The sequence below is a fragment of the Vipera berus genome, assembly GCF_964194415.1.
Source record: "Vipera berus genome assembly, chromosome: 2".
NCBI classification, from domain to species: Eukaryota; Metazoa; Chordata; class Lepidosauria; order Squamata; family Viperidae; genus Vipera; species Vipera berus.
Window position 1 is genome coordinate 146,871,963 of NC_138203.1, and position 144,179 is coordinate 147,016,141.

Below are 144,179 nucleotides of genomic sequence, written 5' to 3' on the forward strand. Positions count from 1 at the left end.
GCAGAGAGAGAGGTGGGGGGGTGGGGAAAGGTGAAGTTTTATTGTTCCTTTCTCTTTCATTGCGGGCAGGCCAGATGAAGAGAGGGAGAGAGGATAGTTTGGGGAGTTTTAATTCCTTTCCCTCGTTGGAGTAAGCTAGGCAGAGGGAGAGTTAGGAAAGAGTTTGACATACTTCTTTTAGTGGGAGGTAAGGGTTTTTTTTAATAGGATCAACTGGGGGAGATAAAAAGGGATTACATGGAGTGAGGTCAGAGAGGGACAAGGAGAGTGGACAAGGGAGGCCTCTGCTAGTGCCAGAGATTGACTGTCATTGTTCTAGCCAAGTTGTCATTAAAGATTGATTAACATCGTCCTGGGCAAGTTGTTACCACTAGAGACTGACTACCATTGTTTTAGGCAAGTTGCTGTCACCAGAGACTAACTACCATCGTTCTAGGCAAGTTGCTGTCACCAGAGGCTGATTAACATCATCTTGGGCAAGTTGTTACCACCAGAGACTGACTACCATTGTCTTAGGCAAAGTTGTTGTCACCAGAGGCTGACTGCCATCATTCTGAGCAGGTTGCTGCTACTAGAGACATACTACCATTGCTTTATGCAAGCTGCTGTTATCAGAAATTGACTACCATCTTTCCCTGTAAGTTCTTATTGCCTGAGATCAACCACCATCGTCCCACGTGAGTCACTGTCGAGAGAGAGAGACCATCACTGCCCCATGTGCATGGCTGCCGATTGTGACTGAATACCACAGTGTTACGTGCCCTGTTAGGCAGAGGCACCAATGTGAGAGACCTCCTTGGGCTGGTGGCTACTTGGAGGGGAGGTTGGGAGGGCCCAGATTTAAGCAGTCCCTACAGGGGTGGTGCTACATAAACATATGGGGAAAATAGGTAAAATCTGTGCATATCAGCAATAAACTGGGATTTTATTACAGTAATTCAGGATGACCATAATATATGTGTCAATGCTGCTAACATCGGATTTTCTTGCTTTGACAAAAGATGAAAAAGCAGCTGTTTCATATTTCTACTTGTGTATTACTTTTAGAGTTAAAGTTAGATGAAGAAGGGAGGGGGAAGGAAAAATGTATGAGAAATTAGTTAGACATAATAACAGTAGCGGAGTAGTTTCAAGGTTGAATGTAATAAGAGGTGATAAGAAAGAACTGGGGTGTTAAGCTAAGGAGGGAGAACTTATCCTTCAAACTAATTGGAGAATGTGATTAATGACAGCAACGAAAAGAGGGAATTGTGTTTCAATATTATTGTGCTTAGGAGAGGGGAATTCAGATTCCAGCTTCTCCCAAGCATTGCCGATGTTATATGGCTCTAATAAAAGACTTTTAAGGTAAACAATGCCTCAGAGTTCTTTGAAGAGTTCATCTGTCCAAAACTTGACAATATGGTTTACAATACACATTTCTAAGAATTTGCTGAGCTATAGAGTATTTAAATCCATTAAAAGATACTCCAATCCATATAAACCTTACAACAAAATAGTTTCTTACTCCAAAATAGAGGTCTTTGCATAAAACTAACTAGGGGATTGAAAGGGAATATTAACTGTAGAATAAACATGTGTTTACAATTCATGTATCTTAAAAGAAATTAAATCAAATGTAGCTTTGGACTGTCCCCACATACTACTTTTGGGAGTGATGTCTCCAATATACCACTCAATGGCCAAATTCAGTCTTTGACCAAAGAAACTTTTGTATCTGTACTCTAATATGACTTGGAGGCTGAGAAGAAATTCAGGTCCGGCCTTCCTAATTCATAGGCACTTCAATACTGGCACTGTTTTCACTTTTCAAATTCTCAGGATCTATTTGAAGGAAGATAAAAGACATCCTTGACAAGTTCCACGTCACATCTTAATTATAGTGGAAATATTTCCATCAGTATTTATGCAAGCAGGAGTAGCATAATAAATGTTTATCCAGGAAAGAAAATATGATGGAAATTCAAGGTTCTTTTTTTCATAGATTGTTCTAGAAACTTAATTGGCGCCACATGAAAGACATCTAAAAAAGCAGTTTCATTCCTATCAGAATACTCTGCCAACATGTTTACCAATAATATAATATTGTCAGAGACTTCACATCCTTTCATTAAAACCAGACTGTGCTGGCTAAATTATAGAAAGTCATTGGTGGAGCAGTGGGCTAATGCCTCCTTAAGTAACACCAGCTGCCTGCAATTAGTGCAGGTTCGCATCCCACCAGGCTCAAGGTTGACTCAGCCTTCCATCCTTCTGAGGTAGGTAAAATGAGGACCCAGATTGTTGGGGGCAATTAAGCTGACTTTGTAATAATGCTGCTTGGGGTGTGTGTGAAAGCCCTAATAAGCAGGCATATACATAGAATGAAGGCTACTGCTAAGCTTGTAAGCCGCCCTGAGTCTTTGGAGAAGGGCGGGATATAAATGGAATTAAAAAAAAAATATTGCTACAATCTTCATGCCAAAGTAGCTTTCAAACTCTTGGCAACTACATTTATCAAAGCCATCAGATTATAACACCCACAATTTGTGGGCTCCTTTCCCTTTCGAAAGCCACTGTTATGTAAAGCTCAGAATACAATACAATACAATAGAATACAATAAGAGCAATAGCCTTTTTCAAAAGATTTGTTATGTATCTCTAATAAGACAGGAGCCAGGCTTTCCTTGGTTTGTTGATAACATATCCCTTGGTAGGAATCCTATCCAGTCCAAGGATCTTTCCAAGTTTCATTTCGTTACTTTAATATTATCAAATATGTGTGACAAAGTTCAAGATTTAGCCAAAATCCTCAGTTGGGCATACAATGCGATTGGAAGATTTATTCCCTTTAACAAACCTTCTGTGATAGAATGCCTGTCGGCTGGATTCCCGGGAGGGGGAGGGGCTGTGTTCCAGAGGAGTAAGAGACAGCTCAGTTCAGATAATTTGGGTGAGAGAAAGAGGGTGAAGTCCGCCTGTTCCTAATAGTTCACAGAACATTTATTTCTTTGTAACTTGCCTTTTATTATGTTTACAAATAACGTAAGGTGGCAAATATATCCCACATACCTTCATATGCTTCATATAGATATTAATATGCTTCGATTTGGCAAGATTCTGCCTGTAAGTGTGGAACAATAAAGAAACCTGCTTCTTAAGAATCACTACATGTTTCCTTGAATTTTGGAGCCTAACACCCTCCATCTGCTCCATAGATACCTCTGTATTTTGTTGATGACAAATTGATTTCTTTATCCAGTTGACGTATACCAAGAAATAATCAGAATGTCTTCTTTATTAGAAGCTTACGGTATTTAACAATGAGGACTGGGTCTGTCCCCTCCTATAAATTGAACTGGGCTCCTGATGACTTCAGGAACATAGTAGCAGCAGCAGCAGCAATAATAGTAATAATAGTAGTAATAATAATAATAATAATAATAATAATAATAATAGTAATAGTAATACAAACAACAACAACAACAATAAAGTTGGAAGGGACTTTGGAGGTCATCTAGTCCAACCCCCTGCTCAGGCAGGAAACCCTATAGCAATTCAGACAAACGGCTATCCAGTCTCTTCTTAAAAACTTCCAGTGTTTTTGTGCCAGCAATGTAGAAATGGTTTGGTAGTGACTTCTAGAACATTATTTTGATCTCCAATATAGAATATTGCCATCATGTTTCCTAATAATAGCCGAGCCTAACTCTGCTTACTTTTTAGTCCAGACAAGCTCATTGTAGTACTGTCATATGGTGATACACACAGTATTAGGTGGGTTTCCTAGGTAAGAATTTGGGAACTGTATCCCACACACTTCTAGTGGATCCAGAATGGGGAGACGCTGTCCATGATCAGTCCAGTTTCAGCTCTTTGGTTGGAATGATACTGATATTATAATAACATATAATTCCAAGACATCTGATGATAGCCACCTCTGTAATGGAAGTTCTTCCTAAAATACTGTTGGCCGATCAATAAGGGGAAAAAACAGTTTCATGGTCAGAGGAAGTAAAACTGTCATTTCAACTAAGCTGAAGAAGCTAGTGCTAAAATGAATCATTGCAAGTTTCTGAAATGCAGTGATAATTTGAAGATTCCAGGATTACCGTCAGCATGAAACACTCACAGGCTTATTTAAAATTATATCTGAATTTTACTTCAAATGTCAGGAGGTAGAATTCCATCTTCTGAACTAAAATGTGAACATTGACCTGTTTGGAATTGTTTTTATGTTAGCACAGATATTATGCCCAATATGTACCCCTTTTTCCATCCAATCTCTTAATATCAGGAATGAAAGATATGAATAGAAAGATTGGATTTTGAATATTTGCCTCTTTATATACTGTAAGATCCCTACAGATAGAAAAAAATAGAGAAAAGGGCTACATTTATTTTCTTTATGATGGCTTATAAAAGAAACATCTAAAGAGAGTTTTGCTCAATTTTAGTCTAAAAATGTATAGAAGGAATTACTACTTGATTCTACTGGTTGTATAAAGTGAATCTGCTTATTTAAAATGTATTCATAGAATAAACACCTTTCGCAGCCTTGCGTATCCTGGCTAAGCCAGGGAGTGCCATGTTTCTTATCATAATTCCAACATTGCTCTCTAAAGGAATCACAGACCTCTGGCAATTAATTAAGGTCTAGAGCTGATGTGAATACATTTGAGGACAAAAAATATGCTGGGCTGCCAATTATAAGCACAATGGAAATAATACTAACTCACTAGCTGACCTTTTTTATTGTATGCATGTTAGCATAACAAAAAAATAGTTCATACATCCAGCTCACCCACTCTTCACTCTTAGCCAGAAAAGGATGACAGCCAGGAAAGTTAAAGTTAAAGTTTCTAGGGAAGACTTTAATGTACAAGATAAGCTCAATAAAGGATATTAGTAGCTGGCCTACTAAGGAATATTTGTTGTTCCTACTGTTAAGAATTATGTAAGTGTTGCCTAAGAAGTACGGTAATGCCTTCGCCTTTTCAACTTTAATTTAAATATGGATACTTCAGTAAATTCTTTTGAGACAGTTTTAAGAAGCTTGTCCATCATTGGCAGAAGTGTGTAGCAAACAATGGTGCTTATACAGAGAAGTAAATACAGGTAACAAAAAAAAATCCCACTCATACCAAGGATTATTTTCCCATTGCATTTAAAATTACGACATTGAGGAATTAAGTTTCATTCAACCCTTTTACAAACTGGCTGGAGCTTGCACTGCAATGTACAACCCTGCTTTAGCCATTTTGGCAAAAGTGCTGATGAACACCTCCATTGCCACTATAGCCAGCTGGGCGCAGCTGGGCGCGGGGTGGTAGGACTGCAAAACCCACGTTCTGCATCAGGCATCTTGAGGCACCATTCCAGTGAAATCGTTTGCCTCTTGATTATCCCATTAGGAAGGGCCAGGGAACCAGAATTTATTCCAGGTATTCCAGATGTGCCCACATAGTGATTCTTAGTGATGTGGCTTTCTCTCATTACTCCTGATGGAGATCAAAAGGGAAATTCCGCTACAACATTAGCAATTATACTCTGCTAAACTTTAGAAATGATAATAACTATAGAAAAAACTCCCAGAATCTATTGTTTTAGTGGTTAACCTGTGCTTCATTAAATGTTAGATGCCTAATGAAGCACAATCTAATTTCAGCACAAAGCTTTGGTGTACCTAGTTCAACATTCTTTACACATTCCTGAATATATCTGCTCTGTGCCAGCCCTGCTGGTTCTTTGGATTGCCAGCTGTCAAGGACTAAAACAGTATTTATATGTTGCAAAATTGTTACGACCACTCATAAAAATGAAAATCCACACTTGAAAAGTCTTACAACCATGGATTGTTTTTATAACTGATATTTCCCCGATGTGAGCCTAACAATCTGCTATTTCTCTGAGGATAATTTCACCCATTTGTATATACAGAGGTTTTCTTATTGTGGAGCCATTGAGCACAGCATTGCTCTGTATGAACAGCATGACAGCTTTTATGGTTTAATCTTAATAACACAACAGTGTGCATTTGAACTAACAGGAGATGATAGGAAAGCTATTAGGGTGGTGTTGGGCCTCTAAAGACTGCTTTCGCGGCAGTCAATTATTATCAATTGGCGGCCATACAGCTAGGAACAAAAGTGAACCAAAGCCACCGTGTCTACCTTTTATTGCAACATTTAGCATATTCCATAATTGTTATGTGCATACATATAAAGGTAAAAGCAGTGGTGGGATTCAGCCGGTTCGCACCATTTCGGCAGAACCGATAGCTAATTTTTTGTTGCCCAGGCCCAGAATGGACTTCTGGCAGCGGCATCCACACAGAGAACCGGTTGTTCACATATTTGAATCCCACCACTGGGTAAAAGGTAAAGGAGTCCCTGTGGATTTTACTCCACTAGTTGTTGCCAACTATAGGTGATCATCTCTGTTTCAAGCCCAGTGAGCCAACACTGTCCGAAAACATTTCTGTGGTCATGTGACCAGCATGACATCACAGAGCATTGTTACCTTCCCACCAAAGTGGTACCTATTTATCTACATGCATTTGCATGCTTTCAAACTACATATACACACCCTGAAAATGTCAGGTAGCTAATGTTGTTTGGGCAGCTGTGGAAAGACTTGAATAAAAGACCTGATCATCTGATTATTTTCATCCTTACTGGGTATGATAAAATCTTTCATACAATCTCTCTCTCTCTCTCTCTCTCTCTCTGTGTGTGTGTGTGTGTGTGTGTGTGTGTGTGTGTGTGTGTGTGTGTGTGTGTTGGAATGTGGTCTGGATTCCCAAGAGGGAGGTGTTGCATTCTGGAAGGCAAAGAGGCAGGGTGAAAATCCAAAATGATAAGTGAAAGCACTGCCTGAAAAAGATTTCAAATGTTCAACCTGAAATAGAGCTGTAAGGGCTCCTATTTAGAATTTGTACCTTTTCTGGGCAGAAGGACCTTTTAGAAGTGTGCTAAGATATGTACTCTGAAAAGTAGCAGGTGGAGCCTGGACATTAGCTTGATTTGATTTGATTTCCTCTAATTAAGAAATGGCTAAAAGGATGATTTTCCTGTTGTATATAATAACTCCACCCTTCTGCCACATTAAAATGTTACAGGTTGGCAAGAGTTTCAGAAATGTCTGTGGCCTACACCCAACGTTTGCACTCTTCTGTGTAGCTAGTGCGGAGTGGGAAGAATCAATAGAATCCAATTGATGAGAGGCTGTTTCCTATCAATATTTTCCATTCAAGACCTGGATATGAAACCTGCTGTATATACCACCAAAGGTGGAAAGCTATTGTTTTGAGACTCTACGGAACTGGGCAGCCCCTGCATCAACTCATAAGGCACAGTCTTCTGAAAAGCTTACAGATTTTGACACCAAAAATTAATGTCCAAACTTATCTGACTTACATGAAGTAAATGCCCAAATTCAATTGAGTTAAACCTTCAGAAATTTTTTTTTCTACGACAAGCACTGACAGACCTTTTTTGGACTAGACACCTTTCCATAATCACAAACAACAATAAAATAAATAATAGAAAATTGTCTACCATTCTGCAGGATTTCAGCATTCTTTACAAGATCATCCAAAGCCTATGACATTTGTAGATCTCATTTGGTCAAATTTCAATTAGCGGATCAACTAGTCTCTTTGAGGTACTTTTTCCCCAGATTTCCCAGTACCTGGCCTGAATTGCTATTTCTGAGATAAACGTGTTCTCAACTTTCCCAAAATCTCTGAAAAATGTCAGTGTCCAAATCTCTGAATAAATACAAGCTCTTCAGTGCCTCTGTGAAGACTGTTGGGGACATTCCCTTCTCAGAAGGAAAGGTGTTCCAGAGGGTGAAGATAGCCTTTGAGAAGGTCCCAAGGTGTTTTGTTTTGTTTTTCCCAAAAGGCAACTGAACTTTATTTTCCCTTGAAGACATTTTGCTTCTCATCCAAAAAGCTTCTTCAGTTCTTAGAAGTGAGAACTGGATGAGTTTTTGGATGAGAAGTGAAATGTCTTTAAGGAAAAACAAAGAAAATCCAGTTGCCTTTTGAAAAAGCACTTTGGGACAAGCAAGGCCTGGATGACTGAGAATCTCCACAGACCCTTGAGAAAGTGTACTGTTGAGTTCCTTCTTTCCCACACAAAGACAGTGTGGAAATCCTTGGCATATTCTCTTATCAGAGAATGCACAGAGTAGACCGAACCTATCCCAGGAAAAACATCTGGGGTATATGTTTGCTGAGCCTTGTAGGGCTTTAAAGGTATCTATGAATAAGCCCCACTGAACTCAATAGGGCAAATTTTTGAGTGGCCTTCTTTAGGAATATCTGTAATCCAGAAAGGAAAAGGTAGTAATCATATTAGTGGTTCCATACTAGAGGAAAAGAAATCGGGAGGTATTCATTTTACGGAAGTGACTAATCTAAAAATAAAACTGAAGAACTTTCTTTATTATCTCTATTTATTTATATTTCATATTTCTTAACTGTCCATCTCCATCAGAGAGGGGGGGTCTGGGCAGTGTACAATATAAACAAAATTAACATACAAATGAGAACAATTTAAGATTAAAAAGTTTTAAAATTATAAAAACAACATTGTTATAATAGAGAAGACCCCTCTAAAACATAAAAACATAAATATCTTTCCAATATATTGCCACAGTTCTGAAGTTTCCTCAGAATATACTTTTTCCCTCTTAAACAACTCCCCAAACCCTCTAAATGGTGTGTTAAATTAAATCTCTGTTTGATATCAGCTGAAAGTGCATTAATCAGAAAAGTCTCTGGGAAGCTTTGAGTCCTCCTCAGCTGCCTGTGAGGTCTGTCGTACTGAATATAAACCACCCAGCAGCTATCCAAACACCAAGTCCTCTTTTCTGCACTGTGTGAGGGACCTCTCTGGTAGGAGAGGCCAGGAGACAAGGCATGTGCCAGGAAAATTATGGCAAACAGGCCAAAATGTTGAAGCCGCTGGGAAGAACAATTGAAGCAGAGTTGTAAATTGAGCCTCCTCAAAACCCACTAAATTGTTTGGTTCCATTCTGGACATCTATTTACTAAAGCCATTAACGAAGCAGGCTTGAATATATTTAAAGCAAAAGCAATCCAAAGGCAATGGATTAAACTAGCAATTTCTCAGATCCATCCAGGTTACACTGGAGTAAAAAAACAAAATAAAAACCAGCCTCCACTACACAGCTCTCTCCCTTACACATACCAAACTGTGACTAATTTACAAAGCCAAACTTTGGACAGATTGTTCCCAGCAATCCACACAATGAGCTGCAAGAGTTCACGAACAAAGGCTTCATACCCCAGCTCCCGTAACAGAAGGGAACAAATGGGAATTACGGTGAGCAGATCTTAGGTACTGAACTGATATGCAGAGCACATAATTTTTTCTATATCAGAAGACCAGATTTACCTTAATTGATTTAGATTATGGTGGATACCCCATTAAGATTTGGACAAAATGATATGATACTAAATGCATCATTTGCTGTTAGGTTTTGGGGTTTGTTTGTTTTTAAGTACTCATTGGATAGGGAGAATTTTGTTACTGTTATAGCATGCCAGGGAAGATAGTTAACCATTTCCATCCTTACTTCTTTCTCCCTGGGAAGAAGCAGAGTTCAGAGATGTGTTTTCTTTAAAAGTCCTCCATGGACTGCTATCCTACCAACAGAAGTTTGGTCCTACACTTATTTTTGAGCACAAAGCTTAAGAACAGGAGTCTTCAAACTTGGCCCTTTTATGACCTGTGCATGCCTGGCTGAGGAATTCTGGGAGTTGAAGTCCACAAGTCATAAAAGGACCACGTTTGAAGACCCCTGCTTAAGAACAACCTCAAAGGAAGTCAGAGAAACCAACTGCTAAATGATTTGAAAAGTTATCTTATTCTAGAAGAAGGGAATGTGATGTGTCATGCCAGAAACGAAGTTTGTAATTGCAGACAACCCAAACTGAGTGGACAATCGGTTGTTGTTGTTGTTGTTGTTAGCTGCGAAGTCGTGTCCGACCCATCGCGACCCTATGGACAATCAGTACTGTATATCAAAGTCCAAATGGAAAAGTAATTATGAGGAAGTCAGGAAGCAGTTAAGTAATACATTACCCACCAAGCATGGTGGATTTGGAGGAAATTCATATCCTGACTTCAAATAGTGAGCCCCTCTGTTTACTTTCTTGTTCATCAGAATATACTACCTGCTTGTTTCATAGAAAAAAAGAAAATCCAACTGAAGAAAAGAGGGTCTGGCCAAGAACTCAAAGATTTATCCCTGTACATATCTCTGCCAAAGTTATCTTCTTTATAAGGAACTACCAAAAACAGCCTCATCAACACTGACAGGCCAAGCCACTAGTACAGTGATGGCGAACCTTTTAGAGACCGAGTGCCCAAACTGCAACCCCAAACCCACTTATGTATCCTTGGGTGCCGGGTGGGCGTGGCCCATTGGGTGGGCATGACCCACTGGGTGGGTGTGGCTGCGGTGGTAACAGCAGACTGGGCGGGACTAAAAAGTTCAATCAATCAATTCCAACTGTGTGAGATTTTTTTTTCTCGCAAGAAGTTGACATTGATTGATTGAACCTTTTTTTTTTTGCACAAGGTGGCGGAGGCCTAAAGTGAAAAGGTTTTATAAAACCCAGCTGAAAGCCTAGGACTGGGGCGATGGCGCACGTGCCCGCAGAGAGGGCTCTGCATGCCACCTGTGGCACGCATGCCATAGGTTCACCACCACGGCACTAGTATATAAACAGAGAACAAAGCCCACCCCCTTCTAGCATTAATGATGTTATCTAGTTGGATAATTAAATATGTGCAAGAAAACAACCAAGCTCAGAAACACCAAGGACCCCACAGTTCAATCCTGAGCTACAAATATTATCTTCTGTTGGTATCTTTACATCTGCAAGTTAACAGAATAAGCAAACTCATTATTCATGGACAGGGCAGGTTGATAATATTTATTTATTTATTTATTTAGTTGCATTTGTATACCGCCCTTTCCCTGAGGACTCAGGGCGGTTTACAGGGAATTAAAAATCAAAACATACAAAAGTTAAAACCAGTTAAAAAGCATTAAATTCACCCTGTACACTAAAAACCCCAGTTAAAATTTTCTCCTCAGCCTGGGCCCGAGAGCTCAAAGAGCCAGGTCTTCAGGCCCCGGCGGAATGATCGGAGGTCGGGAGCAGTCCTCAGCTCCACCGGCAGCTGGTTCCAGAGGGCAGGCGCTCCCACTGAGAAGGCCCTATCCCTGGGTGTCACCTGCCGGCAATCAGCATGTTTGGGACTGGATCGGGCAATTTTTCCCAGCATCTTCACTCTTGCTGCCCCAGACAGGAACAGAATCTGAGCCAAGGAATGTTTATTTATTTTGAACCCATTTGCTCTGAAAAATCTCTTGAGTTTCTGGAGCAAAATTCAACCCAGTCGGAGCCAATGGTTGACAAGAACATATTCTGCTACATATTCTGCTGGCAAGATGTATCTGCGTCATGCAACAGATAAAGTAAGTTCTGATCTATTCATGCACATCACCTTTGCTTTAAATTCATGGATTCAAAATTATCTCTGGAGGAGACATAGCTTTCCGTGGCTCTTAAGCAAGAATCAGAGATTTAAATCTGTGTCTCTTAAGAGACTGAGAACAGTTTTTTTTTACTTCTGTGACTGAGGACAATGAACTCTTTCATACAAACGACATAATAAATTCCAGGTGTTTGGCAACCAACATCACCACAAAGCAAATGCTTCTATGCTCTGAATATTCATACGTTTGTAATTCAATGCTGCTTGTACATAAATACTATATTGCTTTAGCAGGAGACAGTAACTAATGGAGAATGGACAAAAAATTGTTCTAAGTTCTAAACTAAAAGGTCTGGAGCCTGAATCATGTGATCAATGGTTGAGGGAGCTAAGCATATTTAGCCTATCGAAGAGAAAGATTAGAGCAGACATGTCAAACACAAGGCCCGGGGGCCAGATCCGGCCCACGAAGTGGTTTCATGCGGCCCGCGAAGCCATCCTGGAAACAGTGAGGGAACGGCCCCCACTGCCTTGGCCCTGGCCCAGAGGCCCTCCTTCTGCAAGAGATCCTCAGATCTGTCCCACTCCTGCCCAGGCCCCCATAGGCACCCTTGATGCGAACGATGTAGAGCTGGCCACGCCCACCCAGTAAGCCATACACACTCTGGCCACGCCCGCCCAGTAGGCCACGCCCACTCAGGCCATACTCACCCGGCCCCCTGAGAGAAACCGCAATGCTGATGCGGCCCTCAATGAAATTGAGTTTGACACCCCTGGATTAGAGGCAAATGATAACTCTCTTTCAATACTTGAGGGGCTGCAACAGAGAAGAGGGAATTGACCTATGCTCCAAAGCATGAAAGGACAGGACAAGAAGTAATGGGTGGAAGTTTGTGAAAGAGAGATCCAGTTTGGACTAAGGAGTCATTTCCTGACTGTGAGAAGAATTAAACAATGGAATAACTTGTCTCTCAGAGTGCTGTGGGTCCTCCATCACTGGAAGTTTTTAAAAATAGACTGGGCAATACCATTTGACTGGAATGCCTTGAGCAGGGGGTTGGATTTGAAGACCTCTGAGGTTCCTTCCAGCCTATGATTCTACATTCTATGTTTGGTTAAGTTTTGTATGAGGCTGGGAATGTTACTGAAACAGGTGGTGATAATTGGGCAACGCTAGAAAGTTAAGACCTTTATGTCACCATGGGGTTTCCCAGTCACAACTAATTTCCCTCAAAACATCTGCCTAATCTATGTTCATTCCTCTACAGTCCACTTCACTAACACACTGTGGTTTGAAGAAAAAAATATATACATATGAAAAATAAAAGTATTTATTATTGGAATTAGAAAAAAACAGAAACAGATAAATGGCCAAGTAAAACTTACACTGGAAGAGGACAGAAGCGGCCTAATCTTCTATAAAAAGAGCTGTGTAGAGGTTAGCAAGATAATACAGAATACAGAAACAAAATAGACAATGAGGGTGTAATGTATTGGGCCTTTTGCTTGAACTGTTTTGTGTCTTTAAATGCTGCTTGAGATTGCCTAATTAGGGTGTCTGTGTAACTGTCGCTGGCTGCCCAGACATGCAGTCTCCAGGACGATCATTGGTTGGCTCTGGGGCGGGAATAGGTTCCTTCAAACCTATTGGCCGCCGCCTAGTGGCTAACCATATAAGTAGCTGCGTAGAAGCCTCTGTTCTGTTCCTGTTACTACAATAAAGCAATGTTCCTGTTTGAACCCTCTCATCTTGCCTCCTGCTTCCAAGAAACCTACTACAGAACAGAGAGCTCGCTGGATTAATGACTGAATCACAAGTTATAGCACAGAAACCAGTTGTTGTGGTTCTTGTATACTCCATGGTACTCTGATCACTGAAGAAATAAATCTGAAATAGAGAGCCAGTTTGCTGTAGTGGTTTTCTGGTGCCCGATTTGGTTAAATTCTATAATTCTGTTCTTCAAGGCAGTTTTCCCTAGATAGTGTCCTTCAGAGGTGTTAAGGTATAATTTCCATAATTACTAGAGAAGGGCATACTGGCTGTAGATTGTAGGATTTGTAGTCAAGGCAACCTAGCAAAGTACACTAGACTTGCACTTATATATTCAGAAATGTATGGATGCTGTAACGTGCTGTAATAGTTATAGGAATACAAATGTGTTTTTTTAAATGAGGTTTATTGAGCATAGATGACAATATTAATTATTCACTATTATCAATGAAAAGTTGTTATCAAAGACTTAACACAGTATTTCATTCATTCATTTAATTTCTATATCCGCCCAATTTGACCAAGTGACTCTGGGGTGGTTTACAATTTTGGCACATATTGAAATGTAGGCTTGGGGGTGGATGGGTGAAGTCTCTACCTGAAAAACCTGAAAAATGAGATTTACTAAGAACTTATATCACAAACAGCAGGTTTGCAGAAACAGTCCTTTGGACAGGACGAATGGATGGGGGGAAAAAAGGTGTGTCAGACAACAAATGGTCATCAGAATAGATGACCATGATGTAATAGGAAGTTTAATCATCTCCCTTGATCTAGATAAGAGAAGTGTGGTTTAGGGTTTTTTTCTCTTTTTTTTGAGCATCCTTCCTATTTCAGTGGATAACACAAAAAAACTCACCAGTTTAGCATTTTGCATAAAAGATTCTCACACCTGCACTTGTATGATGATATCTGAAAATATGAACTGGAAAACAAAAAGTGGAAAAGTCAACCCTGTCTTGAAAAAGAGACACATATTATCAATTTAATGAAGAAAATGAGATCACGACTATAAAGTATGGTTTTAGGAACTAAGTTAAACGTGTGATTTCAAAATAATGTTTTCATATTAAAATATGTATCGCAAAACACGCAGTAACTGAAATTATTGCAAGATTTTTCCCCCAACTAACTTTATGTTACAAAAATCACACATACACACACACACACACACACACACACACACACAAAACCCAATAGAGACTAAGTATTCTAACCTTAGGATCATCTTGGGAGACTGAGGCTCCCCACCAAATATAACAAATCATTAACTTTATAGGAAGTCCTCTGCTGGCAACTTGAATTCAACTCGAATTCAGAAGAAGCTCTTGTTAAAGGATGTGCTTGTAAACCATAAGCAGTTTGAAAGATGCCAAGGATGTAAGTGTAGAATGTTTAATCAAAAACTGTATCATGGTCACATATAGTTGTCTTGGACACAGAGAACGGGTGTAGTTCAACTGTTAATGAATGCTAACAGACAGGCAATATAGAGCTATATCTATTAGAAAACAATAATGTACATAGAAAGCCTCGCTTTTGTCTAAACTCCATGTTGACAAGAGAAAAGCTCAAAGGAGGACCAGAAAACAGAACATTCCCCAGTGTTTCTTAAACACAGAGACTCATTTAACTAATAATAATACATAGGAAAGGGATGCGGTGGCTCAGTGGGTTAGGACGCTGAACTTGTCGATCGGAAGGTCGGCAGTTTGGCGGGTCGAATCCCGAGTGCCGCGTAGCAGAGTGAGCGCCTGTTACTCGTCCCAGCTTCTGCCAACCTAGCAGTTCGAAAGCACGTAAAAATGCAAGTAGAAAAATAGGGACCACTACGGTGGGAAGGTAACAGCGTTCCGTGTGCCTTTGGCATCTAGTCATGCCGGCCACATGACCACGGAGACGTCCTCGGACAAGCGCTGGCTCTTCGGCTTTGAAACGGAGATGAGCACCGCCCCCTAGAGTCGGAAACGACTAGCACGCATGTGCGGGGGAACCTTTACCTTTACCTTTTAATACATAGGACTTCATATCCCATGATCCTCCAGCCAATGAGAAACTACAAGTGCTGGTTAGAGGATGGTAGGAACTGAAGTTTGGAATCTCTTGAGTGCAGGATTTCTGGAAGGTTCAGAGGATACAGGACCAGGAACATAAGGTATCTCCACTTCTTAAAGCAACGGCCTCTTTTCTATGGATCATGTAACTACCTACCTACCGTGAAGTCACTAGAAAGGCCAAAGTGCTGCAGACAGAGAGGTGCTCAGTTTGTCAGCTTATACAAAATCCCTGGTGGAGCTCACTTCCAAAACACTGCACAGCTGTGCTTTCATCCAGTTCGATGAAAGCTTTGCATTTGCCCAACCAGGAATGTCAGGGCTAGGGATGGAGTTCAACAATGTAAAAATGTTGAGCATGCACCTATAAAGGAGGTAGGCTTTTATTAGCAATAGCAATAGCACTTAGACCAGGGGTGTCAAACTCGTGACGTCGCGCGACGTATCGGAGCTTTTTCCCCATTGCCGGCAATGGGGTGGGCACGGTTTTGTCGTGACGCGTCCGGCCCACGGGCCGGCAGTTTGACACCCCTGACTTAGACTCATATACCGCTTCGCAGTGCTTTACAGTCCCCTCTAAGCGGTTTACAGAGTCAGCCTATTGCCCCCAACAATCTGGGTCCTCCTTTTACTGACTTCAGAAGGATGGAAGGCTGAGTCAATTTTGAGTCAGTAACTGGCCATACTCACCATTTTGATGCCATTGATTCCTTTTGTCAGTGCTCTTGTGCCCAAGGAAAGAAAGCAACTGGCAGTCAGATTAAGCAAGAATACAGATCACCTGTCAACAGTCTTCTCTGCAACATGCAATGCTCCAGATTTCTATTTCAAGTACTATAATATTTTTGTATCCATAATTACCTCTAAGCTAATGCATATCTCTGTCCTCTTTCATCATTTCTTTTAGTGAAGCATTTTCTTCTTTTCTCCATGTAGAAGTGATGTTCCTATCTACAAATAATCCATTACCCATTCAAAATATCATGTTTTGAAAACTTTGTAACAGGAAACTCCCAGAAATAGAAAAACTAAAACCAAATGGTCATTGGGATCACTAGAAGAGGGACTAAAAATAATATTGCCAGCCCTGTAATGTCCTTATACAAATCTATGGCACATCTGTGCCAGGAGCCCTGAGTACAGTTTTGAACTCACATGTGAAAACTGTAACTGAACTAGAAACATGCAGGTGACCAAAATGATCAGTGGGGTTAAGCACCTTTCTTATCCTTCCTTTAGGTTAGGGGGAAAAAATCTCAGCAGCAGGAACATGACTGAGATGTCTAAAATCATGCACAGTGTTTAAAATTCTGTTTATATAGCCACATGGGCCTTTCTGCTTAACTGTAACAGGAAACAGGCAACCTTTTCTTACAACAAAAAGACATAGAGTATATACCATAGATGCAAATTTATGAACACTGCCATTTACTGGTTGGAGTATACTGCTGTAGTTGTTGCATAAAGTACAGAACACTGTATTCCAATACATAGCATGGAGAACATGGACAAGGAAAGCAGGGTTATTCAATGAAGCTGATGCAAGAAAATTTAGACCAAAGTTTTCTTCATCCAGTGCATAATTAACTTGTAGAATTCATTCCAAAAGATGTGTCACTGCTGCCTAAATGTCTTACTTTCATGGAAGGCAAGGCTATCGAGAGCTAATAATCTTAAAGAGACAAGTTACTTTTCACTTCGGGATTTTATGCTTCCAATTATTAGCTGCCAGGAAATAATGGCAGGAGAGCAGGATGCCTCCATCTCAGAGACTATCTAGTTAGCCACTATGAGAAACAAAATGTTGGACTACGGTGGGCTTTGGCCTGACACAGCAAGCTTATAGTTATAGCACTAGCAGTAGTAATAGTATTTAGGCTTATATATGGCCCCATAGCGCTTTATAGCACTCTCTGGACTTTACAATGTAAGCATTATTTGCATATTGCCCCCAACAATCTTCATCTTATTTTACTGAACTTGGAAGGAAGGAAGACCGAGTCAACCGTATGAGTTGTGTTATGTTCTTAAGCTGACATTTATTGCAGTGAACAATTTCCATATTTAGTTGAACTATTCCCAAGATCACTTTCTTTGAGAATTTCATTATGAGATAAACTGCAAAATGACAAACCTATTGTCAGATGAAACAATGAAAGTGTCATACTTTTTTTTTCTTCCTTTCTACTTGGGCTGGAAAAATGAAACTATGAGCATATCACTTTCAGCGGAGGTCTTCCGCACAATGAGAGGAGCATATCATAAAGTCCAGTTACTCTCCACAGCTTGGTCAAGTGTTTGTTGTGGATGTTGCTAGAGGAATCTATAGACAATAGTTGTTTCTCCGGCATGTTGATGAGTCATCTGATATGCAGACTGAAGCCTACATAGTCACCCTCTTTCAGTGAAGTTGATGCTGGATAGTGGTTGTTATTTCAAGCCACATCAGGAGGGTCAATGTGTCTGTGACATTTTAAAAGATGACTTGGGAAGCTAGCAACTGATAAATGATTCTTCCATCCATCCCTGCTAATTTTGGATTTGTGCTGTTTACAGATAGTTGCTGTAACAGTCCCTGGTTCAATGGAAAAATGCACTTGTGGAATGAAAGGGAGCTTGCAGAGAACATTTCCAAGAATTTGACAGCCCGGGTTTAAATAGAGGCAACTGGATAGGGACCGGTCATGCTCAAGCCATTATTACGCATAGCTGCATGCTATATATCTTATTCATATGTAATCAGTGGATATAGATATAATGGAGCATCTTGTGATAATGATGATGCACAGAACACAGCCGAGCTTCTTTAACTGATTTGGAGCAATGGTTCCAGGCTAGGCAACCTTCACCTTGTGTGGTCTTCAACTCTCAAAATTGCCAGCCATGGCCAGTTGAGGTCTAGGCCTCAGGAATTTTCCCTAGTTGGAAAACACTAAAACAGAGGTAGCATTGATACTTCTTGGAAAAATAAAAGAGGAAAGTTTTTTCTTTGGAAATCTAATTGGATGAAAAGAAAGGGAAGCACATTCTTTAGTTGAGGAAGGTGAAGTTTAAAATCATCCGTTGGCAGTCCATTCATCTCTAAGGGCCAAGTTATTAAATGATAACCACATATCTGCCACTCTGGAATTCTTTCTGAGAATAAAAAAGCCATCCTTGGAAAGCAATTGGGAACAGAGAAGAATTGTGAAACAAGGGGATTTGTTTCTGTCTGAATTGCTCCTCTTAGACAATGCAATATCCTCCAAAAGGCCCCTTAAACTACCATTCTGTCATTTGGATTCCACGTTTACCTTGACTCTTGGATTGTTTGGTAATATAGTCTATCTGTAGAACTCTGAGAAAAAAAGATTAAATGTCCACACAAAAATTCAGGATACAATTCAGTTTTCAGAAATAAGACATTATTTTAGTCCACCTACACTTTTTCTTTGGGGGAGCAAATGCAAGTAAGAACGAACAATTGGACAGGAATTTGGAATACATGCCCAGGACACGTACTATTTATTTATTTAATTTATTTAATTAAATTTCTATACTGCCCTATTCCCGAAGGACTCAATACCACCCTATTCCCGAAGGACTCAATGTCCAAAATACAGCTCATTTGGCAGAAGGGTGAGGAGGAATATAAAACATATTTCCCAGTGGATTACCTACTTGAAGCGTTGAGTTCAAAATGAAATTTAGTTGTAAATTTATACTTGTTTGAAATTCATAAACCAGGTCTTTCTTTAAAACTATTTTTGAGAGTAAAGGAAAGATGGAACAGGATATGACAGATTTTATTTTCCTGGGCTCCAAGATCACCGCAGACGGGGACTGTAGCCAAGAAATTAAAAGACGCTTGCTCCTGGGGAGGAAAGCAATGGCAAATCTAGACAGCACACTAAAAAGCAGAGACATCACCTTGTCAACAAAAGTGCCTATAGTCAAGGCTATGGTCTTCCCAGTTGCAATGTATGGCAGTGAAAGTTGGACCATAAGAAAGGCTGAGTGCCAAAGAATTGAGGCCTTTGAACTATGGTGCTGGAGAAGACTCCTGCGAGTCCCTTGGACTGCAAGGCGATCGAACTGGTCAGTCCTAGAGGAGATCAACCCTGACTGCTCTTTGGAAGGCCAGATCATGAAGTTGAAGCTCAAATACTTTGGCCACCTAGTGAGAAGGAAGGACTCACTGGAGAAGAGCCTAATGCTGGGAAAGATTGAGGGCAATAGAAGAAGGGGACGACAGAGAATGAGGTGGCTGGATGGAGTCACTGAAGCAGTAGGCGTGAGCTTAAATGGACTCCAGAAGATGGTAGAGGACAGGAAGGCCTGGAGGAACATTGTCCATGGGGTCGCAATGGGTCGGACACGACTTCGCAGCTAACAACAAAAAAGATCTTACAGAATTTGAAAAATTAGAATGAAAGCTAGTATACATGCACATTTTCAGAATGTAACAAAATGTGTGTGTTTTCAGTAAAATATGGCTAAAAATGGATAAAGTAGATTTAAAAGAATTACCAGGGTGCTAATTTAGGTATGGAATATTGGAGGCAAAGACAAGGAGGACTGTCCTGGTGGGCCTCAGTCCCAGGCTAATACTTAAATTTCTACCTACTGTGGCCAAATTCATCTTATCTAGCAAGTCCAAAGTATCCCTGTTGGAAATTAGCCTCTCCATTCTAAAGCCAGCTAGAAAGATGTCACTGCAGAGTCTCAATGTATGGATGAGACAGTTATGTTAAGCCTAAATTTGAAAGACAAGGGAGAGTACCTTTTCAGTTTGCAAAATCTCAATTTTAAACATGTCATGCAGCATCTTGTTAAAAAAAATGGAAGCCCATAAAAGATGGGATTGTTGTTCTTAGGGGATTATGATGCAAATATTTCAGCTCTTAAGAAAGATCAGAAGTATATCACTGACAGAGTAGAAGAAGAATTACTCATGAACAATGTTTGAAAAAAGCAACAATGGATAACACATATATGCTAATGCCAAAACTCTTTGTGCCAAGATCTCGTCAAGGAAAAAACATGGAGGAGCAATATATAGTCTAGCTGTATATTAAATTGCTTATATTGGGAATGAAGATTGCCCATGGACAACCAAGAGTATCATTGTTAAGTACAGCTGGATTTCCAAGGTTTTTGCTAGCTTAAAGGAGAGAGAGGGGATGGGGGGGGGGAATTAGGCAAACTAGGGCTACATGTACTGAGAGCTCTGTACTGTTTCTAGAATCATAAGGACCTAGCATCTTTCTAAATTTCAGGCGTTGTGGGAAAGAAAAAGAATAGACTGGTGGCTTCAAATTTTGATATAGAGCAGTGGTGGCGAACCTATGGCACGCGTGCCAGAGGTGGCACTCAGAGCCCTCTCTGTTGGCACACGTGCCACTGCTGCCAGAAGCAGGTCCATCAGGCCGCCACCGCCACAGGAGCCCCTCCCAGCACAAAGGAGGCAAAGCGGCCGACTAGCAAGCTTGAGTAGAGGTGGTGAAGCAGAGGTCACCAACCATTGTTGATTGGTGGACTGGAACAAAAGGGAGGGGGAAGCATTTTACGTGCGTGCATGCGTGCACGGGGCCGCAAGCACGCACACGCTGCAAATGGGGTGGGGGTAGTGCCTGTGTGATACTCACTAGTCCTGCCCCGTTCTTGCATGGTACAGCACCTTTTATCTGCACCCTGTGGCAGCCATTTTTGTGCCTTGCAGCATGGTGGCCCATTTTTGCGGGGCCCCCCTGGCTTTTGTATGGCAGAAGCGGCATTCAGAGGCGCCTCCCTGCCCCCCCCCGAGGGCACCTCAATGCTGATGTGGCCCTGGCACTTTGTGATAAATAAGTGGGTTTTGGGTTGCAGTTTGGGCACTCCATCTCTAAAAGGTTCGCCATCACTGGTATAGAGCATCTCAAGACTTTGACTTTTCTGTAGGACAGAAGCTGCCAGACTAAGCAATCCTTGTGGTGTGATCCAGAAAGGCTGTTTCTAAACTCTGGAATCCATTTTCAATCTACAACAGATGTGGAGACTTCCACTTGCTTGCTGAGTTACAGTATGCCTCCTTCCAATGTTTATCTCTTTGAATCCCCCAGTTGGAAAGAGCCATTTAAGCTCTGAGGGCAATCTCCCTCCTCATTGCAAGGATCCCACTGTCACTCTTTAGCTTCTGCAAAGGGCTCACCATTGCTTTAACTACTAGTGACACAGTCAAATTTGTTCTCTCACTATAACAATATTTTTCATAGCATTCAATTGGAATTAGGCCCTGTCCTAAAAGAGGATTTTTTTTAAAAAAAGGTCACAACTTCTTTATGTGATAACCTTCAAGCAACCAAAAAACCCTACTGCGTCTTCTCTTAGTTGTTGCTGCTGTTTTGTCAAGACTAAGCATGCAGTACTCACATTTCTTCATTTTTGCCTCATAAGGAGGTTTCCAGTTTCCCAATCATCTCCTTGCCCTTCTCTGAATCTGTTTCCACATCTTTGAATTTTTCTTGTGTGTTCTCAAAACTATTCTCAGTACTCAGGATGGAGTCTGTCCAATGCAGAATAAGGCAAAATAATGCTTTTATTGTTTAAAAATTGTCATTTTAATAGCTACATCATATTACTTTTTCTACTCATAATCAACTATAAAAAATCAACATAAAAAATAAAATGCAATATATGAGTCACTGTACAGAGAAGATAGTGACAAAAATTGTTTGGAAATGGAAAGTGAACAAGTTAAAGAAACAATGATAAGATGGGCAAAAAATATAATATAGAATAATATAATATGGATATAATATAGAATTAGAAAAATGGCAAAATTTATGGGAAAGAAATTATAAAATGACAATGTCAATTTCTTATAAAGAAAATTTATATAAAATGTTCTATAGATGGCACTTGCCACCAGCAAGATTAGCAAAAATGTTTTAAAATATGTCAGATAGATGTTGGAAATGTAAACATAAGTCAGGCACATATTATCATGTTTGGTGGACATGTGATAAAGTAAAGAATTATTGGGAAAAGATACATAATTGGCTAGAAAAGATGCTGGGAGAACATGTAGACTTTAAACCTGAACTTTTTTTATTAGGTATAATGCCAGAAAAGACCAACAAACAAAGCTTACTGTATATTTGACTTTGCATGTCACAACAGCGGCAAGAATTATATATGTGCAATATTGGAAAAACGAAGGAATACCATCAGATGAAGAAATAATTAAAAAAATACTAGAATGCGCAGAGATGGACAGATTGACTATGAGGTTGAAAGAAAAGAAGAAACAGAATATTATCAAACTTGGGACTTATTTTATCAATGGCTAGAGGAAAGAATAAAGGATTAGGAATTAAATATGTATTAGCAAATGTAAACTCAGACACCACGTTGGTTGAAAAATTATTACTATATGTATGGAAAAAATCAATAAAAACTTTAAAAAAAAGATTGTTTGCTAAGGTAAAAAAGTATGGAGAGGCATAGTGAATAATGTAAACTAGATTTAGTTTGATTTTCCTTTTCTTTCCTTTTAACTCCTGCCTTGGATTTCTTTTGCAAACAACTTACTTTTATTTTTGTGCTGTTTGTATAAGATTGCTCATCCCCAAAGGGAATATACTGTATATGATGTATCATGTAATTCCGCAGTCATGTTCATATGTATTTTACTAAACCAGGAATTGCTCATCCTATACCTCTTCATTTGATTTATTTTGTCTTTATGAAATTTCATTCTATTTTCAGTCCATATCTCTAGTAAAAACGTTTTTTAATTTCGTTTCTGCCTTTCAAGGCATGAAGCTGTTACACCCTGTGGTGTGTTATTGGTAAATCTGATAAGCATTTTGTTGTTCTCTTCATCCAGGTAATTAATGAAGTGTTGAGGAATAACAGGCACAGGACCAAACCTATGATGATTCCTCCAGGAGTCCAGATGATTCCCCAGATACCTCTCTAGACGTCAGTTCAGGGGAGGATGAACTGGTTCTTGGCACATCAGGAGCTGAGTTAATTGATGGCTCCAAGCAGCCGTCTGGAAGGGATTTGGCTGAGACTCCAGCTGGGGAAAGCATGCAGGTGCAGATGATCAGTGAGGAGGAAAAGGAACTGCCTTCTGCATCTGATCCAAGAACATGTAGGGCAGAGAAAAGGCAGGAGCAGAGAAGGTCAGCCAGATTATTCAAGAAGAGAAAACCTTGCCCTTCTTGATAGCCTGCACTGGAAGCTGGCTATTTAGCACAGCAGACAGAGGGAGGCATTGTTGGAAACAATGCCTACCTGGGTGTTTTCTGGTTGTTGTGATTCCTGCCTCACTTTGGATTGACACTTTGCCTTGACTTGAACCATGCCCTGGAAACTTGACTCGTGAGCTCTCTTGTATTGTGGATATAACTTTGCCTGGTGGATTTATTTTGTTTGAGAAACTTTCAAGTGCTTTGCGGATGCTTTTGTCATTACTCTGTGGACTAACATTGGTCTGCTCGTGGCTGGACTTAATTGGGACAGTTCTGGGTTTTTTGGTGAAGGGAATTGCTGGGGAATATTAATAAACTCATTAAACCACAGTTTTGTGTGTGTGTGTGTGAGAAAGAGTGTGAGTGAGTGGGGCAGCACAAAACCTCATGACATCACAGTCGCTACCTCACTATATTTATTAGAAAAGTTGTCAAATCAGCTGTAGAGCTACCTGATTTCCTTCAGCCAATGCTTACTTTGCTTGTCAAAGTATAAATATTATAACACACACACCCACTCAGCTGAGCTGAGATAACTAACCCAAAGTCACCCAGCCATTTTTCATGACTAAGAGGAAGAGTAGAACTCATAATCTTTGGGGTTCCAGTCCAGCACTTTAATCACTACAATAACTGGCTCTTCAGGTCTTTGTCAAACGTTTTGTTGTGAATTCAAGCTGCATTATAAGTAATCCTCAAGCTACAACCACACTTGGGACCAGAATTTCCACTGCTAAGAGTGGGGTGGTTGTTAAGTGACTTGTGCCTGATTTCATGACCTATTTTGCTTAAGTGAGTCACAGCCGTTGTTAAGTGAATCCAATTTCCCCTCTTCGCTTTGCTTGTCAGAAACCAGCAAAGGGGAAAAGGTCACAAGTGGCGATCAAATAACCACAGGATGCCGTAACCCTTGTGAATGCGTGTGGTTACCAAGTACCCAAATTTTGATCATTATCTGTGGGGATGCTGCAATGGTCATAAAGTGTGAGGATTGGTTGTAAGTCCCTTTTTCAATACCACTGTAACCTTGAACAGTCACTAAATGAGTGGTTCTTAAGTCTAGGACTAGCTGTATATCCAAAGCATACTAGTTACTCAAAAAAAATACCTGATCAAAAAATGAAATAAGATTAGTCTGATAAGACTTCTTCATGACAAACATGCTATCAATTAATGCTTTCAAAGTAATTATGGATTAATCTCTTGTTCTAAAATCTTCCCTGGTATTGAAGTCTGGTATCTAATTCACTAAGTCCCCCATTTCCCATTTTTGGAGACAGGGGTGGCACTTACCCTCTCCGGATCTGGAACTGAATAGAAATAAGTATTCCTGACTATGTTTGTTATCTCTGAGAGATCTTGGAAGACAAGTAAAGTACTAAATGATTGGAGAAGAACAAATGTCTCTTAGCTGTTGTAGGTACTGGGCATTAACAGCAGTGCTCGTACTCCTTCCACTGAGAAGTTTCCATATATCCAAAGCTATTTTTTAAAAAAACTACATAGCTGAATCTGGAGTTCAGCTGAATCTCCCAGGTCCAAGTCCCATAATTTAACCACCACACTGTAATTAGTATACAAGAATGACATTCTTGATACGCATAACTGTCTATGGCTGAATAACCCCAGAAAGCATGTTTCCAAGATGTCTGGCCAACTGTAAGCTATTTCACCATTTACACTAGAGCAGCAGCAGCATTATTGCTGACACTTCTCTGTTACAATATTATTCCTGCTGTAATGTTTTAAAGCAAAATGTTTTAATATATTTTGAAGCATTTCCAAAGAAAAGAAGAGGTTTTTAATCCCTGGATTTTTATTGGCTGAAATCCTGTAGGGGGAAAAAAAGCAATGAAAAATAAACACAATTCCCCATTTTAAGAGGACAGGAGCACTAAATTCTGCAATGCTACTCTTAGTCTCCTTTAACGACCTAATAGTAACTAAGCACTACACCTGGATTCATTATGATGAGAGAAAGAGGTAACATTTTAGAACAGGAAATACTTGTCAAAGTATCCACAAATACACCTTTCCTACTAGATGTCAACAATGCCATAAGCCAAATGTACCATAAACAAATTTCCAAAATATGTTAGTCTAGTTCAGGGGTAGGCAACCTTGGCTCTTTTATGATTCTTGGACTTCAACTCCCAGAATTCCTGAGCCAGCCATGCTGAGGGAAAAGGAAGATTTTCCAAGCTGAGCCAAGCTGGCTCAGGAATTCTAGGAGTTGAAGTCCACAAGTCATAAAAGAGCCAAGGTTTCCTACCCCTGATCTAGTTTAAAGACAGCCATGTTTGTCGTTGTGGGATTGGAAATTCAACCACCATAATAAAGCAATACATTTATTAGAACCAGCTGAAATGATACATAAGCGCATCTATACTGTGCAAATCAAGTTCTCTAGACTTCTTCATCAGACAAAATATTACAAAAAGTCCCCTGTTCTTTTTCCTATACTAACATGCAACTCAAATGATGAAGAGATGTGAATATTTGTTCCCTGGTTCAGTTTAAGTAAGACTGGAAAGCACTTATCTTTGCCACCCTCATTCCCATCTGTCATTGTAAATCAGGGTGATTTCATCAGGAATCTTCAGATGGTGTAGCAGTGGAAACTTCTGGAAACTTTCCAGTTCATCCAGCCCTCCAATTTTTTTAAGTATTTCCTAGAAGCAGCTCCATTGGCAGAAATAATTATTTCTGGCTGCTTCCTACTGTCACTGATTCAAGAGGAATCATTTGTACCGCCCTTGCATCTACATGGAACTCTTGTGAATCTAGCAATCGTCTCTGTTTAATAGCTTAAGCCAAATTATCTTCAGGAGCAGCCCAAAGCAAATAATTCCAAATCTTTCATCTGGGAATCCTGGAGCTCTGCGGATCTTCAAGCCAGGCCATCCTCCACGGGAGAGAATTCTAATCCATATCTTTGGTTTAGTCGGGCATGAAAAGAAAATGAGGGCTTTATAACTCCAGGGAAGTAAGCAAGGATGAATTCAGACAGCTTCTCATTCCTTCCTTGGGTTCTTTGGTTCAGGGTTCACCTCTGTGCAGGGTGCCAGGATGCTTTCTTTTATTATTAATTTCATGAATAGAGAGAGTGTGGCTGAGGAGTTCTGATAGCTCAGGTAAGGTTTTTTCTCTCTCTCTCTCATTCTCTCACTTTTTTTGGATCAACAGAAATGAAAGCCAACCATGGATCATTTTCAGCTCCGCTTTTAACCACTGTGGACTATAGGAATACTGGCTAAGAAAGGTGATTGATCAATTGTGTGCCATCAAGTTAGTGTCCCAGAGGTGCTTTTTCAAAAGGCAACTGGATTTTGTTTTTCCTTGGAAGACATTTTGCTTCTCATCTAAGAAGCTTCTTCAGTTCTGACAATCTGAAGCTTTTTAGATGAGAAGCGAAACGTCTTCAAGGAAAAACAAAGTCCTGTTGCCTTTTGAAAAAGCACCTTGGGACAACCATGACCTGGATGACTAAGAATCTCCATAGACATCAAGTTGGTGTCAATTCTCAGCAACCACATAGATGATCTTTCCTAACCTGGTCCTTCAGCTCTTCCAGTGGTGCACTTGTCACCACTATATGGTAACTTAATCCATCCATCTTGCTGCTGGTCATCATCTTCTTTATATATATATTTTTAATGCAAGTATTTTTTCTTGGATAATCTGCTTGTCTTCTTTGCCTTCAAGGGCTGGTATAAAATTCTGTTTCATAATGTAGTTGAGGAACTACAGTATTTCACTCTGGTTTTTTTTAAAAAAAACATTTCAATCAGACTGCTCATCTTAAGTATTAACCATTTTTATGACAGTTTATTTATTTACATATTTTATTTGTATGTATTTAATTATACCTGTAAATAATTTTTATTTATATGCATTTTATTCCATTCACCTATTCTGCAAACCAGCCAGATTTTTTTTTAAAAAAACAAAACTCTCCCATGATATTTATATATTGAAGCTCAACAATAGGACATCTTGGCCTTTCTTTAATTTTTTTAATGCATCAGCAAGATGGCAACACCTGGCTATCTTGCTTAATCTTGGAAGCTAAGCAAGTGAACCCCAATTAGTACTTGAATAGGATACCACAGGGAATTCCAGAGATATTAGCTAGAAAATGCTTTTGGGAAGTGTTAACCAGAAATTAAACTTGACTTGAGAACATCCTTCCTTCTGTCTTCTACCAAATCCTCAGATCCTTCCTTTTTTTTCTAGTTGGGAGAAATGTCTCTCTTTTAAACATCAAGCAAACAGGCTTTAATTATCTCCTCTCAGCTTCAGATTTAAGCCCAAAATTTCTGGAAACAGGATATTAAAGTACCAAATTAGTACACTTGTTGTAAGAATAATATATTCTCTAGAGGAACAGAAAGAACTTAGCTACGAACTGTTCTAAGTTTAATTTTTCTCTCCCTGGACATGAAAGTCTAATTTATTGAACCTAGTGATTATTGTCTGCATAAAACACCAGTTGTGTGCTGTGATATCTATTTCCATCATACTTCTGTTTTAGTAAGAGATGAATATCTACTTGTGATCCCATGAACCTTATATCTTTTCCTATATGGTTTTCTATCAGAGATCCTTTTTAAATAATTCATGTTTTATAGCTAAACATAGATTTTAATTTATGTTACCAATGATTGTTTTGCCTGTGACTAACAAACTAAAAAGGAACATTTATATTTTCTCTTTCTTTAATAAAGTTTTATTCTCTTTATTCTTTGAGAGATTGCTGTACCTCCCCATCAGGGTGGTGGTGGTGGAGGAGGAGGAGGAGGAGGAGGAATACTGATTTGATTAGATGCATATCTGAATGCAATAAATCCAGACAGAAATTTTACAGAATATGTTTCATCTTTATAATCCCCCCTCTTATTTGTCTGTAATGTGCATTTCAAGATATTTATTGCGGTCATAAGTAACCCAACACACGGTATAAACTCAGAGTTTTCTGGGTAGAAAACAGAAGCAAAAGCTTAGTTATCCAAAATAATCCATACAGGCACATCTCAAATTCAGGAAGACCCACGAATAGTCTGTTTTTAGTACAAGGTTCCAAGTGATTAAAAAAAACAACCTCTGTAATACAAACAGTTCAAATGGTAAAATAGAATGCTGTTTAAAAGTCATCTCTGTTGTATTTTATTTGTTCTTCCTGTTGGAATGTGCGGTGTCAGACCTGAGACCCTGCCAAAGTCAGGTTCTATGCCAGCCTATTTGGTCTGCACCTGTGTCACATCAAGAGCCTCTTCCATCCTGAACTTACCTGAGGAATCTCCTGTGGTCAGACTCTTCACCTTCAGATTGATCCTGAACAGGAGATGATGCTAGGTAAAAGGTAAGTGGTGGCAGCAGTTGCAACTACCAAGCAATTTATTTATTTATTTATTTATTTATTTATTTATTTATTTATTTATTTATTTATTTATTTTATTGAATTTGTATACCGCCCTATTCCCGTAGGACTCAGGGCGGTTTACAGGGCAGTTAAAACCATGAAATACAAAAATTAAAATCAATTAAAACAATTAAATTAAATTCAAGCCCCAAGAGTAAATCTAAAACCCAGTTAAATTAACAACTGCACAGTCTGGACCAAACAGATCAAAGAGCCAAGTTTTCAGGTCCTGGCGAAATGAGCGAAGGTCGGGGGCAGTCCTAAGATCCGTGGGTAGTTGGTTCCATAGGGCAGGCACACCCACAGAGAACGCCCTTCCCCTGGGAATAACCCGCCGGCATTCATTAACCGGCGGTACCCTGAGAAGGCCCTCCCTGTGGGGGCGCACAGGACGATGGGAAGATGATGCCGGCAGCAGGTGTTCCCTTAGATAGTCCGGACCCAAGCCATTTAGGGCTTTATAGGTCATTACCAGCACCTTGAATCAATTAAGGTGGAAAGGCAGGACTGGGATGTATAAATTCAGGGAGCTTCTGGAAGAGAGGACTGATGCCTTCGACATTTCACCTATAACCATGTCACTATCGTGTATTGGAGGGGGGGGAACTTTAAGTAGGAAAATTATTGCCTAAGGCCTTGCAGATACTGAAGTCACCCATTTCACTTAGGCTGACCATACGTCTCAGTCTCACTTGGTTTTGCATTCCAGTCCAGATGATGATCCAGTTTTTTGTTTTTTGTTTTTTTAAAAAAGCCCTAGAAACTAGGACTAATCAGAGTCACAAAGAGGGAGTGTGCATTTAACCATCAGTCACAACTTGCTTCACTTTTGCATGGCTAGCGAAAATCAGAGCAGGGTTTGAAACAGCATTGTTTCAACCCCTTTTTCATTTGTTTGTATCATACTTCATTATTCATTACAAATATTACAAATAACTCAAGGCCCTGAGTGTATCCAGCATATCTTCCTCCTCCTATTTTCTCCACAACAACAATCCTGTGAGCTGTGTTGGGATGAGAGAGAGAGAGCAAATTAGCCCAGGTGGCTTTCATGGCTAAGGCAGGACTAGAACTCACGGTCTTCCATTTTCTAGCCTGGTGCCTTAACCACTAGGCCAAACTGGCCATTCCCTCACTTTGCCTTTTCGTAAACTCTGTTCTGGTGTACCTGCCCGAAAATATGATAAACCTACCTCACCCTTTAAAAGATAAAAAAAAAGTCTCTCTCAGAAATGAGGGTTTTTTTTTCCAATTTTAACAGGCAAAATTGGTGCCTTGAGCTATATTTCAGCCAACTATCTGATCCTTAAAATGTTTTGTCCAAAACCCTAGAAAGGATCAATATTAGAACTAGATGAAGAAAAGTTTGGTTCTGACCACTATGGCAAACCAATAACCATGGCCGTTCACCATTCACCATGGTCATTATAGCTCAACTATAATGGGGTTCACTTGAGCCCCATTATACTTGAGGTATAATGGGGCTCGAGCAAAGTAATGATGTGACTACAAATTATATAAATTATATCATTTGCATAATAATGAAAGTTATCTCCTTGTAGCTTCTACCATACCACATATAACACCAACTTTTGAATCTCTTTAGTTCACCGAATTATTAGATCCACCATCAGTGCTGAAAAATGCCCTCCATTCATTGACTGAACATAGGACTGATTTGGAAAAATTTCTAAACAATTTGAACTGGCAAAATAAATAGAATTTAGTCTGCCTCATTGTTCGTGCCTGTCTTTGCTGAGGATGTGATACAGTATTGTCTCCTTGAACAGTTCTGTCCTTGGCTTCTGGTGGGAATAACTACTGCAAGCTCTGACTATCCCATTTTTGCTTTAAAAAGCTCAAAGCAACCTGTATATTTCTTTATTCTGTAGGCAATGACCAGGGTGAGACATAGGATCAGGTCAAATACATCATTAGTCTGGAGTTTCTACATCCCCGAAAGAGACCTAGGTCCAGCCCCTCCCCCTTTGGTTGATTCTTATCTAGCACCAATTTGCCTTGACAGATTCTCGTGTATAGGCTGCATGGTATAAACTCGAAGTGGTTTTGAACTCTACCCTGGCTCCTGGTTGTCTGTGCCTGACCATTCCTCTTTATAGCAATCATAGGTGGTGAGACTAAGAGGGACTGACCCAAGACATACCACAGGCTTCATGACAGTATTGGGATTTCAAGTAAATTTTACCACACAGAGTTCAGTATTCTAACCACATTGACTTTGCAATAAGCTATGTTGTTTTTTCTTCTTCTTTCTATAACCACCTTTGACCTCAGTGATAATTTCCAGGGGGTTCTCTGCCAAGTTGATTTTTTAAAAAATAAAAATAAAAATCACCCGCCTAATCTCAGTCCCACAGCCCTACCCTACCCTCATGTGAGGCTATGTTCCTTCCAAATCAGGGAGGGAGAGAGTGGCAAAAAGCCAAACAGCTGCATTTAGTAAGAACAGATTGTAAATCACAAGGCCGTAGGAAGTCCAGAAGGGAAAGGGATTACAGTAATTGTGCCTGGATATAATAAAACCAGAAATTAATTTCTCCAGATCCTTTTGTCCTTTCTGTGCATCTTTTTGATTTTATAAGGAAATAGGAAATAATTCTTATGCGAATCACCCTTGCATACGTGACAGGACAAAAAAAGGGAGATGGAGTGTGTGTGAAAATTTAATAAGACCTTTTCTGCTTGTCAAGCAAGCGCAAATTTTGTTCTACGGAACCCAGTTGCTTGGATTTGTTTCTTACTTTCCAAATATATTTCACTTCTTCCCAAGCCTGGCGCCATCCAGATGTATGACTTCACTTCCCACAATTACTAGCCAGTAATTATTTTATAATTACTGGCTGGTAATTACTCCACACAAATAAAGAACAAGTTCCCACTAATTAATCTGTGAAGAATTTGTCTGCCCGTGATGATTAGCAATGGTGGCTCTGTAGATGCTTCAGTGACAGAGAGGGGTTATCACTGAGTTGTAGAAGCTGGAGAGAAGTGCAAAAGGAAAAGCGATTCTCTACAGGCTGTGCTTGTGCAGCCTCTGTAAACAGAAAGATACTTAATCTAAAGAGGTATTTTATTTTCTCCTCTCATTCAGCAAGGATTAATATCCATTTGTGCCATTTGTTGTATTCCAAGTGTAATTTTTCTAAGTGCCAAACATGTTATAACCAAAGACATTTGAGAAAAAAAAATATTTTAAGCCATAATCTTCTGGAAAATGCTGGTACCACATACCTGGACCTCCTTCTCTGGGACATCACTATAAGCCTGTAGGATTTGTAGGATTTACAAAGAGAAATTAGATAGCTGCAACAAAACATGTGGCAGATCATGAAACTATTGCAGTGCAATTCTTTGTCATGTATCCTTTTTGTCTATTGTTTCTTTCATTTTGCTTTTCCTCTTGAACTTCTGGTATTTTCTCCAATATATTATATTATTTCTCCTAATATATGCCCAGAATCTTCTTTTTTATTTCTTCTGTAGAAATATAGTAGTAGAATATCTTTCACTATTATGACTCAAAAGTGCATGTCAAGTATAACATCTCTGGGGTTATCATTACTCTATACTATGCTTGCCAAAGATAGTTTCAAAAGATTTCTAATACAACACTGGTATGATTCAATATCGGACTCTGAATAAGCAGGAAAGGAGGAGTATTGTCACCCCTGAACTTTGGTGTTGGAGAAGTCTCCTGAGAATACTGTGGACAGCCAAGAAGACAAACTGATGGAGTATCAAATAAATCAAAGTTCTTACGGGTTGTCACGGAGAAAAATCTATCTGTGTGGTTACTAGGTTACTAGGAATTAAAAAAGACTTGATAATAATCAGTTATTCAAAAGAGGCCACACAGTTATATATTAACTTCTTGAAAGTTCTGTACAATTAGACAGAACCCATCTTCCTTTGTAAGATAGTCCATTTATCAGCCTTCCCACATTTGAGATAGAAGGCCATGGCCAAAAGTGTTAAGTATTGTGGGTAGACCGGTGAGACAGATGACGAGACGTCGAGGTTTCAACTGAGCTTTATTGTGGTTGAACTGAGGAGCCTTCACAACCTGGCTCCTTTAAATACTGTTGCCAACAAACCAATAACCAATCCACATCCTTAAATGGTCCCGCCAAAACGGGCGGTCCAATGAGACGGGAGTTAGGGCGCCACCTGTTGTTGCTGGGCGCCTCACAGCTGATCTTCAGCTGGCTGTCATCTTAACTAACCTTTAATTCATCTTAATATATAACATTCCCTCCCCCCCCCAACAATGAGAACAAATTGAACAATAAAATCCTAAAACTGGTGACCTATGATCTTACAAAATCCTGCAGGTATGCTGGGGGCCTGCGGATCCTGTTGGAACGTCGCAATGGTGGTTCTGCCCTTCCGGGAGATTGGCTTGGGTCCTCCCTGATAGCCACTGGGGTGGGATTGGGGTCCCCCATTTCTTCCCCCTGGTCTTGGGATGCCTGACTAGTGTCATGACTGTCCCAGGTGTGTGTGTTTGGCATGCAGTCGAGAGAGGGCCCTTCAGGTGTTGGAAGGGTTGCTGGGTCAGATGTTGTTTCTCTATTGTAAGTCTCACCCTCTGGCTGGTTTTCGGGGGCTCTTTTCCGCAACTGATCTAAGTGTCTTCTAAATTGTCGCCCCCTTCCCCCTCAATAACATAAGATACAGGACCGGTTTTAGCAATCACCATCCCTGGAACCCAAAAGTCCCCTGATGTGTAATTTCTGGCCCAGACAAGGTCCCCCACTGTCAATTCTTTTACGGTGGGGTGGTATTCTGGTTCTGTCGCCACACGATCAGGGTGTAGTCTGTCCAGCTTTGTCTTGAGACGACGGCCCCACCGCAGTTCTGCTGGGCTTTTGCTGGTGGTGGCAGACGGGGTGGTGTGTTGGCTCAGAAGGTATTGTGCCAGTCTTTGATGCCAGTCTCCGGTGATGATGCGTTTTAGGGCGTCTTTTGTTGATTTTACCATGCGTTCTGCAAGGCCGTTAGTCTCCGGGTGGAAGGGGGCTGATGTGATGTGTCTAATCGAGTTGGATCTGTTGAAGGCCTGAAAATCAGCAGACGTAAATTGTGGGCCATTGTCAGACACAATGACATCAGGTAGGCCGTGAGTGGCAAAAAGACCCTGCAGCACCTGTATGGTTTTGGATGAGGTCATGCTGGATACTGGAATTACCTCTAGCCACTTTGAGTAACTGTCCACCACTATGAGGAAAAGGTGGCCTTGAAAAGGGCCTGCATAGTCAGTGTGGATTCTTGACCATGGTGTAGAAGTTGGTTCCCATTTATACACTGGGTGGTGTGGTTGATTGGGCCTGGATTTTTGGCACTGATAACACCCTGTAACCTGGAGTTCGATGTCTTTGTCCAGGCCAGGCCACCAAACATAACTACGGGCCAGGGCCTTCATCCTGACAATTCCAGGGTGCCCTTCATGTAGTGCTTGTAATACCTTGTTCCTTAGTTTATCGGGGACTATGACCCTGCTACCCCAAAGCAGGCATCCTTTATGTGATGAAATCTCATTTCTGAGGTTAAAGTATTGTTGGAAGTCTTTGTCAGGGCTATGTGCCTGCCAGCCTGTGGCTGCCCAGGCTGATACTCTGCTTAAGATTCTGTCCCTAGCTGTGCTGTTGGCTATGTCTTTGGCTTGGATGGGTGAATCAGGGAGGTCCTGAATGGTCATGATATTACAAGCTGGGGCTGGGTCTGGTTCGATGATAGACAGGGGTAGCCTGCTTAGTGCGTCAGCGTGCCCCATGTCTATCCCTGGTTTGTATTTTAAGTCATAAGAGTAAGCTGACAGGAAGACAGACCAGCGTAAAACCCTGGGGGAGAGTATTTGAGGTGTTATTTTGTTGGTTGTGAATAACCCTAACAGAGGTTTGTGGTCGGTGTAAATGACAAATTTCCTACCATACAGATAGTCGTGGAATTTTTTAACCCCTGCCACGAGAGCTAATGCTTCTTTATCTATCTGCGCATAGTTCCTTTCTGCAGGGGTGAGTGTCCTTGAGTAAAAAGCAATTGGCTTCTGTTCCCCTGAATCTTCTAGGTGACTGAGTACTGCGCCCACACCATATGGGGAGGCATCACACGCTAGGCAGATAGGCTTCCCTTCGATAAAATGAGTGACAGCTGAGTTCCTTGAGAGCAAGTGTTTTAAAGTCTGGAAGCTGTTGTCATGTATTGTGGACCATTTCCACGGGGCATTTTTGTCCAGCAACCTATGCAGAGGCTCTGCGATGGTTGCTTTGTGGGGTAGGAATGAATGATAAAAATTGATTAACCCTAAGAAAGCCTGTAGTTCTGCCTTATTCCTAGGGGTTGGGGCTAGTTTAATAGCTTTTATTTTAGAGTCAGTGGGGTGGATGCCATGAGCATCAATCCTAAATCCAAGAAAGTCTGTTGATTTTACCCCTATGTGACATTTTTCCCTTTGAAGTTTAAGCCCGGCAGACCTAAATCTGCCTAGCACGGCTCTAAGCCTGTCAGCTAGTTGATCCTCCGATTCCCTGGCGATCAGCACGTCGTCAAAATAAGGGCACACACCAGGGATGCCTTTCAGCGTTTTTTCCATGATTTCCTGGAAAATTCCAGGAGCTGCGGCAATTCCGAATTGCAAACGATTTACGCGAAAGGCTCCCTTGTGTGTGACAATTGTTTGAATTTCAGCTGTTTCGCGGGAAACCGGAAGCTGGTGATACCCCTGCGCCAAGTCAAGCTTGGCAAAGATGGCGCCGGACTGTATCGCTACGAGGACGTGCTTTACCGAGGGGACCGGGTAAGCATGCGGATTTAAGGCCCGGTTAACGGAAGCCTTATAATCCGCGCAAATTCTTATTTTTCCGTTTGCTTTAGGGGGGTTACAATAGGCGTTTCCCATTCTCCCCCCTCTATGGGTTCTAGAATGCCCTGCCCCACTAATTTGTCTAATTCTTTTTCTACCTTTTCCTTCAAAGCGAACGGAACCCGTCTCGCTTTGATTCTAACGGGTAGAACTTCTGGGTTAAGTTTTAAATTTATGGGGGCCCCGGTGTATTTTCCTAACCCCCCCCAAACACGTCTATAAACTCGTTACAGACGGAGTCTAGGCTATTGGGTTGTACGTTATTAATTCCCCCTAGCCAGATGCCCAGGGCTGGGAACCAGTCTAATCCTATCAAATTTGTTCTTTTGCCCTCAGTTATTAGAATTTTTAAGGGACCCTGGTAATGTTTAAACTTGACTTGAACCGTGGCCTGTCCCTTTAATTTAATTGGGGAACGTTGGAAGTCTGTTAATTTGATTTTTGTGGGTGCTATCCCTATTTTCTGTCTGTTTTTTAAACAGATGAGGGAAAGGGTCTCTGCAGAAATTAAAGAGACCGGTGAGCCTGAATCCACCTCCATTAAACACGGGATTCCCTCTATACTGACAGTAATTTTGATCTTAGGTTCTAGTGGGGGGTGGGTTGCTGACTGGCAAACCACTTCCAAATTCTCTATAATCTGAGGTGCCCTGGTCCCTGGTTTTTTTGGGGGTGGAAATGGTACCTGCGGATTGCTCTTCAACGTCGTGAATATTGTCACGGTTTCGGGCTCGGCAGACAGATTGAATGTGGCCGGTCTTGCCACAGGCATGGCATTTGGCCCCGCGGAAGTGGCAGGTCGCCCTGGGGTGATTGCCCCCACAGCTGGCGCAATTTCGGCTGTTGCTGCCGGTGTTGCGGTTGGTGGCTGAGGCATATCTGCTGGCCCCGGTTGGTTTCTTTTGGTTTGCATTTTGTTCACGGCGGTTCTTGAACTTCTCCAGCCTTTGTAAAATAGCGTCGATTTCAGCTTCGCCGGCTTGTTCGCCTTCTCCGCTGTCAGTAGCGTTTTCTTGATGCACGGAGCCGTTCGGGTTGCTGTTCGGTTTGAGAGAGCTCTTTTCGTTAATGGCTTCTCGAGCCATTATTTCGTTGATCACTTCTGACAGGCTCAGGGTAGGCTTGGCTATTATTTTTTGCTGGAGGTGTTCGTCGCTCAGGCCGAACACAATTCGATCCCGGATCCGATCTTCCAGGTCCGGGAACCTACACATTCGGGCGGCTTGTCGCACGGCGGCCACGAAGTCCATAGCCGATTCGCCTGGCAGCTGATTTCTCTGGATGAAACGTAGCCGCCAGTGGATTTCAGACTTCTTAGGCATGAAGTGTTGGCTCAGTTTGCTGACGAGGTCGGCGTATGGTAGTGTCGAGACAGGGTCTGGGATATAGAGCCCGACAGCTACATCATACACAGCCGGCCCGCTGATACACAGCAACGCCGCTGCCTTCTCCTTGTCTTCAGTGATTTTATTCACGAAGAGATATCCCTCGACTTGTCCCAAGTGGGACTCCCATTGTCCTGGGTGGCGGACATCGAACTCACGGATGTGTCCGATTTGCGTCATTCTGTCCGGGTCTGGCTGCTGCTTTCTGGGAAGGAATTTATCGGGAGAGTTTTATCTTCCCTCCTTTCCCGCGAGTGCTAGTGCTTCAGCTCTAGTGACTCAGCTGGTGCTTCAGCTCAGCAGCAGAATCCCACCTTCGTCGCCACTGTTAAGTATTGTGGGTAAACCGGTGAGACAGATGACGAGACGTCGAGGTTTCAACTGAGCTTTATTGTGGTTGAACTGAGGAGCCTTCACAACCTGGCTCCTTTAAATACTGTTGCCAACAAACCAATAACCAATCCACATCCTTAAATGGTCCCGCCAAAACGGGCGGTCCAATGAGACGGGAGTTAGGGCGCCACCTGTTGTTGCTGGGCGCCTCACAGCTGATCTTCAGCTGGCTGTCATCTTAACTAACCTTTAATTCATCTTAATATATAACAAAAAGGAAGATATATACAGTATATATATATATATTTAATCCCATTTATATCCCGCCCTTCTGCGAAGACTCAGGGCGGCTTACAATCTAAAGCACAAATCAATGTGCTTAGCAATAGCCTTCATTCTATGTATATGCCTGCTTATTAGGGCTTCCCCCCCCCCCCGCCCAAGCGGCATTATTACAAAGTCAGGAGGCCAGCAATTCCTGATTGCTGGCCTCCTGTTAGGGAAAAATTAAGTTAATTGCCTCAGATGGGGGTTTTTTTGAATGTGTTTTGAAAAGGTATCAAATACGACACTGTCTGGTTTATTATTACTGCATTTTTATTCTCATAGAGAAGCACTTTTTGGATTTTTTTCTCTCAAATACTAAATATCTCCAACAAGTTGGCTTTTGAAGTGCATGGATGAAGACGTGGAAGACCCTGCAAGTTTTCTTTGTTTCCTTGAGGCTCCTCAGAAACTTGGTTCTGATTGGGTTTGGGGGAAAGTATTAGAACAGGTATGACAAGAAGGAATCCAAATATACTGGTTGAAAGGCAGAGCCTACAGTCATGGCTACTACCTGCTCTTGCACAATCAGCTCTGACTGGGGAAGTTCACCCACAGGCAAGGTTAAAGATGCAAAACCCCTTTAACTGCCTGTCACCTCCCAGGAAATCCTAATCAGCCAGGGATTTAAAACACAGACCACTGAAGGAGCTGTCCATTTTATCAGGGCTAACAGATTCAAGTTTTTCCCAGATGCCCAAGCAACTGCCTCAGGCAACTCCACAAGACTTGTGCTGCCAGATTCCAAGATGTGTTATAGATTTCTCCAACAGTAGGTTTTGAATTTTCATTGCATTTGAAAACAATGGTCATTTCTGCTATTCCTAATTTCTATGATGCACATGTATTTATGTCTATGTACGAGAGAGAGAGATACAGAGAGGACCAAAGCCCCATTGCATCTAATGGGAATATGGGTCTAAATAAATGCACTTTGGATATGACATTGTTGTCTTTAGAGTTCAAGCCAACAAATTGGAATAGAAGTGGGAAAACAGGATAATGTCATCATATATGACATTTGAGTTTTCTTTTCAGAATGGTGGATGGGATAACATGGATTGGTGGGGACACCTCAGTGTTAATACTTAAGAATTACACTCTAAGTCATTCCCAACTAATTTTTTTTCTGGCACCAGACACTTGTACTAATAGGCTGGGTGTATAACATTAAATTATGGTTTCTTGAATTATGGTATGTTAAATAAACCACCATTAGCTAGATTTAGATATCATGCAAAGTCTCAAGCCTTACTACCCACAATTATGGCTTAACTCACTTTGTGAATCTAAGCACTGTCAGTGATTCACAGTTATCAGAAGAATAGTGATCACATTTGCATATGTCAGAATTTTGAAAAATGATGATTCCTTCTCTTGGCTCCTGTTACTGGTGCAGAATGCAGCCGCGCGAGTTGTTATGGGAGTCTCCCGATACTCCCGTGTAACACCTCTTCTCCGTGAGCTGCATTGGCTTCCGGTTGCCCTCCGGGTGAGATTCAAGGTGCTGGTAATGACCTATAAAGCCCTAAATGGATTGGGTCCAGATTATCTAAGGGAACACCTGCTGCCGGCATCAACTTCCCATCGTCCTGTGCGCTCCCACACGGAGGGCCTTCTCAGGGTACCACCGGTTAAGGAATGCCGGTGGGTTATTCCCAGGGGAAGGGCGTTCTCTGTGGGCACGCCAGCCCTATGGAACCAACTTCCCACGGAACTCAGGACTGCCCCCGACCTTCGCTCATTTCGCCGGGACTTGAAACCTTGGCTCTTTGAGCTGTTTGGCCCAGACTGAGGAGTTTTAATTTAATTTAATTTAATTGGGTTTTAGTTTTAATTTCAGGGACTAGAATTTAATTAATAGTTTTAATTGATTTTAATTTTTGTATGTTATGTTTTTTTAATTTTCCCTGTAAACCGCCCTGAGTCCTACGGGAATAGGGCGGTATATAAATTTAAATAATAATTTAAAAAAAATACTGAAAGCAACCAAAAAACCATTCTGACCTACAAATCTCTAGTTGTCACATGAGCCAGGAACCAGAAAGAAACCAGAGGTTTTGATTCTCTTTTGTTCAAGGAGAAGCAACTTGGAGTTTTCAGTTATTTATCATGACATGTTAATCTCATGATACTAACTTGATTGCTCTCAAAGTGAGGAGAAATGTATCCGTGCTAAAGCAGAAGTTTTCAAAACTTCAATTTAGTAAAATGTGGTCATTTTTTAAAAAAATTGTTCTACTTTGTTTTGTTTTGTTTTCACCCCATTGAAACAGCAGCATAGATATATTGTGTGTGTCAAAATAATTCCATAAGGAAATGAGCCAGAAGGTGAAAAGAGAAAGTTTGTTGTGCTGTGTATAAACTGGCAGTTTCTCAACCAGATTAAACACTGAAGAGCCAAAATAAATATATATAATCTTAACTGTTATAGTGTGACCTGTAGCTCATTAGTTCTAATGGAGAAAAAACACAGTATTTTTATTGGGTTGAAATCAGTTGTTAACCTTGATAAACCTGCCTGTTTGAGCAGGCACTGTACATACACAGTATATAGAATTAATAACTTATGTTTAAATTTTGTTGAAACCAAATACCACAAGCTGGTTGTGATAAGTTTTGCAGACTTAAACTTCTTGCTTCAACAGGATTTCATCATGCATTAAATACTTTTGAAGACTACTGTTTTTTCTAGAACAAATGTTTCTAGAGCAGTTTCCACAATTAATTTTACTTTCCAACCAACATAAGCAAGTGGATTATAAGGATGCAAGTGATGGGATGTTGGGCAATTGCTGAAGCCAAAAAGTTACAAGCCCAAAACCGTTTTTCAGACATGATGTGGGCTCACTGTGTGTTATTTTTGCTGTGATAAGAATCTGCTGAATCCTTGTTTGGCTACAACATCTTTTCTTTTCTGATTTTGTTTGTTATGCTTTTTATATATGCCTGTCCACAGTTGTTTGAGTAGACGGATGCCTACAAACATATATGTATTAATGTAAATATTTACTCTTGTTTACAGATCTGCTTTTTACATAGTTGGAAAAAGAAATAGGGGTGACATGATAGCAGTATTCCAGTATTTGAGAGGCTGCCACAAAAAAGAGGGGGTCAAATTATTCTCCAAAGCACCAGAGGGCAGGACAAGAAACAATGGTTGGAAACTGTTCAAAGAGAGAAGCAACCTGGAATTAAAGAGAAAGTTCCTAACAGTGAGGACAATTAACCAGTGGAACCGCTTGCCTTCAGAAATCATGGGCATATCATCACAGGAGGTTTTTAAGAAGAGACTGGACAGTCACTTGTCTGAGATGTATAGATTCTCCTGCTTGAGTGGGGGACTGGACTAGAAGACCTCCAAGGTCCCTTCCAGCTTTATTCTATTCTAAATTCTAAATGGATGGTCCTTGATGGCACAGCCGAAGCAAGTAAACAGGCAGGGCCTCTGTGCAGTTCCAAAGTCTTGGTTATGCTCATACTTAAAGGTTTTTTTCCCCCCTTCTGCTCAACCATGTTTGATTCTCAGAGACTGACAAGACAACAACTTGCAGTTTTCTTGGCTTTCAGAAGCAACTTGCGGTTGCCTAATTCCTAAGGCTGAAGCAAAATAAGTGGCCCAAGGCCACCCAATTGGTTTCATGCTTAAGGCAGGACTAGAACCTGGGCCTCCAAGTTTCTAGTCTGGTGCCTTAACTATTACAGCCAACTAGTTTTATAGCGCAGGAACAGCTATACAGTTCAAACCCTTGCCCAGCAATTTAGCCCTGGCTTTTTACTGAAGTCCATGTCCATCTCAATAAGAAAAACAGTACTTTTGCATAACAAATCCTGGTACACACCTGAAATGCTAAATAAATAAATAAATAAATAAATAAATAAATAAATAAATAAATAAATAAATAAATAAATAAATACACACACACACACACACAAATAATAAAAAGGTTTTTCCACATTAAAAATGTTGATCTCTGGATAACCTAAGAGGAAACATTTGTAAGGGTTCCAGGGAAATGTTTTTAATGCTGAAAGTCATGACTGATTGAAGCCATAAATGATTACCTTCTTTTGAAATATTGAATCAGTCCTGAAGATGGAAATTCATGGTCATTTCATTTGGCTTTTCAGTTTGGATTTATTGTGGGCACTCTAGATGTGATCAAGGCATGTTAGTTGATGATCTAGAAGGCAAGTCTGTGGGACAGCCTAACTGCCTTAATCCCATGGTTGCTTTTTAAAGCGAACTTCCAAAACCCCAGTCCTGATTTCCATGCATTAGCAATGGTTTCAGGGTGGTGCCTAGTCCAGACTAGAGGCAAACAGGACTTGATTGGTCAATCCCTTGCTTATCATCCTTCCCCTCTTTGCAGGAAAATCAATGGTTATTGGATAGCTATGGTGTGGGCAAGCCTTCCTGTTCCAGTTTTTTTTCTTTTTAGATGTAGATCTTACCACATTAATCCTATAGGTTAACTTTACCTCATGGATGCCCTTTTTTTGCTTTCCTATATTCATCCTTCCTGTATTCTTTCTTTTCCTTCCACTCTTTCTTTCTTTCTCTTTCTTTCTTTCTTTCTTTCTTTCTTTCTTTCTTTCTTTCTTTCTTTCTTTCTTTCTTTCTTTCTTTCTTTCTTTCTTTTTCTTTCTCCACACCGACCTGAAAAACTAAGCCTATGGACGGATGCTTTGAAGAAACAATATAGTTGTTCAACTTCCTTGCAAATGGTAGATTTTGTTAAGTTTGATGCAGTGTTTCCATCTTGCAGAGAGCTTGATTTTCATTCCTATTTCATGACTGGGTTGTTTTGGTATGCTATAACAATCATTGTAATGCAATCTCTCTTTATGACTGCCTTGTTTAGCAACCACTTAAAGTTACCATGGTGATGAAAAAGTAAACTTATAACCGGTCCTTACACTTAATGATCGTCACATCATACCTACGGTCATTTGATTGATATGTGGGCACTTCACAACTTGTGTTACGACTTTCATAGCATCCTGCTGTCACATAATCACTGTTTGCATGCTTTACCAGCAAATTCAATAGAGAAGTAACAGTAAAACTGCAAGTCACAGTCATGTGATGTCTTGTTTAATGACCCATTATAATCCAACAGTTGAATGGCAAGTGACATGAAAAGTCTTTCATGGTCATGTGATGTTTTGTTTAGCGGCCATGTCACTTAGCGACTGAGTTGTTGGTCCCAATTCTGGTCACTAATGAAGACTAGTTGTACATACATACATACATACATACATACATACATACATACATACATACATATTATTGGCTCAAAAATGTCTGTAATTAAAGCTACTATGGTGGCTGCAATTGTCTTGAGGTGGTACACCCTTAGATCTGGTAGAAGGAAAGCCATCAAATTTCTGAATGGGAGCTGAGATGGCTTGAGAAGGTCTTGGCGATGGGAGAGAAGACTTACCTCTCTTTCAACCATCACTTCAGAGGAAAATGGAAATCGGTCTCTGTTGGAACAGTCTCAAGAGAAAGGATAGAGCTGATTTTCCTCTCTGCAAGGAAATGGGCTAGACCTGTGGTGGCGAACCTATGGCACGCATGACAAAGGTGGCACGCAGAGCCCTTTCTGTGGGCACGCGCATCATTGCCCTAGTCCTAGGCCTTCATCTGGGTTTTATAAAACCTTTTTGCTTTAGGCCTCTGCTGCCGTGTGAAAAAAAAAAGATTCAATCAATCAATCAATTTTAACTTCTCACGGGGGAAAAAAGATCTCGCAAAGTTGGAATTGATTGATTGAACTTTTTAGTCCCAGCCAGTCTGCATTACCACCGCACCCATGCCCACCCAATGGGCCACAACCCACCCAATGGGCCACGCCCACCCGGCACCCGATGATACATAAGTGGGTCTTGGGTTGTAGTTTGGACACTCGGTCTCTAAAAGCTTTGCCATCACTGGGCTAGACCTCTCAAAACCCCAGATCCTGGCTCAAGTGGCAGCCATTGTGCATACAGCCTCCAATTAGTCAATAAGACCTGTAGACTTCAGAGCCAGGTGATGCAACAGAAAAATGTTGCAGAAAAATGTTTCTGGTGGCATTACTGGGCACCACCCGGGCAGAATGAAACAATTGTCTCAAGCAACGGAGGCTAAGGCCCTTCAAGGCAACCCCTCACTAACTTTTCTTAAACCTCCCATTGATTCCTTGCCACTGAGAGAATTGTATGGCTGGCTTCCTCAGAAGATTGTTAGGCTGACTTTTGGTGTGGGGAAGACATTTTGCGCCAAAGCCATCCTGTCTTTTTGTTCCAATTTGTGAGGCCCCAGTCTTTAAATCAGAAATTCTGTTTAATAGTTTTGAAGTCTAACCAACATCTACCTTCTAGTTTAGAGAAAGTGTGTGTGCATCTTGTCTTTTTGTCTTAGGTATATAAACCTTTTTCGGTTGCCTGACGCATTATTGAACAAATGCACCCATTTTCTCTTTGCCTTGAGGTAGCTTTTACAGTATTTTATTATTAATACTAGCATGGCAACTCTGAAATATAGAGCCAGAGAAATATACAAAGCTCTATTTTTTTTAACCTCCTAAAATATCAAGATATGTTATTTGTAATGTTCCTGCCATGGCTTGGTCACCTCTGAGCAATTGGGTTCTACATAAGTAGGCTTTCCATGAGGTTGTGTTTTGTTTTTTTTGTCTCCTGCGAGTGAATGACGCTCAAACAATAAAAGCACTTTAAAAAAGACTTTACAGCAAACTAGGGAAGGCATATCCCATCACCAGGTTTTGGGTGTGGTACACAATTTGTTGTCTGCAGGCTGTGCAGGATGTTTAAGGAGGAGAGGTTCTCAGTCAAGCTGACCAATGATATCACTGTAAAAACAAACAAACATACAGCCAAAAAGAAAAAAAAAGGCCTTGAGAAGCTTGCTCACTCTCTTGCCTCACTCTTTCCTTGCACACAAAGCTAAGCATGCAATATTCACATTCTTGCATCTGTAATCTTTTTTTTTTAAGTACAGGGGTGGGGGGACAGTGGCGTAAGAGGCATTGTCTTAAAAAGGGTTTAAAATGAGGAAATTGGGAGTTAGGTCAGCAATTGTAAATATCCTCTGGGTAATTGAATGCGTTTGTTCTGAAGCACACTCCAGAAGTCCCTGACTTGTCATCGGACACCCTGGCACCAGGGTTTTCGGTGGGAAAGATCGGCTCTCCTGATAACACTGAGAGCAAAATTTCCACCTACAGCCCCAAATAGAGATTGGGTGGGTTCATTCATTGCTTAATAGGGAGAATGAGAAAATAACGATGGAATTCCGACAACAGAAAACTACTTTTATTATCAGAAAGCTGGGGTTTGCCTTTTGCTTTCTTGTTATATTAAAATGATAAATCTTGGATAAATAGATTTTTTTAAAAAAAAAACCTATCCTATGTACTATACAGGTACAATAATATATCTTGGTAATAGGTAATAATACAAAATAGTAGAACCTTATTACTACTCCCACCTTTTCTGATTTGTACTAATGTAATTCTAGCAGTTATAGGGACGCGGTGGCTCAGTGGGTTAGGATGCTGAGCCTGTCGATCAGAAGGTCAGCAGTTTGGCGGGTCGAATCCCGAGTGCCGCGTAACAGAGTGAGTGCCTGTTACACGTCCCAGCTTCTGCCAACCTAGCAATTTGAAAGCATGTAAAAATGAAGTAGAAAAATAGGGACCACTACGGTGGAAAGGTAACAGCGTTCCGTGCGCCTTTGGCGTCTAGTCATGCCGGCCACATGACCACGGAGACGTCCTTGGACAAGCGCTGTCTCTTCGGCTTTGAAACGGAGATGAGCACCGGCCCCTAGAGTCGGAAACAACTAGCACGCATGTGCGGGAGAACCTTTACCTTTAATTCTAGCAGTAAATATGTTAAGTTTCATAGGTAACTTTTTCTAATGAACTACTATATCCCTAGAGATTCCCAGATATCTAACCTGAGAAGGTAGAAACAAAGTTCAGAATAATGTGGACAAATCAGACAAATTGGCTGAAAGTAACAAAATGAAATATGAGACCAGTGCATATTTGGAATACCAGGTTGGTGTAGTGGGTTAAGGCACCTGGCTAGAAATTGGGAAATGGTGAGTTCTAGTCCTTCCTTAGGCATTAAGCCAGCTGGGTGAACGTGGGCCAGTCACACCTCTCAGCCCTAAAAAGAAGACAAGGGCAAACTACTTCTTGCCAAAAGAAGTGACTAATTCAGGCAGTTGTCAGCAGTCAACTATGATTTGAGGACACACGCACATAGTCCATGCTTATTTATACTTATAAAAATGGAGGGTGCCTAGCATGAGCATATTGTGGAAAATATTGTAGAACAGAAGCTAATTACAAACTGAATATAAGCAAGCAGTAAAATGTCACTGCAAGAAATTGGAATCACATCCATTATCTAACTGCGAAATGACAGGAAGTAATAGAACTCCACTTTACAGTATTTTGCACTAGTTTGATATGTTAGATCAGTTCTAAAATAGCCTGTGTGATACAAGGACACCTATATCAGGGAGAGCTATAATTTAAGATGGCAGAATGTGGAGTGCATTGTTACTTTAGCATTAATATGCTGCTTAGAGACCACTTTAAGGTACATTATTATTTATCAACAGAGATTCAGTAACTGAAGGAGAGGACAGGAGAGAAACTGAAATTCTATTACAGAGATTTAAAGGTAAAGGTAAAGGTTCCCCCGCACATGCGTGCTAGTCGTTTCCGACTCTAGGGGCCGGTGCTCATCTCCGTTTCAAAGCCGAAGAGCCAGCGCTTGTCCGAGGAGGTCTCCATGGTCATGTGGCCGGCATGACTAGACGCCAAAGGCGCACAGAACGCTGTTACCTTCCCACCGTAGTGGTCCCTATTTTTCTACTTGCATTTTTACGTTCTTTCGAACTGCTAATTTAGCAGAAGCTGGGACGAGTAACAGGCGCTCACTCTGTTACGCGGCACTTGGGATTCGACCCGCCAAACTGCCGACCTTCAGATCGACAAGCTCAGCATCCTAACCCGCTGAGCCACCGCGTCCCTCACAGTGATTTACTTTACCATAATAACTGGATTATGATGCACTAAGCCATAATGAAGTTTGTTTGGTTTTAGCTTAAAATGTTCTATAAACCTGGTCACTGTACCTTATTCAACAAACTATGAATAAGGAAACTGTGACTTACGGTACTTGGTCCAAAAGTTGACAGCATGAGAAAATTTGAAAGGGTGGATTTTCTTGCTCATCACTCACCCAATGAGTTGTTTAGCTGATTCAAAGCACATCTGGGGAACGTATGTAAAAAAAAGGCAGGGTGGTTTAAGGGAATTTTGGACCATTCCATTTCCTCTTCTTTCAACTGTCCACATAATTGGTTCTTTGAAGTAGGAATAGATCATGTATAAAATTCTTCATTTGTGGGTAAATATCAGTTTAAGATAAATATCTCTCTACCACTACTGTATTATTTTACTATCAGACAAGGAGAGATGGCTACCAAAACTGATAGAGTTTAACTAACTGGGCATAAACAAATCCTGGCTTTAGGACATACTCACTAAGATCCCCAGTACTCTGCCTTGAACTGAATATTACACTACGCAAGATCAGGTCTAAAGGAATTTTCTCAATGACCAAAAGCAGTTTCCATTTTTCATTGCCCAGCTCAGAAACCAAGAAAGCCTCCCCATTTTTATCATGGAGACAGATATACACAGGTATCCATCTGTGATTAATAAAGCTGGCAATGACCCTTGATGGTAACCAGACCAATTTCAGCATATTCCATCCAGGGTGATAGCTAAGGGGTAGAGCTGAAGGCCACAGGACCTTTATAGTTAAACTATAGTTAAACTGAGCACATTTCAATCAAATAATGTATTTGCTTCAAGTGCAGAGCCTTTCCCCAGAGGATATCCTGTCTGACAAGATTAGATGCCAGCCTGCCCTTTATATTCTAAAGGGAAAACCTAGCCAATGTTAAAAACACAAAGTAACATAACAAACAACATTGATTTATCTCAAACTATGTCAGGAATGTGGAAACTAGGCCACTTGCATATGCCTGAAATCCAGGTTCACATTTGCTAAGCAAAAAGGGTTTAGCAAAGAATGTTGTTGTTAGTTGTGAAGTCATGTCCGACACATCGCAACCCTATGGACAACGTTCCTCCAGGCCTTCCTGTCCTCTACCATCTTCTGGAGTCCCTTTAGGCTCACACCTACTGCTTCAGTGACTCCATCCAGCCACCTCATTCTCTGTTGTCCCCTTCTTCTCTTGCCCTCAACCTTTCCCAGCATTAGGCTCTTCTCCAGTGAGGTCTTCCTTCTCATTAGGTGGCCAAAGTATTTGAGTTTCAACTTCAGGATCTGGCCTTCTAAAGAGCAGTCAGGGTTGATCTCCTCTAGGACTGACCGGTTTGATTGCCTTGCAGTCCAAGGGACTCACAGGAGTCTTCTCAATTCTTTGGTGCTCAGCCTTTCTTATGGTCCAACGTTCACAGCCATACATTGCAACTGGGAGGACCATAGCCTTGACTATACGCACTTTTGTTGACAGGGTGATGTCTCTGTTTTTTAGTGTGCTGTCTAGATTTACCATTGCTTTCCTCCCCAGGAGCAAGTGTCTTTTAATTTCTTGACTGCAGTCCCCATCTGCGGTGATCTTGGAGCCCAGGAAAATAAAATGTCACTACCTCCATTTCTTCCTCATCTATTTGCCAGGAATTCAGAGGGCCGGATGCCATGATCTTGGTTTTCTTAATGTTAAATTTCAACCCAATTTTTGCACTCTCCTTCTTCACCCACAAGAAGAGGCTCTTTAGTTCCTCTTCACTTTCTGCCATTAGAGTGGTATCATCTGCATATCTTAGGTTGTTGATATTTCTTCCGGCAATCTTAATTCCAACTTTTGATTCATCTAGCCCTGCCTTTCTCATGATGTGCTCTGCATATAAGCTAACTTGAGGGCTATTCCACATGGAGCCCCATTTCCATCTGTCCTGTTTGCCATCGTTGACTCCCTAGAGACTAAAATGGACAATGTGAAATTTGAGCGGGCCACGAACAAGGAGTATATATCGGAGGTGGTGACCCTTTGAGAGCTGTATGCAACGAAATTTCATTTTGATGTATGCCAATTGGTGTACATTCAAAGTGACAATAAAGTTATCATCATCAGTTATAAAAAATAGGCAGGGTGACAGTATACAGCCTTGCTGGACTCCTTTCCCAGTTTTGAACCAATCAGTGGTTCCATGTCCAGTTCTCACTGTTGCTTCTTGACCCGCATATAGGTTTCTCAAGAGACAAATAAGATAGTCTGGTACTCCCATCTCTTTAAGAACTTGTCACAGTTTGTTGTGATCCACACAATCAAAGGCTTTAGCATAGTCAATGAAGCAGAAATAGATGTTTTTCTGGAACTTCCTAGCTTTCCCCATGATCCAGCATATGTTGGCAATTTGATCTCTAGTTCCTCTGCCTCTTCGAAATTCTGCCTGTACTTCTGGTAGTTCTCAATCCACATACTGCTGGAGTCTAGCTTGTAGGATTTTAAGCATAACTTTACTAGCATATGAAATGAGTGCAATGGTGCGATAGTTTGAACATTCCTTGGCACTGCCTTTTTTTGGAATTGGAATGTAAACTGATCTTTTCCAATCCTGTGGCCACTGTTGAGTTTTCCAAATTTGTTGGCAAATTGAGCATAGCACTTTTATTGCATCATCTTTTAAGAGTTTGAATAGCTCAGCTGGAATACTGTCACCTCCACTAGCTTTGTTGTTGCTCAGCTTTCCTAAGGCCCACTTCACTTCACATTCTAGGATGTCTGTCTCGAGGTCAGTGACCACCTCATCATGGTTATCAGGGACGTTAAACTCGTTCTTGTATAGTCCTTCTGTGTAATTTTGCCACCTCTTCTTAATCTCTTCTGCCTCTGTTAGGTCCCTGCCATTTTGGTCCTTTATCATGCCCATTTTTGCATTAAACATTCCCTTCATATCTCCAATTTTCTTGAAGAGATCTCTGGTCCTCCCTATTCTATTGTTTTATTCTATTTCTTTGCACTGTTCATTTAAGAAGGCATTCTTATCTCTTCTAGCTATTCTCTGGAATTCTGCATTTAATTGGGCATATCTTTCTTTTTCTCCCTTGCCTTTCACTTCCCTCCTTTCCTCAACTATTTGCAAAGCTTCCTCAGACAGCCATTTTGCTTTTTTGCATTTCTTTTTCTTTGGGATGGTTTTAGTTGCTACCTCTTGTACAATGTTGCAAACCTCCATCCATAGTTCTTCAGGCACTCTGTCTATCAGATCTAATTCCTTAAATCTATTTGTCACCTCTACTGTATATTCATCAGGGATATGATTTAGTTCATTTAGCAAAGAATATATATTTATACTTTATCCTTAAGTTACTCTAATGCTGCAGGTGGTACTAGATCCTGGTAAAAACAAATTTCAATACACTTCAGTTACATGTCCTGATAAACCATGATTTAAAGTATGGTTTCTTCAGCAGGCCATAAGGGCCTAGTTGACGATAACATTAAGCCATCACCTGGTTAACAACCTCTGTCTGGATTCATACCGCATCTTGAACCAAAACTCAGCAAAATTCATTATAATTGAGCACAGTCTCAGCTAAGGTTGTCACTAGTTCCTTCTGAAACTGAGGTGATATGAAGGTCTGGGAATACTAAGTAGACAATACGATCTGTACTGGAAGTTTCACACTGATCTGATTGCATTGCTTCAACATAAGATTGTTGCATTTCATTTATATACTATCACATCTACGCCTTGAAAGATTTAGACTAGATTAACCTTACAACTACAGTATGTGGTTTTTTTTCCTATGCCTTCAAGTGAGTTGTGACTCCTGCAATGACATGAACAAGTCCATACCGTTCTCTTGGCAACATTTTTGGATGCTTGCAATTGCCAAACGCTGAACAAAAGTGATTGGGCCAAAGTCACATAGCTTTAGGCTTGCCCGCTTCATGTCTTGCACCTTAACTAAGCCAAATGTTACCTCAGTGCTAATTTTTTTATCTAGAGAATCCTGGTTCCCATCACTTCCTGTTGCGACTCAGAGCAACTACTGAAAATTAGGCTTGAAGTAACTATTCTTCTTTCTAAAGTTAGGGATCCATTAGAAAGGAAGATCAGCCTCATAGATACGTCCAATCTCTGAGGGATTTTCTGACTAATATGGTGTTTACTCCTGATAAAGCCATGATCACTATGAAATATGGAGGTTACCCAAATAATTGATACAATTCTCCTAAGTGTTTCTTTTTTCACTGTCCAGAACCTCTTCAGTTTTTTATTATACAACCCAACTAAGGGCAATAAACAGGTGTGAGCAGGTAAAGAAAAGCTCTTATGACCTAACACCAGTAATAATTTGACCTTACTTTGGTCAAAGTGGAGGCAAAGAAATAATTTTTCTGCTTTACCGTGGCAGCCTTTGAATGCCTCCCCATGGAACCTTTCCAAAACCTTCAGGGATTTAGCCAAGAACGAGATCATATTACAGGGGTCCCCAATCACCGGTCCACAGGCCCAGCGCCAGCCCTCAGCCTGTTTGGGACCAGGCCACAGAAGTGGTGGGTGGGCTCACGAAGCTGCATTTGTGAAATTGGTGCGTGCACCCACATGAAACCATCCCCTGTCCCCTCCCCCAACCCGCCGCTGCTGCCACAGTTCATGCGCTGAGCTGTAAAGATTGGGGAGCTCTGTCATACAGAACTCTTAGTTGCTAGCTATTAGTTAGACACCGAAGATAAAATCAATCCTATTTGTCACAATTTAGATTCTACAGTTCAGTCTTCAGAGATCTCCATGTCACTGTCTAATCAAATTCTTTTAGATAGCTTTCATTTAGGGTTCAAGGATGCTGATGCCGACACCTTCTGATAAAATATGGCCAGCCATCTGTTTGCTTAACCTTAGGACCAATTGCTTATTACCATTTAATAGGGTTTAGTAGGATTTGTGTGTGTGTTTGTGTGTGGTTTCAGCCTTGTTGAAGGAGGCTGTAGTGGGATTATTTCTGAAGCTTTGCAGTGGTTCCATCATACCTGGATGTCTGTTTCTTGAAGACAACATTAGAGAATTCTGGTCAACCCATGATGTTTATATGATTTGGATGCGTAAGTTTCAATTTGTTAACATGAAATCATTGGGTGAAATGTACAGGGTTGTTTTATCAATTTGTTTATTAGACATGTTATAGCCTTCTTTTCCATCATATCAAGAGAAGCAATAGAAATGCAGAATCAATGCCTGGCTGTCACCGAATGGATGAGGGCCAGGAAACTGTAGCTCAGTTGAGACAAGAAAGAGGTGCTATAATAGATAGGCTTGTATTCCTAAAATGATTAACTTCATCACTTGGCAGTGCTCATATTGAAGAGAGTTTGTGGCTGACACTTTCAACTTAGCCTGAAAAGATAGGAACGGATAAGGAACAAATTCAAAATTGGCTTCCCTTGACTGTTTTAGGTATAAAAAGGAGGGGAAAACAAACCCTGGCTGCCTTTCGATACTTGTTTATTTTAATTCATATCAATACAGATATCAAATTGAATATTTCTGGTAGTATCTGGTCTGGTCCATCCTGAAGAAATGAGAAAAGAAGCCTTTTCTACTAGCTTAGACTGTTGTCTCTATTACTGCCTTTCCTGAAATAAATATAGTCTTGTTATGGTAATCATTCCATCATAATTTAATAAATCATAATAAATAAGAGTTGGTCCCTTCCAACTCTGTTGTTCTGTATTCAGTATCCTCAGTGGTGGGATTCAAATATGTGAACAATCAGTTCTTTGTGTGGATGCCTCTTCCCGAAGTCCATTCTGGGCCTGGGCAACAAAAATTTAGCTATCGGTCCTGCCAAACTGGGGCGAACTGACTGAATCCCACTACTGAGTATCCTCATTTAGATATCTGCAAAGTGTTATGCCAGATATAACGTTGCCCTTGAAGATGTTGTAGAAATTTCAGTTAATACTAATATCACAGAGAAGGGGTTGACTGGAACTGAATGTTATGAAGATGTTACACCAATTTTGTACAATCTTCATTGTCCCTCAGTTCACTTTTAACACGTATTCAAGGTCCTGTTATTAGACTAAATCCATCCAGTAACTAAAGCAGTACCTGTTCTTCTGCCACCCTGAGATAGATCTCTGAGGACTGGGTCAGAATACTTTCCCAAGCTGTGTTGTGGCAAATAGCTATTCAGCAGTAGGTCTTCTCTGTAGGAGTTCCCAGTGAAGTATGTGTAATGTATTGGGGTTTCTTGTTTGTACTGATTCAAGTGTCTGTTTAAATGCTGCTTAACGTTTGCTCAATGGTGTATGTGTAACCGTTACTGACTAAGCCAGACTTGTTGTCTCCAGGGCTATCATTGGTAGATTTGGGGTGGGAATGGCTTCCTTTAAATCTATTGGTCGCCGCGTAGTGGCCAACCATATAAATAGCTGCGCAGCAGCCACTGTTTCAGTTCTGTTCTGTTTAACTTCAATAAAGCATGTTCTTGTTTGAAATCTTCCGTCTCGCATTGTCAATGCCTGCAAAGATCCGGCTACACAACAGTATGTTTGAGACAAGCTTATTTTTCTGCACTAAAGATGCTTTTATTCTTCTAGGCATTTGAATCAATTGAAGCATGACTGGAAACACATTTGCTGCTTAGCTACATGGTCTGCTTTTATAAAGAAAATAAATGCCAGTGAATTGAAAGTAAATAGGGAAATCTTCTGGGACCATAAAAGTGTTGTGTGATGTCTCTGTGAGCTTCTGACTTTGCAAGGGCACACAACCTATGGGATTTTGAGGAAAGCTGATGAACTCCATGGCTATGGAGATTCTCAGTCATCCAGGTCAGGGTTGCCCAAAGGTGCTTTCTTAAAAGGCAGCTGGACTTTTTTTTCCCTTGAAGGTGTTTTGTTTCTCATCCAAGAATCTTCTACAGTTCTGACTGAAGGAACTTGTGAGATTCTTGTTAAGCAAAGTAGTGGGTTACGCCTATTAGTGTGCCAAGTTTGGGAGGACAGAAGATGTGAAGGAGGGTTACCCTTCCTGGACTATGTTCCTCACAACACACACACACACACACACACACACACACACAAGCTGTTATTTCATGCAGCACCAGGGTTAACAAAACAACAACTTTGGAGAGAGCAAGTATGGCAACAGCGACACACACAAAGAAAAGGAAATGCAATGGCCCAGTGTCTAGTAACTGATCCTATCTGTGGCCACAGTGCAAGATTTCACATTTAAAATATGTGAGTGGGAAGAATCCAAAGAAATATTTTGGGAAATATTAAAAAAGCAGAATATATTTCCCCAAAGGATTTTAAAGGCAGAAACCAACCCACAACCCCCACAATTCTCTGCCCCAGACAGAAACCAGGTCTGCAGAAATGCAGATGTGACAAACTCAAGTTACAACAGGTGCTCTTCTCTGAACAGGTTCAGTTTGCCCTGCACAAGATTGATTACTCTCTTATATAAACAGCCCGGCAAAGCATAAAAACCTCTGGAACAATGGAAACTCTAGAAGACCCTTGCCTGTCACTCTCTTTTCTTTCAGAGGACAGTAGGATGGGCATACTCTTTTACAAGGCAATATGCTTCCTTGAGAGATAAACCTAGACTGAAGGTCGAGCTGTTTCTCTCAACTAGATTATGACTTAAAGAGAAGGCTTTGGCCCATTGTTATAGATGCAGTATAAATGAAAAGGAGGAAGCAGTAATGGTGCAGCATTTACAGAAGATTATTTTGCAAGGCCCAAAACACTCAGGGTAATTCTACCCATATAGTAATCACCAGTGACATTTACTCCTTTCAGAGGGGCTTATCCCTGGGCAAGAGTTATGAAGGCAGTTAAATTAACTACATGGACTACGTTTGCACAATAGACTAAATTAAAAGTAAAGTTGACTAATCTGTACACTAATGTGTTGTGCAAAGATAGACTTTTTATGGAGTACTTTCATTGAAAATGTCTTGCCAAGCCACTCTTGGCACACTAATAGGCCTAAGCCACTGCTATGCAGTGAGGAGACCAAAAAAGATATGGTACTATATCGGGGGGGTGGGGGGGAGAGAGAGAGGGAGAGAAAATAAATTTCAACAGGCTTATTAAAAAAATAAAAATAAAAGACAGGGATAAAAGACAGAACTTATCAGGACTGAGGGCAAAGAATGGGTTTGGGGAATGATCTGGCTGAAGGAAATGAACACATCAAAGGAAGAGAATAAAAACAGATGGATTTGGTTATCTTGAAATAGTATATAAAGTAAGCAGCAGCCTCTTTCTAATTCACAGAGATTTTCAGAAAGTTGGAGTTAACAAAGACAGGGAAACTCAAGTGAACTTGGATAGGCTTCTAATCCAAGATATGGTAGGGCTAAGGAATTGTTCCAAATCTATGGTTGATCTCTGTAAACACAAATGTCCTGATGTTGTGCCCGGCATGACCAAATAAGAACAGACATTAGCCCCATAAGATGCCAGTCTGTCTAAATGTAGCTGCATTTCCATACTTGAGAAGCAACTGCATTCTCCTTCCAAACAACTAGAAGCTTCTTGTGCAAGTACTCACAAGCATATGGGAAACCTGCATGCTCACACTTTGTAGACATGATACTTGGGTTAATACATTATTCTAAACTATAATATGGTTTGCTTAGACTATTGTATAAATCCAACTATTAGAATTTATAATGTCCGGATTATAGCACTGCATGTTAGATGAACTTAACCAATGGTGGCTTATTCAACCAATGTCTAAGCAAACATAGTTTAAGATGCTGTATACATCAGACTTGCATCCAAGATGAGAAATCTGAGAGCCAAGGCATCAGCATATGCGAGAAGTATATGCAAGGAGAGGGCAGAAATACAGTCCTAACCACCTGCTCTGCAGAATAGACACTTCCCAATAAGATGGGTGAATGGAGATCTATTACTTCATGTTGTCTGAAAAGACAGAAACAAGAGGTATTTACGTAGCTGTCAGCCTTGCTGCCACATAAGTCATTTCCTGGAATTTTTATTTGGAAAATATGGGATTTCCATAAAAGCAGCATGGCCAGCCTCACATAGGATATGCAGACAGCTGTCTTTTAGATTTCTATTTGCCTTTTGCAAAATTTGTCCCATTTTGTGGAACACATGTTAGAGATAAATGCAAACAGTGCAGGAGCAATTCATCTGAAAATTGGAAGGCTAATGTTTTGCACTGAAGAAGACAGAAAGCTTCCTAATGTCTGTGGATCTTCAAATTGGCTGTATGTATGTATTGTATGTAGCTATTTTCCCACTTTGCTTCTTAAGATGGGGCCTTACAGGTCTGGTTTTCTTCACCATCCAGTTTGATATAAACATAGACCTGTGATAAAATATTTTGATCCAAGAACTAAAAGGGATCATGTGCAGCTATAGAAAATATAAAATAGGCATTCATGGGCCTGTGTGTTGTCGACCAATCTATTAAAAATATGAAACTGTGGTATGTATCTTGTTATGCAACGTTTTGGCTCTAAGATAGATTGGAAAGACACAATCAGACATTCTTGCGAAATTCCGGCATCTTATTAATATTTCTTCTCTTATATAAGGGAAAATAAGAGAATTTGGGAAATATTTCTGTGATGTTATGATTTTATCTTACAGATGATAAAAATGGCTTAACAGTTACAAGTAGAAAGTTGCTTTGAAAGAAATGTTACATGTCTAATAAAGATTGGATCGACACTGTAGATTAAGCCATGAATTCATTTCTTTGATTTTTGCTTTAGTGTATTGTGGAAATCCAGCTATTAGAGTGAGCTGGGATAATTTATAACTTTGTGCTCCTTTCTGCTTCAGCATGCATTGTCTGGTTTTCCGGCAATTTGATATATTTTATAAAATCTAGAAAGTAGAAATTGATTGTGTCTTCTTCTCTTGGGCAAGAAAAGGTCTGCTTACTTAATAGCATACATTTAGAGATGTTTATGCTTTATTTCTTCATTTTATTCTTCGGGGCATTCATGTAGCAAGTTTTCATATGTTCTCTGCCATGAGATCTGAAGTGCCTGTTCTTTGGCCCCCCAAATCAGTTCTTTTTTCAATATATGAATGTATGTATTTAATTCCTTGAGGCTTCTATGGTGCTCTAATCACGTATATCTTTGTGGGATGGGATCCAATATTCTCCTCTTACATTGCTTATTTTGGTCTTGAGTTCATCATTCATCCAATATACTTAGTAAATTAAAAATTGCATTAATGAATATAAGTAGAATACTATTATTGCTATTTTTAGTAATTGAAGCTGTTTTGACAGTTCTCCAGAAAGGTGTTTTTTGGGGCGGAGGGGGGAGGAAATTAAGCAATTATGGTGTAATACTTTTAGAGGTTAAAAGACAGCAGATAAGCTTCCAACACCCAGTACTCTAAAAACTGAACCTTGATTTTGAATCTTACTAATGTATTAACATCTAAGGAATATAATTAGGATGTCTCTTCTTCCTGACTTTCTCTCTTTGGAATTCCAGATTTTTGTTCTGAAGTATTCCCATGACAACCTTCTCTCACCACCACCACCCCGCGCTTTTCTTGGACTGCTGCTCTTGATCTTCTGCCAGGATAGCCATTGATAATCATTATCGTCAGTGTGATAATCCAGCACAGTGCATGTTCTTAGTTTTCTCATCTTTCAAGATGGGAGTTACAGGAAGAAAACAAGAAAGGGATTAATTTATTATGTTTAGTAATACCAATGACGTTCTTACTCTCTGTCCCGTTTTTCCAAAAAAAATGATAAAATAGGTTCCGTGTTTGATAATATTCTTTATCTTCTTTTTCTTTAATTCTCAGTGTAAGTCTATCCATTTCCGCACAGTCCAGTATTTTCTTAATTATCTCTTCCTCCAATGGTGTTTTTTTCATTTTTCCAGTGCTGTGCAAATATAATCCTCGCTGCTGTTAATACATGTAATGTTAAATATACACTTTGTTTATCAGGTTTTTCTGAAATTATACCTAATAAAAAGAGTTTGGGCTTAAAGTATATGTGTTTCCCACATTTCTTTTCTAACCAAGTATCTATTTTTGTCCAATATTTTTCTTTAACGCATGTCCACCACAGGTGATGATATGTACCAGGGTTTGGGTTACATTTCCAACATTTGCTAGATATATTTTTAAACATTTTTGCTAACCTAAGGGGTGGTAAATGCCATCTATAAAATATTTTATATAAGTTTTCTTTATACGAGGTTTGTATAGTTTGTATCCCGAAGATTTTGCCATTTTTCTAATTCTATATTGTATCCAAAAAATTTCACCCATATTATCATTATTTCTTTGTTCTTTGTTTGTCTTCCATTTTCAAATTCAATAAAAAAAATTATACAGTTTCTTAATCAATTTTTCATCAGAACTCTGTGAGGATGTGAAAATGCTACATTTGAAAATATGAGTAAGGCAAACAGGGTAGTGGACAGGATCACCGAGAGACGTCATGATATGTATAAAAGATCAAAATATGTGGAAATAAATATGCTGGTCAGAAATTATAAATATGTTGTTTTTAGGCATGTTTTTTCACTTGTTTCTTTTTCTGCTATTTTTAACAATTATAAATAACAGGGAATAAAAAGAAAATTTAGTACATTATACTTTATAGGCTTCGTTGGAATATTCTGGTTTATTTCCATTGCAGAAATGGGTAATTCTTGGAACAAGACAGAGAACAAAAAGTTGACAATAAAAGAGAGGTCTTGAGGAAAGAGCATGACATCTTAAATGCATGATCTAAATGGACAGAGCAAATTTCTGTGAAAGAATCTGAAAATAATAGATGAACAAAAGGAGACCACAGTTGATGGGAAAAACACAACCTTGAGGCAGACAAACAACAGTGGGATTTCTTCTTTTTCCTCTGGAAGTCATCATCTTGCTCAGCATGAGAAAGTAACACTGAGCTTGCATTTATTCAGACTAATCCTTCAAATGAAGCACCAGAGCTGTACACACCTGAAAATAATACAAAAAACCCACTTAGTTTGGATCTGATATGAGCGCTGCATTTCTGGCTATCACTTAAAGCAGTCGTGTCTTTATTCTCAAATCTGAAAAATGATGCAGTTGCTTTAAGAGTTGTATTAAACGTATGCTGCTTGGATGATTTAATTCATTAATGCATCCACATCTTTTTCCAGGATTGTGGAGATTCTGGAAAAGGTGTAGATGCTTCCATGAACATCAGAGATGTGCTGTATTTATATCAGGTCCAAAGCACTTCTCCTGTATCATATACAAATGCCCAGTCCTATAACACAATTTCCTACCTACCATAAAACATAGAATAATAGGGATGGAGGTCCTAGTCTAAACCTCTGCTCGAACAAGGAGACCCTATATCATTTCAGACAAATGGTTGTCCAATCTCTTTTTGAAAGCCTCCAGTGATGGAGCACCCACAAGTTCTGAAGGCAAGCCATTCCATTGCTTAATTTTTCTCGCTATTAGGACATTTATTCTTAGTTCTAGGTTAGTTCTCTCCTTGATTAGTTTCCATCCATTGTTTCTTGTCTTGCCTTCTAGTGCTTTGGAAACTAGGTTGATTCTCTCTTCTTTGTGGCAGCCCCTCAAATATTTGAATACTGCTATCATGTCACCCCTAGTCCTTCTTTTCTTTAGACTAGACATACCCAATTCCTGTAACTGGTCTTTGTATGTTTTAGCCTCCAGCCTCCTGATCTTTCTTGTTGTTATTCTCTGCACTCTTTCCAGAGTCACAATATCTTTGTTATATATATTTGTATACAAGTTTTATTGATTTTTTAATATTTACATATACATGTATTTGTGAAACAATATGGTGGTTGGGTAGCTAAAATAAGAAATAACTAGTTGTAAATAGTTCAGGTTGCATCAACAGAGATGCCCTCTCTGATTCCCTTAGTTATTACATAGTCAAAATAGGCAAGTTAGTACACTTCTAGTTGTAACCTAGTCAATTAACAACATTTAAAATATATTTTCACTTATACATATCAATATCCTGTTTTTAAATTTTATCTAATTGCAATAGGATATTGCAATTGATATTCTATAGTATATAGTATAGTATATAGTATATAGTATATAGTATATAGTATATAGAAGAAAGCTTAATTTTGGGGTAACCCACAATTCCCTATTTCAATGAAGAATAATTCTCTTGTCTACAAAACTTACATTGTTCATTAAAAATATTCTTATGTTTTACCATTAAAGTCTAGTTTTCATCTTAACAAATCACCAGTTATTAGAAATAAATATTTTTATCAACCATTCAACAACTATTAAAATATTATCTTTTATATATAAAATTCTAGATTCTATACTATAGTTCAAAAGTAACCACTAATATATTCTATAAGTCATCTTGACCATAAATCAATTATTAAAATACTATCTTTTGATATGTCATTCCAAGTTCTATAATATAGTTCGGAGTTATATTCTAAAAGCATACTTTTGTTTTCCTTTACAGATCTAAAAGCTAAATGTAAAATCAGTTATATTTTTTAGAGATTCCCCTTAATCCATTGAAAGATATTTTTATAGTCTATCTTTAGGAATCCCAAAAAAGAAACAAGTTCAGTTTTTTAAATCTAACTTTTGCCTTCCTTTTGTGCCAATCAGGCTTCCCTCTTGGCATCTTTAAATTCTCAAATGTATCTTCCTTTCTTTCTATACCCCTTGTTTGAATCCAGGGAACATATCCAAATGTCAGTTTTGCAAGGAAGATGTCCCCTTTGTAACCATTGTATTTTTGCTTTGATAATTCAGTTTTTGATGATTGATATAATATAGTTGTCATTAAATCAGTCAAATCTTTTTGTTCTTCCAATTCTAACTGGGTTAGGTAGAAAGTAGTAGCTGGTATTATGGTTGTCATTTGATTAGTTGAATTCTCAATATAGTGTATTTGAAGGCCTTTCGTGTCTTCACTCTTGGTGTTGCTTTCTTAAGGTGCTGTTGCTTTTTGAATTGTAAGTTTTGTAGTTGCCATTAAAGTTTGGACTTCAAGGTTTTCTGTAGGTTGCTTTTGTTGTTTTTTGAAATCTCCTATTTTAGTGTTAGTTTCCATTTCTTCTATTTGGTTTTGAATTATCTTTTCCTCATTTAAAGTCAAAATTTGATTTGGTGGCTTTAAGTTGTCAGATTTTTCTTGCAGTTTGGCTTTAATTTGCTCGGTCATTGCCAAAATCATGTCCAGTATCAGTTTATAATCATGGTGGGATGTATTCATCCATTTCGTTGTTGTTTGCAGCTAAATCTTCCATGGAGGCTGTTTTAATAATAGTCAAAGATTTTCCACCTCCTGAAGAGTTGTATTCAGTGCCAGGTATTCCCACACTTATCTTTATGCATAGTGTCAAGGACAGCTCTGTTATTCAGTCAGCTCTCAGAACAGAAAAAGGAAATTTACTTGCTGTACCAAGTTTTGCCACAAGATGTCATCAATAACATATAACATGCAATGTAAGAATTTTCTTTCTTTTTTTTCCAAATTAATACAGAACTTTTGTAGGATTAGTCCAATTTTTTTCCTTAATTCACAGCTTAGAGAGAAAATAGGATAGTGGATCCCCAGCAACAAATAGAAGCTTTTTAGTAAATACAGATGAAATTGCTTAATTTCTTTGCTAAATTAATTGAGTTTCTTTTGAAGCTTTGAGGCTTTAAGATTTGTTCCCAGAGTAGATATTTGCCATTTTCTAAAAAAATGGAGAAGGAGATTTTCAGGAAAGTCCCACAGGAAGATGGTTAAGGGAATAGGAAAGGTAAAAGCTCACCCAGGTCCTCCAGATTGCTTCTTAGTGGTAGTGCTTTTGGCTTTCGGCAGGGAGCGGCTTAGTGATCGGCCATCTTTATGGCTGATCTCTTCTTCTTCGGGCCAAAGGAGATGATCCCAGATTCCAGCAGAGGGCTGCCACCCTTCCGCGATTGCAGGGAGGTCCTCCTCTTGGTAATCGCCCCTCCAGAGCAATTTTTGACCCTTTTCAGGGTCCTCCAAAAAAAAAGAAATGGATGGCAGGAAGCAGACTGTTCCTGCGCCTCCGGAAGCACTGTGCGCGCGAACCGGAAAGCCAATATCTTTGTTACTGTATATTGTGGTGACCAGAACTGGATGCACTATTCCCAGTGTGGTCTTACTAAGGCTTTATGTAACAAGAGTATAATGTGCCTGTTTGCTCAATAATCCTTGCCAAAAATCCCCCAGAGCACCCTCAAGCCCTGTTTTGTTCAGAGAATAAAATTGTGTACTTCTTCCTCAGGCCCCTAACATTGTTGTTGTTGTTAGCTGCGAAGTCGTGTCCGACCCATCGCGACCCTATGGACAACATTCCTCCAGGCCTTCCTGTCCTCTACCATCTTCTGGAGTCCATTTAAGCTCACACCTACTGCTTCAGTGACTCCATCCAGCCACCTCATTCTCTGTCGTCCCCTTCTTCTATTGCCCTCAATCTTTCCCAGCATTAGGCTCTTCTCCAGTGAGTCCTTCCTTCTCATTAGGTGGCCAAAGTATTTGAGTTTTAGCTTCAGGATCTGGCCTTCTAAAGAGCAGTCAGGATTGATCTCCTCTAGGACTGACCGGTTTGATCGCCTTGCAGTCCAAGGGACTCGCAGGAGTCTTCTCCAGCACCATAGTTCAAAGGCCTCAATTCTTTGGCGCTCAGCCTTTCTTATGGTCCAACTTTCACTGCCATACATTGCAACTGGGAAGACCATAGCCTTGACTATACGCACTTTTGTTGACAGGGTGATGTCTCTGCTTTTTAGTGTGCTGTCTAGATTTGCCATGGCTTTCCTTCCGAGGAGCAAGCATCTTTTAATTTCTTGGCTACAGTCCCCATCTGCAGTGATCTTGGAGCCCAGGAAAATAAAATCTGTCACTACCTCCATTTCTTCCCCATCTATTTGCCAGGAATTGAGAGGGCCAGATGCCATGATCTTGGTTTTCTTAATGTTAAGTTTCAACCCAAGTTTTGCACTCTCCTGCTTCACCCGCAACAAGAGGCTCTTTAGTTCTTCTTCACTTTCTGCCATTAGAGTGGTATCATCTGCGTATCTTAGGTTGTTGATATTTCTTCCGGCAATCTTAATTCCAACTTTTGATTCATCTAGCCCTGCCTTTCTCATGATGTGCTCTGCATATAAGTTAAATAGGCAGGGCGAAAGTATACAGCCTTGCCGGACTCCTTTCCCAATTTTGAACCAATCAGTGGTTCCGTGTCCAGTTCTCACTGTTGCTTCTTGACCCGCATATAGGTTTTTCAAGAGACAAATAAGATGGTCTGGTACTCCCATCTCTTTAAGAACTTGCCACAGTTTGTTATGATCCACACAATCAAAGGCTTTAGCATAGTCAATGAAGCAGAAGTAGATGTTTTTCTGGAACTCCCTAGCTTTCTCCATGATCCAGCGTATGTTGGCAATTTTATCTCTAGTTCCTCTGCCTCTTCGAAATCCTGCCTGTACTTCTGGTAGTTCTCGATCCACATACTGCTGAAGTCTAGCTTGTAGGATTTTAAGCATGACTTTACTAGCATGAGAAATGAGTGCAATGGTGCGATAGTTTGAACATTCTTTGGCACTGCCTTTCTTTGGAATTGGAATGTAAACTGATCTTTTCCAATCCTGTGGCCACTGTTGAGTTTTCCAAATTTGCTGGCAAATTGAGTGTAGCACTTTTACTGCACTGTCTTTTAAGATTTTGAATAGCTCAGCTGGAATACTGTCACCTCCACTAGCTTTGTTGTTGCTCAGCTTTTCTAAGGCCCACTTCACTTCACATTCTAGGATGTCTGGCTCGAGGTCAGTGACCACCTCATTGTGATTATCTGGGACGTTAAGCTCATTCTTGTATAGTTCTTCTGTGTAATTTTGCCACCTCTTCTTAATCTCTTCTGCCTCTGTTAGGTCCCTGCCATTTTGGTCCTTTATCATGCCCATTTTTGCATTAAACGTTCCCTTCATCTCTCCAATTTTCTTGAAAAGATCTCTGGTCCTCCCTATTCTATTGTTTTCTTCTATTTCTTTACACTGTTCATTTAAGAAGGCATTCTTATCTCTTCTAGCTATTCTCTGGAATTCTGCATTCAATTGGGCATATCTATGTTTTTCTCCCTTGCCTTTCGCTTCCCTCCTTTCCTCAGCTATTTGCAAAGCTTCCTCAGACAGCCATTTTGCTTTCTTGCATTTCTTTTTCTTTGGGATGGTTTTGGTTGCTACCTCTTGTACAATGTCGCGAACCTCTGTCCATAGTTCTTCAGGCACTCTGTCTATCAGATCTAATTCCTTAAATCTATTTGTCACCTCTACTGTATATTCAACAGGGATATGATTTAATTCATACCTGAGTGGCCTAGTGCTTTTCCCTACTTTCTTCAGTTTAAGCCTAAACTTTGCAACAAGAAGCTCATGGTCTGAGCCACAGTCAGCTCCTGGTCTTGTTTTTACTGACTGTATGGAGCTTCTCCATCTTTGGCTGCAGAGCATATAGTCAATCTGATTTCTGTGTTGACCGTCTGGTGATGTCCATGTGTAGAGCCATCTCTTGGGTTGTTGGAAAAGAGTGTTTGCTATGACCATCGTATTCTCTTGACAAAATTCTATCAGCCTGTGCCCTGCTTCATTTTGTACTCCAAGGCCAAACTTGCCTGTTATTCCACTTATCTTTTGGCTTCCTACTTTAGCATTCCAATCCCCCATGATGATAAGGACATCATTTTTTGGTGTTAGTTCTATAAGGTGCTGTAGGGCTTCATAGAACCGGTCAATTTCATCCTCTTCAGCACCGGTGGTTGGGGCATAGACTTGGACTACTGTGATATTGAATGGTTTGCCTTGGATTCGAACTGAGATCATTCTGTCATTTTGAGGATTGTATCCCAGTATTGCTTTTCCTACTCTTTTATTGACTATGAAGGCTACTCCATTTCTTCTGAGGGATTCTTGTCCGCAGTAGTATACCTGATGGTCATCTGAATTAAATTCACCCATTCCTGTCCATTTTAGTTCGCTGATACCTAAGATGTCGATGTTCAGTCTTGTCATCTCTTGTTTCACCACGTCCAGCTTTCCTTGATTCATGGATCTTACATTCCAGGTTCCTATGGAGAAAAAATCTTTACAGCATCGGACTTTCCTTTCACCACCAGACACATCCACAGCTGAGCGTCCTTTCGGCTTTGGCCCAGTCGCTTCATTCTTTCTGGCGCTACTAGTACTAGCCCTCTGCTCTTCCCCAGTAGCATATTGGACACCTTCCGACCTGAGGGGCTCATCTTCCAGCGTCATATCGTTTTGCCTTTTGGTACTGTCCATAGGGTTTTCATGGCAAAGATACTGGAGTGGGTTGCCATTTCCTTCTCCAGTGGATCACGTTTTGTCAGAACTCTCGGCTATGACCTGTCCGTCTTGGGTGGCCCTGCACGGCATAGCTCATAGCTTCATTGAATTACGCAAGCCCCTTCGCCACGACAAGGCAGTAATCCATGAAGGAGCCCCTAACATTCTCCATGTTGAAAATGCTTCCCTGTTCATTAAAAAAATTCAGATTGTACTGCTAGTTCGTGAACTGTGGATTATTTCCTTGGTTTTGAGAATGGATGGAGTGGGAATAACTAATCTCAGACAAAAACCAGCCAAATAATCATTCAAACTCTCACTGGATCTCTGCCATTGCAATAAGAGCCTCCATTTGGTCAATGGATGTGCTTTGCCCTTGATCTTCCCAAGCTTTTGTGAGCAGACTCCTAAGAGAGATTGTTGTTGTACAGATGTTTTCCTCAAGGGCTAATGTTTAATTAAACAGTCTAAGAACCTCAGGGTGCTGATCGCTGTCCAGCCTGGATTTTGTCTTTAACTGATGGGGAAAAAATGTAGTATAAACATGATAAATATTGTATCAGCCACATTCCTTTCTTGGTGGCTTTTGATAACAGTTTACCATAAAAATTCAATTCCAAGGTGTTACTATTTCTACTATGACATTAAATCAAGGTCTTAGCAAAATACCCAAAGGCTATTTAACAAGGTCCTAATAGCCAGCCTGAGGTTGCAAGTCGCTCAGCATTGGGACTATGACAAGAACTATATTTAATTAAGTTTAAATATAATTAAAATGTATGTTTAAATATGATTATTTCCCAAGTTTTAAATTGTTTTGTCTTACTGGTTATGGATGCAGTCTTCAGGACTTATTTATGCAATAAACCATGGTTAAATTAAGCAAAATATAAATTTTCATGCTGCATGAACTCAACTGTTAGGGCTTGCTTCTCCTCCCCTGCATTGCTGAACAATGTGCCTCAAAGAAAAGCTATATTAATTTGCATCTCTGTTTTAGAAACTAGTGTCCTTCGTAATTACGTTTTTGGACTGATTTAAGTTTTCGGACTGATTTAATTCACAATTAATTTTACAGACTATGTAAGCTAACTAATCCTCAATTTTAGAAAAGCAAGACATCCCCAAATATGCCTACAATAAAGCATGCATTCTATATTTTATGTATACATTATGATTTCAATTTTGAGAAACAGAATATTTGCTTAATTCATTATGTAGTTTTTTTTGCCATTTCAGTCTTATCGGCTGAGCAGTTTAACAAAACCTCTGTATGAGAATTAAAGTTAAAAACAAACAATATAACTCAAAACCAAACAAGAAAATACAAAATCCAATTATCTCAACCTCTCATCTCCCATAATCCAGGATAACACTTTTGGGGGAGAAAAATCTATCTGCCATGTTTTTTATAGGTCCTCTTAAGGGATCAGCTTCCCATGGTCCTCTAGAACAGGGGTCCTCAACCTATGGTCCACGGCCTGATCTTGGACCATGGTCTATTGGTCATCGGGTCCTGGGAATAGCTGGTGAGCCCTGCCCCACTCGCAGTAGCACCACTGCATGGGCACTACAGAGCCTTGGTGGAGCAGTGGGCTAATGCCTCCTTAAGTAACACCAGCTGCCTGCAATTAGTGCAGGTTCGCATCCCACCAGGCTCAAGGTTGACTCAGCCTCCCATCCTTCCGAGGTAGGTAAAATGAGGACCCAGATTGTTGGGGGCAATTAAGCTGACTTTGTAATAATGCCGCTTGGGGTGTGTGTGAAAGCCCTAATAAGCAGGCATATACATAGAATGAAGGCTACTGCTAAGCTTGTAAGCCGCCCTGAGTCTTCGGAGAAGAAAAAATGGAAAAAAATGGATTTTTTTTAAAAAAAAAAACTAGTGACCCCATTTGCGCATGCACGGGGATGCTAGCATCGCTGCCAGTATCATGTGGACGCTGGCGGCCCATTTGCGCATGCATGTGGGCGTCAGTGCATGCACCATGGGTGCATGTGGCCCACTTGCACATGCGCACGCACGCTACTGCTGCTGTCATGCGGGGGCCCATTTTCCTGCTGCTCCCTTTCCTTCCAGGCTACCAAGCCGGAAAGGTTGGGGAACTCTGCTCTAGAATAGGAATGAGGTCATCCTTATTTTCTTAGCTTGCTCCAGAGATCTTGGGCCATTTCTAAGAAAGCTTTCACCCAGGGTCCCGATGTTGACATTCCATCCCCATAAGTATCCACTTTTCTCTAGGATCTCACCTCTCTGCCTCTCTGGATAAGCAGATTGCACACAGAGTAGGCAGTCTTGCAGATACACAGGTCCTAAGTTATTAAGGACTTTAAATGTGGCAACCGGTACTTTGAATGGCCCTTAGAAGTTGACTCCCAGACCGAGTAGGCAGTCTTCTAGATACACAGGTCCCAGAAATTTTCTTTAGAAGAATCCAGGATGCTGTACAGTATTCCCAATCAGCCAAAATAACAATTGATTACCTCCACAATTAGAGGGCTCCTGAATTCATAGTCATTCTGCTCTGCTGGGTTTAGTCTGAGCTTCTTATTCTCTATTTGTACCTGACACTCTCCAAGTACCAACTCTGAGGACTTGTAGGAGCAGAGCAGGCAGATATGGTGGGTGGAGTTAAGTGCATCAATTATTGTTGTGTGCTGGACTAGATGACCTCAAAGGTCCCTTCCAACTTTATTATTATTATTATTATTATTATTATTATTATTATTATTATTATTATTATTATTATTATTATTATTATTATTACTACTACTAGTAATAATACTACTTCCGTCTCTATGCTGACTCAGCATGCTATTGGATTCTTAGTAATTGGAGAGCAGTAGAAACTAAGGAGAGTGCCAGTACTTGTACTGTTGTTGACTCAAATTGATTCTCCCTAAAACATGCAATTCAAACAACTGGCTATTTTGCATTCACATGGGATGCCAAGGAGGTTGGAGACGTCTGGCTGGAGCTCACTCAAATGAACTGTGAACAGCGTACATTCCTCGAAACACCCTTAATTTCTCCTGAAATGTTCCTGAGTTCTGTGGCAGACAAACAAGAGTTCTTTGGCAGGATGAATCAATACTAAAACTATTCCTGAAGGGAAGAAGCATTGAAACAAGCAGACAATTGCAGTCATCCTTCACTATAGCACATCAGAACAAGCTAGATTATTGAGGGGGGTGGGAGTGATGGTCATAAAGGGAGCAGAAATCTGCAGTCCTCCTATCAACCATCTGAAATATTCAGGGACCTCATTCAGTTTACAGAATGAGATCCCCAAATAAGTACACTCTGGGGGGGGGAGGGCTCTTAAAACAAAAAAGGGTTTTGTCAGATCTAATTGCAAATTCTTGCTCTTCAGGCGCTGTGTGTGTGGGGGGGGCATGTACACACAAGCAAGGACAATGAATGGAACATCTGGTAGAGGTTTAGGGTCAAACGTATAAATGAGGGAAGCTCAGCACATTTCACCGAAACACTCAGCCTCGGTGACGTCAATTGAATGGTTTGGCCTTTTCTACGTGGCATTTAAGAGAGCTATTAACTGGAGCCAGTGGTGGGAGTGTTTATATGGAAAATCTGAAGCCAGGAAGTTTTTCCTGATTGTGATATTAAGGCTATCAAGTAGCTTGTGTTCTGAAGTGTTTTTCTTCTGCATAGAGTCAGCCACACCACACAACCGGCTCCTTTAGCATAGTCAGACTTATTCCAGAAAAAGGCCTTTAATACTTGGCATGGTTAATATCCCAGAAGCCTCTGAAGCTGTACTAACTAGCAGGAGACCCACTTTGTTTCTTATCTGTAAAAGAACAGAGAGAAAGGAAAGCATTTAGCAGGATTCAACCAGATTGTTGGGGGCAATTAAGCTGACTTTGTAATAATGCCGCTTGGGGGTGTGTGTGAAAGCCCTAATAAGCAGGCATATACATAGAATGAAGGCTACTGCTAAGCTTGTAAGCCGCCCTGAGTCTTTGGAGAAGGGCGGGATATAAATGGAATTAAAATAAAAAATAAAATAAAATTCAGAGCTCTCTCTCTCTCTCTCTCTCTCTCTCTCTCTCTCTCTCTCTCTCTCTCTCTCTCTCTCTCTCTCTCTCTCTCTCTCCTTAAATGTATCAAAACACTTATACTGGTTGCCAGTGTGCTTCCTTTTGAGATTCATGGTGCTGGTTGCCACATTTGTTGTTGTTTTTAACCATTCAGTCATGTCCAATTCTTGGTAACTTTGTAGGCAAGCACTCTCCGTGCTATCCTGTCAAGCACAGCTTCTTTCAGCGGTTGTATGTTCAACTTTGCATCAGATTTGATAGTTATCAAGCCAGTGTGTTCTTTGCTTGCCCCTTCTTCTTTGTCCATTAACCATTCCTAGCATCATTGCATTCTCCAATGATTTCAAACACATAACAGTACAGTAAATCAGACATAGTCTTATGATTTTAGTTTCCAGTGATGTGTCTGGTTTTATACAATTTAACACCTCTCTGTTAGTTACTCTGGCTGTCCATGGTATATGCGATAATTTATGCCAGCACCATAGTTCAAATTCTTCTTCGATCAGCCCTTCTTATTGTCCAAGTCTCACAGACATACCTCATTATAAGGAAGACTATTGCTCTAACTAGCCTGCTTTGTGTATTTATATCAATATCTCTGCTTTTTCAGATCTTATTCAGGTTAACCATTGCAGTGGGGCCTAAAGTTATCCTGCATTTGATTTCAGGAGTAGAACTGCATCATGAAGAATTTTGGATCCAAAGAAGATAAATTATTGGACTAATTCAATTTCCTCAATGATTTTAAAAGTCTCATGTCCATTTGCAACTGTTGTCATTATATTTGTTTTCCTGATGTTAAGACTCAATCCTACTTTTTAATTTTCATCTTTATTTTCCAGTCACATTTAGAATAGAATAGAATAACAGAGTTGGAAGGGATCTTGGAGGTCATCTAGTCCAACCCCCTTCTTAGGCAGGAAACCCTTATACCATTTCAGACAAATGGTTGTCCAATCTCTTCTTAAAAACTTCCAGTGTTGGAGCATTCACCACTTCTGGAGGCAGGTTGTTCCGCTGATTAATTGTTCTAACTGTCAGGAAATTTCTCCTTAGTTCTAAGTTGCTTCTCTCCTTGATAAGTTTCCATCTGTTGCTTCTTGTCCTGTCTTCAGGTGCTTTGGAGAATAGCTTGGCTCCCTCTTCTTTGTGGCAGCCCCTGAGATATTGGAACACTGCTATCATGTCATCCCTAGTTCTAGGACTAGGGGTAACACGATAGTTTTAGGATACTTATAAGTAAACCGAGAGCTAATAAAGTATGTAAGTGTGATTTAGGGACATAACTTGTCTTAGGACCAGGACTGAAGTAGGCATATGCCACTGTACTTTATTATTGTTTTATTGAGAGTGTTTCGTTGGTGCAGTAGGATTAAATGATGGTGAAGGCTTGCTGTCGTGGGCTGTTTTAGTGTTTTTCATTTGGAATCAGTTGCAACTGGAGTAGAAAGTAAAGAAGGAAAGTTGGCTGAGCTGGTATAACCAAACACTGCATATAAAATTGAACGTGTGCTGCTTTCAGTCTTCCTTTTTAGTGATGGATATGTAGCCACTATGATATGAGCGCAGAGCCATGAAGCAACCATTTCTGGCGGAAAGTTAAAGGATTACAAATATTGCTGCTAGTGAGACTTTACTACAGGTTTACATGCTTCTTCCCTCCATCCCATTGAACCTATGCTTGAAAAATCAAAGGTGGGGGAAAAAGAAATTATACATCTGAATAGCGAACAAAACATTTGATGGTGAAACAGGTGGTTCCAAGCTTTTTGAAGTGTTCCGACACTCTTCCAATCATTCTGCAAGATGGTTTTATTTATTTATTTATTTATTTATTTATTTATTTAATTTGTATACCGCCCTTCTCCCGAAGGACTCAGGGCGGTGAACAGGGCAATACATATTAAAAGACAAAATACAAAAATTAAAAAAGATTAAACAAGGTGCCCACAAATAAGTTAAAACACATTAAAAGCAGGTTAAAACACATTAATAAAACCCAACCCCATCCCATCAGGCCAGGCCAGCTTGTTCGAAGAGGTAAGTTTTTAGATCGCGCCGGAAGGAGCGGAGGTCAGGCGCCATCTGGAGCTCGACCAGAAGATGGTTCCATAAATCCGGCACGCCCACAGAGAATGCCCTCCCCCTGGGGGTCACCAGTCGGCATTCTTTGACCGGTGGCACCCTGAGGAGGCCCTCTCTGTGGGAGCGTACTGGGCGGAGGGAAGTTGACGCCGGCCACAGCTTGCAATACTTCCAATATGGCCAGAACATTTCTGGTAAAATTGGAGCAACCCATTTTGAACTCAGTTGGAAACATTTTGCACACCTCTACATATTTCTTAAATTGTGTTGAGACTAGGAGATCAGCACCTTACTATGCTTGGTACACAATACATACACCCTCATCTCTTCTTACTGTCTTCTCCTTCTTTTTTCATTCACTATTTTTTATTACACTTTTATCCTGCCTTTGTTACTTTATAAGTAACCTGAGGCAGTGAACAGACCAAATATTCCTTTCTCCTCCACTTTTCTTCCACAACAGCAATCCTGTGAGGTAGGAGGGCTGTGAGAGAGAGTGACTGGCCCAGAGTGACCCATGCCTACGGTGGGACTAGAACTCACAGTCTCCTGATTTCTAGCCTAGCACCTTAACCACTACATCAAAGTGGCTCATACAGTAGGCTTGGTTTTTTTTTCTTCCTTCTGCTGGGTTCTTATTTCCATTTGTGTTATAGAACACCCAGTGGTTGGAGGACTCAAACACCACACTATGTTTGGGCAAAATCCAGAAAACTCTGCTGTTTCTCAGCACTTTTGCAGGTACACTAGCACAGGGGTCCCCAACCACCAGTCCATGGACTGGTACTGGGCTGCGGCATGCCGGCAACCGGTCCACACAAACAAGCAAAGTCCCATCCGTGGGATGTAGGCAAAACCACGCACTCTCCAGTCCACGGAAAAACCTTTCTCCACAGAACCGGTTCCTGGTGCCCAAAATGTTGGAGACCTTTGCACTAGCAGACTGTGGAAAGCAATCAATGTCTGCTTGTCTCTAGAATTATTATTTATCTAATTTGTCTGGACGGTTCCAGGTATACATGAATAGCTGAATCTGAAATCATGTACATACACATGTTCTCTATAGCATTTTTGCAAGCAGATACGTTTCCTAGTTTAAGGAAATAATCTCTGCTTGCTGAAATAATCTACCAACCAAAAGGAAATTTCAGATGCCAGATGCATGTATCCATATTTGACTACAGTAAAAATTCCATCACCTTTTGCAACGTAAGAATATGGAGGATGAGAGCCAGATTCCTTAGGATGGATTTTTCTCTCTCTCTGAAATGCTACTTTTTCCATACTTTGAGGCTAGTTAAATACCAATTTTTAAAACCGGAAGATTGAAACTGAGGTGAGAGAGAGTCTGGCAAGTACCAAAAAAGATGTCTGGGATTCCCGATTGCCTATTTTGTGACTGTGACCTACACCTTTTGGTCCTAGAAGATTCAAGCTGCAAAGGCTGCTTTTGCAGCTGAATCTTTAGTGACCTGCAAGTCTTACTTAGCATGGTGTGAATGTTGTTGAACCAGTGGAACAGCTTACCCCCAGAACTCGTGGGTGCTCCATCACTGGAGATTTTTAAGAAGAGACTGGACATCCACTTGTCTGAGACGATATAGGTTCTCCTGCTCGAGCAGGGGGCTGGACTAGAAGACCTCCAAGGTCCCTTCCAGCTCTATTCTCTTCTACTCATATCTCACGGGTCTGCAAATGGAAAATTTCCAAGGACATTCAACACCGTCACGCTAGATTTCAAAAGTATAAACTGAAATGAGTGGTTGGGTAAAAATGAACCTTGAAGGAGAACCATCTCTATATGTTGTTCAGGGGTTTATTCAAAACTATAGGAGCGAAGGAGTCGAGTTACAACAGGAGAAAGAGAAATCTTTTAAAAAAACCAAAACCTTGTGGAATACTTTTTTTTCCTTTTCTGTTCCCCATACCCATTCAAGAAAGAAAACCCTGGGAAATGCTTCTCTGTCTTTCTCTACCCAAGATATTTTTCTCCTCAAGCTGCTAACAGCAAGAGCTCTCATTACGCATATTCAGATTTTGAAAAGTTTGTTTGGTTTCTTAAATCCATCTTTGGCTTTTAGCGACCTCTTTTCAGGCTCACTAAGCAGCTGGGCAAACATGAGAGGTTTGAAAGCAGCAGCAAATTGCCCAAAGGCCAGGTTAGAAAGTGAAAAGAAATGGTGTGAGTGGGGGGGGGAGGGGGGTGGAAGTAATCTCATGCTTTGTATCTGGGTGGTCCATCATATTGCGGGGGGGGGGTATCACAGAAAGAACCTTGCAAAATTTAGCATTTTCTTCCAAACAGCTCGTAGGTAGGTGTCTACACTTTGTTTATTTGTAACTATTGCACAGACTAGTTTTAAACACATCAGTTCACATGTGCACATAACACAGAGTCATCTGTGCAATTGCTTGAAGGGAAGTGCTATTTCTCAGCACAAATGTACAAATGGTTAAGTATTTTTCTTCAGAGGATCTTTAATTTTCCCAAATCATGAAACAACTCCTCCTTAAAACATTCTCCATATATATGAGGATAATTCCCATTTGCCCATAAGCTGCAATTGGCTTACAGTAAGGTATCCATTAATTGGTACAATCCACAAACAGGCATGCCCAAATATACGTAAAGATACATTAACTTCTTTCTATTCTTGGAAACCATCTCCTCCCCTCCCTTCCTCTTTCCCTCCCCTTGTCTAGTTAATACACCAATTCATCCATTTCCTAAACATCTCACCACTGCAGTCATGACTTTCATAGTCTTTCCATTCTTCTCAATCCATTTACAAATTTCTCAAATACTCCTTTCAGCATTCCCATATTTCAACTCATCCTAAGTAATGTGTTCATTTTACTTTTAATTCTGTTCATTTGGTTGCTCTTTCTTTCCCTTTTTTATCCACTTTCAAAACTTTTTTTAAAAAAAAATTCCATCAAAACCATTCTGCTTCTACTCTGCTTCTTCTGTGCACAACTGTTCCTTGAGTCACTTTCCCTTTATCATTCCATCAAACAACAAACATTTCATCGATAGCTTCCCATGAGCATAACTCCACCCATATCTATGGCATTCTGTAATGTAATTCTTTCCAATCTGTTTCAAGCAACTTCCACATGCTTTTTCCTTTCGTTTCCAGAGGTGGTGAATGCTCCAACACTGGAGGTTTTTAAGAAGAGACTGGACAGCCATTTGCCTGAAATGGTATAAGGTTTCCTGCCTGAGCAGGGGGTTGGACTAGATGACCTCCAAGGTCCCTTCCAACTTTATTATTATTATTATTATTATTATTATTATTATTATTATTATTATTATTATTATTATTATTATTATTATTATTATTATTATTATTATTATTATGCGCTTTTTATTCCTTCTGTTGGGGAATTCATCTATCTTCTTTAATACTTTTTCATGCAGGACTCATACTATTCTACATTCACTCTTGTTCTCTTAACTTCCATGTCCTCCCCCCCCCCGCCCCTCAAAGATCTATTCCTGGCACGATCAAAGTATTCTTTCTCACATTTAGGGATATGTCTTTCATCGTCCATAGGTTCTGTCCATAGGGTTTTCATGGCAAAGATACTGGAGTGGGTTGCCAAAAGGCAAAACGATATGACGCTGGAAGATGAGCCCCTCAGGTCGGAAGGCGTCCAATATGCTACTGGGGAAGAGCAGAGGGCTAGTACTAGTAGCGCCAGAAAGAATGAAGCGACTGGGCCAAAGCCGAAAGGACGCTCAGCTGTGGATGTGTCTGGTGGTGAAAGGAAAGTCCGATGCTGTAAAGATTTTTTCTCCATAGGAACCTGGAATGTAAGATCCATGAATCAAGGAAAACTGGACGTGGTCAAACAAGAGATGACAAGACTGAACATTGACATCTTAGGTATCAGCGAACTAAAATGGACAGGAATGGGTGAATTTAATTCAGATGACCATCAGGTATACTACTGTGGGCAAGAATCCTTCAGAAGAAATGGAGTAGCCTTCATAGTCAATAAAAGAGTAGGAAAAGCAATACTGGGATACAATCCTCAAAATGACAGAATGATCTCAGTTCGAATCCAAGGCAAACCATTCAATATCACAGTAGTCCAGGTCTATGCCCCAACCACCAGTGCTGAAGAGGATGAAATTGACCAGTTCTATGAAGCACTACAGCACCTTATAGAACTAACACCAAAAAATGATGTTCTTATCATCATGGGGGATTGGAATGCTAAAGTAGGAAGCCAAAAGATAACTGGAATAACAGGCAAGTTTGGCCTTGGAGTGCAAAATGAAGCAGGGCACAGGCTGATAGAATTCTGTCAAGAGAATACGATGGTCATAGCAAACACTCTTTTCCAACAACCCAAGAGACGGCTCTACACATGGACATCACCAGATGGTCAACACAGAAATCAGATTGACTATATGCTTTGCAGCCAAAGATGGAGAAGCTCTATACAGTCAGTAAAAACAAGACCAGGAGCTGACTGTGGCTCAGACCATGAGCTTCTCCTTGGAAAGTTTAGGCTTAAACTGAAGAAAGTAGGGAAAAGCACTAGGCCACTCAGGTATGAATTAAATCATATCCCTGTTGAATATACAGTAGAGGTGACAAATAGATTTAAGGAATTAGATCTGATAGACAGAGTGCCTGAAGAACTATGGACAGAGGTTCGCGACATTGTACAAGAGGTAGCAACCAAAACCATCCCAAAGAAAAAGAAATGCAAGAAAGCAAAATGGCTGTCTGAGGAAGCTTTGCAAATAGCTGAGGAAAGGAGGGAAGCGAAAGGCAAGGGAGAAAAAGAAAGATACACCCAATTGAATGCAGAATTCCAGAGAATAGCTAGAAGAGATAAGAATGCCTTCTTAAATGAACAGTGCAAAGAAATAGAAGAAAACAATAGAATAGGGAGGACCAGAGATCTTTTCAAGAAAATTGGAGAAATGAAGGGAACGTTTAATGCAAAAATGGGCATGATAAAGGACCAAAATGGCAGGGACCTAACCGAGGCAGAAGAGATTAAGAAGAGGTGGCAAAATTACACAGAAGAACTATACAAGAATGAGCTTAACGTCCCTGATAATCACAATGAGGTGGTCACTGACCTCGAGCCAGACATCCTAGAATGTGAAGTGAAGTGGGCCTTAGAAAAGCTGAGCAACAACAAAGCTAGTGGAAGTGACAGTATTCCAGCTGAGCTATTCAAAATCTTAAAAGACAATGCAGTAAAAGTGCTACACTCAATTTGCCAGCAAATTTGGAAAACTCAACAGTGGCCACAGGATTGGAAAAGATCAGTTTACATTCCAATTCCAAAGAAAGGCAGTGCCAAAGAATGTTCAAACTATCGCACCATTGCACTCATTTCTCATGCTAGTAAAGTCATGCTTAAAATCCTACAAGCTAGACTTCAGCAGTATGTGGATCGAGAACTACCAGAAGTGCAGGCTGGATTTCGAAGAGGCAGAGGAACTAGAGATCAAATTGCCAACATACGCTGGATCATGGAGAAAGCTAGGGAGTTCCAGAAAAACATCTACTTCTGCTTCATTGACTATGCTAAAGCATTTGACTGTGTGGATCATAACAAACTGTGGCAAGTTCTTAAAGAGATGGGAGTACCAGACCATCTTATTTGTCTCTTGAGAAACCTATATGCAGGTCAAGAAGCAACAGTGAGAACTGGACACGGAACCACTGATTGGTTCAAAATTGGGAAAGGAGTCCGGCAAGGCTGTATACTGTTGCCCTGCCTATTTAACTTATATGCAGAGCACATCATGAGAAAGGCAGGGCTAGATGAATCAAAAGTTGGAATTAAGATTGCCGGAAGAAATATCAACAACCTAAGATACGCAGATGATACCACTCTAATGGCAGAAAGTGAAGAAGAACTAAAGAGCCTCTTGTTGCAGGTGAAGAAAGAGAGTGCAAAACTTGGGTTGAAACTTAACATTAAGAAAACCAAGATCATGGCATCTGGCCCTCTCAATTCCTGGCAAATAGATGGGGAAGAAATGGAGGTAGTGACAGATTTTATTTTCCTGGGCTCCAAGATCACTGCAGATGGGGACTGTAGCCAAGAAATTAAAAGACGCTTGCTCCTGGGGAGGAAAGCCATGGCAAATCTAGACAGCACACTAAAAAGCAGAGACATCACCCTGTCAACAAAAGTGCGTATAGTAAAGGCTATGGTCTTCCCAGTTGCAATGTATGGCAGTGAAAGTTGGACCATAAGAAAGGCTGAGCGCCAAAGAATTGAGGCCTTTGAACTGTGGTGCTGGAGAAGACTCCTGCGAGTCCCTTGGACCGCAAGGCGATCAAACCGGTCAGTCCTAGAGGAGATCAATCCTGACTGCTCTTTAGAAGGCCAGATCCTGAAGCTAAAACTCAAGTACTTTGGCCACCTAATGAGAAGGAAGGACTCGCTGGAGAAGAGCCTAATGCTGGGAAAGGTCGAGGGCAATAGAAGAAGGGGACGACAGAGAATGAGGTGGCTGGATGGAGTTACTGAAGCAGTAGGCGTGAGCTTAAATGGACTCCAGAAGATGGTAGAGGACAGGAAGGCCTGGAGGAATGTTGTCCATAGGGTCGCGATGGGTCGGACACGACTTCGCAGCTAACAACAACAACAACTTTCATCGTCACAAGTTGCCTAGGGCAGGGCTTTTCAACCTTTTCACAGATTGTACCACTTTTAGGACATGACAATATTTGAGTACCACCAGTGCTTAGCAAGGTGTCAAAAACTTGATGACTAAAAAAAGGGGGGGATTTTGGGTTTTACTGATTAGATTCATTTGTTGTTATAGAAATGACTAGTTTATAATATTACGGAAAAGTAAAAAGTTGAGGTTCAATCTTAATGCTTCCTTCTGCTGCAACAGAGGAAGTCTGTTCTTTTTCCCTTCTCCCCCTCATTTCCCCCCCCTTTCCTTCCCACTGTGTCCTACTATTTGCTTTTGTATTTTTGTATTTTATTCTATAATCTAATGAAATATTACAAACTGCAGAAAAAAAGGAAAAAGTACCAGTTTTAATTTCTTTGGTGGCTGTTCCTTTGCTGAATCACTTTCCCTTTGCACTGACAAATGTATGATGAATTTCTCCATGTTTATTAATATACACCACTGCCAGCTAGCTCAGGGGTCTTGGCACTTTTAAGACTTGTGAACTTCAAATCCCAGAATTCCTCAGCCATCATGGCTGGATGAGGAATTCTGGGAGTTGAAGTCCACAGGTCTTAAAAGTCTCTACGTTTGTAGACCCCTGAGCTAGCTGGTCGGCCCTTCTTAGCTCTCCTTCCACAGTGTAGTAAGAATGCAACCCCCACCCCCAATCCCTTCCCTGTATCCTTAAGACACAGGAATCAAATGCAAAGCAAGAAAGGCTCACAAAATAAAGAAACACATAAACTCCTTTTTTTTCTTTCTTTAAGTTGCCTCAGGCGTGTCAGTGCCACAATGTTGCAATCTGAGACTAAAAGGCTCTGGCAATTGTGAAAAGCTTTAGCCTCAAATTAAGCGAGTTTACCTTCAAAGAAAACTTTCTAAAAGCCATAGACAGACTCAGGATAAGGAGGTAAAACTAATTACATTTGTTTAAAGGGATTAAACCTTTCCCTGTTGTCTTTTTTTCCCCCTTTCCCGCCCAAAGGATTTCAATCTGCCTTCCGCGGGTGAGGTGTCTGAGGTGGCTCGGGAGTTCATGGCTTCCATGACAGCCATGGACCTGACTCAAGTAATTCAAGACCCGACCCATAATGGAGGGCACACACTCGACCTGGTTTTTATCTCTGGACAGTGGATTAATGATCTGGGTAGGGGGGATTTAACCATCCAACCCGTCATGGTCCAATCATTTTCTTCTCCGGCTAGATTTTCAGTACCCCACCCACCGCCGCTGGGAGGCGGACCCAACCAGGTGGTTCCGCCCCAGGTGCCTGATGGACCCTGAGAGGTTCCAGATGGAGCTTGGGACATTTCCTGCTTCCCTTGCCCACGACTCTGCCGAGGCCCTAGTAGAAGCCTGGGAGAGGGCGGCTGCTGGGGCCTTGGATCGAGTTGTGCCTTTGCGGCCTCTGACCCAGCGCAGATCCCGGGTGGCCCCCTGGTTCACTGAGGGTCTCTGAGAGATGAAGCGCCGGAAAAGACACCTAGAGAGCTGTTGGAGGTCCAGCAGATCCGAGTCTGACCGAACACAGCTAAGAACTTATCTTAAGTCTTACCTAGTGGTGATGGAAGCAGCAAAGCGTGTCTACTTTTCCGCTCTCATTGTGTCCGCAGATAACCACCCAGCTGCCCTGTTTAGAGTGACCCGCTCACTGCTTAATCAGCGACTGAGGGATGACCCCTTGCAGGGCAGGGCTGAGGAATTTGTACAGTATCTGCAGGACAAAATCGCTCAGATCCGGACTGGTTTGGACTCCGACTGGGTGGAATTTGGTGGAGTGGAGAGGACAGGTCTTGGCTATAACATTTGGGGTGAGTTTGACCCTGTGTCTTTGGATGATGTGGACAGGATTATGCATAGACTGAGCACTAAAACTTGTCTATTGGACCCATGTCCCTCCTGGCTGATTTCGGCCGCCAGGGAGGTGAGAGGGGGCTGGCTCCAGGCAGTTGTCAACACTTCATTGATGGAGGGTGTCTTCCCCTCCGCCTTAAAAGAGGCGGTGGTGAGGCCCCTTCTCAAGAAGCCTGCCCTGGCCCCGGCCTCCTTGAATAACTATCATCCTGTCTCCAACCTTCGCTTTGTAGCTAAGGTTGTTGAGAATGTTGTGGTGCATCAGCTCCCGCAATTCCTGGATGAAGTGCACCAGTCTGGTTTCAGGCCCAGTTACAGCATGGAAACGGCATTGGTCGCACTGGTAGATGATCTCTGGTGGGCCCGGGACAGGGGTTGTTCCTCTGTCCTGGTCCTACTTGACCTCTCAGCGGCTTTTGATACCATCGACCATGGTATCCTGCTGCGACGGCTCGAGGGATTAGGAGTGGGAGGCACTGTTCTACAGTGGTTCTCCTCCTACCTCTCGGGCCGCTTGCAGTTTGTATTGGCAGGGGGGCAGAGATCTACCCTGAGGCTCCTCACTTGTGGGGTGCCTCAGGGGTTGGTTCTGTCCCCCCTCCTGTTTAACATCTATATGAAGCCACTGGGTGAGATCATCCATGGCTTTGGGGTGAGGTATCACCAATATGTGGATGATACCCAGTTGTTCATCTCCACCCCGAGCCAATCCAATGATGCCCTTGACGTGATGTCCCGGTGCCTGGAGGTGGTGCGGGTCTGGATGGGAAGGAACAGGCTCAGGCTGAACCCCTCCAAGACCGAGTGGCTGTGGATACCGGCATCTCGTATTGTCCAACATGTTCCATCTCTTTTGATGGGGGGGAGGTATTGCCCCCCTCAGAAAGGGCCCGCAACTTGGGTGTCCTCCTGGATTCACGGCTTAACTTGGAGGATCATCTAACTGCTGTGACCAGGGAGGCCTTTGCACAGGTTCGTCTGGTGCGCCAGTTGTGCCCCTTTTTGGATTGAGATGCCCTATGCATGGTCACCCATGCCCTTGTCACTTCTTGCCTGGATTACTGCAATGCTCTCTACATGGGGCTGCCCTTGAAGTGCAGCTGGAGGCTTCAGCTGGTGCAGAATACGGCCGCACGGGTGCTTATGGGAGTTTCTCGATACTCCCATGTTATACCACTCCTGCGCGAGCTGCATTGGCTTCCGGTTGCCCTCTGGGTGCGATTCAAGGTGCTGGTAATTACCTTTAAAGCCCTACATGGCTTAGGCCCAGGGTACTTGCGAGACCACCTGCTGCCATTGTCAACCTCCCATCGCCCGGTTCGCTCCCACAGAGTCGGCCTCCTCAGGGTTCCATCGGCTAGGCAATGCCAGCTGGCGACCCCCAGGGGGAGAGCCTTCTCTGTGGGCACGCCGACCCTCTGGAATGAGTTGCCTCCGGAGCTGCAGACGGCCCCTGACCTTTGGTCCTTCCGCCGTGACCTGAAGACATGGATGTTCCAACAATCGGGACTGGACTGACTATAGTTTTAAATCTGGTTTTATTGGGTTAATTGTTATGTATTTATTACATTTGTAGTTTAATTCTTTTCTAAATTTTGTATTTTATGTTTTTTTAACTTTTTATTGTTGTGAGCCGCCCTGAGTCCTTAGGGAGAAGGGCGGCATATAAATTTAATAAATTCAAATTCAATTCAATTCAAACCACCTCCTTTTATAGCCTCTCCTCTCCTCCCCCCGTTTTTTTCTTCAGTTCACCTCCATCTCCGAGCTGCTTCCAGAAGCACCAATCAGCTGGAGCCAATCAGCTGGAGCCCTGCCGGCTCCTGGGGCTTCTGCCAGCCCAGATTGTCCTGCAGCTGCAGCTGCCTCTCCCTCAGACTTGGCTGGCTTCGGCTCATTCCCCTTCCCCGCTACACTTGGCTAGCAATCACGTACTACCCGCCATGTAGCAAAGTATCACAGGCGGTACACGTACCACCGCTTGAAAAGCTCTGCCCTAGGGAACCCTGGAGATGTTGTGGTTCTGCAGTTATTCATATACTGCCCTGGAGGGAACGTTGTGGTGTAGATTTGAGGCTTCTAACAAGTTTGGACTTCCTGACTTTGAGATGGCAATGGCTGGGAGGGGCACCCTGCCTGTAGTGAGAGAGTGGGTGTGGGTGTGGGTGTGTGAGGGTTCCTTGGTTTGATTACTGGTGAGTGCATGGTCAAAGAACTCAGGCTGGGTTGTGGGCTTGGGGAAAGTTAAATAGTTTGTGTGCAAACTGGGGTGATACCAATAAAGGAGACTATTTGTAGCTCAGGTTGGAAATTGGGGGCTCTTTGTTGCCCTTTGAGCTTGGTTGTTTTCTTGCAGATCCTTCATTACCCCAATTAGGTAACATCATCGGTGCTAATGTGCTTATCAGAGTACTGATGATGTTCACTAGTTTGGGCAATGAAATGCATAGAAAACAACCAAGTGCAGAGGGCACTAAGGACCCTTCAAAATGAGAGGTGTTGCCCAATTTAGGGGGCCAGGGATTGAGTAATGTGTGAGAGACGTAGAAATCAGATGAATGAGAGCGGATAGACAGATATTGGAGGATTTGTTAAATATCAAAAAGTGTCCCATGTCACTTTGCTCTGGCTGTGTTTTGAATGAATTCTTTAGCGCATGGAAATGCTGTTTTTGGCTGGATTGGGCATGAATTGATATGCGTGCTTAAAAGGTTTTGCTCTGGATCTAGACTGTGTTTCTTTTAGGTAAAAGGGGCTCAAATGTTCTCTTCTGTTTTAGCTGCTGGGTTGCCTGATTATCTGAAAGACGTTATTGCTGTTTTTCCTAAAGATTCCCATTGGAAAGAAGATTTCAAATGGGTCAATTAATGCAAAAAAAGCATGTGGAAAGCTAGAGGCAACATCAAAGGGTTGTGTTTGTGCATGGACTTGTTCTGAACTATTCAGAGTTTATTTAAAAATGCAAAAGATTTGGACCCGTTAATTTAAGAGGTGTATGGTGGGGTGTACCTCCTCTGCTTTTTAACCCTGCAATTATTCTTTTTGTTTTAATCTGATTCTTAACTTTGTTTTTAAGTATAGCTTTTATACGATTTTACTGTTTTATTTATAAACCATCCAAAGGCATGCAGATGTGATGGACAGTATAGAAATTTGATAAATAAATAGTGAATTTTGATGAAATGTCATGTTTAAACTAATTGGGTGGAAGGACCTGTTTGCTCCATGTGTTTGTGGCTTTGGCACTTCAAAGGTAGAAAGAGGTGTTTTGCTGAGCAAAAGGGTGCACATGTCTGATGGTAGTTCTTTGATTCTGTGTGCTATTGAATATATAAATATTATTTATGAATAATAGAATAGAATAGAATAGAATAGAATAGAATAGAATAGAATAGAATAGAATAGAATAGAATAGAATAGAATAGAATAGAATAACAGAATTGGAAGGGACCTTGGAGATCTTCTAGTCCAACCCCCTGCTCAGGCAGGACACCCTATACCAGGGGTGTCAAACTCAATTTCATTGAGGGCCGCATCAGCATTGTGGTTGCCCTCAAGGGGCCGGGTGGGTGTGGCCTGGGTGGGCGTGGCCTGCTGAGTGGGCATGGCTAGAGTGCGTATGGCCTACTAGGTGGGCGTGGCCAGCTCTACATCGTTCGCATCAAGGGTGCCTATGGGGGCCTGGGCAGGAGTGGGACAGATGTGAGGGTCTCTGGCAGAAGGAGGGTCTCTGGGCCAGGGCCAAGGCAGTGGGGGCCGTTCCCTCACTGTTTCCAGGATGGTTTCGCGGGCCACATGAAACCATTTCACGGGCCGGATCCGGCCCCCGGGCCTTGTGTTTGACATGTCTGCCCTATACCATTTCAGACAAATGGTTGTCCAATCTCTTCTTAAAAACTTCCAGTGTTGGAACAATCACCACTTCTGGAGGCAGGTTGTTCCACTAATTAATTGTTCTAACTGTCAGGAAGTTTCTCCTTAGTTCTAGGTTGCTTCTCTCCTTGACTAGTTTCCATCCGTTGCTTCTTGTCCTGCTTTCAGGTGCTTTGGAGAATAGCTTGATATATATGCTAGCAGGCAGGCAGGGTAGAAACTGCAGTTCTTTGTTTTCTTTTCAGTTGTCCACCATTGCCAGCCTGCCAATAAGTTGTTGTTGTTTTTAAAAAAAGATAAATACTGCACTGGAGATAGAGGTCTATAGTCCTAACTGAAAGGTTACATGTAGGCACAGACAATGCAGATACTACCTTCCTGAAATAAAAGGAGATTTATTTCAAAAGAATGTTTCAAGTCACCTTTTAATTCACTAACTGGAATTAATTTAATATTTCCTGCCAGGTTGAACTCCTGCCCTGGAAGAAATGATTGATTGAAAGGGTTTGTGCCTCCTGTTAAAGACCCCAAACCCAGTGCAGCCTCTCTCTTTCCTGACCATCTTACATTAAGGAGGCCTCTTCTCTCAGCGCTGATGGAGGCACTCTTAAGTTCAACCAATTGCTGGTTCTACAGTTCAAGCAACTAATAGAGCATGTATCTTTTTCCTGTCCTCTTGTGATTGTCTACATTTTTACAGCCAAGACCCTTGTTTTCAAACCCATTATTTCTCATGGCTGAAATCCTTTGTTCCCTCAGAATTACAAACAATGAGACTGGATTGACTTTAGCAAATCCAAAAGAGTACAACGACGACGACAACAACAACAAGAACACAAATCTGGGATATAAGGTTTTGTTTCAAGATTTTAAAAAAAATGTTTTCCATCTTTGGCACACTCCTAACTCCCTTCCTCCTCTTTAAAAAAAAAAAGCAACTGTTTTCGTCTGTGATGCTGAAGGGGTATAAATTCATCCTTTCTTCTTCACTTCTTAAGTAAACTTGAAAAAATTCTTTTCCCATGCTCTTCCCCCCCCCAAAAAAAACCCCCTATTCTTTGCTACAAGGAACAATTTTTGGCACTTAGCAGCAGATAAAGGGAGAGGGGGGGGCAAATTGGTGGTAAAAACAAGAATCAAAATAGAGCTGGAAGGGACCTTGGAGGTCTTCTAGTCCAGCCCCCTGTTCAAGCAGGAGTAAACAGGGTGAACAAGTAAAAAAAAAGGAGTAAGCAAGGTCAAACAAAAAGTCCCTCCTTGAAACCATGGGCACTGGGGTGGGATCTTCTAGTCCAGCCCCCTGCTCAAGCAGGAGTAAACAAGGTAAACAAGTAAACAAGGAGTAAGCAAGGTCAAACAAAAAGTCCCTCCTTGAAACCATGAGCAGTGAGGTGGGATGGCCTACGTTTAGGTGTGTTGTTCGTTTTCCACCCTTTGCGTGAGATGGGCAGCTATATAAATGACACAAATAAAGGATCTCAGAATTTAGTTGCCTTTTCTCCCCCCAAAAAGAGAAACCCACCAATAATAATCCTGCTACTTTGTTATATCATTCAAATTGATTTCAAAGATATTCAGAATGGGAAAATAACCTGTTTTCACCCAACAATAAACGTTTCCTCCGTAAGACCTACAAGTACATGTGATGTGCTGTTCCACTTCTTATAAAGAAGACGGCGCCAGAGCATAATATGCCGCTATGTTGCCACCCGATTCTGTACTCAAATCCCCCTCAGGGATGACTTCCCTAAACAATGAATGGTAACATTTGTTAAGGCCGCTTCCACATTGTTTGCAGAAGACACTGGCCATGCTCTCTGTGACTGGAAGAAACACTCCAGGCATAAATCAGTGATTGTCAACCTCACCGGCTCCATTGTGTCTGGTGTTGTGCTGTGCTTGGTGGATGAATCAGTATCCCCACTCCCCATTTCATTTCCCCTCTGTTCTGTGGTGGCTACTGATCCTCCGTTTTAGTGTCACCTGCTAGAAGCAAACATACAAAATCAGGGGGATTTTAAAAAAAGGAAGACTAGGGATGCCGGCAAGCATCTATAAAATTGACACTGTTTCAGTTTCGTGCTATTTGCTTTTGCCCAAATCGCTCTCTCTTCTGCCCCCTTTCAATCTTGCCCACTATTGTGTAGTGGGTTGTGGACCACATGGCAATGAGGAAGCAGATGAGTACTGCATGACAGCTCTTTATTTGTGGTAGGTGCGTACTGGACAAAGGGGGTTACCTGGACCCCTCATTTACTTAGCCAGGTGATGCTCTGGCCAATCCATCCATCCATATCTCCCGCCGAAACCCTTTCAGCCAATCCAGCCACAGCACAGCGCCCCCTGGTGGTACCTGCAGAGCTGCTGCTCACCCCCATACATAACACCCACAGTTTTCCTGCTCTCCCTTCTTTTATTTTGAGGGTCTGATGGAGACCTCTGGGCAGCCAAAACACCTTTATCTGGAAACCATAAAACAACAAAACTGTAACAAGGACATGTGTTAAAATTATTGAGGCATCTTGGGGAGTTTGGAAATATTTAATTCTTCCGGATTTTTGAATTCCATATCCCCATGTTTGATTAAAAAAAACTGAACTTTTTCTGAAATGTTGGGCTTAGGGACTGTACTGTGAGTGGGTTTGGAGGGGAGGGGGAAAGAGAAGTTTGAGGAGAAGATGATAAAGACTTTGTCTTTATTTTTAGTTTCAAAGCATGCCATGATTGGGAGAGTCCAGCCTTGCTCCCATCAAATCTGGACTCCCCCCAATCATGGCATACTTCAGGTAGGTTTGCCCACCTTTCCCACACCTAGGTGCTCCCCAGAAATGTGGAGTTCACACCCCAGGGTTTCCCAGTCTGCATGGCCATCTAGAAAAACCATTTCCGATGAGAAGCGCATATACCCCAGGAGGAACATGAGACTATCCTATTGAGGGGTACCTCGAGGACCACCTGCTGCCGGCGTCAACTCCCCTCCGCCCTGTGCGTGCCCACAGAGAGGGCCTCCTCAGGGTGCCTCCGGTCAGGGAATGTCGACTGGTGGCCCCCAGGGGGAGGGCCTTCTCTGTGGGTGCTCCGGCGTTATGGAACCAACTGCCGGTTGAGCTCCGGATGGCATCGGACCTTCGCTCCTTCCGGCGCGGGCTGAAGACCCACTTATTTGAACTAGCTGGTCTGGCCTGATGGGGAACATTAGGGTTTTTTAATGGGTTTTTTACTGTTTTTATTGTTATTGTAATTTTTAATTGGGCATTTGTTTAATTTCTTTTTAATTTTTGTATTGTTATTTATATATGCCCTGTTAACCGCCCTGAGTCCTTCAGGAGAAGGGCGGTATACAAATTGAATAAAAGTAAGTAAGTAAGAATATAGGGGAAAAAATATAAGAATCTGTCTGTCTGTCTGTCTGTGTATCCTACCTACTTGCCTACCTACTTACCTGTTGCGAAACGCAGCTAGGCAGAGGGAAGGTCTCAATTGAGGAATTAGCCTTGAAGCCTTGCACAGCCTGCAAAAGAACCAGGACTGATACACACACACACACCCTTAAGCTCCATAGAACCTTAATCTATTCCCAGCAGTCTGGGGAGATTCCTGTATTATAAGCAGAATATTATAAAGTAGTTAGCTTGAACTCTGCACATGTGAATCTGGTTTCTTGTGCATGACACTATCTCATCCTTTAGCCCAGGGGTGTCAAACTGCCGGCCCATGGGCCGGATGCATCATGCCGAAACTGCGCCCACCCCATTGCTGGCAATGAAAAAAAAGTCGTGATACATCACAACACGTCACGTGACGTTGCGAGTTTGACACCCCTGCTTTAGCCTATCCTTTTTTAATTTCCATCGGAGAGAATATGTTTTCTTTCTTTCTCTCTTTCTTAAATTTATATGCCATGCATCGTACTGTCCAGAAATGACTCTGGTCCGCTTACAATGCAATAGAAAATATGAACATAACAATAATTTAAAATTACAAATTGTTTTATACATATTTTATAACGTATGTAATGGAGTGATATACGTGATTTATAAATAAACATATGGGAAGCATAGTTAGAATGTTTGTCACTAGTAAGACATAAGACCAAAAAGTTGGGGATCCCCAATCTAGAGGGTAGATTGGGAATAAATAATATAGAATTTTAATTTGGATGAATCATTTTTGGTCCATGTAGAATAACTTCTCCTTCTGCGCCCCATCCTCAGAACAGTAAAAGTTTCTCATCCTCTCTGCTGGGGTGGAAACAAATCAAAGGCCTCATTTGGTTTAGCAATGCCCCTTCTTCTCACCTTTTCATTCTGAAGGGACATTTCCCAAAGAGTTTCAATGTTTTCTCCTGGAAAGCAATCAAGAAAACATGATATTCTGCGGCCAAATGGTGACCTCATTATTAGAAGGAAGCAATCACTCCACCTCCCTGTGCCCAGCTGCCTCCAAGTGAAATCCTCTTGAACCTTTCAGAGGGAATTAATCAGTTTTACAATAATTACACATAGTTGGCCACCTTAAAAATAAATTATCTCATTTCCCTTAATTTTTTCCCCCCTTGTGTTTTTATCACTTGCTGGCCAAGCATTTCGAATACAGAACGTGCGTACAGTATATGTCTTAAAAGTCCTCTGAAATTCTCTGCCAATGGACACATTTCTTTATTTGGGAAAAGTGAAAAGAAAAGCTTCTTGTTCGTGCACATCTATATCAAGGATGCTCTATCCAGGCTTCAGAAATCCAGACCAGAATTGGTACTGTTGCACCATCCCTCTCTTTTAAAACCTGAAGTGACAACCCCTCAAGTGTTAAGAACATGCAATATCCGGATTTAGCTAGAAGCTTTTGCAAAAAATATAGACTGAAGCCACTGTAAGGACATCTTGAAGCTTGCAGGCCAGGTGATTCCTAGCGCAACTCTCAGGACCAATGTAGCATTGGAGGTAAAGCCACAGGGCCGACCCTCTAAATTTTCTCTCTTCCAAAGCCCTATTTTCAGAGGGTCCTAGAGATACCTAAAATGGCATTGCTAAATGACCTTCTTATGCACAGTGGAAGGAAGGAAGGAAGGAAGGAAGGAAGGAAGGAAGGAAGGAAGGAAGGAAGGAAGGAAGGAAGGAAGTTAAAGAATGTAATTAAAAAGGAAAGAGTCAACTAAAATTTAATTTCTTACTCAGAATCTTAAACAGGAGCCAACGTTTAGTTTCTTATTTAGAGACTTAAAAATGGTGTGGGTCGCTCAGGGTGAACATCTTAAGCACCCATACTGCGTAGATTTTGCTTCGCAACTGTGCCAAACCCCAGAAGTTTGCTTTTCTTTTACTAGAAAAAGCAGATTGCTTTGAGACAACTTGGTTTTCTCTACTGGATTATGAACCAAACAAACAAACAGACAAAAATTCAGGCACTCTGCTCAGAAACAACTGTGCCAACATCACACTGGGCACAGAGAGAGGAACACTTATCCTTTCCATCCAGAAAGGAAGCAGGAAGACAGAAACTCCATAAAGTGGATGTTCGATCAGAAGATGTGGCTTTTTTAAAAAAAAAATTGAAGAGACCTGATGAAAAGGTATTTTGCAATTGGATTTTGCATATCCCTGCTGAACAGTTCTCTGCTAAAAAACAGCTACTGTACATTTATTTATTTATTAAACACATTTATATGGTTGCCCAAACTCACACCTTAAACTGGCGAGGGATGAAACAAATTAAGAGAAAGGAAGGGTATAAGGAATAAGAAGTAAAAGGATCTCCCTCTGTCTTGATGATAGTTCCTTTTTTCCCCCTTTTTTTGGCTAACTGTTCCTGATAACATGATCTTTATTTTATTTTTCTTTCTCATTCCATTCCCAGAATGGACTTCTGGAAGCGGCATCCACACAGAGAATCGGTTGTTCACATATTTGAATCCCACTACCGGTCCTGACCCTTCTTAAGATATGTCACATGTATTTAACATGGGAGGGTTTGGATTGCCCAGTTGCGCTCTCTCTCTCTCTCTCTCTCTCTCTCTCTCTCTCTCTCTCTCTCTCTCTCTCTCTCTCTCTCTCTCTCTCTCTCTCTCTCTCTCTCTCTCTCTCTCTCTCTCTCTCTCTCTGACTAAAGTACAGATGCATATTGTAAATGTTGATATGAGCGTGCATACATTAGCCAGATCTCAGCTTTCTGTCTTGACAGTTTTCAGCTGGTGCAATAGAGTTTGAATTGCGCCAAATAATAACCCCTACTGTGGGAAAATTCATTTCCCTCCCTTCCTTACAATCCTTAGAACTAAAGGAATAGAGATTGATTTAATGTTTGAATCATGAAATAAAAGAAAGGTAGCATGTAGTTGGGCTTTGCTAGTCCTTGGGAAGGAGACCTCCAGGAACTTGCAGGACTAGATTGGAACACCTGGGGGGGAAAAAGTAAAAGGCAAAATCAATTCTTTTGAGGTTTTCAGAACCATTTTTAAGGTATTTCTTTTTTTTTGTCAAGATAGGTCATTTTATTCTTTGCAAAAGACCTCCGTCGGCTCAGGAAACTCTAACTTTTTTCTGGATCACATCGCTAGGTACAAGGCCTTAATCCAGGGGTGTCAAACTCACGTCACGTCACGTGTCGCGACTTTTTCCCCATTGCCGGAGCTGGGGTGGGCACGGTTTTGGCATGACACATCCGGCCCACGGGCCCGCAGTTTGACACCCCTGCCTTAATCTATTGTGTCATCTCATCTCACGTATCTCAATTTATATCCACGTTTTGGGAGGCCTTTTTCCAATGATTGTATTAGACTTTCAGATTCATTTGTCATCCTCAAATCATCTGGTCTCTAAGAGAAAAATGGAGAGAGTGAACTGAACATTAGAAAGGTATTTGAGGTACTGGGTTTCCTATCAGTCAATCTGAACTGTAGCCTCTGGACAAATCTATATATAAGTATATTGCTCCATAGGCATCTCTCCAACCTGTAGCTTTCAGCCCTGTGACTTACCCTACAGAATGCCCACAGCTGCTATTCTTCACGCCTTGGACTTTATGCAGAAATGGAGGCTGCACAGCTCCTTTTAAAAGCAGATCTGGCAAAGGCTGCATATAGTCATGACACACACACACACACACACACACGTGCCACAGGCCATCAAGACTCACTTAACAAATGTGGCAAGAAAGGTTGTAAAATGGGGCAAAACTCACTTAATAATTGTCTCACTAAACAATAGATATTTGGGGTCAATTGTGGTCATAAGTTGAAGACTACCTAAAATATCTTGCCAGCATTTCCTTTGTGCACAGGAAGGTGGACTTGAATCTGATGGGTAACGAATATGGATACAACCTGAAGGATGATGATGATGAAGAAGAAGATGTTATCCACTCAGTCATGTCCGACTCTTAGTGATTCTGTGGGCCACGTCTCTCTGCACTATTTCTTTGAATTGTTCTATGCTGTGGCTGGTGTTTGCTTTGATGGTGTCCATCCACCATTTTGTTTGATGGCCTGATTTCCTTTTACCGCTAACCCTTCCAAACATAATCCCTGAGGAAGGAATGCCAGAGCAATTAAGCCAACATCCGTTCAGTCCCGAGAGAGAAGAAACCATGACAAAGAAACTCAAGATTATCCCATCTTGGTACACTTTGGTATAAGAGGGGGCAGAAAGAAAGTCTATTGAGGCTTCAAGATTCTGTTATCTGTTTCCAGGCCTGGCCGACTTCAAAGCCCTGGCAGTTATATAAGAAAAAGAGCCTGATTCTGTTATGTTCTTTCCAGCTTACGCAGAGTCTGCTACCTAACAACAGTTCTTTCCTCTAGTAGGGCCAGTTTACAATGTGTAAAATGTGGGAGAGCCTGTAGGCCCATATATGCTAACATCTGCAGGTTAAGCCATGTATTTCTTGAAAAAGAGATGGGGTTCAAAAGAGGAGGAGGAGGAGGAGGAAGGAAGTTGAACAGCGTTCCAGGCATTACATGCTAAGAAAAAATGGGTGGATTTTTTTTTGTTTGCTTTAAACAAAATTTCTCACACACACCCTTCCTCCCCTCCCCTCCCCCACACACCCATTCCAATGTGGAAAGTTTAAATAATGTGCAAAATGTATAACATGAAGATGAAACGCTGAGCAAAACCCATTAGACTGTTTTTCTAAGCCATTAATGCTCTTTGCTGAAAACATGTTCTCAATAAGCAATTATGTATATCAGGACATCAAGAAAAGTATTCTGTGAGGAAACAAAAGAACAATCTTAAGTTGGACTGCAGAGAGCGAGCATGTTTTTTTCTCTTTTAAGATAATAAAGAACAGATGTCTTAACAAAAATATAACCCAAGTGGCTTTTACTTGGCCTGTTTCATGAGGGAAGGCTAGTTGAAAAGTTTATGTCCTCCAAAAAAGGTAAAAAACCCCTAGGAACATTTTTCTTCACCAACTGATATCATTCATTCTTTCATTGTTTGAGCAAGTTTTAATGTTATGTTTATCATTCAACTTTTCACCAGGAATTGGTGGCTGGTATTTAAAATGGGCTCATCAAGTTATCTTAAATCAGTCTCAACAGGTATCGTCTTCTCTACAAGGCAAACTGCAATTCCCACACAGGTTTTGGAGATCCCAGCAATTTAAATCTTCCATAGATGATCCCTGGTGCTACCAGGGATACAAGACCTGGCAGCTAAAAATGAAAAATGTCAGTATCTTGTGCATGAAAGGTGACAAAGAAAAGTGGCATCTGGAAGCACACACGTTCTTGTGTGCTCGTTCTTTTACTGGATTCATCCACAGCTGCTGCACAATGCAAGCTGGTTGTGCAACAGTTTAAGCGACAGTTATGCAAGTGTAGCTACGGCTGATGTTGTGTAAACAAATCACTGTCTAGATGTATGGTTTATGAGGCATTTATTTCAAAAAGCAGAGCATGACATTACAACATCCTTATAACTGGGTAAGGGATCTGAGATTGGGAGGGACTCTAGCCATCCTGGCCCTCTACCCTGAAAAGACAGCCCCATCTCTGACCCCTAATTGGCCTGACAAAATACTGAAAAGCCATGCATCAGAATACATCTGGCCTATTGTTTTTGAAATTGATCTATACTATGCTTGATCTTAGCTAGAAGGCTGTAAACATAGCAACAGAGGAGTGAATGTTATTCTAGGAGATTTATTTTGCTAGTTGTTAGTATATTGTATTTACTTGCTTCACTCTGTTTTTGTTCTTTTAAAATTTGGCCATTGACTGGAGAGATATTATTGATTGATCTATATATTTACTGATTGATCTTCTTCTATCTGTGTATATTTGAAAGCACGTGTAATTCTTATATATAAGAATTAGTATAGTACAACACAATACGAGAGCGAGTTCAGTGTAGTGGTTAAGGCATCAGGCTAGAAAATCGGAGACTGTGAGTTGTACTCCTGCTGTAAGCATAAAGTCAGCTGGGTCTCCTTGGACCAGTCACTTTCCCTCAATCCTAGGAAGGGTAAATTATTTCTGGAAAGCCTCACCAAGAAAATTGCAGGAATGTGTCCAGGTAGTCTCCAAGAATTGGACATGAGTGAATGGAAGATATATTATACATATGTGGAAAGTAAAGGCCAAAGTGGTCCTAGTAGTGGTAGGAGCACTTGGGGTTGTGACTCCTATGCCAAAAGAGTAGTTCCAACGTATTCCAGGAACAATATTAATAGTTCTCAGTCCATAAGAGTACAGTATTCAGATACTACACAGAATCCTCAAACCTCCAAGCCTCTAGTAGAGGGCATGAGATTGAGGAAGACACATACCACCCACAGAAGTCAGAAGGGAATGTTATGAATTAAACATGCCTTCAGAAAAAGCACATAAGGCAAGACTGTATGGAAATGTAGTAGTATACTTTTCTAGGGACACTTAGAGGAAGGCTGGAAGACAATTCCTATGCTGGCAGGCAAAATAATAACATTACTTGTACTGTATACCCTTATGGGCATACATCTATCAACCTATAATTTCCTATATAACATAAATGATCAGAAGTACATAGGGATCATTTTGGTCTTGGAGACCAAGAAAAGCTACCCAGTCAATTTGCAAAAACTGTTTAGTGTTTAATGACACTCAAGATTATGCCTCTGTAGTTCCACCCTTTTCTACTTGTGTCATTGCCTGCAGGTATGTAAGGTATGAAGGTGACATCATAATGTTGCCATATATGCTTTGCTTTGCCCTGCCCACAGATGCCTGCGTTCTTGAAAAATTAAAGTTGGAAACTCACAGGAAACCATCTTCTCTACACAGTAGCTCTGAAATACTAATCCTTTTTTTTGAAGTTCTGATAAAGTTTGTCCCTACTTGGTAGTTTTCCAGTTGAGTGCCATCTTCCTACATTTGATTCACTTGAGAACCATGCTGATTTTGAGGAGCATTTCTTAATGACCTTTCTTAGACGTCTTCTGGTATTTTCCCATGTCCTGCACCATCTGCAATCTGCAGAACAATTTTTTCTGCCTCAATAACCTGCTTTGAGGGGGGGGTGTCTCATATACTTCATCTCTCATACAAATCCATTAATAATAAAAGTAGAAGTGTGGAAGCTAGAACATTTGAAAGAACCTTTTGAAAGTCCCTAGTTGTCATGCCTTCTCAGAGTAGAAACATTTGAAACCTTGCAAAAGTAGTGGTTTTTTGATCAAGTAAGCTTCCTTATGCAAAGGTTGCAAACAGTAACCCTACCAGTCCTGCTACAAATGTCCACTAGATGGCAACAAAGAAAGGCAGAAAACCTTTTTTGCTGCCATCTAGTGGTCACCCAAATTTTGCATCCCAGATCTGGTAACTCCATCAGCATTAAGCTATTAGCACAGGAACTAGACTAGAGCATATGAGTCTTCAGCAGAGTCAGTAAGGTTGCAGTGTGATCCCTGAGCCTTATAGAATCAGGGCCTTCTAGGAAAATCAGCAATGGCTAGACCAGTGATGGTGAACCTTTTAAAGACCAAGTGCCCAAACTGCAACCTAAAACCCACTTATGTATCGTCATGTGCTGGGTGGGCGTGGCCCATTGGGTGGGCGTGGCTGCAGTGGTAACGGCAGACTGGGTGGGACTAAAAAGTTCAAACAATCAATTCCAACTTTGCAAGATCTTTTTTTTCCCCACAAGAAGTTGAAAATGATTGATTGATTGAACCTTTTATTTTTATTTTTTTGCACACGGTAGTGGAGGCCTAAAGGGAAAAGGTTTTATAAAACCCAGCTGAAGGCCTAGGACTGGGGCGATGGCATGCGTGCCCACAGGTTCGCCACCACGGGGCTAGACCATTGGTCCATGAGATGGATTAAGGAAAATGGGAAGCAGAGAGACTTTGTTGTATGTATTCACATACATAAATGCATATGCATGGGGCCCACAAGGCACCATTTGCCATTAAATGTCACCCTTGAGATTGAAAATGCCATACTTGAATATAGGATATGAAGAATTGGTGGTTTATAGTGGAGCACTGCCATGTTCAATAGTAGACACGAAGAGTAGATATTCAGGCAGACATGGCAAAGGTTAAGATTCAAATACATAAATCAGAGAAGTCATCCTTAAAAAATAAAATATAATGTTGGGTTGAGAGAAGCATTGACATCACTTGAACGGAACACATATCTTATTGCATTGTTCTACATTTCTGTAATGTAAAGGAAAGTGTTGCAGCTTAAAACCCAAGAGATTATACATTAGTGTTTATATGCAAAATAAAGCTTTGGTCAAATAAAGCTGCTCTTTTTTTTCTAAAAAAAGAAAGAAAGAAAGGCACAAATATTTACAACCATCAGCATGTAAGCAATTCTGTTAACGATTATATAAAATTTGAGAGTAAGTAAACCTATTTCAGCGACTTCAGTATTATGACATTTTCATTAGCAAAGAGGATGCATCTAAAGTGTATAATTTGTTAAACTATAATAAAGTCTAAATGTCTTTAAGATGGATCCAGTTGAAGCCAATGTGTTCACAAAAATTTATTTATCACAAAAAATAATAACAAAAAAGGTAGTATAATCTCCCATGAAATATAAAGGGGACATTGCCTGATTTGCTTTGTGGAATTTTTTGCAAAATGATAAAAGTATTTTGCACTTAGAAAAGTACTTTCCAAATTATTAAAAATGAAGGCTTTTGAGGCCATCTGTTTTTTATAACTGCAAAAAACAGCTTATACGAAAATCCTGCAGTTTGCAAACTGAAACCTAATTATTTTAATTCTTTCTAAAGCATGATAAAATCTTTACCCTGCAGTAGCTACAGCCAAATGACGTCTGTGTTTCTGCCTTTTTCATTGATGTAATTTTTCAATTTCCTGTTTGCGTCCAGGCTTGATTTATTTTCCATTGATTTTGATTTCAGTGAGAATGTTTAAAAGCTTGGCACTTGGGACTCTTTCTCTTTTTATAAAAAAAAAAAATATTTTGTCTGCATAAGTCTATTTTGCTTTTTGATTGCCTCATTGTTTTCTGAAAACAATGAAGCAAATGAGATTGAAAGAACAGCTGTGAACAGCTGGATTTGTTGACCAAGGGTCCAAGGATTTCAGGTTCAGAACATTTTAGAAGTAAGCAATTCTTGGGATACTCCATATAATTTAAGACAGAAGGATATATTGTTTTCTCCAATTATATGAGCTGAGTTGATTTAAACAAATCTCTCATATAAAAGCTTTTGGGCAAATCTGTGAATTTCCAAGTAACTTTTATAATAGGACATCTTAACCGTAACTATCAAATGTCAGACACTCAGCATTAATCACTGCTAGAAGTTGTAACTCAGACTCTAGAAAGAAAATACACAGTTTTAAGAAATATCATATGTCATGTATTTCCAGATTATTCTTTAACATAGATTTTGTTTTAACTTTAACCATGCATATGCATGGAGCTCTGGCTGATTGACTCCATAAATGTAATGTATATAGTGCCTCACCTAAATTTTTAAGATCTGTATATGGATACTTGCCCCTCCCCTGCTATCACTCATAGAATTATAGCATGGAAGGGTTGGAAGAGACTTTGAAGAACATGTCTACACTTCTAACATACTCCAAGTCAGGTGGCCATTCAGCTACTGTTTAAACATCTGGAACAAATAGGGAGAATCAAAATTCTGCTCCATCTTCCACATAAAAGCCCCTCAAATGTTATAAGACAATTATTTCATGTTTTGTCTCTCCTCACTCGTCTCTAGCCTGAAGCTGATGTGATTTTTCCAACCATTCTCTTTTCTCCCCCAAATCCCAAATCTGCTACCGTAAGGTCTATTAAATACATGTCTCAATTCCATCAACCTACATAAACTGTTCTTTTATTTATGAAAGCATAGGTCAGGGGTGTCAAACTCAATTTCATTGAGGGCCGCATCAGCATTGTGGTTGCCCTCAAGGGGCTGGGTGGGTATGGGGCCTGGGCAGGAGTGGGACAGATCTGAGGGTCTCTGGCAGAAGGAGGGTCTCTGGGCCAGGGCCAAGGCAGTGGGGGCCATTCCCTCACTGTTTCCAGGATGGCTTCGCGGGCCGCATGAAACAACTTCGCGTGCTAGATCCGGCCCCCGGGCCTTGTGTTTGACATGTCTGGCATAGGTTGATGTGTCCAAGGCCTAATAAGCAGAGTAGGAAATATAGGAAATAGCATAGAGAATGGATCTGAATAGATCCATATATAAAAATATACGCACATGCGCATGCACGTGCACACAACACACACACACACACACACAGAGTCACCTCTACCTACCTACAAGCACACACACATATGCACACACAAATGCCCATGAGTGCAGTTGCTGGTTAGATTCTAATAGTGCTTAAGTAGAAATAAGCTCCGTGTATGTGAAACGTAAGTTTAGCTTAAGACACTCACATTAGTTTAACCTCTTTATTTCCAAAATTGAAGCGGAGGAGATATATTGTCCAAAGCTGCCTACAGTTCATACCCTCTCCCCAGCATCCTTCTAATTCAAGTCTTTTGGGGACAATTTTTTTACCCTTAGGGAAATATCTAGAACGCTGTCTAACCCTGCCCTAGATTAACACTCTTCATCACAGCCTTTGGCTAGTAATAAGGGATGTGGATTAACAGAACTTGTGCCCAGTTCAGCAGCCCCAAAATGACAATAAATGTGTTTTGAGGGGCTGAACTGCCACCTGATCTTACCACTTCTTGATTATGTTTGCTGAGAGCTTCTGCACCGGAGACAAATTTCTTATGTGTCTAATCACACTTGGCCAAATAAACTGTTCGGTTCGGTTCAGTTCTACTTTTGCAGTATTTAGTTTATTTTATTTATGAAATTTTGTCATCGTATAGTAAAAGTTATCAAGCTAATGCAAAGGAAGCAAACTAAAACATATCGGAAAAATAGATTAAAATAGTAATTTTAAAAAGGAAAATGTTTTAAAAATGAAATCAAATTCTGAATTACAGTGCATAGGAACACATGATTTGAATGCTAACCAGACATTGTTTCAGTAACAATGTTCCAGTATCTGAGGGACTGCCACAAGGCAGAAGGGATCAGGTTGTTCACCAGAACCCCAGAGGGAAGGACAAGAAACAATGGTTGGAAACTGATCAAGGAGAGAAGCAACCTGGAATTAAGGAGAAACTTCCTGACAGTGAGGACAATTAACCAGTGGAACAGCTTGCCTTCAGAAATCGTGGGCGCCCCATCACTGGAGATCTTCAAGAAGAGACTAGACAGTCACTTGTCTGAGATGGTGTAGGTTCTTCTGCTTAAGCAGGGGTTGGACTAGGAGACTTCCAAGGTCCCTTCCAGCTCTACTCTATTCTATTGGAAGATGCATCTCCCACAAGAGTTTTGCAGAACCTGGAGTAGAATAGCAAATGTTCTAGCTGTAGGGGATTGGCTGAGTATGTGTGTGCAGCGGAGGGAGGAATCATTCTAGAATACCACTGAAGAGTGTGATGTTGCTCCATCACATCATGCATTTGGCATCATCTTACTAGTTGAAAGAAGGAATCTAAAGGCTAATGACAATCACTGCAGGAACAGGAAAGCAAAAGGAAGTCATTGTGTAATATGCGTAGAGAGAAAAAATAATTACAAAGAAGGTACAGATAGTCCTTGACTTATAACCACAATTGAGAACAGAATTTCTGTTGCTAGGCAAGGCGGTTGTTTAGTGAGCCATGCCCAATTTTATGACCTTTTTACAATGGTTATTAAGCAAATCCATGCAACTTGTAGCCCTTAAGTAAAACTGACTTCCCCATCGACTTTGCATGTTGGAAGCCAACTGGGAAGGTCTCAGATGATGATCATGTGACCCTAGGATGCTGCAACCATTGTAAATACATGCCAGTGCCAAGCACCCAAATTTTGATCATGTGGCCTTGCGGATGCTACAACAGTTGTAAGTGCAAGGACTGGTTGTAAGTCACGTTTTTCAGTACCATTGTACCTTTGAAAGGTCACTAAATGAAAGTAAAGGCCTACCTATACTCACAAGACAGTAAGAAACAGTTAAGATGAAAAAGGGAATCATAGGAACAGTAGCAATTTGAAGAAGAGGAGAACTGAAGAGGAAAGTTGTAAGAGCTATGAGGATGTTGAAAATTAATGTTGCAGGGACAGACTGTGCAACTGAAGAAATGTTCACATATGAAGGTGGTTAGCTAATGGAGTGGCTCTGCAACCTGCTTAATAGAAACATGAATACTGCATTTGTGTCTGATTTTTGGAAGAACACTGCTGCTCCTTTTTGCAAAGGGAAAGGTAACAAGGGTGAATGCAAAAACTACAAGGGATTCATTTATGAAGTGTGCATGGGAGGCTGTTCGATCACCTGCTGATTGTAGGGAGGTGAGAACTGACAGCGAACAAAATTTGGGTAGTGCAGTGTAGCTTTATCTCAGGCTGGGATGTACAAATCCCATTTTTGCTGCTCAGCAGGTCACTGGGAAATGTATGGGTGGAAGAAAACATTTATTTAAAGGAAAACATATGTTAAAGTCTAGAGGAGATCAACCCTGACTGCTCTTTAGAAGGCCAGATCCTGAAGTTTGAAACTCAAATACTTTGGCCACCTAATGAGAAGGAAGGATTCACTGGAGAAGAGCCTAATGCTGGGAAAGATTGAGGGCAAGAGAAGAAGGGGACGACAGAGAATGAGGTGGCTGGATGGAGTCACTGAGGCAGTAGGTGTGAGCTTAAATGGACTCCAGAAGATGGTAGATTACAGGAAGGCCTGGAACAACGTTGTCCATGGGGGTCTCGATGGGTCGGACACAACTTCGCAGCTAACAACAACAACAAATATGTTAAAGTAAACAGGCTAGGCTTATGGACTGTTTAGCCTGAACGTGGTATTGGGTTGATGAATGAAGTATGAGTTGCAGAAAATGAAATTAAAGAATGTGTGAAAATTATTACAGTGCTTAGTTGAATGGTTCAAAATTGAGCAGGTGGTAAAGCAATAGTGTATAATGTCCTCTTGGTTATTTATTATTTATTTCTTGTTTTTGAACCGCCCATCTCTCTCACGTAACATACTGATGGGTAAATATATGGGGAATGGTTGCGTTGATAATCAGGGCATGTTGATTGAGGATGTGAATACTAGCAACAGGCATGTTGGGCTCAGTTTTAGTCGTAAATTGAGGACAACCTGTATTATGCCTTTAACCTGGAGTACTTACTATTTCTTTCTCTTTTTCTGCTCTTTGCTTAATGTTTACCTTGAGAAGGAATAGCATGATGGCTACATGTTGGTGTAGAATAAGTGTGCCCATCAGAGGTTGAGGAGACTAAAATCTCCCAGTTTAAGGTGGGCTGAAGTGGAGTCGTTATTATTGCCATTATTTCAACACTAGCTACTATTTTCTCATGGATTGTGTATACTGCAGATCAAATAGATAAGAATGCATCTCTGGAGCAGGAAATGGTTTATCCACTGCACTTAAACATTTCCTGAGAGGAGAGAGCTGTAGCATGAACAATAACAGTGGAAAACTGTTCCTCTCTTCAGATCCCAACAAGGGACTGACAGTATTGACGAATAGTGTTTTGAAAAATAATGGGTTTATTTCCTAATTGTGGGTGCACTGCATATGTTCCTCTCCTCTGCTGAGAGCAGAAATTGCTTGGAAACAGCTTCTGAAAGATCGTGATTGTCTGTTGCCACCTGCTGGCTAGCAACACCGGGTGCAATTTATTTATTTATGGCATTTATATGCTGTCAACTCCATGCGGACTTCCAGAGGTTTACAAAAACGGAGATATAAAATCCATAAAAACTGTAAAACAATAACCAACTCAATCAATCAATATCCACATAAGCAACCTCCCCTCCATTAAATAATCAATGAATTAGAAACTGGGGGAGAGGGCTCTATTTTGTATAAAGGGGATCACCATCCAGACTGATCTCCTGCAGCTGAGCTAAAACTTGCTTGACGGTGTCAGTAAGGATGGGGAAAATGTCAGAAGCAACCGCTTCAACCTGCGCGTGCCTCATTCCATCTCCTGTCGTGAGAAATAATAAGCTGGAATTTCCTTGGGTTAATTCTTTATTTTTCTTCATTCTTAAGGCAATGGTGTTCCCTTAAAAGACTCCTTCCTGAATTCAAGTGACAGAATACTTTTGTAGAACTCTTATAATTTCAGAGTTGCTCACATTGCAGCGATAAGAGGTTGGATTAAATTATTCTGCTATGTTTAGAAATCCTGCATATCATATAACCATTTCATCTGAAATTATCCTTGACTTCAGGCAGGGAATAATATTACTGCAAGATCCCCTGCATTTGTTTCAGTAAAGCTTTTTTATTATTATTCTTGCTACCATATCCTAAATTTCATTTTAAGTAATTAAGTTCAGTTACAAGAGAAAGCAATATGCAATTATCTTTCAATGAGAAACACGTGTCAAAATGAGATTTAGAAAAAGAGTTTTGATAGCCAACCATTGATAATGTATTTAGTTTGTAAGATCTTCTTGTGGCCTAGAAGGTTTTTCAAGTTTTCCCACCACGTCTCTATATCTTCTGGCATGCTTGAGGTGAAATAATATTAGCCATTTTTAAGTTAATTACAATGCTCAGGAACAACACAGGAGCAGCACTGGAAGTTCAATCAGTAGCTTCAAACCAGCCCAGAGTCTCAGAGATGATAAATGGTGTTTTTGTGTGCTGTGACATTAAATGTGTCCTACCTTTGTTTCCTCTGAGGGAAACAAGAAATGCTGGGTTCAGGTCTGAGAAATGCAGGAGAAACAAGCTTTCCTTGGTTATTTTTATTTAGGCAAAGGGAGAAAAAAATACAAGAATTCTGATTGCACAAGAAGCTGTTTTTTGATCAAATCCACTTGGGATGAATTCCCAGATTTTTATCTCTCCAAGAAGAAATTTTATGAATGATTTTTTATGACTTTTGTATATCATTCTCACTCGTACAAGAACATTCCAATATTTAATGCCTTGAGGACTGTCGCCATTTTTGTTTTTGTCAAAACTGTGTCAAAGGCAGGGGAAAAGTAATTTTTGGTGCAAGGGATGAACAATTTCAAAAGAGAGAGAGAGAGAGAGAGAGAGAGAGAGAGAGAGAGAGAGAGAGAGAGAGAGAGAGAGAGAGAGAGAGAGAGAGAGAGAGAGAGAGAGAGAGAGAGAGCCATTTGGAGACATGTGTCCTGATTAGTTTGTCTAGTGAGGTGACCCATATGAACCCCCTCCCCTCTATACTCACATGCCAAAATACATCCCTACACATCACCATTAAGCTTTATGGTAGCTTCTACTGGTTCTGATGGAAGCAATATGTTTGTAGTATATGTGACAGTGGGTGGGTGAGGAAGATGATTTTACAAAAGGGAATACACCCTGATGACAGGAGAGCACCTCTCATCCCCACATAAGCAACTCTCTCCATTGTGCCACCTTAAAAATAGGTATACCCCATTGATGAAAAATGCTGGCATTTTAAAGGTTATGTAGCGTTACCCCCTCAGAGGCCACCAAAGCCCAGCCTCTCCCAGCCCCGCTCCCCTCCATCGCGCTCTGCAGCTGCGCTCTCAAGGTGTTAATAAAGTGTGTTTTCTAGCAGAAGCTCACGTGAAGTGACGAGGTGGCAAACTCTCGTCGTCAAAGGGGGGCTTTCAGGAACAAAGATGACCAGCCCCTAGCCCCAATAGTCAATGTGTGATGGTGTTTAACAGCCCCCAGCACTCATAGTCAATGGTTTCACAGCGACCATTTGGAAACAAGTGGGGTGGGGGAAACCCCAGCTCCAGGCAGTGATAGGAACACGAACGAAGGTAGTCAGCATTCTGCAGTAACAGCTCGCCCCGCAAGGGCAACTCCCCACAGTGGCTATAACTTGCACAAGTAACAATAATCAAAGTTCGAATGGCCGCTAGTCTTCAAAGCAGTAACGACCAGCCTCTCCTTCTCTTCTGTCCTCGCTCGCAGTCTCAGGTCTCGTTGGTGTCAAAACCCCTCCTCCCTTTCCTTTCTTGTTAAAATCTGAATTTAGCAACCCCAGCAACTTTCTCTCTCCTCACTCTCTCTCTTGCCTCCGCTCGGGATATCCCCCCTGCAAAAGAAAGCCGTAAAATTCCAGCTTCTCACTCTGTCTCACTCCCTCCTTCCCTCTCCTTCACAGAAAGGGATCAGCTTAAAACCTCAAATCCCTCTTCGACTTCACCTGGTCTGTCTCCAACAACAGCAACAGCAGACCCAGGATTGTTGGGGGCAATAAGCTGACATTGTAATAATGCCGCTTGGGGGGTGGGGTGAAAACCTTAATAAGCAGGCATATACATAGAATGAAGGCTATTGCTAAGCACATTTGATTTGTGCTTAGATTGTAAGCCGCCCTGAGTCTTCGGAGAAGGGCGGGATATAAATGGGATTAAAATAAAATAAAAATAAATAAACCACCCCACCCCCTTTCTTTCCTCCTTTTTCTTTCCTTCCCCAATCCACCAGCTGTCTGAGCTTCCCTCTCCCCAGACAGGCTCCTGCAAAGCCTTTCAGCCAGCCCCACTACAGTTATAATGAAGTTTTTTTTTCTGAGAAAGATGAGGAGCAGTTCCCTCCCCCTTTGAAGTACTACCCTCTTCAAAGACTTATTTTAGCAGGTCTTTTTTTGGAGATAAGGGGTCTTTTATTGTTTTTATTGTTATTGTAATTTTTAATTGGGCATTTGTTTAATTTATTTTTAATTTTTGTATTGTTATTTATATATGCCCTGTTAACCGCCCTGAGTCCTTCGGGAGAAGGGCGGTTTACAAATTTAATAAATAATAATAATAATAATAGTTTTGGGGAGGCTAGCCCCTGCATAGCAAAAGACTCCAGGAAAATTGCAGCTCACACAGCAATAATGTTTTTATAAAGCCTTCATAACCAAGAAGGTAATATAGTACCTTAAAGTGTTGTAGGATTATTTGAAGCTCAAATCTCTGATCAGCTACTTATCAGAATTTAATACTTCTCAATTTTGCAAGCCAGGTACACTTCACAGGTCCACAGAGAGTAATAAAAAAAATCAGTTTAAGCCCAAGGAGACTGTGTACGAGCACATTTCTGGAGTCTTGCTACTGTTCTGGGGAGAGCAGAAAAAAAAAGTTTATTTCTATACTTAGATCAACCAGTCCTTCAGAGAAATAGCAACAACAATAGCAATAGCACTTAGATTTATATATCCCTCCATAGTGCTTTACAGCCCTCTCTAGGAGATTTACAGAGTCAGTGTATTGCCCCCAACAATCTAGGCTCTCATTTTACTGGCTTCTATCAGACGGATAGAAGGCTGAGTCAACCTTGAGCCAGTCAGGATCAAACTCCTGGCTGTGGGCAGAGTAGCCTGCAATACTGCATTCTAATCACTGCACCACCAGGGCTCCTTCTCATTAAATTGAATATTAATTTTTTATCAATCTTTTTAAAAAGTAATTGAAAAAATATAGCTGGTCTTGTTGCAAAATCATGATTTATTTTGGGAGAAAGAGCATAATTTGTTCTAAACTTATTAAAGGGAAAGATAAATAACTTTTAAGATTTTACTTAATTTTCTTACTTTGAAGTTTGAACTTACATTGACCCTGTCACCTAACTTATCAGTTCCCTCCCCCAATGGATATATTGTACTTTTAATATATGAATGTGTTTATATTTATAATCTGTCTCTGTTTCTTCAAAGGACAAGTTGATCTTGAAACACACAACTCTTTTTACAATAACAGTGTATGAACAGATAAGATGAGCCTTAATATTCACACTTTTTTTCTCTAAATCCTTATGTTTGCAAACATATGTTTTCATTTTGCTGCTGTTAATATATTTATAACAGCTATCCAGGTCTATGACTGTAATAAAGATTTGATTTGATCCAATTTATAATAATTTCTGAGTAGGGATAAAGAAAGCTGTCTGTTCTAGAGTTTTGGATTCTCTCTTCTTTTCAGTGTTCCACTGAGATCTGACTCATGCTAAAGGTAAAGGTAAAGGTTCCCCCGCACATGTGTGCTAGTCGTTTCCAACTCTAGGGGCCAGTGTTCATCTCCATTTCAAAGCCGAAGAGCCAGCGTTTGTCCAAGGATGTCTCCGTGGTCATGTGGCCGGCATGACTAGATGCCAAAGGCGCACGGAACGCTGTTACCTTCCCACTGTAGTGGTCCCTATTTTTCTACTTGCATTTTTACGTGCTTTCGAACTGCTAGGTTGGCAGAAGCTGGGACGAGTAACAGGCGCTCACTCTGTTACGCGGCACTCGGGATTCGACCCGCCAAACTGCCGACCTTCTGATCGACAGGCTCAGCGTCCTAACCCACTGAGCCACCGCGTCCCTTTTTTTGACTCATGCTATTTTTACCTACCGTCTATTCTACATAGACTCTCTCTATTTGATAAGCCAGAGTTCCCTAACCTTTTTGGCTTCGTGGCCCGGAAGGGAAATATGTGCACACATGGCTCCATGTGCACATGCACAAATGGCCACACTCATGATGGTGGCACTAGCATGTGCAACCAGGCCATGCGCACCCACAGCATGCGTGCTCGGGGCCGTGTGCATGGGTAACCAGGCCACTGGGGCCCACGTGACATTGGCGGCGGTGCTAGCATCTCCGTGCATGCGCAAATGGGGTTGCTAGTACCTGCGCAGCGATGCTACCATGAGTGGGGTGGGGTTCACCAACTATTCCCAGAGCCTGGTAGCCAGCAGGCCATGGCCCGGGGCCAGGCCATGGACCATATGTTAGGGACCCGTATGATAAGTGATTCCTTCCTTGCCTGTTGCTAATTACAGGCTTGCCAAAGATAAGGGACTTGGAAGGTTATTTCCCAAGTAGATGCACTTTGTAGGAATTTTTATTGCGTCTTTGCATTAAAATTTTGGGAGAAATATAAATTTCAGCATGCTCACTAGTCTTCCAACTTCCTTTTAATTTCTAAAATGGCAAATAAATGGATGTGCATTGAAATCGCGTAACCTTTTGTGAAAAAGTAAAGTGAATGCATGAATACATGTCACAGCTCTTTCTAGTCTTGAGTTGGGAAACCATTTGGTGCATCTGATGGAGCTAGTGCTAAGCCACGTTATGTGCAGTTTTGCCAGTCTATACTGATCACAGCAGTCTGAGTTTGCTGAGCAGAGTCTGTTAATTGTGTCTTTGAGTGAGAGAACAAGCCCCCACTTTGAATTTTTAGAAGATATACCTGCTTGCCCTGGCATGCTTGGAACTTAAGTGGCCCTCCCAGAGCCTTGCTCTGCTTTGTAATCTTTCTAATAATTAGTTACAATGGATTTAAAATTATTTTAATGGTTGGAAATATTCATGCCATTTTAATTATGAATTTATTACAGGAAGTTGTCCTAGGTGCCTTGCAATGGTTCACCAAAGAATAAATTTAAATAACTAGGCCACACAAGTCTTTATAACTAGAGCCTTGGTGGAGCAGTGGGCTAATGCCTCCTTAAGTAACACCAGCTGCCTGCAATTAGTGCAGGTTCTCGTCCCACCAGGCTCAAGGTTGACTCAGCCTTCCATCCTTCTGAGGTAGGTAAAATGAGGACCCAGATTTTGGGGGGCAATTAAGCTGACTTTGTAATAATGTCGCTTGGGGGTGTGTGTGAAAGCCCTAATAAGCAGGCATATACATAGAATGAAGGCTACTGCTAAGCTTGTAAGCCGCCCTGAGTCTTCGGAGAAGGGCGGGATATAAATGGAATTAAAAATAAATAAAAAATAAAAAAATAACTCTTATTGCAGGGATTTAATATAACCTTCTTAAAATTGGGCACATTCTTGTAATGCTGGGTGAGCTGAGGCAGCCTTTGCTTCTCTGCTTAACATTCTCCTTCCAGCCACACCTTGGTAAATTTCTCTTTCTAGCTTCTCCAACTAATCTTGGCAGTTGCAATCATGGCACAGAGGTAATGTAACCCAGCTAGATGAGCAGAGTCATTGCTGTGATTCAATGGTGTGGATTGCTGGAAGAGACTGCTGCTGTGATCCACTGGTGTCCATCATGCAATGCGTTTGGGTTGACATTTATGGCTTCTAATGGTTACCAGAAAGGAATGGTCTTCCTGTGAGTTAAAACTGAATTGGGTTTATCAGAGCTTCATCAGTGGGACGTAACTTTCCTTTGGGGGAGGGCATTGAGTTAGTACTGGCTCCTGGCAAAACATGGAGTTTATTTGTCAGTGTTACTTTGCTCTGTTACTTCCTAGTGAGTGACTGGCCCAAAGTCACTCATCTGGTCTGGTGCAAAAAGCAGGACTGGAGCCCAGAGTCTCCGGGTTTCTGACCTATTGCACTGAACTGGCTCTTAGGACATAACGACTTGTGTCCAATTCGTTTTGTTATACTCACAACTTTGCCACTGCCAGAGGGTTCTGCTGTTGTTTAGCCCCTACCTGTACTCTTTGTACACATATGACTGTGTATCATCTGACCCATCTACCGCGATAATTAAGTTCGCAGATGATACGACCATGGTGGGTCTTATTACAGGTGGGGATGAGACAGCATACAAGGCAGAGGTGCAAAAACTATCCATATGGGGTTGTAACAACAACTTGCACCTGAACATCGGCAAGACAAAAGAGATGGTGCTAGACTTCCGGAGGAAAAAGGAGGAACCTGCCCCACTTTACATCAGGGAGGATTGTGTGGAGAGAGTTTCCTCCTTTAAATTTCTGGGAGTCTACCTCTGCGAAGATCTGTCCTGGAAAGTTAATACAAACCAGGTGGCCAGAAAGGCCCAACAGAGGCTTCACTTTCTCAGGGTCTTGCGGAAGAACAGGGTAGAACAACAGCTTATGACCTTTTATCGGTCTACTATAGAGAGCGTCCTCTCGTATGGTATTGTGGTTTGGTATGCTGGTCTGACAGCCACAGATAGAAAGGCATTACAGAGGGTGGTGAGTACAGCACAAGACATTGTGGGCTGTCCCCTGACACCACTGGATGACATCGCCAGGGCTCGCTGCCTTGGAAGAGTGAGGATGATTCTCAGGGATGACTCACACCCTGGACGGTATCTCTTTACTCTCCTACCATCCGGTAGGAGATATAGGAGTATAGCCAGCCGCACCAACAGGCTGACAAACAGCTTTTATCCATGGGCTCTTAGGCTTTTGAACGGGAAATAATTTTTATAAACTTTATGCATAATTGACTTGCGAGACCAGTGTGTTGTGCAATTAGTTCACATGGTGTAATAAGATGGAGGGTTTGTGTCACTGTAAGCTGGGGTGGGTGGGGGCATGAAGTGAGGCTCAGCCAATCTCAATGTATACATGGTTGTACTTTGACAATAAAGGTTCATTCTTACAGTGAAGTAGAACTCAATATAGCAGTTTAAAAAAAGAGAGAGGGGAATTTACTTTGTAAGGATTCTTAGTAACAGAATAACAGAGTTGGAAGGGACCTCAGAGGTCTTCTAGTCCAACCCCCTGCTCAAGCAGGAGACCCCTATACCATTCCAGACAAGTGGCTGCCCAATTAGTGCTAGATAAGAGTCAAAGGAATTCAAGGGGGGACTGGAATTGGAGTGTTTGTGAGAACTTAAGAATTCCAGACTTATTCCTCTCTTGACTCTGCCTCCAGGCTCTGTCTCTTCTACATTTCAGTAGGCTGGGCTAAATTAAGGCAATCTTATTACAGGTAGTCCTCGACTTACAACATTCTTTAGTGAGCATTCGAAGTTACAATGGCACTGGAAAAAGTGACTTATGACTATTTTTCACACTTACAACCGTTGCAGCATCCCCGTGGTCATATGATCAAAATTCAGATGCTTGGAAAATGACTCATATTTATGGTGGTTGCAGTGTCTCTGGGTCGTGTGATCACTTTTTGTGACCTTCTGACAAGCAGAGTCAAAGGGAAAGCCAGATTCACTTAACAAGCATGTTACTAACTTAACAGCTGCAGTGATTGACCAGCACATATTAAACGGATATATCTTGCATTGATAGAGATCGATTCAGAAACAGAGCTTGTTAAGGATTGTATGATAAAATGGGCCCAAAACATTCAGGAAGTTATTACAATGGACACGTGGGAAAAGATCTGGGTGAGGAATGTAAAATTCACTCAAGCTCAAAGTTTAAGAGAGAACTTTTACAAAATGTTTTATAGATGGCATCTAGATCCTAAAAAGCTTGCAAGTATGTATCCGAATTATCAGCCTAAATGTTGGAGGTGTGGTGATGAAGAGGCAACATATTTTCACATATGGTGGACATGTAAAAAGGTCAAGGCTTTTTGGATAAAAGTCTGGTGGAATATGCAGAAGATTTTTAAACGGAGGATAAAGTTTTGTCCGCAATTTTTTTTGTTGGGAATAATTGTTGACGCTACAGTTGTGGACTCTAAGTTGATGCTGAATTTAGTTACGGCAGCAAGACTTTTGATAGGTCAATATTGGAAGAAAGAGGAACTGCCGACTATACAAGAGTGGATTTTAAAGGTTTCCGACTTGGCAGAGATGGCGAAGATTTCGGCCTATTTGAAAGATTACTCGCAAGAACATTATATTATGGAATGGAGAAAATGGATTGAGTTTATCCAGAATAAGTATAGGGTCAAGAAGTTTTATCTAGCATTTGAATAAGTCTTCTTTCGTTTTCTTTTTTCTTTTTTTATTTTGTCTTCTATATATATTTAATAATGCTAAGTTTTGTTTGATCCTATATAAGTTAGAGAGTGATGGATTTTAGAATTTATAGTTGTTAGTATATGGTTGTTTATGATTGCCTTTTTATATATATATACCTTGTATTTAGCTCTGGGAAGTCCGGGGGGGGGAGGGGGGTTAGGGGGAGGTGGGGGGGGAGGAGGGAGGGGGGGAGGGGGGGGAAGGGGGGAGGTGGGGGGGGAGGAGGGAGGGGGGGAGGGGGGGGAAGGGGGGAGGTAGGGAGGGGAGGTAGGGAGGGGGAAGGGGGTTTTTTAAAGGAAAACTGTATTTTTAAAACTTTTCAATAAAAAAAAAAAAAAAAAAAACAGCTGCAGTGATTCACTTAACAACTGTGGGCAAAAGTCATTTCACAACTGTCTCGCTTAGCAACAGAGATTTTGGTTTCAATTGTGGTTGTAAATCGAGGACTACCTGTACTGAATACAACATCCTACAACCGTTATTAAAATATACTCCAAACCTCTAAACAAAATGCAAACACAGCAGTTATACATAGGTTAAAACAGAGTTCCCCAACGCCCAGTCCATGGACCAGCACCGGGCCGCAGCATACCAGAAACTGGGCCATTGAAACAACCGAAGCCCTATCCATGGGATGCAGACAGCACACGAAACCACAGCCCCTCCGGTCTGCGGAAAAACCTCTCCCCACAGAACCGGTCCCTGGTGCCTAAAAAGTTGGGGGGCCCTGGGTTAAAAGGTCAGTTAAATTGAATGGAACTGAACCTGAATTAAAGTATTAGCATATTTATAGAATGAAAACGCAGGAGAACAAAAGCTTTTTTCTTGCCTGCTTGCAGGCTTGCGTTTGGAAGAAGGACCCTGAGAATGATTTTGGGATATAAGTAGGATATAAAAGAAGAGAGGATCGGTCAGATATGGTGGCCCCGAGCCCTAAAGAGTTTTAGAGGGTGTGTACATCAAAACTAATTAATACTGAAAAAATAAGAAGTTTTATTTAAGGAAAGCCTAAGGATCTTTACGCATTACTGGATATCCTGAAGGAAAAGCTTCACTTCTCTTTATTGCCACCAGAGGGCAAAACATTAAAGGTTTATTTCCTGAAGTCTGTATAGCCTCATATAAAAGGGATTGGATCTGAAAAAAACCAAGAGTCTGGGTAACAGTGTGTTTCTGATACATTTTACTCAAAGGCATACATTTTTGTGAACTGTAGTTCATTTCATCAGAGGTGTACAGTGGTTAAACCAGGACTAATTAGTTACTCAGTGCATCAGATGAGGTGAGCTGCAGTGGCCATGAGCTTGCCTCTGTTAATAAAAACAAATGTATTAAGCAGAAAAGATGCTACCAGATTCCTTCTGATTTTTTTTTGCCACCAGAGAATAACCTGAGTCACCTCCTATAATGGATTTGAAATAGTGTTTGGAGTGCTGTTTTTCACTCGGGAGATTGAACTTATTCCTCAGTCAGAGCCAGGAACTATGGGGAACTATAACAGCCTCCTCAGCTCCATGCAGACAGACCAGCTTGGTTTTACTTTTTAAATCAATAAATGAACCTGCATCCATATTCAGCACAAAGGTGGTCCCAAGCCTGTAAAGATCCATTTTCATACTATCACCAAATCTGTTTACTACTTTGTTCTCTGCACACTGATGCATCTGTAGAGGCAAGAGGGAATGGCCTTGAAGGATAAAGGGAAGAATTGTTACCAAAGTAGATAAGAGAAGCTTGAGCCTGGGCCAAGATAATAACTTGAGAAAATGTCTCAGACAAACTCCTTCCTAGGTCACACAAAGATAAAGTGAGAGAGGAGGAAGACTTGCAATTCTATTACTATAGCTATTACAATAAAAGTAGCCTTGACCTGCACAGCATTAGTTTCTTAGCCTGATCTACTTCTCTCTCAAGACATTCAGTCATCTCTCTGGAAGTAGCAGTCAAATTACTGAGTTTCCTGTCTTGGCAAAATAATGGTCATGTCTAGTGTCCAAATCTTGGTTTCCTGCCTTGGTTGCTTCAGTCCTCCCACTGTGAGAGGCTTCTGCTTTTCTGCTTCATTCACAAGATCCTTTCAGATTGTGTTCACCTACTCTTTGACACTATTTTGAAGCATCTATTGGGTTACTGTGGCCACTGTGACACTAAATTAATTTTTTAAAAATGCATTATGGTACAATAGCACCAACTCAGCCCATTTGTACTTCTGCTGTAATAGGATACATGAGAACTTAACGGCAGAGTTTGCATCACAGTGTTAAGTAAATGAAATACAAAGATAATAAATGGTAGACACCACCACCTGCCCATAAACAGTCCCCAATGTACAACACTCCTGGGGGAAAAAGCCGATAAAAGAGAAGATAATCTCCATGTAGGATTTATGGCAGTGAGATTTTAAACCCAAATGTATTTGTCTCCAAAATGGTAGACAAAATGTACCATTTCTCATCAAATAAAACTAATTTCATGGCAGTTTTCCTCGTGGGAACAAAACAGAAATCTGAAAGCATTATTTTGTCATAAAGGAAAAGAAACAAAACTGTGAGACAAAAGAAATTCCCAGCAAAGCTTCAATTAGTCTAGATAATACAATCAATGGAAACAGTGATTAACTCATAAATGAATGGATAAATGAATGAACCAGTTAAGGCCTCAGTTCTCCTTTCAGATAGAAAATGTTATGCCTGGCTTTCAAAAACCATGTGATTATGTTTAATTTTATATCTACAGTAAATGGACTGTTTAGTTTGTGCTGAAAAGGGTGTTTCCTCCCACAATAATATATTTTGCCTAGAGATTTCAGTGTAGTGCAGTTAGTCCTCAAATTACAACCACAAATGGGACCAGAATTTCTGTTGCAAAGCAAGGCAGTTGTTGAACGACTCATGCCCGATTTTTACAACCTTTTTGCCACAGTTCAGTTAATCACTGCCGTTGTTAAGTGAACTGCATGGTCATTAAGTGAATCCAGCTTCCTCCATTCACTTTGCTTTCAGAAACCAGTTGGAAAGGTTGCACGGGGTGATCACATGACCTTGGGGGTGCTGTAAACTTGGTAAATACGTGCCAGTTGCCAAGCACCCACATTTTGATCAGGTGACTTAGGGATGCTATGACGTACATAAGTGCAGGGACTGGTCACCTTTTTTTAGTGCTGTTCAAATGGTCACTAATCAAAGGGACAGCTGTGGGCTGCCTTAATATATTCAGGTACACCTAGAATGCCCCAGTGGTAAAAAAAAAATCTGCTAATTTCTTACTAAGACGAATGAAGATATTCTTAATTATGTTCACCATTTACCCTGCAAGAGAACCTATTAGGATCTCCTTAAGGGAGTCCATGATATCTGGCTATAATTTAGAACAGCCTGTAACCACAAACGGTATTGCATGCTACGTTTTGTTTTCAGCGCTGTAATAACTTGTATATAATTTCTTTTAAGGTAATTTTTATTGTTTTGGCCCCTCTTCTTACTCTCTGCAAAGAAATTATTCTTGCATTGGCTTTAGAGCTCTCTGACCTCTTGACTGAGGTTAATAGCCTTAATTTCCTCCCCAGCCCAGGGGACATGCAGCAGAAGCTCTGGGCTTTTTAGCCTGGTTTCCTAGATCTGACCAGATTCAGCTCGCCTCTTTTCCAGCTTGAGAATCCATGTTTTGCAAAGCATGCTGAAATAAAAGCAATCTTTGCAGGGCTGAGGCCTTGAATAAGGCAAACTGATCTCCCCCTCCTCAACCTTGTCTGTTAATTTACAATCACAAAATGTTTGTTTAGTCTCCCTTCTTCAAAGTTTTGCACACATTTGCAACTCCCTCAAGCCAAAGACCCAGCTTACAGACTAAAAATCACCCAAGAGCAGAAATGTCATTCAGGTTCAGAATCCCCATCTCTACACCCTTCCCCCTCCACCCCCCCCCAAAAAAGGGGGGGTGAGGGTTTCTCAGAAATCTGACACTCAATGGTGAACTATTATCTACTCCTAGTGACAGAAATGTGCTTTTCTTGGTGTTATGTAGCAAGTTGATGAGGCAAGCGAGTTCAACAAGCTCATGGTTTATTGCTTGCAGGATCTGAACTGAGAATTGGGCTGCAACTAGCAGCAATTTATAGCCTAGCCCCTAGGCGACAGCCAATAGGTTTAAAGCAACCATTGCCGCCTAGGGACAGCCAATAGCAGCACTGGAGACCTGGAGTCTGAGTAGCTGGAGAGCCGTTAGCTGCTCCAGCTAACCACGTGGTATTACAATTGAGCCCAATACATAACACTTGGATTAATTGTAATAAATGTAGTTTGGTTTAATGGTTAAAGATACCAGGCTAGAAACTGGGAGAACATGAGTTCCAGTCCTGCCTTAGGCGTGAAAGCCAACTGGGTGATCTTGGTCCAATCATCTTCTCTCAGCAAAAACCCACCTCACAGGGTTGTTGTGGGGAAAATAAGGAGGAAGAAGGAGCATTAGGTATGCTTGAAAAGTTAAAATATATTGCTAGTCCATATATGATATGCCATACGCTAAATAAATAATTAGGTACGCTTGAGTTATTCATAAAAATGATAAAGACCAGATAAAAATAAATACAAATTTTAAAAAATATACTGATAATCCATTATGTTTGTACAGCACTTTCATGTCTCTGCAGGGCTGGACGCAAGTGACAGATCCTGAAGCTCCCACCCTCAAGCTATGAAAACACAGTGGCAACAGGCTTTATGAATCTTTATATTAAGAGAAAAATCAACTAAAAAGGGTAGTCCCCCAAGTCTTACAATTGCCCACTACCCTCTGTAGAGATGGTGATCTTTCAAACAACCTTGAAGATAAGCAGTATCACTATCCCATTTCTGCAGACAAGAGGAGGACCAAAAGTCTGTGAGAAAGGACTTTGCATAATAAGACTAAGACATGACCTCACTGCAGAGGTGAAACACAACTTCAGGGCCTGATGCTTGATTTTTTTTTCAGCCTTTGGCTGAAATCATTTGGGGGGGGGGAGCGAGGGAGAGAAGAGTTGTTCAAATATGAAAAGAATGCTTTTAAATTATTTTCCCTAGAATTATAATTTGGTTTCCAACTGTGGGAAGTCAGCCGCCCCAGAGAAGGAAATATTAAAAGGGCAGAAAAATATATTTCCTCAAAGGATCTGAAAGAGGCAGAAAAACATGCCCAGTTTTCTTAATAGCCCCAGGTCTCCCTCTCCCAAGCAAAAACCAGCTCTGTTCAAATGCAGATGTAAATCCAGGAAGGTTGCAGGCCCCCAGCTGGAGGATTTAAGAAGACAAAGACCTAAAATCTACATACCCCACCCAAACTCTAAGAGTCATCAGCCCCAGCCCCAGGGAAGCAGGATATGACCTTTGGGACATAATAGGATTAACCCACCACCATCAGAATACTAGAGAGGCACACTCAGACTCAGGTCAAAGTTCATGCCACAGGAACAACTCCAAACAAAAGGCTCCAGAGGGTATAAAGACCCACTCCCTAGATGTGCTCAGCCCTTTTTCCTCCTTTCTGCGAGAGCCCTCTTTCTGTCTGGCTCTCCTCTTCAATAAACTGCAACCTTCTTTCTAAAGCAGTCGCCATGTTTATTCCCAGCTTGGACTGAACCACAATGAAGACTTTTCTTTCCACACAACATTGCAATCTTCCAAGGCTGGAAAAACGAATTCTCTGACTTTCTGAAAAACTGTGGGGCCGTTTTTCCCTTGCTAAATCTGCAAATGCCTCGTGCCCTTTGAGAGAAACCGCAACAGATAACCTGGATTGAAATATAGTGTATCATTGTCATAATGGCTCCAATTTACTCACAAAATCCTCTTGAGGATTAAGGTTGTGCTTTCCCTGTATCCCAAAACAGCATGCCTCAGGGCCTGTTTCCTTCTGGGATTTTTCTAAAAGACAAACGAGGAGAGCCTCACGGATGGGGCATAGGATAGGAGGGATGTTACATATCATTCTGTAAAAAAACAAAACCTGATTCCTGCACTGCTGAAAAGTATTCAAATGTAGGTCCTGTCACTGTTGACAACATTGTATTAATAAGGAGCTTAAGTTATTAAAGTGAGAGGCTTTAATCATGCCATTAGGGCGGGGTACAGGGTGGAAGAACCAGAATGTGCAAGATGAAAAGATGAGATTTTTGCTGCAAATTCAACATATTGTATCTGTCGAGATTAGTCACCACTTCCACTTGTATGTGTGCATCTGATTCCAGCTGCAGAGGTCCTGCTAAACATTATGGGATCCAATGGAATTTTATCTAGAGATTGACCCCGTGACCTTGAACCTGGTCATTCTGGTTGCTAGCTATGTGATCTTGCTTTTGGTTTTCCTGATCTCTTGCGTGCTCTATGACTGCCGAGGGAAAGACCCCAGTAAGGAATGTATTCCTGAGATTCCCGCAGAAACCCAGGCGCCGATCCAGTTGATGGTGGTGCAGCAGCAAGGATGCCCTAGTATCCACTGGGCAAAAGGAGGCCTCCCTGCTTATGAAAGTGCGTCTGCTACAGCCACGAAAAAGACAACACTGGTATAAAAATGACCTTTCCTTTCTCCAGAATTCTAACTTTGCATGCTTCTCTCCTGTGTTTGCACAAGGATAAGCGATGAGGTAAGCCAAAAATTGACAGCTCGCATTGACACATGCTAGAAAGGGTGATTTCAGTACAGCATAGCACAGCTAGGATATGGGTGACATTGGACTTAGCTCTTCTTTTGGTTACTTTCACATATGGCGTCTGCCTTTGGCAGATGTTAGGGGTGTCAAGAACAACAGAATATTCTGAAATCTGAATTGAGCTGGGGTGGGTGGCTAAAGTTTCTTTTCCCCCAGATTAAATCGATGGGTTTGTCAGAGAAATGGGCAAGAGGAGAAGTAGGCATTTTATTTTATTTGTATCCCAGCTTTATTATTTTTACAAACAACCTAAGGCAGCGAACATATCCAACACTCCTTCCTCTTCCTATTTTTCCCCACAACAACCCTTTGAGGTGAATTGGGCTGAAAGAGAAGGACTTTTCCAAAGTCACCCAGTTGGCTTTCATGCCTAAGATGGGATTTGAACTCACGGTCTCCTGCTTTCTGGCCTGGTGCCGTAACCACTACACCAAGCTGGTCTGTGACTTATGGTTTATATACTTATGGTTTATATGGTTTATAACTTAACATATGAAGTTAAGATAAATATTTGCTTCAGAAGCTACTTTTCCTCCACCAAGGCAAGGGAGGACAGTTTGGGGATATTATAATGGATCTAATAATCCGTAGAGATAATAGTGTTATATGTTTGCAGTAAAGTACGTTCTTAAGGAAATGGAACATAATAGGTATTGCTGTAAAGTATGGGTGAATAAATGTTACTTACGGTATTCCCCGTTTGACAGTTCAGCATAATGTGTAATGCATGGGACACAATCTCTGAAGGATAACATCGTTGTACATTTCCTCACACTGCATTAGCATGTCCTTCAATTCATCTGTTTTAACAACTGCCTTTGGAAACTCCTTGTGCAGATGTCCTGTACTGGCCAAATAATTGTGGAGTTTAGTCCTGTGCTTTTAGAACATCAAAGACAATGGAATATCGTTTTTATTTTAACTATGGGTTTGTTGTTTGTTGAAGAAACTGCTGGGTCCAATTCACTCTAATCTTAACTATAATTCTTGGTTTACAAACCAGAGAAGCTGGCTTCACATGAAGCCAGAATGGAGCAATCTACATTAAGGTTGAAGGGCACTTGTGATCTAGTCATTATTACAGAGTAGGACCAGAGAGACATCCAAATCCTTATCTTTCTCAACTCATGAAGCTCACTGGTGACTTAGGGATTCAAGGAATAATCTGAAGGCACCATCTCTATGTTTACAAGAATGCACCCTATCCTGTTTTTGCTACATTCTTAGGAACAAATTAATTGCCAAGTCCAGTAAATGCCTCATATAATGGGAGAGCAGCTTCCAGCAAAATCTGTGCTGTTCCCCCTGCCCACAGCAGACATTAATCACAGCTATTTCAGCCAACTTGCGTTTTCAAAGATTGATTAAAATATTGTACACATAAGCTAAAATATTTTGGGGGTGTGTCATGTAGCCGCTATTCCGACATGGATCAATAGCACTAGATTTGAAAAGAAAGATCCGATGCTTTAGATGCACAAATTGCCTATGCATATATATATTTTTTAAAATGAGAAAGATCAATCAAATCTGCGTGAAATATATCACTTACTCTGGAACTGGAAAATTAGTTTCCTTTAAGATTTGTAGCTGGAGGGAAGATGGGCACTGTGGTGATCTTAAAGCAAGGAAAAATACTTATGTATGGGTTGAGGAGACTGGATGCCTTTTCTGATCTGAAGGAGAGTTTGCAGCCCAATGATCAGGCTAAGTTACTAGAGAAAACACTTTGAAATCCTGCTAGTCATATTTTATTCATTTGGAAAGTCCTTTTTGTAAACCTCAGTGGTTCTCAAATGTTCTCCTTGGAGAAGCAGAGCATCTGAACGAATTGAGACTGAGGCAGATCAGGAATCCTGTCAATAAGGAGAAATAAGCAATTTTGGAGAATGCAATAAAATGGTGTGATTAGGTTGCCTGAGGCTGCTGAAGGAACGTCTAAGAGTTGGAGGAGCAGGATGCAGAATGTATTAAATAATATTGGGCTGTACAGAATTTCAGTAAGAACCACACCATTTTTTTGACCAGAATGTGTGGCTTTTCTAAAGACAACTGAGCAAAATTCTCAGCACATCTCAGCATAGTTACCTGGGCATACTGGGAATTTCAGTGTATCAGCATCTGCAACGTGTATCTGTCCTTCCCTCCTGGCTAGGACAGATGTCCCACTGTGCAGTGCCTCTGATCCAATGACTAAATATGTTTTGGAGCCCCTGGGAGAATTTGCAGAGCAGCTGCTGAGCAAGCCTTTAGGCAGCTGCATCTTTTCTTGGCCAATGCTAACTTTCACAGTTGATGGTTTGGGTTCCAGGAGGTCCTGCAAGCTGGACTTCCGTGAGCACCAGCCTCTGCTCTGAAGCACCTTTTGGCCTTCGCTAGAAAAAGCTGCACAGCTTGTGATGTGCCTCCATCACATTCCTAGATAGAAATGAGACTTTGCAGGAGTCCGTAAAGCTGTGCTTATCTCTGCAGTGTCTTACGATTCAGTTACTGATAGCAGAAGAGCAGCCAGAGTGGACCTAATCAATCAAAGCTATGTTTGGAGCCGCAGTTCATTAGACTTTGCCCTGACACGTAGCATTTTAGGTGGCAAAAGTTCAATGAACCCTGAGGTGCATACATTACAGTCAGACTTAAATTTCCAAGGCCTGGAGAAAGATATTTTCCACCTTGTTAAGCATATATGCAAATTGAAGCATGCTGCAACATTATATTCTGTAAATGATTATAATGCATGTTTGCATTTCTCCTTAGGCACATCCGCCAGTTTTCTTCTTTGCAGACCAGAGTGGAAGAATTTTACCTGTTTAATAAATAAATAATAAGCTTGGCTCCTTTTTTTATTCAATGTTTCTGGATTAATGCATCTCTTTTCAACATGAGTCAGTTTTTTTTCATATTTTTATAGCACTTACCTGTGTTAAGCTATGAATGTTGCAAAAACGAGTGTCAAATTGTTTTCACGTATATAGTGTAATTGCTGTTCCCATTTAAATTTTTCTTTTTTCCATAGAATTTGTCCATAAATTCATAAGTATTTGATATTTTAATTCACCATATACAGCTGGCAATCTTCTAGATGTTTGGACTATAATCTCCAATATCCCCAGTTTAAAAAAAGAGTTCTATTTTTTTTTCAAAGCATCCATAACTAAAATTTGGAGCTGTCACAGAACAAAAATAGTTGAAAAACTATTAATACTAGATGACACACAATTTAGTGGTAAATTCTAATGATGACCTTGGACTGGGACTGTTTTTTCTAAATAAATGCTGGGTCACAAAGCCAACATTTGAGAATGATGTCTGCTGTATATTTCTGGATTATACAATATGTACCTATACAAGGACACAATTTCCCAATCTATCTTTTGCAGATATGGTCGCTGCAGTCTCTCTGTCCAAACTTAAATATATGAATTCATAGGTCCGAATTAGGACTGAATACTGAAATCCCAAATGTTTAATGTTTTGGAAGTGAGCATATATGAAATGTACTTTCTGCATGTTTTGATGTCTTTCCAACATTCTTTGGCAAAATATTCCAGCAGAACTTTTTCTTCAGAGTCTGAAATTATATACTGTATAGTAATGGATGCATAGGAATAAAGCGGGATTGTGAATACTGTTCCTTCCACAAATGGCTTTTCCTCAATAAATACAGAATCTGCAAAGACACAAGTTATGCACTGTCTTTTTGTGATGAGGGCCGAACATTTTACAAAGTTCGAGATGGCACATTAATAGCCATATGTGCATAAAAACAGCACAAGTACATATAGACTTTCTCCTTGTAGTGGGATTTTTTTTTAAGCGGGGGGGAGGGGAGGATTTAAGATGCTTGCATAGATCTTACATGAAAACAACTATACAATTATACAACTATACAACTATACAACTATACAAAATAACTATACAAATATACAATTTCTTTTCCAGAGAACCAATAAGTGTGTGAGACAGTAAGAGAGTATCAGAGTGAGACACTGGACAGTAGTAATGACCAAACTACCCTCTTTGTGTCTTTTAGTGAATGAAATTTCAGCCCCCCCCCCCCAAATGGACCTTAAATTTATAAGTGCAAGGAGTCATCACCATCATCATCCAGAATCTTTCCATTGCAGGATAAGGCCTCTTCACTGAAGATTGGGGACCACAATCTTCTGTGCTGGTCCAGTGTAATTTAGCAGATAGATTCTTTTTGACTCTCCTGTCTAGGGTTTGCAAAGACTACGGTAACTGGCCAAAATCAACCAGCCAGTTTCTATGCCTAAGGGGAGACTAGAACTTGGCTTTCCCTACTCTTAGGTAGGGACGCGGTGGCTCAATGGGTTAGGACGCTGAGCTTGTCGATCAAAAGGTCGGCAGTTTGGCGGGTCGAATCCCGAGTGCCGTGTAACAGAGTGAGCGCCTGTTACTCGTCCCAGCTTCTGCCAACCTAGCAGTTCGAAAGCATGTAAAAATGCAAGTAGAAAAATAGGGACCACTACGGTGGGAAGGTAACAGCGTTCCGTGTGCCTTTGGCGTCTAGTCATGCTGGCCACATGACCACGGAGACGTCCTCGGACAAGCGTTGGCTCTTCGGCTTTGAAACGGAGATGAGCACCGGCCCCTAGAGTCGGAAACGACTAGCACGCATGTGCGGGGGAACCTTTACCTTTACCTTTACCTTACTCTTAGCCCAAAATCTTAACTACAAGTCAGATGCCACTTCATGTATAGTATCTAATGAAGTAAGATGCAGTTCACAAAAGCTTATGCCTTTTAATAAAACATGTTAATCTGAAAAAGCGCTACAGCCCCCTCCTGATATTTGTATTACACTGCCTGACTCTAATCTGCCATGCACTGCAAATCCTAATTTCCTTTGTCTGAAAATTCATGGAGAGATCTACACATTCAGCCTGGACTGATAACCCGAACCTGATTTTGTTATACAGTGAAGAGGTTGGGAGGGATTAACTGATTCTTTAATGCCAACTTTGAAGTCCCAACACCATACAAGCTCCTCTTGGCAAATCTGATCTTCTCAAATCAGTGATAAATCTTAATGTTTCCATCTTATTATTGATCGCAGAAATAATAATGAAGACTAACAAACGTCATCATTAATTCTTTATTCAGTCATAGACCAGCATGTAGAAGAGTAACAAATGTTGCAAGATCCAATCTGGGTTGGTCACTGGGACCAGAGGTTTACTCTTCCAAGCTGCTGGAGCCCATCCTCAGGGAATCTTCTCTCTCTCACACCAGAATGTGTGCTTTGGGTTATTCTATGTGTCGTATTTACGTGGTTCCTTCATATTGGTTGATTGGTGTTGATGGCCGGCGATTGGCTGTTGTTTCCTGGTGCTGCCAAGTCCCCAACTTCTAAGCATCTGCATATCCTTTTTGGAGGGATCCATTGTAACTTTGAATGATCACTAAGTGATTGGTTGTAAGTCAAAGACTACCTGTGTAGATGCAGCCATGCATCACTGTTGCAGCTGCAGGTGCTTTATAGCTGAATGGCTTCTCCCGTCACATGTCTGCTGTTATATTTCAGGTTCTGATCGGTGCAGGAGCTAAATTCAGATGTAATTATAAATATATCCAATTTCCTGTGTGAATGAAGGCCTTCAATTTAGACCATTGTGTATGTGCAATGATCCTACTACTTTCCACGTCAGCAGTGAGGACTGACTAAACCAGTTTTCCATTTTTCAAAAGTTTTGTTATATAAAGGCAATGCTGATACACCTTCTTGCACACGGGAGCAAACAGCAGGTTGTAACCCTTCATTAGCTTATTGAGGCTGATACCTTGAGACAAACATCCTAAGCAGGCAATGTTAAGGTGTGTCCTAGTTTCTCCCTCTGTTGTAATGTGAGGCAATTTAAATTAGAGGATGCTAACTATCTTTATTAAAGAAACAGTCCTTGACTGGTAATAATTCGTGCCAGGGCAGGCTCATTAGGTATCCATATGCCTACAGCGGGGTAACTGGGAAAACCACGTTGATTTTCAGTATTTATTTAACTTTGTTGGAAAACCCACAGTTATTTACAGGATTTATTTAAATTTGTTGGCACCCATTTCCAATGAACTCTACCAGGTCTAGCAGTTAACTCTTATCTGCTGATGGGCTGTCCTAAATATCTAAAAGGAAATACCATTGGGAGATTACACAATCGTTGATCTATAATTAAAGGGCAAGTAGGAATGTCGTCTATCATTTCTAGAACAAAACACTTTTCACAGGCTTTCTCCCAGCAGTCTGGCAAAGGGGATTCTATTCCACAGGGAATGGGAAGATGGGGCAAGAGTGAAGTGTAAACCATTTGTCTGCTCAACATCCTTTTATAAGCTCAGTGCCAGCGTTGTGTTGCCAGTAACAATGAGGAGTATCCGACTCTTCGTTTATAATAAATAGCAAAAAAATGTAAATTATGGAGCATATATGTCCAGCAGCTGAAACTGAATTAATGACCTCATATACTTGTATAACACCTCCTCCTGTTGTTCCCAGTTCGGGTCTGAGCCTGGTGCCGAAGCCGATGAAGGACACCAGACACAAGGTGCAGGTTTTGGTTCCTTTTTCTGAAGTGCTCCAAGAAAAGGGGTCCTGGCTAGAAAATGCCAAGTAAACCCCAAACCATAGAATTAAGAAAGTTTTATACATTTTCACTAAAACGGACAGCGGGATATATAAAACAAATAATCTAATAAAGATTTTAGTAATGATCTAACAATTGTCCTGTTGGTCTCTAGCAGTCCCCATTCCTAAGCCTTGGCTAACGAATGCTCCAGGAGTTATCTAGTACACATTTTATTTTCTCCAGGCCATCCTTATTCCTAATTTCTACCTGAGGTGTGCAGGATGTCTAACTCTTTGTTACTGTTATCAGTACTCTAACCACCTAGAATTGAGACAAGGGTTACAAGTGCATATTCTCTGGGACTCTTTGTTCTTGCCAGACAGACTGCACAATTACAGGCATCCCAGTTTTCTTTCAAGTGCATGCCATAGCCTAGCTGTCATTTTAACAGGCAGCCCATCACCCCCATTTTCTGTAAAATTTAGAGTGCAGATGAGGGGGCCTAAATCAAGGCTCACAAGCTGAGTGAAATGTACGTTTCACAAACATGTGAACAGCCAGCTCTGGACACTCTCTGTCTGCTTCGAAGAATCCCCTGCCCATTTGACATTTACACACATAGCTTACCAGCAATCTATACTACAAATAGGTCAGCTTCTCCAGCACTTGCTCTAAAACCCTCTGGCTGTTCCCCAGATGGCTTTGTCTTTGTCTACGTAGAGGATTATTGCAACATCAACATCAGGCAGTAAGACGGAGTCAGCCTCTGCAAACAAGCAGCCCACTTCTGCTTTGCCATTCTCTTTCTGCCTGTTGCTGCTAATCAGCATTTATACAGAGAGGGAATCAAGTTAATACTCACAGAATAATGCTTTCCTTTATTTTCTTATCTAGCTGATACAGCCATTTGCTCAGTTCACAGTGCCTTGCTGCCTAGGCTGTCCTTATCCCATCTACGAAAGGACACAATAACTTATGGATGGTCTCTGGCCCAGATTCCTCTGAAAGGAAATGCCTGTCCCCAGGACAGGACTATATATGGTCTCCCAACTCCAACCCATGAATGGAACAGGACTCACACTGTCAGCTTCCTGGGTCTCTTATGGAGGAGAGGTGGCATTTTGCTGGATGTTTAAAGTACTTTTTGTTCTTGGGCCAGCATTCTCTATGCCTGTGTGTGGGTATGTGCTTGTGCTTGTGTGCATGCATCTGGAATCTCAGCAAGTCCCTTCTGTAAACAATCACAGCAAACAAGAATGCAACCCTTTCATTTCATAGCAGTGCCTGTATGGCTGATGTCGCACATTGGTAGGGGGCACAGTCAAAGGCATTATTAGAGTCAAAAAAGAGCAAACAGGTCAAGAGTATTTGTATTTGCTTTTGACATTTAGAAAAAGCAACCTCTTTTCCAGGCACAAAGATCAGAGTGCCTTTAATGTTCCTTTAATGTTTATTGTTCGGTGTTCGGTGTTCTTTTCATTCTGTTGTATTACCGGTTTGTATTAAGTATTTGTAAGTCACCAAACCCATCAAGGGAGAGGATGGCATATCAATTTTCTAAATTAATCTTCTCAAGAAATCGTTGGTGGGGGATGGATAAGATGACCGCGTAGTTAGGTCCAACCTCTGCATGAGTTGAAGATTTCCTCACTCGTTCCTTAAGCTAAGTGACATTCAAGGCTTCTGGAAAGCTGCTGTTAATATTGGACAATAGCTTGCATCTGCCTTTCGCAAACCGTATTTAGCTAAGACATCCTGATTGGTTTCCAGAGGTATTTGGCAGGGAGCTCCCTACTTGTATTTGCTTGAACAGGAGTAAAGCTTTGGCAAGGGGCTGATGTAAAGCATGCTGCTTGTTATGTATTGGGCTTGCTTGTGAACACCACATGGTAACGGCTGGTAGGCTGCTGGAGCAGGGAGCTAGCTAACGGCTCCCAGGATCTCAGACAACCCGTCTCCAGCGCTGCTATTGGTTGCCCCTAGGTGGCAATAGGTTGCTTCAAACCTATTGGCCACCGCCTAGGGGCCAAGGTATAAATTGCTGCAGCTGCAGCCCTGTTCTCTAGTTCAGAGCCTGCAAGCAATAAACCATGTTCTTTGCCGAACTCACTCGCCTCGTCTTCATTCCTGCGCAATGAACCCAGTACACGACACTGCTTTCCTAAAGAATTCTACTTGCAGTTAAGCAACTTTAAAAAGCTGCCCTTGTGTGGGTCTCTGAAACTACGCTTAGACTTGAGTTTTTATAGTTAGCTGGGGCTGGGGATTGTTATCTCAAAAATGTGTTCTATAAACAGAAAAAATTACTTTGATGCAATTACAGTATGCAGGAACCTTTATCCAGAGAATGGGGGCTAACGCTTCGAAGAGAACAACGAGATAACGTTTGAAAGCAGCTCAGGTAAATGTCTCCCTAATTTGCTGGAGGAGGGGGAGGAGGAGGAGGAGGAGGAGACCTTGGAGTACTAGTGAACAATCACTTAAACATGAACCAGCAGTGTGCAGCAGCAGCCAAAAAAACTAATACAATCCTTGGTTGTATAACCAGAGGCATAGAATCAAAATAGTACCGCATTATAAAGCCTTAGTAAGACCGCACCTGAAATATTGCATCCAGTTTTGGTCACCACATTATAAAAAAAATGTTGAGACTTTGGAAAAAGTAAAAAAAAAAGAGCAACCAAGATGATTAAGGTCCTGGAGACAAAAACATATGAAGAACCGTTGCAGGATTTGGGAATGGCCAATCTAGAGAAAAGAAGGACTGGGGGGGGGGGACATGATAGCAGTATTCCTATGTTTGAGGGGCTGCCATAAAGAAGAGGGGCTCAGCTTATTTGCTAAAGCCCCAGAAGGCAAGACAAGAAACAATGGTTGGAAACTGATCAAAGAGAGAAACAACCTGGAATTAAGGAGAAACTTCCTAACAGTGAGGACAATTAACCAGTGGAACGACTTGCTTCAGAAGTTGTAGGTCAGGCATGTCAAACTGCCGGCCTGCAGGCTGGATGCATCACGCCAAAACCGTGCCCACCCCATTGCCGGCAATGGAGAAAAAGTCACGATACGTTGCGCATCGTCACATGACGTCGCAGGTTTGACATGCCTGTTGTAGTGCTTCATCACTGGAGGTTTTTAAGAAAAGACTGGACAGCTACCTATCTGAAATGGCATAGGGTCCCCTGCCTGAGCAGGAGGTTGGACTAGAAGACCTCCAAGGTCCCTTTCAGCTCTATTATGACTGATTGAAGTAGCACTTTGTTATTTGGGGCAAAATCCATTATTGACATGACATCTGAACAAAACTCAGATCCAGCAGATTTTGTCCATTAAACGATGAAGTCCACTTTGTCCATTAAACAACCGGAGTCTGCTAAACTAAGGTCCATTAACTGGAGAGTTTATTGCAGGACTTTATCCTACTTAAACATAATTCCACTCTGCCTCATCCCTTCTCACCACTTGGACTCGCCATTAAGCAGAGTAAAGCAGTGACTTCCAGCGGTGAGCCTGGATAGGCAGTGCATTAACGTAAGCTCTGCTGCTCTCCTTTCCCATTCACAGCAATTGCTTCCTTGACCTGGGTAGGCAGCACTTCACAGCAGCTTTTCCCCTGTGCACTCCACTGCAGGCATCCTGCTGCAAGCATCTTCAGAGTGATGCTTTGTGAACAGGGCTGTTATTATGCACATTCACAGGAAATACGCAGGTGTTAATTTATATTGGGCATTTGCTAATTTAAATACACTGAAATACAAAGCCTAACATCAGGTTGGGGAAGACAATGATCAGGGATTTCATTACCTTCAGGTGGTTTCCTGCTAATAAGAGATTGGGAATCTGTGCTGCCAATTGTTGAGCTTCTTCAGTTTGGACTAATTGGGCTGGTCCACTTCTCAAATCGTAAAAGCCACTGGGTGAGATCATTCGTGGTTTTGGAGTTGGGTATCACCAATATGCTGATGATACCCAACTTTTTATTTCTACCCCAAACCACCCCAGTGATGCCCTCGACGTGATGTCCCGTTGCCTGGAGGCGGTCCGGGTCTGGATGGGGAGGAACAGGCTTCGACTCAACCCTGACAAGACTGAGTGGCTGTTCGTGCTGGCATCCCGGGAAATTCCGATTATTCCATCATTGGCCATGGGGGGTGAGCTATTACCCCCCGTAGATAGGGCCCGCAACTTGGGGGTCCTTCTAGATTCACAGCTCTCTTTGGAAGAGCATATTGGAGCTGTGACTAGGGGGGCCTTTGCCCAGGTTCGCCTGGTGCGCCAGTTGCGGCCCTATCTAGACCGGGATGCCTTGCGCACAGTCACTCATGCGCTCGTGACCTCTCGTCTAGACTACTGTAATGCTCTCTACATGGGGCTGCCCTTGAGGTTCACCCGGAGACTCCAGCTGGTGCAGAATGCAGCCGCGCGAGTTGTTTTGGGAGTTTCCCGATACTCCCATGTTACACCTTTGCTCCGCGAGCTGCATTGGCTACCGGTTGCTCTCCGGGTGAGGTTCAAGGTGTTAGTGATGACTTACAAAGCCCTTCATGGCATGGGTCCGGATTACCTACGGCAACACCTGCGGCCGGCGTCAACTTCCCTCCGTCCAGTGCGCTCCCACAGAGAGGGCCTCCTCAGGGTGCCGCCGATCAAAGAATGCCGATTGGTGACCCCCAGGGGAGAGCGTTCTCTGTGGGCGCGCCAGACCTTTGGAACAGCTTACCGGTTGAGCTCCGGACGGCCCCCGACCTTCGCTCCTTCCGGCGCGATCTCAAAACTTTCTTTTTCGAACAAGCTGGCCTGGTCTGACCGGATGGGGTTGGGTTTTTATAAATAGTTTTAATTGTAATATGTATTAATTTTAAGGGCATAATGTTTAATGGCTTTTTAATTTTTGTATAATATTTTTATTGTGTATTGCCCTGTTCACCGCCCTGAGTCCTTCGGGAGAAGGGCGGTATAGAAATCAAATTATTAAATTATGAGGGGGTCCTTGATGTTCTATGAGCTTGCTTGTTTTCTTGCAGACGTTTCATTACCCAAACTAGATAACAGCATCAGTGTCTAGTTTGGGTAATGAAACATCTGCAAGAAAAAACAAGCTCAGAGAGCACCAAGGACCCTCATTTCAACCCTGAGCTACAAATATTCTCCTTTGTTGGTACTCATAGTTACCCCAATAGATCCCAGATCTTTATAACAGTAGAGAGGTATGATAACTTGGCCTCATATATTGCCAATATATATATATATATATATATATATATATATATATATATATATATATATATATATATAATCATGAAAATGGAAGACAAAAGGCACACATTTACATAGGTAAAGGTAAAGGTTCCCCCGCACATGCGTGCTAGTCATTTCCAACTCTAGGGGCTGGTGCTCATCTCCGTTTCAAAGCCGAAGAGCCAGCGCTTGTCCGAGGACATCTCCGTGGTCATGTGGCCTGCATGACTAGACGCCAAAGGCGCACGGAACGCTGTTACCTTCCCACCGTAGTAGTCCCTATTTTTCTACTTGCATTTTTATGTGCTTTTGAACTGCTAGGTTGGCAGAAGCTGGGACGAGTAACAGGTGCTCACTCTGTTACATGGCACTCTGGATTCAACCTGCCAAACTGCCGACCATCTGATCGACAAGCTCAGCGTCCTAACCCACTGAGCCACCGCGTCTCCTACAGTAACATATATAGCATTTGAGAGATAACTAATTCATCTATTCAAGTAAAAAACCGCCCTCTATAAAAAGAAGAGTTTAATTAAACACTGAATTTTAACTAGCTGTTGACCTTGGGGACAATTTTGAAAGCTGCTGCCTGGGCAAAGTATTCAAAGAATTTCAGAGTGTCTTTTTAGGCAAAATATGCTGAGGAATTTTAGGAGAAAAGAAATGATAGCAGTGGAATTTCCCAGGAGAGGTCTGCATTTCAGTGCAAAAGTATTTACAGCAATGAAACTCTTTTTTTTTAATTAGAGGAAAGGGGTTGATCTCCTCAACTTGAATATTTCTGTCCTCACAGAGATAGCCAAGGTTTTGCCAAAAAACTCGAAAGCTCGAATAAATCTTGATTACGTTTTCCAGCTGTCTTATCAACAGCTGTGGTGGTATTGCGGACTTCCGGTAGCGCTGCCGCTTCGAATGGTGGCGTTCTGAAGCCGCCCGATCCTGGGAAGCGTCAAAACGCCCGGAGGCAGCAAAACCAGCTGTTCCGCGGCACTGGAGCTTCTTCTTCGGGAGAAGAGGGAGAGGCGAGCCTGCCTGGATAGAGGTAGAGCCCCCATACGATCCTCCCAAGTAGTTTGGGGGATAAAAGGGTGAGCTCCCTCGGAGCCCAGGCTTTCTCCGCTCCCAGGACGTCTTCGCTCCAAAAGGAGTGGAACAAGACGCGACAACTGCACCTGCTGCTTAGAGGGGACTGTGAGTATTTTGAAAAGCAGGCAGAGCAAAGCAGGAAGATCTGGATTTTTAAATTGGATCTTAACTTTAACTCAGCTTCATTATCTTCTTCAAGCTTCAAGTGTGAAATGGAGTGAAAATGGCGCTGGAGTGTTTCTCTCCTGTGTGAAGTGACTGTGTTTGAAAAGTGTTATATTTTGCTACAAAGCAAGAGATACAATTCACAATTGACTCTATTCAGTATTGGATTTTGTGTATTTGATTTTGTGTATTTGAAAGCCTGTTCCCTATTCTTCTTATTGAAAGTTAAGAACTCTGGGAGAATTGTTACTTTTTTTTTCCTTTTCTTCCTGAACTTTGATTCTGCTGGGTGACAGAGGAAATTGAAACTTAAGAGATGGCTGCGAAACGTGGGGGAGGGCCCCCGCTTTCTAAGAACGCTATCTCCTCACCTATGCCACAAACTGCAGGGCAGACTTCAATGAAACCTACAGTACAACCACCCTCTCCCCCACCTCCTGCATTTACACTGACAGACATCCAGCAAGTTGTGATGCAGTCAACGCAAGTTCTGCAACAAGAAATAAAGAATCAAAACAACCAGATGAGGGAAGATATAGTGCTTGCACTCCAGGGCTTAGCTGCACATATAGAACGCCTGGATGCTCGGGTGGATTCAGTTATGGAGTATGTGGAGAACTTGGAAAACAAAATTACTGATGCTGAGCAGAAGGTTGATAGAGCAGAGGCCAAGATTGACAGAACAGGGGATGAGGTCACTATATTAGAGTATAAGAGCATGGAGTTTGCTTTGCATATTAGAGGCCTCAAAGAGAATCCTAAAGAAAATCTGGAATGGGAAATAGCACAAGCAGTGGCTCCTGTTTTGAAATGGGAACCTGAAGAATTACTTAAGGAAATGGATAAGATATTTAGAGTTAACTCCTGGATTGCTAGGCAAAAAAGTCTACCTAGAGATGTAGTGATCTATTTTTCCAGGAGATCAACTAGAAATTCTATTATCCAGGCCTTTTATTGGGAAAAATTCCAGATTGCAGGCCAAGATATTATGATCTTAAAGGAGATACCTTCAAAAATTCTTGGAAAGAGGAAAGACTTTGCTTTTTTGTCTGATGAGCTTAAGAAGCGACAAGTCCAGTTCAGATGGGAAATTCCTATTGGAATTGTGGTAAATTATGCAGGGACCAGATACAGACTGGATACAATCTTAAAAGCAAAAGATTTCTACACTAAGGTCCTGAAAGCAGGTTTACCACCATCTCCCCGAATTAAGAGAACAGAAGCTAGACAAGATGATAAACAATTGAGTGAAGGGGCAATGTTACTGCCCCCTGAGGAGATCCAGAAACCGGAGGCCATAGAGCAGAATTTGATATTAAAGGAAGACCCCAAAAAACAGAGGATGACAAGAGCTGCACATAAGCGTATGGAAAAGGAACAAAAACAGAAGTCTGCAACTGGTTCAGCTACGCAAGATGCGACTGTTTTAGAGCCCGTGGGAGGAGCACGTCCTAAGAGAGCAACAGCTGATCTTCAGGCCATGTTCCAAAGGCTCATGGTCACCAGAGATGGTGAAGTTCCTGACATGGAATGTTAACGGGCTAAATTCACCACAGAAAAGAAAGAAAGTATTTTTTTATTTGAAACAACATAAAAATGACGTTGTTTGTTTACAAGAGACACATATTGCATTAAGAGATCAAAAATATTTGACTAATTCCCGATTGGGAACATATTTTGCATCTTCTGCTCCAGACAAGAAGGCTGGAGTGGTTATTTACTTAAGAAAAGACTTTTCGGCAAGATTGATTGAATCAGATAAGCAAGGGAGATATGTTAGTATTGAATTAACATTACAAGGAAAGAAAGTTCTTCTTATTGGATTATATGCTCCAAATCAACAACAGCAAAAAAATTTTAAATTCTTACACCAAAGGCTAATTGAACTGGATTACAAATCTGTTATTATGATGGGGGATTGGAATGGGGTCTTGGTGCCATCTGAAGACAAGAAGGGGTCTTCTAAAACCCTTTGTAACTCAAAATTGCCTAAAGCCTTTTTTGATTTGAAGGAAGATCTGGAATTAAGAGATGTATGGCGGGAAAGGAATATGAGAGACAGGGATTTTACTTTTTTTCCGGATAGACACAAATATTTTTCCAGGATTGACTTCATTTTGATTACTACTGACCTTTCCTCCTCGGTTAAGAATGTTAAGATTTTCCCTAGGACAATGTCTGACCATAGTCCTGTTTGGCTGGAGCTCTTTACTGAAGACACTAGTAGGAGATCCTGGAGGCTGAATGAGAACTTATTTACAAATGACTTGTTCTTGCAGAAATGTAGAGAACATATGAAAGAATTTTTTGTCACGAATATGCATAAAAATACTTCGATGGAAATGGTTTGGGATGCTAGTAAGGCCTATATGAGAGGGGTTTTGATTTATATGAATAATGCTTATAGGCGTAAGCAAGTGCAAAAACGTTTAGATATCGAGGAAGAGATTAAACTAAAGAGAAAAAGTTTATTTTGAATCCATTGGATAATAATTTAAAGATCTCAATACATTTATTGAAAGAACAATTTAATATGCTATTGGCTGATCAAGTAGCAACTAATTTGCGTTATGCCAAACACAATACTTTCTGTAACGCTAACAAGCCTGGTAGATGGCTGGCTTATCAATTAAGGAAGAAACAGAAATTACGTACTATAGACAAAATAGAATATAAAGGAAAAGAAGTCTACCAACAAAATTTGATTAAGAGGAGTTTCCTAGATTTTTACTCGAAATTATATTCTAAAGAGAATATACAAGCTCTAGATATAGATAAGTATCTACAGGGAGCTCATTTTCCAAGACTTTCACAAGAACAACAACTTGAGATGAATTGCCCAATTACACCAGAAGAAATTTCTTTAGCTATTAAACAGTTGAAATTGGGCAAAACTCCAGGAACAGATGGATTAACAGCAATTTATTATAAAAAGTTGCTGCCTGAAATGATTGAACCCTTAAAGATTTTGTTTAATGAAATTCAGACTGGAGGCGCAGTTCCTCCATCATGGAGGACAGCTTTTGTATCGTTGATCCCAAAGGAGGATCAAGATCTTACCCAACCTAAAAATTATAGACCTATATCGCTCTTAAATACAGATTATAAGATCTTTGCTAAAGTATTGGCTAATAGATTAATGCAAGTTTTGAAACAAATGATTCATAGTGACCAATCGGGATTTATATCTGGGAGGTATATGAAAAATAATGTAAGACAAATTGTTAACTTGCTTGAATATTTGGATAAGAACAACCAAGTCTCCGCAGCACTGATATTTTTGGATGCAGAGAAAGCCTTTGACCAATTGAATTGGCAGTTTTTATTAAGAGTTGTTGAGATGAATTTTGGAGAAGGTTTTCTACATGCTATTAAAGCTATATATCAACAACAAACTGCACAAATTATAGTTAATGGGGGATTAACAGAGACTTTTAGAATTGAAAAAGGTACAAGGCAGGGCTGCCCCCTATCACCATTATTGTTTGTTTTAACATTAGAGATTTTACTAATTAAAATTCGAGAGTCCTCTTTGATAAAGGGAATTAAAATAAAACAGAATGATTATAGACTGAGAGCTTTTGCTGATGACTTGGTTGTGACAGTATCCCAACCGCTACAGTCGGTTGTAGACTTGATGGAAATTATAACTCAGTATGGTAAGGTTTCTGGGTTTAAGGTGAACAGTAATAAAACTAAGATATTATCCAAGAATTTATCTACGAGTGAAAGGGATATGTTATCTAACTTAACAGGTTTTGAAATAGTGAAGAAGGTTAAATATCTAGGAGTGCATATTGCAGCCTCAAATGTAAAATTGTATAAGAATAATTATGAAACACTATGGTTGAAGGTACAAAGGGACTTAAATAATTGGAAAAAATTACAATTATCACTACTGGGAAGAATTGCAGTTGTTAAAATGAATGTTCTACCAAAGTTCCTCTTTCTGTTTCAGATGATACCTATACTGAAAAAGGATGCCAACCTTGATCAATGGCAGAAGGGTATTAACAAATTTATCTGGGCGGGGAAAAAACCAAGAGTTAAATTCAAGATTTTACAGGATGCCAGGGAAAGAGGGGGACTTAAGGCGCCGAATTTGAAATTGTACTATGATGCGGCTGCTTTGACCTGGGTTAGTGATTGGCTTAATTTAACTAACAAGAGAATACTTCATCTTGAGGGATGGGATTTGGTATATGGATGGCATGCATACTTGCTTTATGATAAGAAGGTAGACAGGGCTTTTAAATCCCATATTCTTAGAAGTGCTTTACTGCGTGTCTGGAAAAAGTACTATAATAAGTTAAATTATAAAATACCGATTTGGGGAATTCCTGGACACGCGATAGAGGGTGTATCTATGGGAGTGAGTATGGATATGGTTTCTTATAAGGAACTACTCAAATTGCAAGGGAATGATTGGCAACTTAAATCAGCAGAGGAGTTAAGACAAGAAAACATAAATTACTCTTGGTTTCAATATACCCAATTGAAAGCTAGGTGGAAGTCAGATCAAAAGGTTGGTATCACAATTACAGATCAAAATTTAGTAAAGCAAATTAGAGATCCAAAATGTGCACATATAAAGAGGATATATAATGCTTTAATTGAATTGGATTCGGAAACGGAATTGGTTAAAGATTGCATGATAAAGTGGGCACAAAATATTCAGGAACCAATCTCGTTGGACACCTGGGAGATAATTTGGGTCAGAAATGTTAAATTTACCCAGGCTCAAAATTTAAGAGAAAATTTTTACAAAATGTTTTATAGATGGCATCTGGATCCCAAGAAGTTGTCCAACATGTATCCTAATCTGCAGTCCAAGTGTTGGAGGTGTGGTAGCTTAGAAGCTACCTATTTCCACATGTGGTGGACTTGTAGAAACATAAAAGCCTTCTGGATTAAAATTTGGTGGAACATTCAAAAGATTTTTAAGAGGAAGATAAAGTTTTCCCCGCAATTGTTCTTACTGGGTATTGTTGTAAATTGTGATGTCAAAGAGACTAATCTGATGTTGAATATGATAACGGCAGCACGGTTACTGGTGGGACAATATTGGAAGAAGGACAATCTGCCCACGGTAGAAGAATGGGTGTTTAAAGTTTCTAATCTTGCAGAAATGTCCAAGATTTCTGCTTATTTAAAGGATCACTCACAGGAGAGATATATTTCAGTTTGGAGGAGATGGATAAATTATATTGAAAACAAATATGGGACCAAAAAGTTCCATTTAGCTTATGAGTAGAATTTAGTGGGATATTGTTATTGTTAGTAGTTATGCTAAGAGAGAGTTAAAGCACAGTACGAATTTGGTTGATTGTATATTGTGTAAATTTTTATTTAGAATATGATTGTTGTAACTATAATCCTGTATTTAGCTCTGGGAAGTGGGGGGGGAAGTGGGGGGGTTGGGGTGGGAGGGATTTGGGGATATATTGTAAAATATTGTAAAACTCTTTAATAAAAAAAAACAGCTGTGGTGGTATTGCAAAATTCAACACCTAAAACGAATAGCCTGCCTTTGCGTAAGAATATAGAATGTGATTTCTCAAGACTTGCAATTAAATGGAATGAGTGCTACCAGGGAAATAACCCAAATATAAATAGAAGATTGTGCTCAATAAATTATGTGCCAACTAAGAACTCCAGAATTTCTCAATCTTCTCACAAACACATTTTGCAGTTCACATGACCCTCCGAAACACAAACTAGCCAATCAAACTAGCCCAGTATGGTACACAATCCCAACTCAAATAATTAGTTCATGGTTCCACTTCTTGTATGAATTGATTAAGTTAATTATAATACAGTATAACTGTGGGATTCTCCAAGCTTGGTGGTTTTCTGGTAGACATTTCTTGACCCCCATTATGCAACCTTATCAATATTAGCATTAATGATGTGACCTAGTTGAGTGATGAAACATCTGCCAGAAAACAGCCAAGCTCAGAGAGTTACAAATATTCTCTTCTATTGGTATAACATGTCTTCTGTGATCCCACATCTCTGGCACTGTCTTCATTGGCCATTTTAGCTTGAACTGCAGGAGAGATTTGGCTTCTGCAGACACAGTTGCCTCTGTAGTACTTCCTTGACCAACACTTTTCAAACTACAAGTCAGATCTTGCACAGCCTTCCAGATAAAACTGAGTACTAGGCTGTTTTCTAAACATGGCATGGAAAAGTGTTTTTAAAACCAGACAGGTTTTTAAAAGAGAATGCTAATCCTTTGGTGGATAAATCATGACATTAAACAGGCACCTGTTTAACAGGTGGCTAAGCATTCACCTCCAGGCACCCAGCCCTGCCTCACCCCACCTTGAGGACAGGGACTGGTGGTCATTTCCCACCAGGAAATGATACTAGTTGAAATAGTAGATGAGGCCAAGGGAATCTTCTGTTTGTTTTCTTTAACTTCCTTCACATGAACTATTAACAATGATACCACATGCTAGTTTCATTACTGTAGTAAAGTAGACATCATCAATTGGGACAACACATTTTTATTCCACCATACTTTTGGCAGTGTTCAAAGACCACTGTTTTTTAAGACAGCTATCTGGCTGTGCCTTCAAGTGTTCAAAGAATTAGGGCTATCTGATTGAGGAGCAAAACCACAGACAGCCTTTAGATGGAAACCACAAGCTGAAGTTTTCTGTGGTGTCTTTGCAGCCATCTAGTGGATGTTCAGTTACTTGCAGCCCAGATCTACAAGCTCTGCAATATCTATGACTTAGTGATATCTAGAATACTGCCACCAAATTTAATTTCTGTATCTTTCTATGATATCTGATTGAGAATAGAGTTATACGTCATCCATAGATATATCGATACACATTAAGCAAGCAGTCGGAGTTCAACTATTCTAATAGAGATGATGGGAATTTTAAAATCCATAATCATCCTTCTGATTTACCACATACCATTAAAATTAGACATATTATAAATTTTGAGGTAAATTTAAATTACCAAATGAAAATGCAGATTCTTATAGAGATCCACTACTGAGATTCTCTTGATCGTAACACCTTCACTGTGCAATGCTAAAATGGGCAAAGTATTGTGGGGTTTGTTTTTTTTGCTTTATTGATTTTTTAAAACATAAGTCACATAATAATTGGTTAACAGTGTGTTTGCTAGGTTTACATTTATAAAGAGAAATCATTAACAATTGGTTTCTATCATTCATAATCTACATATTCAAACAAATGTTTCTCTTTTCAATATTTTCTCTGGTAGGTCCCATCATCTATATTCTTAATTTTCACTTTAATATTTTCCCTTTGACCCATATCTTTCTTAATCAATACGTTTTGCTAAATCCGAAAGTTTTTCCATATATTTGGTTTTTTCGCAACCAATTATACAATTTATTCCAGATTTCATAATAATCTGTTTCACTCTTATCCTTGAGTTCTAATGTCAACCTGTCCATTTCAGCACAGGATAAAATCTTATTTATTACCTCTTCTGAGGGTGTCTCCTTATCTTTCCATCTCTGTGCAAAGACTAATCTTGTTGCTGTTAGCATGTGTAATAATAGGTATAGGGATCCTTTATTGTATTTGTCCTTGGTAATACCCAACAGAAAGAGTTCTGGCTTTAAATTGATATTCTGCATTAGTATCTCTTCTAGCCACTGTTTTATCAAATGCTAAAATTTTTGTGCTTTTGAGCAGGGCTTTTCAACCAGTGGTACGGATACCACCTGTGGTACATTGGCACCTAGCAGGTGGTACGCGACCATCCTAGAAAAGTGGTAGCGGGGGAGGGGAATGAGCTGAACCGGGAGTAGCACCGCACTTGGGGGGTACTTTTTTCAGTGCCATTGTAACTTCAAACAGTCATTAAGCGAACTGTTGTAAGTACTTCATCACTTTTTTTCTTTTTTCTTTCTTTTTTTTTTTGGTCATCAAGTTTTTGACACCTTGCTAGGTGACTGGTGGTACTCGGATGTCGCCATATCCTAAAAGTGGTACAATGGGTGAAAAAGTTGAAAAGCCCTGCTTTTGAGCATTCCCACCACATATGATAGTAGGTCCCTAACAATTCTTTGCATTTCCAACATTTCGGTGAAGTCTTTTTGTCCATTTTAGCTAATTTCACAGGGGGGAGGTGCCACCTGTAAAACATCTTATATAGGTTTTCTTTGTACACAGTAGCTAATGTGAGCTTCCTATTCCTTTCCCAGAATTCTTGCCAGTTGTCTAAATCAATACCATAACCAAAATTTTTACTCCAAATTAACATTGTATCTTTTACTTGCTCTTCCAACACATCCTGTTCCAATAAATATTGATATATCTCTTTTTCCTCCATTCCTAATAAAATGTAGCCTTTATAATCCAATAGGTTCCAGAATATGGGTCCAGTCCTAAAAGCAATATTTTGTAGTAATATTTTGTCTCAGGTGTCCAAGAATTGTTGGTCAGGCAATGTTATAATCCACAATGTTCAAAGTGTTCAAAATATTCAACCATCCTGAAAACAGCCAGACATGTCTCCCGGCCAGACGTAGTCAAAAGTCAAATTTTTCTTTCTCTCCCAGTAGTTCTTGAGATTAAAAATCCAAGCTAACTAGGTGTTTATAGTCCAAGAATGTCAGGATGATAAGTATGCCAAAATATTTTCCTTTATTGCCAGCTGTTCTCCACTAATCTAGGAGTCACCAAGCAACCAGGAAGCTAGTTGTAGTGCTATACTCAAATCCACCACTAGATGTCATTCAAAATTCATTTTCCACTCTTAAGACAAAGGATTGATTTCTTATATTTCATCTCAATGTTTTTTTCAAAGAGAAAATCTTAATTATCTCAGTTCTTAAATTTATCAAAGCTGTAGCTTTATGTTACTTCCACTTCAGTATTAAGTATTTCTGTTCCCCCTAAAAGAAATTAAAATGCTGCTTCCATTCACATTTGGAGGTTTTATCTTCCTGGGAGCCTTTCCCAGGAAATGCAGTTGTAAAATAGTAAAGAAAGGATCAAGGTTCTCACCCAGTTCCAAACATGCTGTTTACAGTGCTAATTAGTGCTTTTCTTCTTTGGTTGTCAGCAACTAATGGCTGGCCACAGGAATGTAGCCAGTCTTTCCCCTGCTGGTTTGGAGGGGTGTGATCAACAAGGCACCCTTCCTTCATCACCTCTTCGGGGCGACTTTAGACCCTTTTAGGACCCCCAGCAGGGTGAAATTGGGTGTGGAAGGCAGAGCCCTGCCTTCCTGCATCCGTCTCACCACAACGCAAAACCAGAAGTCTTAGCATGATGAAAATTCTTTAATTTCACAACTTAAAGACACATTTAACCATAGTTTCAATTGGGAAAATGTGACAATCCTAGACCAGGTCAAATCCAAAACTGCCAGGGAATTTCTAGAAGCATGGCTCTCTGACAAATCAGCCATCAATAGACACATAGACATTAACAATGTCTGTAGACTATGCAAAAGACACAATCAACCAGCCCAAAAGAAAAAAGACTCCAGCAACTTTCCACCAGTAATCAGCACTCAGATCAGCATAGATTAACTCCAAGGTCAACTTCAGACCAACAATCAAGTAAGCAATACCCCAGACAAGAAATTGTCAAAGAGCCATCAGGAAACAGCCCAACCAAAGAATCCCTAAGACCGCCCTCACCCACCCAGACAGGTAAGACACCAGAATATAAACTGAGAGTAATCTGCGCTCCTTACTAGCACTGATGATGTTACCTAGTTAGGGTAATGAAACGTCTTCAAGAAAACAAGCAAGCTCAGAGAGCACCTCATCAATTAAGACTGTTCCTTAACCCTCAATCTCCAAAGTGTTTTTTAAAGGATAAAATGTACACATTCTGGGCCCTACGAAAAGTGAGACACGCTGCCTGAAATATTTTAGAAGTGCTAGTGAGTTAGTTTTCCATGGGTTCATCCCATGATTTGATAAAAAGGCTGACAACTACCTGGATCTTGTACAATTTCTTTCCAAGCTGTCCCTGCTGGCATCACTGGGAGTCCTTTCTTAATTGTTACACTAGATCTGTGAATCGAATAGAAACAAAAGCAGCATAACTAGTTCAATTGCACAATTCAGAAGGGTGAAAGCAGCTAGGTATTTCTTCATCCCCAAAGCATCTTCAACTCCTCGAATGTGTTTCCTTGGACCTTTAATTGCTCCCTTTGAAATGGATAATGGGGGCTGTTTTGTTACAACAAACGTTTGTATGTTATTCTCCACATATTGTTTTGTGCCACTACTGCCTTTCTAAGGCTGTAAGATAAAAGGATGGCACAATTTATCACCCTTTGCAAAGACTGTCACTGTCTTATTACATTTAAGACAACAACAACAACAACCCAAAAGTCATACTGAAATAACAAGGACCCGACAAGCCCACCATATTTCAAAGCACATTTCCTACAGAGCAGTAATACAAACTGTAGTACAAATTTCTGTTCTTTTACAATATCCCTGTTCCCATTTTTATTCTGCAATGGTAGTTGATGTGTGAGGCAATATCCTCTTCAATATCCAAAGGCAGGGCTTTTTTTCTCATAGAACGCTCAGAACGGAGTTCCGGCACCTTTTTTGGATGGAACCTTGTAGGGTAGGCAAGGCGGGTTATATGACATGTGTGAGTTCCGGCACCTTTTTCTTTCACAAAAAAGCACTGTCCAAAGGAACTCCTTACCAGCAAAGACAAAGAATATATATTACAGGGATAACCTAGTCACTCTGTTGAATGTGGAAAATGTTTACACATTAATTTATTAAATATGTACATCCCTTTTGGAGACAAAATAATGTTAATAGCTTGCACCGCTAACATCATTAGGTTCTTTAGAACAGGAGTCCCCAACCCCGGGTCCATGGACCAGCACCGGGCTGCAGCATGCCAGCAACCGGGCCACACAAACAATCAAAGCCCCATCCGCAGGATGCAGGGAGTACGCACAACCACACCCCCTCTGGTTCGTGGAAAAAACTTTCTGCAAGGCACCGGTCCCTGATGCCCAAAAGGTTGGGGACCTCTGCTTTAGAACTCAGATCAGTTGGGGTTAAGTGTGCCTGATTTTGTCTTGGTTTATCAGCCTTGTGAGGTAGTCCAGACAAGTAGCCCACCCAGGAGTACTAGCTTTAACTTTATTGTAAGGTTACATTTACAGAATCTTGCAAGTCTTAAAAGTACATCTCTCCGCCATTCCCCTCACTTTTACAGCTCACGAAACTAGAGAGGATCCCTTCTAAGAAATTTGCCATGCCCTCATTTCTTCTGCGGGTTCAGCTGCCTCTTGTCTGACTATTGTCTAGTCTGTGGCTCCTCCTCCTGCCTCCCAAGGTCATTCCCTCATACCATTACAAGGTTCGTAAACTCTAATTTATTTTTTGTCAATAACAGAAATATACTGGGTCATATTAACAGATGTGTGTTTTCTTTTGAGCCTTAAATGTGTCTTTAGAATGCTGGTTCTTATTCTATCTCCTTCCCTTGTCCTTTTTCTTCCCCCTGCTGAAATCTTTTTAAAGGTGCTACCAAAAAAAAGCACCTTTTCTCAGTCTCCTAGGATAGAAGAGCAATTGCTTTGCCTTCCTCCACCAGCGCTTCGAGGCTTTGTTCCCTTGTGTAATTGTTTTCACAGTCTCTGTTGTTTTGCACACTGCTGCCTAAATACTCATTTGTCCAGCTAATTAACTTAACTAGCATTTTGAAATGTGAATGAAGCCTCATTAGGGGTAAAGAACACTTGCAGAGTGAGACACAGGGCTAGATACTGTATAATCAGTGTCACTGTCTCGCACACAACTGCATTGGACTAGGAAATAATTCAACAATAGGCTGAGGCTTTCATTCTGTGCACATGTTCTTGTTGAATGAACCTTAACTGAATTTGATGGGACTTGCTTCTAAATAAGCAAGCATGCATAGCAGAAAGGTCCAGTCCTAAACACATTGATCTGGGAATCATCCAGCTGAAGGCAACAGAGCTTACTTCTAAATAAGCTAGGCTCAACAAATTGGATGTTTCTTGAATTATGTTGATGAGAAAGAAGCAAAATGGCTTCTTGTTTTGTTTGTTTCTTCTTTACTCTTGCACTGTTTCCTGCTCCATCCACCCTGTATTTGTGGGTTCTCACATCCTCCACAGAAACATCCCAGAGCTATTTGCTGTTCCTATTGACTGCTCAGAATCTACATGTGCATCTTTTGGGGCTATTAAGAATATGTTCTCTCTGATTTTATGGCGGTGGTTGGGATGGAGGACACATTGCTTTGGAAGGGAGCTTAAAGTAATAATTCAGAGTATATTTAAAGTCTATCCCAGTCGCCCCAAAATTCTTAATCCCAAAGTTGCTTTTTCAAGAGGCAACTGGATTTTCTTGGTGTTTTTTTTTTTTTTTTGAAGATGTTTCACTTCTCATCCAAGAAGCTTCTTCAGCTCTGACTGGATGGTGAGGAATGGAAGGATTTATGCACCTTGGAGACAGCTGGTCATTTGCATTCTTTTAGCGAGTCATTGAGGTCACTTAAAGGTTTATCTGTATCCTCCAGGTCTCCTGAGTGGTGCAAATGGGTGTGGAGCCTTCTTGGAATTGCTTTCAGTCGAGTTGCCTCTTGAAAAAGTGCCTTTGCGACAACCATGACCTGGATGATTGAGAATCTCCACAGTGTCCCATCCTTAATAGACGCTTGAAGAGAGTGTACAGTCATCTATACATTTCTTGTAATAGATAGATAATAGCATTTTAAATTGCTGTCTTTGTTTATTACAAAATAGTCCATTGTATAGATATTGATCCTGGTATGGACATGATGAGACCAATGGGGCTTGCATTTAAATTACTAGTAATCCTCAAAGCCCTGAGAAAAAGAGACGCAACTTGTGAAACTGAACAATCAAAAGGGCTGGGTGTTTACTCTCCTGTTTCATAGCTGAGGATATAGATCAAACCAGGATAATGTGGTGATGTAAGGGAACATCCAGCAATGCACACCGTTCGTTGCACTCTTCCGTTTCATTATTTATCTATAGCTCATTTCTCAACATGGATTCATGATTTGCATGAACTGCTTTGGCTTGCCATATTAAGCAGTTGTGCCAATGCCACAACTTATACAACAGTGTACACTGAGAACGTTGAAGGGGTTCCCTTTTTTTTTTAAAAAAAGGTTGAAAACGTCATGGGTACATGTTGTTTCTCTAACTGAGTAGGTCATTGGATAGATATTATGTGACAAGCTGGTGCTGAGCCAGCTTAATCTGCCTTCCCTAAATCTTGCTGTGGCTAGAGCTTTTTTTTTTCCAGATAACCGGTTTTAAATGCCTACGTCTTTACAATTCCTAAAATGAAAGGTGTAGAGAACATCTTATTTCCAAAAGTCACTCTCTGACTTGCTTTCTTTGGCAAACTCTGCCTTGAGAACTGGACAATTGCCACGTGAGGGTAGGAGATTTCAAGGCCAAATGAGGTTTATCTCTGTCCAGTGGGGCACACCTCCAAAGGCATGGCCTCTTTGTCTCCAGTGGTTTGCCTGTTTTAGCTCTGGGAGAGATTTGGGAGAAATCCTCCAGTCCCGGTGAGAGAGGTGTTCCAAAATTGAACATCGGTGCAAAAAGGGCCCAAGGCACGACCATGACAGCCTCCTTCCTTCTTTCTACTTAGTTGGCTTCACGTGGGAATCGGGGACTTGTGGGGGAAAAAAGGAATTGGCTTTGACAGTTTTAAAGTAGTCATCAGGGACTGTGTACAGGTAGTCTTCAACTTATGACCACAACTGAGGCCAAATTTTCTGTTCCTAAGCAAGAGACAGTTGTTTTTGCCCCATTTTACAATCTCTCTTGCCACCGTTGTTTAAATGAATCACTGCAGTCGTCAAGTTAGTAACTTAGTTGTTAAGTGAATCTGGCTTCCCCACTGACTTCGCTTGTCAGAAGGTTGCAAAAAGCGATCACATGACACACACATACACACACACACACACACACACACAGAGGACACTGCAACCACGTTTGGTCAGTGGCTAAACGCCTGAATTTTGATCACGTGACCATGGGGATGCTGCAATGAGCGTTAAGTGTGAAAAATGGCCATAAGTCATTTTTTTCAGTTTCTGTTGTAACTTTGAATGGTCACTAAATTAATGGTTGGAAGTGGAGGATTACCTGTATATGGATTTTTGCAGGTACTTCCGGAGAGACCATACAGTGCTATAAAACTAATTAAATCATTTCGGTTGCCAACAAAGACTAAGGAAGAATTTTCTTTGGGATTGCATGAAATCCAGACAGCCTGGATACAAACTGCACAAATACTGTATGCCTAAAGTTCTCCCTTTTACAGTATTCTGGCCCTGGACACAGTAGTCCCAGGTACAGAGAGTATGTTAGTGTAAGCAAGATCCATG